Consider the following 144179-nt stretch of genomic DNA (forward strand, 5'->3'; position numbering starts at 1 on the left):
GTTTAATGGTGTGAATGTTGTATTTGGAACATTTCATATCTGTTAATACCAATCAATTGTTTCTTAAATATCACAGCCTGTTTGAGTTGTGCTTCTCATCCTTCTTCAGGGATGACAGCGGCAGCAGTTTTTAATCCCTTGAGTTACACATTTCCATTGGCAAAAGGCTAACCAATGATTTACAGCTGAACTAGTGGCTATCCTTCTGGCTTTGCATTGGGCCGATGAGACATGTCCTTTGGGTTTGGTGGTATGTTCGGACTCTTTGGCTGCTTTGCAAAGCGTTCGAACTGGGCAATCCACATGTAGGCCAGACTTAATTCTTGAAGTCAATAATATGCTATTTAAGCTCCAAATGCAGCGAGTTCTGGTTAGATTTCTGTGGGGTCCGGCACATGTTGGAGTGGCAGGAAATGAAATAGTGGACAAGGTGGCTAAACAATGCTTGAAACATCAGTCCTGTGATCGTACTGTTCCTCTTAGTAAAACTGAGGTTAAAGTCCTAATTAAGAGACAAGTACGGGCTTTATGGCAGTCTGAATGGGATCTAAAGTGGTCATTACCCGGCTTCGGATAAGGCACACTTTATTAAATGCATCACTACGTCTTATACTAAGCATGACACAGGGTTTTGTCGGCATTGCTCACAAGAAGAGACGCCTGAACATGTCCTTTTGTACTGTGAACAATACTGAGAGCAAAGGCAAAATTTAGTTGATTCACCCATGATTAAGGGTTTACTGTCAAGTGACTTAGGTATGGGCTGGGTACATAAACAAGTTCTTTTATTTTTGCATAATATCAAGTTGCTTCATTTGATCTAAATAATATGTTTTATTATTATTGTTTGTTATTATTATTATTAATTTAAACTCCTGCTGTGCATTATCCTGAAGTCTTGCTCCCTACTCCAGTTCAAAGGGTGGTGGTAATGCACCTGTATTAGGTTAGCCCACCGCACAGAACCTCAAGTAAGAATAATAATAATAATAATAATAATAACAAGAAGAAGAAGTGCTTCTCTAGGAAGACGGTGAGCTAGATGTAGCATGGCTTCCAGTCTAATGTACCTACCCTAAGCTATCTTGACATTAATGGACAATTATGTACTATTAAACCCGTCTTCTACCCCGCATGGAGTGTGTCCTGTGTGTGTGCCTCGAGGGAAGCCAGGATTAAGTGTATTTTCTCTGTTAGCTCCTCCACCACACGCGTTTCCACCCATTACAAGTGTTGTTGCTGACCATGTGCATCCCTTCATTATCACAAGTCACTCAACTTCTTATGGCTACTTCCAGCATGATCATGCAAACATCTTATTTTATCATACCTTATTTCATTTAAATTACATCTTAGTCATAATATACGTACATCCCCTAGCTACTCTGTAAAACGTTCAATTACGCCTTTTACAGCCCAACAATTTACAGATAAGCTTCCAGACTTATCAACTCTAATATATTCTCCTATAGACCCAGTAGAACTAGACAAACTAACCGAAGGTTTAGAAAATACCTTTCGCTCTACCTTAGATGTTGTAGCTCCCCTTAAACACAAAATAGAGAGACAGAAAAAGCTCGCACCGTGGTACAATGATCAAACTCGTACCTTAAAGCAGTTAGTACCAAATTTAGAGCGTAAATATCGATCAACTAAACTGGAAGTGTTTCACTCTGCGTGGAAAGACAGTCTTGTTAAATATAGAAAAGAACTTAATAAAGCCCGCTCAGCGTATCTGGCCTCACAGATCGAGATAAATAAAAATAATCCTAGAGTTCTCTTTAGTGTTATTTCCAAATTAACTAAAAACCAGGCAGGTACTGAACCTCAGATTCCAGCCATTTACACCAGCAACGATTTTATGGACTTCTTCAATAGTAAAATTGAAAACATTCGGGATAAAATTAAACAGATAAATATTACACCCTCTCTGTCATCTGGTCTGGCTGATCTAGAACAAAACCCTGTTACTGAAGTTAGGTTGGAAGTCTTTAACCCACTTCCACAGCTAGAACTAGAGAAAATTATCTCCTCTTCAAACAGCACAACCTGCACACTTGATGCTGTTCCCACAAAATTACTAAAACAGGTACTGCCAGATATAATTAAACCTCTGTTAATGATAGTAAACTCATCGCTCGCCCTGGGCCATGTACCCAAAGCCTTTAAAACAGCTGTAATTAAACCTCTGATCAAGAAACCAAATCTTGATCCTAGTGTACTGTCTAACTATAGACCTATTTCAAACTTACCCTTTATTTCTAAGATTTTAGAAAAAACTGTAGCCCAACAACTTTGCTCTTACCTGCAAAGAAACCAGATCTATGAAAAATTTCAATCTGGATTTAGGCCTTATCATAGCACTGAGACAGCTTTAGTTAGAATAACAAACGATCTACTTATAGCCGCCGACCAAGGCTGTGTTTCCTTACTCGTACTTCTCGATCTGAGCGCAGCCTTTGATACAATAGATCATACTATCCTTTTAGAAAGACTAGAGAACATGGTCGGTGTAACCGGAACTGCCTTAGCATGGTTTAAATCGTACTTAACCGATCGCTATCAGTTTGTGAGGATAAATGATATGTCTTCCAGTTATACCAAGGTAAGATATGGAATTCCACAAGGCTCTATATTAGGACCGTTATTATTTACATTATATATGCTCCCACTGGGCAAAGTTATTAGAAAACACAATGTGAATTTTCATTGTTATGCAGATGACACGCAGCTCTTCATATCAGCCAAACCTGACGACAGAGTGAGATTAAAGAAAATCGAGGATTGTGTAGAAGATGTAAAATCATGGATGTCGCACAACTTCCTCCTATTAAATAGTGATAAAACAGAAGTTCTCCTATTAGGCCCCAAAGCTGCTAGAAATAAATTATCAGACTTAATGCTAAATCTGGCTGACTTCTCAGCCACCCCTGGTTCAGCAGCTAAAAACCTTGGAGTTATCATAGATTCAGATCTAGCATTCGATAAACACATATCTAATGTTACTAGAACAGCTTTTCTACACCTCCGTAATATCGCCAAGCTAAGAAATGCCCTATCACTGCATGACGCAGAAAAATTAGTACATGCCTTTATTACCTCAAGGCTAGATTATTGTAATGCGCTACTGTCTGGATGTTCCGGCAGTAACTTAAATAAACTTCAGCTAGTTCAAAATGCTGCAGCCAGGGTCCTTACTAAAACGAGAAAATTTGACCATATTAGTCCAGTACTATCAGCACTGCACTGGCTTCCAGTCAAATTCCGCATAGACTATAAAATTCTCCTGTTAACGTATAAAGCCCTACACGGACTCGCTCCTGAGTATTTACAAGACCTCATCTCCTGTTATGAACCACCGCGATTACTCAGATCTCAGGGTGCTGGTTTATTAGTAGTGCCTAAAATTCAGAGGAGCTCTGCAGGAGGAAGAGCTTTCTCTTATAAAGCGCCTCAACTCTGGAATAATCTCCCCGAATATGTTCGGGACTCAGACACAGTCTCAATCTTTAAGTCTAGACTGAAAACTTACTTGTTTAGTTTAGCTTTTGGTAATTAATGTTTTTCCCTTTAGATAAGGCTGCAGATTCAGGGGTTCATGGACAGAGGAAATTGTGGTAAACTGAGATGCTGGTGCTGTTGTTCTCCCACTGCACACGGTCACTCAGGTTTGTGGACGGTGGAGTGGGTGGATGCTGGTGTTTCAGGGTGCCTCCATGTCTATGTTACCTTCTGGCTCTCTGCCTTTAGTTAGGCTGTTTTATTCAGTTCTGCCGGAGTCATTTGCCACACTCTGATAATGTTTTAATATTCTCAGTTTTGCATAAATCCAGTCAAAACTAATTCCATCTCTCTGCCTTCCTCCGAGTTACTGACTGCCCACCTGTCTGACCCGATACCGATGTTGGACCCTCAGGCTCTCGCGTCTCCTGTCCGGCCAGACTGATGGAAGTTTCTGAAGTCAGCTCTTCTCCACCACCACCACAGATCAGCTGCTCATCGTCCATCTTACTCTCCACTACAGATTACATCCAAGCCATTAGTGGCGCTATTACACTCCTGAGTACATAAAACCTATATAGATGTATAAAAGACTTTTTAAATTTTAATTTAAAAGCCGTTTGACCAGTGGTAGGATGGTCCCCCCTTAAATGTGAGTCTTGGTCCTCCCAAGGTTTCTTCCTCCTCCTGCAGCTCTGAGGGAGTTTTTCACTGGGGGTTCTGTATTCTGTATTTTCTATGTTTAATGTTTTGCCTGATTCTTTGTCCTGTAATCATGTTTCTGTAAAGCTGCTTTGTGCCAACACCTGTTGTAAAAAGCGCTATACAAATAAATTTGATTTGATTTGATTTGATCAATTTTCTGTCTTACATCCCACTATCAGAACATCCAGCACCAACATCTACCATTAATCTTTGCTTATATTTGTGTATGTTATAAAGCTGACCACATCATTTTATGTAACCTGTATGTTTTACCCAGACTGCAGTACTTCCACTGATCACTACAGCAAATAATCCTCAATAGAAACAATTTACATGTTGCTTCCATTCAGATGTTTAACAGTAATTGAATTATGAAGTGTGAACACACTCAAAAAAAACTTTGTGAACACCATCTAGTGATTATTTAAGCCGGAGGACATATATATTTAAGTGCCGTAGAATTTATTTAAAAAAAAAAAAACAAACAAAAAAAAAAACACAATAATGGAACAGAATTTTTTCCACTTTTATTACTATTATTTAATATTAGAAAATCTAAGACCACTTCAAAATAATCTGTTTCTCTGATTTTACTATTTATAGGTTTATGTTTGAGTAAAATGAACATTGTTGTTTTATTCTATAAACTACAGACAACATTTCTCCCAAATTCCAAATAGAAATATTGTAATTTAATTCTGCATTTATTTGCAGAAAATAAGAAATGGCTAAAATAACAAAAAAGATGCAGAAAAGATTTCAGACCTCAAATAATGCAAAGAAAATCTTCCACTTGAACACATTCCATAGGTTTTTAGTGATGGCCAGGTCTGGAGATTGGGCTGGTCATGACACTGTCTTGATCTGGTGGTCCTTCATCCACACATGGATTGATCTCGCTGTGTGAAATTGAGCTGTAAAGTTTTTAACCCTAGTTTTTGGATTAAGCAGCTTCTCATCGAGTTAACTCTCTGCAGATATGTGTTCTGGGGTCAGACACTAGAGGGCGCAGCGTCCTGCAGTATGTGGATATGACCAACCGAGTCCGTTTCTGAGGGCGTGGCGCCACCTGCTGGTTGGGCTGTATTCGCTGTGTGTGAACACGTGGTTTAAAGTGTGAACACGTGGTTTTATATATAAAAAGGATTTATACAAGGAAATGAAAACTGTCACAGATTAGCTGAAGATATATTATATTCTGAAGTTACTCCTACTTCTGAAGTTAAATTCTACTTTGATGAAATCCCCTTCTCTGACTTTCGGTGTAAAAATACATTTTTTAAGGAATAGATTATTGCATTACTATTCTCCTAATACAGTTAAGAGGAAATATATCCTCAATGTCTTCAATAAAGGAGAGATTAAAATAATTATAATTAAATATTTGTCATTTCCAATCCCACCTAAAGCAAAAATAATTTCAGTTTAAAATCATAAATAGAATATACCCCACTAACGAATTTCTAAGAAAAAAAATAAAAATAAAATGGATACTGGAAAATGTAGCTTTTTTCAGAGGGAGAATAAAAACCTGGAACATCTTTTTTATGACTGCAGGATAGCTCAGGAATTTTGGATTAACTTTCAGATCTGGATCCAATCCAAAATTATTCAACTACCTGCTTTCACCTCAAAGGAAATCTGTACAGTTTTGCTGTTTTTTGTTGGTATCAGTCTCTCAGGTTCAGGGGTTCAGGGGGTCAGTCTGTGCTGAAAACTGCTCTGAGTGTGGATTTATGTGGACTTAATCTAAATCCTAACCACAGCATTAAACACACGCGTTCCAGAAAACCCCTGCAGTTCTGCTAGTGAAGAGAAACACACAGTGAGCAGTGATGTGTCTCGGCATGCTGGGATACGTGGAATAGACTACAGAGCATCTGCTTGATTACTTAGAGAAAAGGCAGCAGGCGCAGGTGCACAGTCCAGACCCTAGTAAGCCCATTCCATTTGCTGTCCCCCCACTAATTTGTGTGTGTGTGTGTGTGTGTGTGTGTGTGTGTCTCTGTTCTATTCAGACTACACAGACTACACCAGGGCACTGTTTATCTGGGTGCAGATGGTGCTGGCCGTCTGCTGGACTAATAGTTTTAACCTGCCCACACACAGATTAAGGACCCAGCCTGCATCAGGAATGGCTCCAGGCCAATTACAGGCCTGCCACACACACTCACACACACACACACACACACACACACACACACACACACACACACACACACACACACACACACACACACACACACACACACACACACACATAAAAAACTGCATGTGGAATATTATCTAATTATAGGTCTATTAGCTAATTATTTTATTATCTTTTTTTTGTGTACACTTTCATTTCAACTTATATACTCAATATAAATAAATATGAGACCCACATACACAATTCAGTGTTTATAACTACTTCAAATGTTTAAAACTATAAAGAAAAATGTGCAATTATTAAATGAACAAAAAGTGTTAAACAAACCAGAATATGTTTTATATTTTAGATTCTTTTAAGTAGGCAGCTATTGCTTTCAGTTAACAGCTGTGCTGAACTTATCAAGAGTTAATTACTTGAATTTCTTGTCTCTTAATAAAGTGTTTGAGAGCATCAGTTAAAGTAAAGTAGTGAAGAGGTAGAGTTACAGGTATACAGTGAATAGTGAATATTTCAGTAATGTTTTGTTATAATCCATTATTAATCCATACTAAAGAAGGTGTACAAAGGATGGTATAATTGCCCTAGACGGGCCCCCACTCCCAGCTTTGGAGCTCTGGCCAGCCTGATTATGCCGACCCCATCAGCCTCATCCCTGGCTCCCCCTCAGATATACAAATTAAATAGACCTTAAAGGACCTGAACAGATCTGTCCCACAGCAGTGTAAGAGTGATGTGTAGAGTGAAGTGCATTTATATAAAAAAAGATTATTTACTGTATGCATACTGTATGTGTGCTTTGTTTCCTTATTGATGAACTGTATTAAATCAACATGAAGATGCTTGTATTATTCATATTGTTTCATATACAAATCATGTAAACAATTTTTTTACTCTGAATTCAAAGTATCACATTTTTCAGTGCGAGCATAATGTCTGCTTTTATTTACTTAAATAGAGGCTGTGTCCAAGGTTTCCTCCCTCCCCGCTGCGAGTGTGCTTGGATAAGGCTGATCAGATGATGGCGGGCCTGTGGCTAATTTCGGTTGGACCAGCTGCATATTCAGGGAGTAATTGAGGACTTACTTGTCTGTGTCGGTTTGAATAGAAACCTTTCTACTTCTGATTAGCTCTGGGCAAAGAACAGCCAGCCAAAGGCAAAGCCAAAAGATTAAGCCTTTAGGATTTGTGTTTGAACAAAAACAGGTGGGAAAATTGGCTTTAGGTAGTTTGGCCATTATGAAAGACTATTCCCACTTCTTATTAAAGAAAAATTGCCATTATTGTTCACATACTATGTTATTAATCGAATAATTGTGCCTTGATTCACAATTCTGTGACGATGGAGCAGACGGAGGCGGACGTAAACGCAGGTAAAGACAGACTTTAATAAATAAATAAATAACAAATAAACAAATAACAAAGAACATAAACCTAAACAAACAAGAGATGATAATAATAATAATATAAACAGACAGGAAGGATAACAAAACCAAACTAGAACTAAACAGAGCTAGGGATATATACAATGTAAACAAAGAAACAAACAGGAAACAAACGTAACTAGAGATAAGCAATAACGTGATGTGAAAATAAGAAAAGACGTGACGAGAGAGACAACGTGGGAAGGGGCAAAGACCAACAGCAAACATAAGACTAACAGGTACTATTTATACTAACATGAAACAATGAACACCTGGGGAAAGGGCGGAGCTACAAATTACAGACACGCGATGGAAAAATACAGGAGAAACACACTAGGAAACGCTGAAACAGGGGAACAGAGCGAGGTCGTGACAAATTCACTTGATAAAACCTTTTATCTTTAAAAATGGCAACTTTATAAGTGAAAGAAACCCTTCTTTATTTAACTTTTAATGAACTTTGTTGTAAAAACATTTTATAGCAAATTGCGGTAGGCATTTATGTTTTTTTTATTCAGTATGAAAATTGAGAAAAAAGAAAAACTCATCAACTGAGTGCCTACATTTACATTGATAATTATTAAACGACTAATATAAACCTATCCATACTGATTACAGACACACACATGTTTTGTATTGAACACATTAAGTAAACATCCACAGTGCAGGCTAGAAAAAGTAAGTGAACCTCTTTGTTGGTAAGTGTGAACTATATAGTGATGCAAACATCATTTTTTTAACTTTTGTATACTTTGCATGGCATAGCTTTTAGTTTTTATCACTGTACCAAAAACATTGTATTTATTTTGATTCAGACTTTGATTCAAACTATACAGTGGAAAGGCTTAATGATGTTGGGGTCTGCTGACTGGCGTTATTTATATTTGTACACGTTTGTTTCACCTTTGCGCTGAAAGTTCTGGGGTCTTTATATATTTCCATTACACAAAATTCTCATTTAGTTAGTTCAGTATGCTCTATTTCACAGTTTAGTGTACTTACTGATCCCCAGTTAGCAATTCAGCAAATGGAAAAAGAAAACTGCAACCAGTACAGCGGGTCAATACCATTTCACGGCACGGAACGGCCCGGCGTGTCCTCAGGAACCGTTTGGCCCGAAGTGGAAAACACACAACCCTGGTTTTTTTTTTTCAGTTTTTTTTTTACTGTGCATAGAGAGCAGTGTTTGAGGTTTTTTGTATGTCGTGTTTGTTCAATGTCATGAACTCTATTTATTCCTTAATCCCAAGATATATACAGTTTCTTTCCATTTTAGACTCATTTTACATACATTATCTGGGGAAAACAGACAGCTGCACTCTGATGCTGCTTTCTATTTGCCTCAGACATTGGTTATTGGAGCTGGGAATGCTTACAGCAACTGGTATTTTATGGTAAATCCAGCTAACGTATGTCAAAATGTTTTACTTACTTTACCACGTTTAGCATTGTTAGCATTTACAGTATTTCTACAGTATTATACAGTACAGTATTTTGTACCTAAACACAATGGAAATAAAATACACAGTTAGAATTTGGACTAGGGGTGAGGGTTATGGCTCTAAAACAATATCACGATATTTCATGTTTTTTTATTTTTTTTGATAATGATAGGTATAGATATAATGGGAAATGAGAACAGTGTGATTTTTATTTTGTTAAAAACAGTAAAAAGTAATACCCTGATGTAATAATTGGTACTTTTTTTTACTAGTATTTTAGGGTATAAAAATTTGATATTATTGTGTACAATACAATGTGGCACACCCCTAATTTGGACAGTACAGTGTGTTCTGATTTAATGAGACCCAAACAGATAGAAGAGACTATACAGCAAACTGTATAATACTACTGCTTTTTTTGGTAGGAATTCTGATACATGCCATGTTCCAATCCATGTTTTCTAATTGGAACTTGGATATACTGACGTTCAAGTGAAAATGAAATGCAGTCTTTATCTTGTCATCGGCTACCGGAGCCCTGAGAGAGCACAATTGGCCCTGCTGTCTCTGGGTGGGTAGATGGCACTCTGTCCCCTCATCATTCCAAAGGGTGATGTCGATCAACATAGGGCATCTGTGAGCTGATGTATCAGAACCGAGTCTCTGCACTTTCCTCCGAGCGTTAGCGCTGTAATGCTACTCGGTAATGCTACAGCATCAACAGCAGCTGGAAAATTAGTGGTGTCTGACTTCACATGTATCAGAGGAAGCATGTGCTAGTCTTCACCCTCCTGGTGTGTTGGAGCATCACTAGTGATAGAGGGAGTCCTAATGAGTAGGTTGGGTAATTGGCCGTGTAAATTGGGGAAAAATGTAAAAAAAAAAAGAAAGAAAAAAAACGAAATGCAGTCTTTATAGGATATCATCGCTGTCCAATGAAAAACAAGTATCTCCATTTTTGTCAATTTTTAGTTTACTGCATAATTTAAACAGACAAACTGTCCCTTACACAGTGCCAACATTTCTTGATGAACAGATCAATATAAATACTTCAAAATAATCTAAAATAAACTCCTTTTACATTGACTTCCATTGAAGTTTAGAAGGTTTTTTTTTCTTTCTGCTATAAAGTTGCTGTTTTGGAGATACATGTTTTTCATTGGACAGCGACGATAAAAACTAATGTTACTAATACTTAAAAAAAACACATAAATTGAACAGGTTGCCCAAACCCTTGCATACAAAAATACACTAGACTGTAGAGTTCTGCATTTAGATTGTTTATACACAGGCCAGAATAATCCCGCTTTTTCTCATAATCACACACACACACACACACACATGTTGGTGGGGGGTGGTGTGCCTGCTCTTGTGCACACACACACACACACACACACACACAGCAAGCAGATTGGGATGAAGGCACTGGGTGAATGAATCTGTATAATCTGAAACCAATGCAGAGATTACAGAAACTCTAATCCAGAAAGAAAATACAATGCCAAGCATGTGATTTCTGTCCACTTCCTACCATGTATCTGTGAGGAAGCTGAGAACATTAAGAAATCTCATGTATTATAGAATAGTAAAGGCTTTACATGAATCATTCTGTGATATTTATGATTAAAAGTGAGGCCACTGACCCACATTCATCAAATTCTAATGCTGATCTGGAGTCAGGTTATGTCTTTAAAATAACGCTGTGCTAGTATTGACCCACGCCCTTGACTGGGCAAAGAAGAAGAAAAGAGGGGGAGCGGACTCAGAGTATTTGGGATGGAGTTCGGGGCAGCTTCGCTGTAAAGTGTGAAGCCGAAGCCCCCCCTTAAACGAAGAGAAACATGAGGAAAAAGAATAAAATGAAAGAAGGAGGAAGATGGGGAGGAGGTGGGTGTGAGGTTATTCAAAGAGCAGGTAGAGAGGAAGTGACGGTTTAAATAGGGAAGGAAGTGGGAGGAGTGAGGGCGTGGATCAACTCCCAATATTAAGCTATAATACATGATAGCTCCACTGAATACATTCACATTCACTGGTTTAGCCTGATCGTTCTTAACCTGTGGTGTTTGAGAAATAATGCACACTAAAGGCGTCTCTGCTGGCTGGTTGCAGTATGAAGTGTAGCTCCGCCCATACCCTAATGTTTTAATGATTAAGTAAAAAAAAAAACAAGTTGTTGAAATGTTATTTGCTGTATTGTTAGAAGGCAGGGTTTCATTTAGAAACAGCTTTGACTATAATGGACCATCTGCATTACATGTAGTAGCTCAGTTGTAGTGGAGCTGTCAGACAACTAGTTAGTTAATCACACTGTTATTGATCATGTGGTGTTGTGCTGTTCGTCACTTTAACAGACAGGAGCATCCGAGCCTCCACTACTAGACTCTGCAACAGCTTCATCCACCAGGCAGTCAGACTTCTCAACGCACAGAGACAAAACTGAACCCCCACCCCACCCACCACACTCACACAAAACTGAACTTCACCCACACACACACCAGTCAGCACACAGAGACTGACATGACTTTATTCCTTCAGCAATATTTGCTGCACTCTAAAAAACTATAAACTCTCTACCTCAGTAACTGCTGTGATTATATATGTTATATATGTTACAGTATGTTACACATCTCTGCACCTTATCCTCACTATACACTTTATTATACCGTATCAGTACTGCACTGTCCTGTCTTTAAATTGTCTCGTCTTTTGTATTTATTGTATTTATTGTTATTTAGTGTTATAGTTTTATGTTGCACTGTCGTCACTCCTGCACTTTATGTTGTCTATTGCTTGTGGTTCTATGTTGCACCATGGTTCCAGAGGAAGGTAATTTCATTACACTGTGTACCTGTACTCAGATGTAATGACAATAAAAGCCTCTTGACTTCACTTGACTATAATAAATTTGGTTCATCATAGCAAACAGCAAACAGAGCTGAGGTTTGAAAGCAACCTCAACACCTACGTTTGGCTCAGTGTTAATACAGTATAATAAGTTAATTAAATAATGATCTGTGCTATTATAGAGAGAGAGAGAGAAAAGAAGGAATAAAGCATAGAAAGAGCAAATGAGAGATAATGAGAGCAATTAAAAGTAGAGTGAGAAAAGGGTGGCCTAAGAGAATGTATGAGGTAGAAGGATGAGGGAGACAGAGAGACTGAAAGTGAAAAAGAAGTAAAATGCAGATAAGAGATAGAGGGAGAGACTTTAGTGATGGGAAGGAAAGAGTGCGCATGTACGTGTGAGAGAGATAGAGAGAGACATAGAGAGAGAGAGAGAGAGAGATGGAAAGAAATAAAACCTAGTGTGTAAGGTGGAAAGAGTTAGAAGAGTGGAGTTACAGAGGAAAAAGGAGGGAGCAAGGGAGACAGAGTGAGGTAGACCAAGAGAAACCGAACGAAAGAAAAAAGAAAGAAAGAAAGAAAACGGTAGAGGCTGAACATTAGAGGGGAAGAGAAAAAATAAAGTAATGAGGGAGTCAATGAGATGAGTGAGGTGACAGAAGAAGAAAGAGTGAAAGAATGTTTTTTTCCTTTAGTTACAGGCTCTTCAAATCTTACTGATTCTCTTAGCTGTTCTCTATTGAATCACTTATTTTTAAGTGTAAGTTTCTGATGATTAATGATTTTTTTAACTATATTATTATCTTGATCATGATGTCTTCTGTTTATAATTTAGGCCCAACCTGAGACCTAAATCCCTAATCCCTGTTTCAGAGAACACGTTCAGCACAGCTGGGATGGAAATTTACATCTACATGAAGAGCTGCAGGAGTGAAGGAAGGTAATGACAGATGTAAAGCTTTAGGTTTTAGGCTTTAAAAGCAGCTCTGAGCTCTGGATTCAGCTCAGTGTTGGAAAGTGAATGAAACAATAGTAGACAGTAGGGATCAGCTCTGCCAGGAAAAAAAGCAATATTAATCATTCACATGGTCGCCTCTGGCATTGTGGTTAGGAGAGCCTGCCTACCATCTGCTTCTGTAAACACACACACACACACACACACACCCCCTCGTACTGACAGACTGGTCTCCACCTCCACCATTACAGAGCGAGGCCTTAAGGACTCACTATCTGAGCTGTGCTTTGTTTCACAATTTGAAAGCAGCTTTTTGTTCAGAAGTTTAACACAGACGTTTATAGTTAGAAACAGGAGGCTTATTATAGATAAGACGTTCTATAAATGCATACAAATAGAGTCCCAAAGTCGGAGTCTACAAAAAAAAAATCTGATTTTGTTTTTTCATTTAAATCTGGAAATGAACTAGTATAAGTAGTGCTCTAGTTAGGGCTGTGTGATATTTGAAAATGAAATGATTTTTTTTTTTTTGTTTTTTTATTGTGATATTAAATAAATCAAGAATTTTTACCAAATTTCTTCCAATGTTAGCGATTCGTCATGTCAAGCTATTAATTATAACCTCTGTCTATTGAAGATTAAAGTAAAATAGATTATATTGTATTATAATCTTGAGAGACTCCGTCAACAACAAATTGTACTTTTGTTAAGTTTCAACATTGAGAGATTCTGTGAATAGCTTTTAACTGTCTCACCCCCTAACCCTCCATTCTCCTTTACACTGAAAACATTGCAGAAGGGAGTTGGTCATCTGTCTCTGCAGATAGTCAACATTGATATGATCATTTGAAATCCCAACCAAGGTGACGGCCATCTGATAACCATCAACCCCCAATGATAACACCCTAACCTTTCTCCCCCTGGGGCCTCATGTACTAAAGGTGCGTACGCACAAAATATTCAATACGCCATATTTCACGCTCACGGTCAGATGTACTAAATTTGACGTGAACTTTCGTTTCGGCACTTTCGTTTCGGGCGTACGCCTGTTTTTTGTGCGTATATATTGTGTTTTTGTCATTTGGCGACAAAAGGCGATGCATTGAAATTACAAAGAATACGATATCCTTTATGCACACATTGTAGTAGAATTATTGGGTAAAATAAGTCAATTAATCAGACAATATCATTGGCTTAGAGAAATAATCGTTCAACGTGTTTCCACTTAGCCTAGATTATATAAACATGCATAAAAGTTTGCGCTGGAGTTGTTGGAGACGGCAACGTTGGCATTATTGGAAAATATTGCTAATGGCCAAATTCAGTGAGAGCGCATTTTCCATGACCATTCTGTTTTTTGGCCCATGATGATGACTGACTTATAAGCCGTTTTAGATTTCCAAGAGCAGAAGAGGATAAGAAAACAAGCTGAGTGCGTGACGTGTGGCTTCTTGGTAAGCAACTCATTTAAAGCATTTAAATGAAAGCATTTATTATCCATCTTAGAATAATACAATTTAAAACATGGGTAATCATACGCTACGCGTATATAATATTATTATTAATAATAATAATAATAATAATAATAATAACTATGTTAATAATAATTTACTAAGAGAAAGTATGTGGGATTCTGCCTACGCACGGTTTGATAAATCCAGATTTTTTTGTGAGTACGGAACTTTTCAGGTCTGAGCGTACGGAACATTTTAGTAGGAAGTCCACGCAAGTCTTAGTACATGAGGCTCTGCTGTGTTCAAAGCAGTTTCTACTGTATGTAAAGTCTTAGTCAGACAGTCTTACACAGACAAGCATCTCAGTCAGACAGACAGACAGTAACAGACAGCAAGTCAGATGGACTAGTCAGACATAAACAGAGGGAGCAACAACCAACTAAGCCTGTGTAAACTCAAGTCATCTCTTAAGCTGTCTCCTGATTCCTGAAGGCCGAATTTCTAACAAATTGGTGCCGTGACCCGGATGGCATATTTCTAACAACTTGTTGCTGTCTCCTGACTCCTGAATCTGACTCCTGATTCCAAAAAGCAGAATTTCTAACAATCTGCTCTTGGTAGATTCACCAGATCACTTGTCATAAAAGCTAGTCAGTTTAGCAGTTAATAAAATTCCATATCAGCATTATCAAAGCAGCCTTTTTTTATATAATGACGTCAAAAGTCATAGAATAGCAGTAGGTGAATTGAGTGAGTGTTTAAGGGATGGCTGTGGAATGCCCATAAGGTGATATTTTGTTAGTGAGGCTGAACACTGGCCAGCGTGCTCATGGAAAGGTGCAAATTATCTGAGTTGTGGGCACCAGATAAATGTGACATTCTATTTCCTGAGTTGTTTGAGCATCTAACATTCTTTAATCAGCATAGAAGGCATTACCACACACAGTGGACAGCACAGTGAATGGTAATTACTGCAGCTGGCAGCCTCTGGCTAGAATTGTCTGTGTTCCTTAGCTTCCATGGGACATGATAGTAATTCCTGTACCATGACTTCTGGCTTAATTTCAACTTAATTTTAACTTAATTTCAGCACCAGCTTTAAGAATTGTTCTTTATGAGTTTTTTTTTACAAAAAATAAATAAACATAAAAACACAGACACATTCTTAAAATGAGCTTTATTGATATCAGATTTAAACAAACTGATTCAATCTCCTATATACTGTAGTTCCCTGTTTAAGAAAAGATGCTAAAGTAATCGTTTTTGAAGTGTAAAAAAGTTGGAATTATAACAGCCCCCACAGTGGGATCAGCGCACAGACAATACAACAACATCATGTACTAAAACAACCAATAATCAATAATAACAACCAAATAATAAATATACACTGAACACGCTAACATGTAATCGAGTGATGCGCACGTTCAAAACGGTTACTTTAAAGTAAAACAACTATGACTGAAATAAAAACAAAAATCAAACTTAATTTAGGACTCTACACAAAGCAATGCAACTTCAGCTGGATGTAGAAATCACAGTTTGGTCAGCGTAGTGTTGAGAAGTCTTTGGTTGTGCTGAGTTTAGTTTATCACCTTTTATATATATATATATAAATCTCTGATAACTTGGTGGGGAATTTTATTGTAACTGTAACTGTAATTCATACTGGTTTTATTCAGAGTACTGATCTGAAAGCAGAAGACATCACAGGCTGTGGAAAAGCCTCAGTCCACAGTGATTATAAATGTGTGGAGAGAGACAGGCCTTTCTGAACCTGTTCTCATTCTGCTATACGATCCCTCTGGTTTCTCTACACTTGTGTAAGAAAAGCAAACCAACTGAATCAACAAGTAAAGTGTACAGTGGGGCTTGAAAGTCTTTAGATTTTTTTATATTATCCTCAAGAAGTAATTGGCCAATGTGAACTTTTATGAACATTTATTAATTAAGGGTTTTTTTTAAGTCAGATTTATGCAGAAATTGCAGAATATGCAGAACATTCTAAAGGATTTACACCTTTTCAAGCACCACTGTTCAAAGCAGTAGCCAATAGGAAGGTTCAGAAGTTGCCCCTTAGCTTCTACAGTAAGCAGTTACAATAAGCTTAAGCATACAGTGCTTAGATTAAAAATCACTGGCAGTTTATCTTAACAATCAGGGCTGGACTGGGACCAAAAATCGGCCCTGGCATTTTTGTGTAGACCGGCCCCTCATAATTAGCGGTGCACAACCGACTTACAATTCATTCATGTGGGGTTACAAAGAAGCATAATGTATCATCAACATATTAAATATAAGAAGTTTAGTGTAGTGCTGGGTGGTATACGGTTCATACGGTATACCATTGTGAAATTTTGAACCGTAGAAACACATGCTGGGTGTTCAAATACCGTCACTCTAACTCGCTGTTCCCGGCTGGGTGAAAGTAGGGAATTGTGGCTGATTTTAAATCAATGTAATGGTTCTAATGTCTTAAATTATTTATTAAAATATTTAGTTTTGTAAAGGAAACCATGTTAAAGGTCTGCTGTTCTTTAGCTGTTTTTCTTTTGTGGGGCAAAGTAAACCCAATACTAATCAGAGCCTTAATTTAAAGCCTAAGTGTTTGATATTATATATACTCCAAACAGTAGAGTAAGTCACAGCCTATATAAAAGCACAGTCATTCAAAAATATATAAATAAATAATAATAAAAATACAGCGATATACTGTAAAACCGCCAGAATCTTAAAAAATACTGTGATATACATTTTTGGTCATACTGCCCAGCACTAGTCTGCTCTGTGTAGTTCAATTGATGTTTTATCCTTTTTATTGAAATAATTTCTAATATGTATTTTCTGAATTTCTCTGATATAACAGCTCAATTCTGATTCTTCAGGTTAAAGGTGCTTCCTCTTTAAACAGCTATAACATGTATTTGTATCAGGCTACAAACAGGGCTGCTTTATGAATTATGTCTTAAAAGCATTTGACACTGTTTTACTCTTATTCAGGGTGGGCAGATATTTTGCTAATATTACTTTAATACTTTTTTACACTTACTTTAGTCATGCTTAAATTGCTTTTATTTATCATTTTTCAGTTTTAAAATCTGTTATTTCACTTGTTTTAGTGCTTTTTAAAACATGTTGAACCACAGCATAGAGGCTACAAATTCAAACTACTATGCAGCCTTTCAGCACAGCTTTAACCTAAATATCTAAAACTCTATGATGCAGCATAAAATGGACACTTGATGCTCATCCAGCACTTCTCAGTCTTGACCGTTTGCTTTTTTATCAGAATAAGGGGGCACGACTACCAGATTTTGGGAAATATGCAAATACCGATTCATATTGTTACTAATCAATCGCCATTGCTCATCATTCTCATGTAATAGAGTTAACGTTACCTCCATTACTTCAAAGTCCCTGGGTTATCCTAATGTTACTAACATTACCTCCAGAGCATGAGCATGTCTGTGATCTTCGTCCTATATCCTGATTGGTTCAGTCCACTGTCTATATTGAGGATGGGCCAATGGGCCGTCCCCTCTATATTGTGGGCCGGTCCTTTGAAAAAAATGGAAAAAAAAAAAAATCAAAACAGATCTATACAGCATCGTCCCCTGAGGACTGTCGGCCCACGGGGAAAATGCCCGGTACGCCAGATTACCAGTCCAGCCCTGTTAACAATAGACTATATAAGCAGACGACACACCCTCGCTCACCAGCACTAGTCAGAGATCCACGAAAACTGAGGGGAAAGTGAACCTGTTACATCGTCTACTTTTACTGACCCACATGTATAACAATCACTACACACATTCAAAAAAAATGAACAACAACACAGAAAATGATCCTCATCAAAGGTCACTACTACAAAACACAGTCAGGGTTTGAACCACTGCAGTTTGCACAGGGTTACGTGCCCCAGACCAGACAAGAAATCAAATCCAAAGTCAATAAATACATGTATAAATAAATCATGTGCAAACGAACAAAAAAAGAGAAAGATGTCGCTGTAGAGCGCTCTGGTTTGGGGACGTCACTCGTCAATCAATCAAGCTGTATATTTGTCGTTCACCTGTTTGTTCTCCATGGGTCCAGCCATTGGGGAAACTGTGAGCGGGTCCAGAGGGGGGTCTGTTGGAGCCTCGGCCAGCAGCCCGAGTAAGTACTGGACACACTGAACACAGTGCTGAACAGAGCGCCTGATTCGGTTACAGTGCGAACTCTCCACGCCACGTTGACGATCACATGCACACTCCCGCAATCACGCGTACAGAGACAAGAGAGACAGCAACTGATGCTATAAACCTCACACCCTCCAGGGCCTAGGTGTGTGTACATGTTTTGGGTTGGGTGGGTTTTCCAGCGAAAAGCTATTGGCAGATGCAGAAGTTCAGATTCATATGCCACACGTCCCTTTCCAGCAGATCCTCCATAGCAGCTCGTCAGTCCCAGCCGTTGTCCTTGATCATGTGGGCCAGCTCAATAATGAACTTGCCCTCCTTGTACTTCTGACTGCTCTCGAAGGCATGCTCCTAATGAGAGAGATAGATAGATAGAGAGAGAGAGAGAGAGAGAGAGAGAGATCCTAAGTCATGATAAGATCTGGAAAAATGATGTCATGACCCAACTTTGCTGATACAAAAATACTGGACAGCTGTTAGACCCCTCTACCCTGTACATGTCAATCAAAACCATTTGTGTGCTATTTAGTCAGTGCCACAGCAAAGCCCTGTGAAAATGCCAGCCTGTCCTTCACACTGTCTGGACATTTCATGGAAAATGACCAAGTTAAACATAAACCATGCAAAATGACCTGAAATAAAATAATAAAATGTTTGGACATTTTTCATTTTACTATAAACAGTTTTACAACATACTGACCAAGTGCACTTGCATTTGGGTTTGGCACTGATACTCTAAACAGTACAAGAGTACTAGAGAGTAAAGTACTAAACAAGTAATTTATGTGTTTTTATGGTTTCATAAAAAAAATGCATGCCATAATGCATAATACAAACAATGCATTTTAGTCCAGTTTTTCAGTCCCCGTCAGTTTTCCGTCGAACGCCGACAAAAAGAGGAAAATCAAAGGAAAATCGGGGATCACTAGGCGATCGCAGTCACGTAGTGTGAACTACTGAAATACGCTTGCCGAACAGTCGCAGATGCCTGGCAAATATTTGGAATGCTAGATATCTGACCCAGTCGCGACTGGAAGTGAGGAGCAGCAGCTACATACTGCCAAACAAATCACGGAGAAAGAGAGAACCATGGGTACAAAATGCATACCCTGCATTACCAGAGCTGTTTATGGAGAGTCTGACCACTTTCTCTCCTCCCCTGTTATATCAGTAAACGACTGTTAGCGTGAGCTCGTGAGTGAGTTTAAATTAAATATACAATACAATAATGAACTACTTGTTCTGAGTATTTCTTTAATTTTAGAAAGTAAAATAATGCATTTTTCTTAAACAGCAAACAAAGAGTGTCTGTATATTTCAGTTCATCTACAGAAAACAGAAACAGAAAACAAGGTTTTACACTGTAAAGCACTAGCATTACTGCTACTGTGAGCTGATTGGTTGGCGAGCTGATCCCAGAGATACAGGTAGAGCATGTTTATAAAGTTTATAACTGGAGTTTAAAACTATAAAAAGGATGTCTGTGTTGATATAGTGATATAGTTGTGATATAAGTACATATTTCAGTATAAAACTGATCAGATATTTAAAAACTAAGATTTTGCTCAGTTGCTTCACATGAACTCGTTCATGTCGGACTCACTTTAAGTGCGTATTCTCCTCTATAGAGATTCTCTGACATGCCATCTCTAGTTCTCGTGTGTTTAGTTCTGGTGTGTTCTCGTGAAGAAATGTATTTCTGGAGAGCAGCCAGGTGAGTCTGCGATTTCTCACAGCGAAAAAATCGTGTAATTTGTGACCCTGTATCGCCGATTAGTCATGTAGTGTGAAAGCCTCAACAACTGAAGGACTCGCGGTCACAGCACAACCTGTCGTGTAGTGAGAACAGCATAGCGACTGACCGCTCAAAAAGTTGTAAAGTGTGAACCTGCCATTAAAGGGCATGTCAGAAATGACAGAAAGAGGCTTTTTAAAAAGAACTACTAGCTATGTTTAAGGATAATTAACACTGCAAAATTTGCAGGGCTTGCCAACAAGTCTTACAGTACCAACCACACAACAAAGCACTATCTGGTTCAAAATCTGAGACCGTGCAACCCTAACCAGAATCCAACTTGGCACCAGTTAAGTATTAGCTCAACTTCCTGCTGCATAATAGACCCTTCTCATTAGGGTTACCAACCGTCCCTTGAAATCTGTAATCGTCCCGTATTTGGGCAGTAAAATACGCGTTACGTATTGAATTGATCCGGGGCGCGATTTGTCCCATATTTTTAAGGTAAGTGATTAAGGCGGGTGATTTGTTTCAGAAACACCGCTGCGGCGCTGCCCCTCCTCCGCTGGAGAACAGCCACTCCTTCTAAACAGAGGCAGAAACAGTGCACTATTTACCACTGATTAACACACAATATAGTGCACTATTCCTGTGATAGGGAGTGATTTAGAACGCAGACCAGTGCTCACGTACAGCGTTAAACAGCAGAAATGAGAGGCTGAGGAGGAGAATACAGGGAGTGGCAGCTGTGTCGAGGTTCCCTGTGCGATATGCGTCTCCAGAAGCTGATCTGGTATTAAAAAGCTCATTTGAAAGCATATATTATCTGTAAACTGCACAATTTAATTTCTTACATTAAAAATATTTATGTTATGAACAACATATTTCTGAACGAAACATACCGTACTGTGCAAAATATTTAGGCACCTGTGGGAATTTCAGTAAAGAAAAAGCTTCTTGCAGTAAGTGATTATTAGCTCAGTAAAAACAGCGATTTTACAAATAGCAGAGCTTTTACAGCCCTGTTCTCCTTAAAACATCTCCTAATCTCTCCTCCTCATCTGAGTTTAATAGAGTTATTTCTCATCATATCAACACCTGGTTTGGTAAATGTGGTAAATCAGGTGAGCTGCTGACGGAACTGAACATAATATACACATGCTGGCTGAGGAGCATCCAGGAGAAATCTGGAATCTCTACACTTTATTCTTCAGCTCGGCTCACAGGATACAACATACTTAGTTAAAAACTTAGCATAGTGTTTCATGGTTTGGAGTTATATTATATAATTTACAGACTAATATATATATATATATATATATATATATATATATATATCATAGTGCCCCCCCTCCCCCCGTCCCTTATTTCATTTTCGAAAAGTTGGCAACCCTACTTCTCATCTCACAAGAACTAGAAATATGTACTTGCTAAATAAAATATTTTATTCAATTAGATTAAGGACTATTTAACTCTAACAGATACTCTGATATTTTCCACACTTCAGACTGAAATGTGACGATGTGTGCAGAACAACACAAACAGCTCAAAGAGCAATGTGATCTTCCAAACTATACAGCATGCATATGTAGCTGGCAGTGGTAACTGCTAAATACATATAAAAACTCAGACAGTTGTGTTTGAGATGACTGTCTATTACAGAAAAGTGTACTATATAAAGTGTGAGACATGCTGCATACAGCTGGGTTGTAGTGATGAAGGAATTCAGCCATTTAGGCATTCTTCCACCGTTCCCATTTCCACTCAGCTTATAATAAATGCTCTGCAGAGAATTATCTGAAGTAAACCATTCTGAATTAATTCCTTTGTCTTTCCTAATTAGACTTAATCATTTTCTCAGCTCACTGTCAGCTGGGAAAATATGGAAACTGGCATGAGACTGTTTTGAAATTATTCAATTATAAAACAAAAACTAAATAAAACTTTTTTTGTTGGGGGCCAGAAGGAGAAATATATTTGAAGTAACGGGCCACAGACTCTGTAATAAAACAAATAATGAAATATACCACTTTAAATAATACATTTTCCTGATTACTTTCATTTAAACTTTTTAAAACATTTTACTTGACTTACTATCTTTATCTTTGACAGTGTTGTGTAAACTAAGATTTTTCAAATTGATGTTTCAGTTCATGATGTCTCTTAATATTAAACTCCTTAATTACGGCAACTTTTAGACTCTTTGGCCCGTTTTTCTGTGCTAGAAATGTGCACTCTCTCCGCTTTTAGACTCTTTGGCCCGTTTTTCTGTGCTAGAAATGCACACTCTCTCCGCTTTTAGACTCTTTGGCCGGTTTTTCTGTGCTAGAAATGCGCACTCTCTCCGCTTTTAGACTCTTTGGCCCGTTTCTGACACCTAGCGTTCAAACTTTGAATCTCCCATTATAAAAACCTGCTTAACAGCGGGCCAACTTTCATTCTATTTCTAAAATACCTCGCGGGCCGCTCCAAAAAAGGATACGGGCCGCAAATGGCCCGCGGGCCGTAGTTTGGACACCTCTGCTCTAAGATTAGATACTGTCAAATACAACAGTTCATTTGGGCACTTAGATACAAAAGATACATAATACTCAACAGCTAGATACAGTACACACACACACCAACCTACATCCAAATGTCAGACACATCAATCTAAGACCTTTGAGTTCATCATGAGCCTTTAACTGCAGAATGAATGGTAAGTGCTGTTAAAATAGATAGATATTTAGTTTATGTTTAAAGGCAGAGGGTGACTCAGCTGTTTGGACATGTGTGGGGAGTGTGTTCCACCATTATAGTTCCAGGACACAGAAGAGTATAGACGCTTGTCTTCCCAATTTCTTGAGGGATGGTGGGTCCAACTGAATTATGCTTGATATTTACAGGGTTCATTTTGTTGACTGTCTGTTACTTGTCTTTTTTACTATAATTTTTTTTTATCATTTTATTTATTTTTTTTATTATTATTATTCTTATAGTTATTATATTATTATTTTTATTATTTTAATAGTTTTGTATTTTTGCTTTTTATCTTATTTTGATTTTCTTTTATTGTTATTACTATTTTTATTATTATTGCTTTTATTTTTGTTAGTTCATTTATTTACAAGTTAGTTTTAGCAAATTTTAACCCATTTTTGTTGTATTAGTCATCCTTTCTTTTGATTTTAATTTTTGTCAACTAAACCATACTTAATTATAATCATTAATTTTATTATTAAATTTTATTATTATTATTATTATTATTATTTTTTTAATCTATTTTTATATTTTATTTACTGATATTTTACAATAATTAAATTTACCTTTTATTTTCTCTGTTATGTCAATCCCTGTTTCTTTAAATGCTCGTCTACACTGAAAATGAGGGCTGCCCTCAATGTACATCCGAGTTAAAATAAAGGTTGATTGATTGGTTGATTATTTATGCAGTGGCTGGTCAATTCTTGCCTTTGCAGGTCATTGGCAGTGTTTTAAATCTGATCTCACCTATGAAACTGAACATATTTGGCGGAAACCAAACAAAATTAAACATTTTACTAAACATGCTTTGTCCGCATGCTTTAATTAGATTTGCCGTTTTTTCACCATGGAATAAATTACATAGCCTAACTGTATTTTTGAACACCTGTCATTTTTAAAATACCAGCAGACATATCAACTAAGCACAATATATATAACCATTCACATTACTCTCTACACGTTTACATGTCAAGGACATTTCTCAGAGACACATGCTTACTTTACTTTGCAAAATTTTATAATTGCACTACTGAACCTTTTGCACTTTTTTCATATTCCACTGCTGTAGATAACATGTACTTACTTGTAAATAATATCCATACCCCATTACTGCTTTCATGTATATATTTCCATCATGGATGTAAAGTTAACACTAATTAATATTTATATTTTGTTTTTTATTCTTTCTTTATTGTATATTTTCTATTTTTATCTTTATGCGGCATACTTGGCGAGGGGCAAAGAAAGAATTTCATTGTACGAGGAAACTTGTTTCTTACTGTGCACATGACAATAAACTCTTTGAACTTGAACTTGAACTTGAACTTGATATATTTACCTCAGCACTGCTATTCTAATGATGAATTTATTTCAGGAGTGATATTCTAGCCACACATTAATCTAGCTTGCAAATTCACCAGTGCAACTTCATTCATATATTTACCTCAGCAGTGCTACTGAAATTTAGACTGAAAGTGGAAGCCAGACTTTTGATTAACAAACAAATGCTAAGGCTACGTTTGCTCAGCTAATGTTACTATCCTTGCCATGTATAGCTTTTTAGCATTTATCTTTTAGCTGGAAAGCAGCACATTTGTGAAGAGGTAGTGAATGGAATAAACTGAAAAAGTTTGATGCTAAACATTTTGTATAATGTGAGCATACAAGGATAAGGAGGGAGGTGAATCTACCGCTGCTGCTTGAAAAATCCTAACGTTAGAGGAAACACTGCAATAAGGTCTAATTTACTCAGACTATTCCCTTGTTTAGCGAAACACCGAAAGTGCATTTTTTGCTATTTTCTGCTAAACATTTTTGATAAAAAAAATAGTTGGTCCATCCCTAGCAGGCAGACACAGAAAGCTAGTGCTTTGCAATAACTCTTGTTCTTGGACCTGGCCATTGTTACTGCTGAAGCACAGTTATTTTGTATTTGTAAAAACCCTGAGGTGCTATTGATTTTTGAGGTTCTTAACCCACTGCTTTCACCTTAAAAGAGGTACAGTGCTTGAAGTGGGTTTTTTTATAAGTAAGGCTGTTCAGTTCATAGACATTTTTACCATGCTGCTGAACAGTAACAGTTATTTACAGTATCACAAGACCAAGTTTGTATCTGATTGAATGGGGAGAAACCAAAATACTCTAGACTGAAGGTCAAATTCCTTTTTTAAAAACATATGATGTTAAGTAACTGATAAAATCTAATAATAACCTCATGAATAGTTTGTAGTTTTTGGCTTAAACCTTGCACAAAAACATGATTTTTCTGCTTGTTCTGGCTACTGTGCAGATCTCTACATCAAGTGGGGGCTTTCTCAGAGACACACTAGAATGTAAATGACGGGACGAAAGTTTTTTTATACATTGTTGTGCCAAATGGTTTAAATTATTCAGATTTTATCAGTTATTAAAATATATTTTTAAATAGAAATTTAACATTCAGTTTTGAGTATTTTGGTCTATCCACATTCAGAGGAGCCTGGTCTTGTTTGACTGGAAATAATTGCCTGGCAGTGTCACAAAGATGGACGTGACACAGTGACAAGTGAACAGACGTGCTTTTAAGGACTTTCTCCACTAGTGCCATATTATTTTCTAACTTTTTTTCCTTGCAGCATAACCAGCGGTTAATTGGCTCTTTTTGTAGAATGGTGGGACTGTAAACAGATGCCATGCTGAGAGTAACGAGACCTAACATTCGTATTTAAACTAGTGACCTAGTCTCCTCATTAATAAAATGCTGCTGTTACCACTTCAAGCACTGGCTGTTGCAGAGGTATATTCGCTGTTTTGCTTTTTGAATCTATCTACAGACCACTGAACATCCATTTGTTGACTAATAGATACTAACAATAGATAATAGATTCCATTCCATTACATTCCATTACATTCCATTACATTACATTTGGCAGATGCTTTTGTCCAAAGCGACTTACAATAGTCAAGTACAAAAGTAATAGAATTTAAAGGTAAAACATTTTTAGATAGGGCTTAAAGGAGGTCAAAGGGAAACAATGGGATAGAGGAGTGAAGGAGGGGAAGAAGGAAATGGGGTTAGAAGTAGTTAGTGTGTTAGAGGTGTTAGGAGAGTAAGTGCTCTTTGGAGAGCTCTGTCTTCAGGAGTTTATTAAAGATAGTGAGAGATTCTCCTGATCTGGTAGTAGTAGGTAGTTAGTTAGAGGTGTTAGGAGAGTAAGAGCTCTTTGAAGAGCTCTGTCTTCAGGTGTTTATTAAAGATAGTGAGAGATTCTCCTGATCTGGTAGTAGAAGGTAGTTAGTTAGAGGTGTTAGGAGAGTAAGAGCTCTTTGGAGAGCTCTGTCTTCAGGAGTTTATTAAAGATAGTGAGAGATTCTCCTGATCTGGTAGTAGAAGGTAGTTAGTTAGAGGTGTTAGGAGAGTAAGTGCTCTTTGAAGAGCTCTGTCTTCAGGAGTTTATTAAAGATAGCGAGAGATTCTCCTGATCTGGTAGTGGAAGGTAGTTTGTTCCACCATTGGGGAACTCTGTATGAGAACAGTCTGGATTGCTTTGTGTGAATGTTTGTTTGGGAAAGCGAGGCGACGTTCATTGGAGGAGCGCAGCGGCCGGGAGGTAGCGTAAGTCTTCAGGAGTGAGTGCAGGTAGGAAGGAGATGTTCTGTCATCATCTTGTAGGCGTTTAGTAGATACTTTATTACAGCCCACTTGAATCTTATTGTGTAGTTTTTTAAACCCTGTGTGCAGAGTAAACCCCGAAGGGACCCATGTTTAACCCCTACTCATCCCATAACTGACCTCACTCACATCCATATGTGAGGGTGGAACCTATAGACAAAACTTTTAGGTTCTCGGAACACTAAGAATAAACAGTGCTATGGTATCAGTTTATTCTCATAAACTGAAAAACTATAAGACGCACTTAAAATACTTCATTTTTTCCAAAAATCGACGTCATATAATCCGGTGCACCTTATGTAAGAATTTTACCAGTCAAGGTTGTAAGGAGCAGTAAAGTCACTCTGCTGAGCATTATAAAGCATTATAAAGGAGTTTTCAGTGAAAACAGGAGTCTGGAGTAGTATTGGCATTAGCCACTTACTCTAGCCACCGCAACTCCAGCCCTTTCGCTGTTCAGAGGTGAGTATATCGGACTGTAGTCTGCGTGTTTACAGTGTTAAAACAAGCTACGTGGGACGAACTGGTAGCTGATAGCTTCCTGGGTTATTGGAACACTCAGGGTTCCTCAGTGTAGTGCTGTCGGGCAGCATTTACTAGCACTAAGCTAGCACTATGCTAACCGCGCCTAGTGCTGCTGCTAACTGCGCTAAAATATTGGATATTGGAGATTAATATCCATCGCTCGTTTGACTTTAAAAGAAAAAGAAATTATTTATTTATTTATTTATTTATTTTTTTAAGAATTACAGTTTTGTTTACTCAGACATCCCCAGTGGCGAAACCTGCTGAATTAGTAGGGAACATGGCGATACCCTTGTTCCTTAATATCATCACTTAAAATGCACCTTATAATCCAATTCGCCTTATGTATGAAAATAGACCACCAGAAAAGAGAGGTTCATAGATAGTGTGCCTTATAATACAGTGTGCCTTAGGGTCTTAAATTTTCACAATCAATCACTACACAACATAACCTAACACACTTTATGAGAATGTCAGAGATGATCTATATAAAGCCTCAGGAATTGGTTCTTGGTGTTAAATTGCTGCCATGACTGAACTCTGGCTCTCTCTGAATGTCATGGTGTTATTGCTTGGTTGCTGACTGCAGCCGGTCAGCACCTTTCCATGTATGATAAGCATATGAACCTCTCCATCTATCTGACCTCAGCTCACAGCAGTTAAGCTTGCAGACGGTCTGCCAAACAGGGCAGGACAGCAGCAGATCAGCCTTGTGACACCCACCCACAGTCCAACATAAGGGCAGCTCACTTGATGCTATTTGACGTGCTTGTACCTCAACAACTGGCCAACCAACCGGGCTGAGAGTTTTTTTTTATTTTTTATAATTTTATTTCTAATTTTTCCCATTTTCTCCCCAATGTACACGGAAAATTACCCAACAAACTAATCAGGACTCCCCCTATCACTAGTGATGCTCCAACACTAGTGATGAAGACTAACACATGCTTCCTCTGATACATGTGAAGTCAGCCACCGTCTCTTTTCAAACTGCTGCTGATGATGCAGCATTGTTAAGTAGCATCACAGCGCTAACGCTCGGAGGAAAGCGCAGCGACTCGGTTCTGATACGTCAGCTCACAGACGCCCTGTGCTGCAGACATCACCCTAGGAGTGATGTGGGGAGAGAGCGCCATCTACTGTACCCACCCGGAGGGAGCAGGGCCAATAGTGCTCCCTCTGAGCGCCGGCAGCTTGATGGTAAAGCTGCATGAGCGGGGGTTCAATCCTGCAAACTCCCGCTCATAGTGGCAGCGCTTTAGACCGCTGGACCACTCGGCGCCACCAGTAATGCGTTATTTCCCAGTTAAAAATTCACTGCTACATCTGGAAGTATTGTGAAGTGATGCAGATAGATGTGATGAGTGTGTTCTCTGTGTGACAGGTCTTTCAGTGTGGCTCTTCTTAGATAAGCGAGAAAACAAGCAGCCGTGGGCTTTCGAAGCGCTAGAGCCGGGACCCACTGCTGATATGTGTGTTATGTGGGGACGCTAAATGTGCGTATGTGGAGCTGGTGTGATATCAGGCACTCACATATTTCCAGCCCAGCGTGGTTTTGCAATTTTCACAGTAGATGTCGGCCACAGCGTGTAGACCTGTCAGCAGCACTCTCTCCTCCGCCGGCCCACAGCCAACATTCACCCTGCGAGAGAGAAAAAGAGAAAGAGAGGCATGGTAGGGAGTGAATGAACAGATAGGCTCGACACAAACAATAAATCAATAAATGTCAAGAGGCCGATTAGATTACATGGCTTTTTACTTTTGTTTTACATAGCGCAAATTACATGTAATTACATTTGAATGCTAGTCAGAAAAAATGAGACTTACACAGAGTTGAATAGATATGCTCTGCCTTGGCTCCCTTGAAAAGACTGCAAATATATAAAAAAAAGAAAAAAATACTGATTATTATTATTATTGACTAGAACAGCTTTTTGTTTAGTCTGCAGACTCAGTGCAATAAAGTCAACAACAAAGGTGGAAGCAAGTTAGCTCAAACACATCATAAAATAAGCATTATTATAACCAGCAAAATGCAGCTTTGTCAGTGCCTTGTCGTGAATATGCATGCACAGCTATGAATGCCCCTGAATGAAAAACAAACGTTCCCTTTGTGGCTCCATTGAAAGCTTGGGCAGATGGGTTTTCCCAGGGAGGATGTGGTCTAAAGGCAAGCTGGTGATTATGGTGGCCACTAAAGCTGCCTGGCCATATGGGCCCGGATCAACAGATCCCCGGGGTGGCTCTTTATTGGCTGGGCTCAGCTGAAAGTTGTCCCGGACAGCGGGGAGCTATTCTTTAAAACGCCTATTATATCATACAGCACCTGCAAACGGACACAGTGCCTCAGGGTCAATAGGCACATATTCTGAGTTGTGTAGCATAAAGTCCAGTGAGTGCAACAGCCACCACTCACACGCATATATACACATACATATGTGAGTGTGTGTGTGTGTGTGTTTATATATATATGTATGTGGGTGGGGCTTAGGGGCTTAGAGAATAGCCGCCGCTCTTTCTCATGGCATTGATAACTTGCTCACAGTTGAGCGAGAGTGTAACGTTAACCGGAGTTTAAGGGTTGACTTTACCGAGCACTCAGTTCTATATCTTTACAACTAAGGCTGTATCTCTGAAAACATTTTGTCCTTTGAGATTTAGAGCTGTAAAATTGACTGTGGGAGGAAGGCAGGTCACATTCTCTGCTGCAGTGCTGTTAGCCAATCAGAGGCGATATGTTTGAATATATGAATATTCATGAGCAAGAGCCGAAATCCTGTCTTTCTTCAGAGACCACTAATTCAGTGATCTAAAGCAGAGCTATACAGAAACAATGGAGCACTTTTTTTTTTTTTTTTACAAAATACGAAAGGCATTCACATAGCATTCATTCATACTAGAGACCGCAGCTAGACATTTAAAAATGAATAAAAAATTGAGATGAGAGAGATGAGCAATGAAACCTTTAAAGTTGCTGTAATGTTCTGGGCATTGTCTCGCAAAATAAAATGTACTTTACCTTTTGGATTCAACCACTTTTAAAACTCTTATGAACATACCATTTATGATTCTTGTACACACCGCAGTGTTTCCTAAGCTGAGTGATGACCTTAATGTGTTGACAATAATCATGATATCATCTGAAAATAATGTAATTTATCATTATAATATGAGTTTATGTTAAGTGTTTTTTTTAAAGCAATGTGTGTATGTAGTTTAAACACTGACCTTCATTAGTTTGACCTGATTCGTTCAATCATTGAACATCCTGCTTTGTGAAAGTGCTGACAGATGCTCATCTGAGACATCTGATTTTGATAAGAATTTATGAATGAATAAAAATGATAATTTGCATATTTCAGTCTTTAGCAGTTCTGTGATAATCAGTGATGGGAATAACGGCGTTGAAATAAACGTCCGTTACCATTTCCAACACCCCGTTACTGCACGTTACTTTAGCCGCTTAATGAACTTTTTTTTTGTTTGTTTTTTTACAAAAGTAAAGCAATAGTTTCTTTTACTGGTAACTAGTTACTTTTATAGTGGAGTAACTCAGTTACTAACTCAGTTACTTTTTTGGAGAAGTAACTAGTAACTATAACGAATTACTTTTTCAAAGTAACGTGCCCAACACTGCTGATAATGTAGTTTTAAAACAATACTTTACACCCTGAGATAAATCTTATATTAAAATATGAACCAAACTTATATTAAATGCTAAACAACAGAACAAAACCCTTTCTAGAGAAATCTGGAGTACTGAAATTGGAGCTGTTTGGTTCTGGTGTTTGGGTATTGATACACATCGTTGGCTGATTACCGTCGCTATTTCAGCCCAGAAAGATCTGAACGCCTCTCCACCTCCTCTGATCCCTGCATGTGTGTCACAAACGTCAGAGAGAACCAGTGTGCCACACTGACCCACATTCTGCTCGCCACCCACACGCTCAGATGAGCAGACACAAGCCGACGTGGCAACAGTCACACACACACACACACACACACACACACACACACACGACAGACAGACATATGCAGATGATTCTGAAGGATCAGCTCAACCTACATACAGTGGAATGTCTGGGATCACAGGATATTACAAGTGATTTTCAAAACACAATTTTTTTGGACATTCTAGTATTAAACTCTATAAATGGAACAACCAGGTCACACAAACAAGGCTTATGCAACATGCCCAAGCGTTTAATAGCCCACGTATGACGAGATACGAATTTACAGTGGTGTAAAAAAGTGTTTGCCCCCTTCATGATTGTGATTGTATTTTTTTTTGCATGTACGTCACTCTTAACCCTTGTGTGGTGTTCGGGTCTGTGGGACCCGTTTTCATTTTTCATCAAATGATACAAAAAAATATTTTTTCTAACTCAAACTCATTGGCATTGGCTCATTTTTTGTGAAAAACATATATCAAAACACATTTTCGATAAACACACACTGTACCCACCTCCCCACACACACACACATACATATTACACACAGTATGTTTGGCCAAGGGCTAATAAACATTGCTTCATTTGTAAATTTGAAACTAAACAAATTTTCTACTCATATCTTGAGTTTAATTCATTTTCTTTTACATTTTATTAAAAAACTAATAAAAAAAGAGTAGCACTTTTTAAAAGAAATGTCACATAAGAAAGGTAAAGGGCAAATATTAACCATGTAAGCTGTTTATATTGCTTGTAATTTAGGTGAAGCGAGCATGTGTAAAGAATTTTAATGTAAAATTGCTTAATTTTGCTGAATTAAATACAAGTAACAAAGTAAACGAGTAACAAAAATATGAACACCACACAAGGGTTAAATGTTTCCAATAATCAACCTAATTTAATATTAATCCAAAACTAAACATTTAGGTTTTCATTGTTAAGAGAGAAACAAAACAACCTACATGGCCCTGTGTGAAAAAGTGTTTGCCCTCCAGTTAAAACAGAACTTAATTGTGTTTTTTTTTACACCTGAGTTCAATTTCTCTATAGCCACACCCAGACCTGATAACTACCACACCTGTTCTCAATCAAGAAATCACTTAAATAGGACCTGCCTGACAAAGCAAAGTAGACCAAAAGATAATCAAAAGCTAGACACCATGCTAATATCCAAGTAAATTTTCCTCAAATGACGAAAATGTGTTGAACCGACAAACAGAACACAATTACACTAAGAGCGCAATGATGACTCATCTAAGAGCCTACAACAACATCCAAAGAACTGCAGGCCTCACTTGCATCAGTTAAGGTCAGTATTCATGATTCCACCATAAGAAAGAGTGACAGAGAGCCAAGAGGAAAAACCACTGCTGATCAAAAAAACATTAATGCTCATCTCAATTTTGCCAGAAAATATCTTAATAATCTTTAAGACTGTGGACAGTCAGGACAGAAGTTGAACTTTTTGGAAGGTGTGAGTCCCTTAACATCTGGCATTTCACGAAAAAACAACATCCAGTAAAATACAGTAAAACATGGTGGAGGTAGTGTGTTCTCATACAGAGTTCCCCAATGGTGGAACAAACTACCTTCTACTACCAGATCAGGAGAGTCTCTCACTATCTTTAATAAACTCCTGAAGACAGAGCTCTTCAAAGAGCTCTTACTCTCCTAACACCTCTAACTAACTACCTTCTACTACCAGATCAGGAGAATCTCTCACTATCTTTAATAAACTCCTGAAGACTGAGCTCTTCAAAGAGCACCTACTCTCCTAACACCTCTAACTAACTACCTACTTCTAACCTCATTTCCTTCTTCCCCTCCTTCACTTTTCTATCCCCTTACTTCCCTTCGACCTCCTTTAGGCCCTATATAAAGATGTTTTTACCTTTAACTTCTATTATTTTTGTACTTGACTATTGTAAGTCGCTTTGGACAAAAGCATCTGCCAAATGTAATGTAATGTAATGTGTTAGGCTAAGGTAGTTTTGCTGCTTCAGGGCCTGGAAGACTTGCTGAGATAAATAAAACATGCATTTCACTGTCCACCAAAAAGTCCTGAAGGAAAATGTTTGGCCATCTGTTCGTGACCTCAAGCTGAAACGAACTTGGGTTCTGCAGCAGGACAATGATCCAGAACACACCAGCAAGTCCACCTCTGAATGGCTGAAGAAAAACAAAGTGAAGACTTTGGAGTGGCCTAATCAAAGTCCTGACCTGAATCATATTGAGATGCTGTGGCAGGACCTTAAAAAGACGGTTCGTTTGGAAAACCCTCCAGTGTGGCGAATTTACAACAATTCTGAAAATGACAGTGGGCCAAGTTTCCTCCACAGTGCTGTAAAAGACTCTTGATTCTGTGAAGATGCTTGATTGCAGTTGATGCTGCTAAGGGTGGCTCAGCCATTTAGGGGGCAAATACTTTTTCACACATGTAAGAAGTATCTGGAGTGTATCCTGATAAGATTTTACCACATTTATTTTACAATTGGTAGTCAGATGCAGTTTTGAATTGTCAGAATGAAATACAGTTGCTGTGTAGAACAAATTATGCAAATTTACTTGTTGATATTGAGTAATTATTACTGGTGTTTCCGGTGTTTCTGCAGGGGTTTTGGTTGTTGATGTGTCTTGTCTTGGGTACATCTTCACTGCTACAACACGTGGCTCAGTGAATGTGATATCTTACTCTATGTGTAAATGAATGTTATCCAGGGAAGAATTATCAGGACCTTCTAGGAGGAGATTTAGAATTATTTATTAGAATAATAAGAATAAAATCATTATATAATCAAATTAAAACTCTACATGATTTTTGAGTTGATAAACAAAAAAGGATTGTATTTTTGAAATTGCAAATGGAAAATATTTTTTGTGTACATAGTACATAGAGCTCTTTGCATCATATTATATACTAACATAATAAAAAACTGACAGAAGAGATAGACAGTTATATTTTGATGTCCAGTGGGTGGGACTAACTTCAAACAAAAAGCAATAATTAGCTTTATAGCAGAGGTGGGATTAAATTACTTTTTGTCATTTTTGACAAGATGTTAAACCTTGTTTTTAAGAGTTCTCATTGCTTTCATTTTAAAAAAGTAAAAAAAGCACATGTAATGTCGCCTATTGCCGACCCCTGCTATAAAGAGTGATAATTGTAATTTCTATGCAAATTACCCCTTGTATTTACTTTTACATAAAAAAAACCTGTATCTAGATGGAGGCAGGTAACTGGACAATGCTGCGGACCTTGGAGATGAGCTCGTCGTGGTTGGCGAGGTGGGCGCGGCAGTGGATACAGCTGTATGTCCTGTGGCAGTTGGGCAGGTAGGCCTGGAAGGTTTTGGAGCGCGTCATGGTGGCTGTGGCGGGAGAGACGGCACGGGAGCGCAGGAGGAAGGGCCGCTCGGCCCAGGACGGCTCGCAGTGGAAACAGTGGAGAACGCAGGTGAGGGCCGTGGTGGAGGTCTGAGGAGGAGTTAACACACCTGCACAGAACAGAAATACATATTATTTCTAATTTTTCCCATTTTCTCCCCAATTTACACGGCCAATTACCCAACCCACTCATCAGGACTCCCTCTATCACTAGTGATGCCCCAACACACCAGGAGGGTGGAGACTAACACATGCTTCCTCTGATACATGTGAAGTCAGTCACCGCTGATGCAGCATTACCAAGCAGCATCACAGTGCTAACGTTCGGAGGAGAGTGCAGCGACTCAGTTCTGATACATCAGCTCACAGATGCCCTGTGCTGCAGACATCACCCTAGAGAGAGAGCACCATCTACCCACCCGGAGGGAGCAGGACCAATTGTGCTCCCTCTGAGCGCCGGCAGCTTGATGGTAAAGCTGCATGAGCGGGGGTTCAAACCTTCGACCTCCTGCTAGATAGTGTCAGCGCTTTAGACCCTCTGGACCACTCGGCGCCTAGAAATACATTGTTTAAGACTTTTAATAATCCATCTACGCAGTGAACACATACATACACACAAATGAGCGAACACACACCGTGATAAAATTAGAACTAAGGATGCACAGTATCATAACAGCAGTGTGATAACTGCTTGATACAAAAGGAAAATGTGTCATTTTGTCATTTTTCATGACACATCTACCAGATACACATTATGTCTGCCTAAATCAATTATTTCACCCAAATCTTTGATACATTGATTACTATAAATATATATATTTTTGTTGGATCTTTGACTTCTTGTGACTTCGCTTTATATTGCAAAATACACATACAGGGTTCATACACTTTTTAATCAATAAATTTACATGATTTTTCATGAATTTTCCATGCCTTCATGGCCAAAATTTCATGATCATACAATTTTAAACATCAGTGCAGACATGGACAATAAAAACAAAAATCTGAATTAGTTATAGTAGGCCTAAAATGAATGTGACACACAATCTTTAATAATAAAATGTGTGTTAGATCCTGAGAGCTCCATTTTGTGTGGGTTAAATTACGAAATTAACTCTGAACTGAACTGATGTATATGTTGATTTTCTCCATTGATAAACCAAATTTTTGACCAAATTTTCCAAATATTTTGGGTATTTTTATTTTTCAAAAACTTATCCAGGCCTGAAAATTGCTATTTTCATATTCCATGACTTTTCCAAGTTTTTCATGACCGTACAAACCCTGTATATAGTAAAATATTACATATGTCAGTTTTATCCAATATTGCACAGCCCTAATCATCATAATGTGTGCATGTGCAACGGTCACACTGCAGGGCATAGTCAAATGCAATGTCAATTTAAATCAAACTGATCATGCTACATTCTCATTTTCAGTTACTTATCTAACAATTTATGTTTATTTTACTCTAATATTAAGAGCTTAATACACACATACACACATGCACCCTGATCCTGATCCTTAATATTTCATCTAATACTTTTTAGATGTCCTGTACTCCTGAGCATGTGCGCTGGAGTTGTAGTTCTCTGTGTGGGACAGTGAGCTAGCTGTAGCATGGCCTCTGGTCTGATCTTAAGTTATCCGGACAGTAATGGTGAGATGAGATGGTGACACTTCTCTCTACCCCGCATGAAGTGTGTTCTGTGTGTGTGCCTCCAGAGAAGCCAGGAAACTGTGTATTTTCCCTGCAAGCTCCTCCACCACACGCTTTTAACCCATTAGATGGGTGATTCTCACGAAATCAGACTAATGAGGTGGCATTAAGGAGTGTGATGAACAGGTAAATGCTATCAATTTGGGAAACACTGGTTTATAAACATCTCATCAAAGGCTATATTGGAAGTGATTAAAAGTAGACATTGTGATATTTTAAATTATGTATTTTTTATAATTTAGTGTGAAATTCTCAGTACCGCAACGCGTCCATTGCTGAATCTCGGCTCTTCAATTACACAATTTTAATATTTAAAATAAATAAATAATAAAAAACTTAAATGTATCTCATAAAGTAAATTGTTACAGTCAATAAAAATGTATTACTTGGAATTCATTGGTAAAAGAAAAGAAAATATTTAGAAAAATAACTTTGGTCAGAACCAATGTTCTCAGCCTCCGCAACAATTTTCAAGCACCATTTAAGACCACAAGGAACAGAAAAAAAACAGCCATTTTGAGAGGGGGGACACCTTTTAGTATGACACCCAAGATGGCTACCAGGTAAGCACCTAATTTTATACCTCTCCAGATAAATGTTAAAAACTTGGTTGTCAGCGAGCATACACAACTTTTTGTTTCTCATTACCGAAACAGCTAGTTTTTAATGTTTAAAAAAATGAAAATGTTATTGTGTTTTGGGAATTTTTAAGGTTTTTAAAGTCTAAATACAAAAAGCTAGCAAAAGTTTAGCCAGGCATCATGGTGGCCCCACAGAGATCAAAGAAGGTTAAGGTCCCTCATACTCCGCAACAGCCTTCTCATACACCGCAACAATTTAAGGCCTGTTGCGGTAGAGAGATTCACTGTTGCGGTAAAGAGAAATTAATGTTTTAAGTGACATGAACTTATATATATATATATATATATATATATATATTGTTTCATAAAAAAGCCTTTATTTACTTATAATAAACAATATATAAAACAATACATGATGCAATTTCAGATAAAAAACAGATTTATGTAGCAGGGCAGTGACACCCATATAACTTCCGCATAAGATATAAAAATAATATATAAAAATAATAATAATAATATATATATATATATATATATATATATATATATATATATATATATATATATATATATATATATATATATATAATTTTCATATATATAATATATACATTTCATGAAACAACTTTTATTGTTATAAACTGTTAATAAAGGTTGTTTCATGAAATTTATTTTTATAAACTTTTATTGTTATAAACTGTTTATATGTATATATATATATATATATATATATATATATATATACACACATTTTATGAAACAACCTTTATTAACAGTTTATAACAATAAAAGTTGTTTCATGAAATGTATATATTATATATATGAAATTTATATATATACACACATATATACATTTCATTAAACAACTTTCTTTAATTTTATCTTTAATTTTAATTTAGTTGCACATTGATGTTTACATTTTTCATGAGATTAATGCTTAATACAAAGATGTTTAATGAGATGTTGAATTGCTTGTTTCATACTTAAATATTTAATTTCAATTTAGTTGTACATTGATGTTTATATCTGTCATGAAATTAATACTTAATAAAAAAGTTGTTTTATGAGATGTTGAATTACTTATTTTGTATTTAAACATTCCATTTCAATTTAGTTATACAGTGATGTTTAAAGTTTTAAGGAATTTATGTCTAATGAGGTATGTTGAAATTTGTTTTATTAAAATACACAGTTCAAAATAGGATATTTTCACAGCTTGAGTCTTACTGAGAATAATTTTCAACAGCAAATACCACATTTTGTTCAATATTACTACTCCATACAAAACTCAAGAAGTACATCATTAGAATTTGTTATTTATTCACAGCATTCACACTCTGTGTTTGTTGTGTAAAGTGTTATTGTTAATTAAGTAGGAATCCTTGTAATGACTCTCTTTACCGAAACATTGACTCTCTTTACCGAAACACCATTCTCTTTACCGCAACACATATTTATTTACTAATTATTTTACTGTTATAAAACAAATTCTAGTTTATAATGGTATTTGGATAAATTGTATTTCTTCATAGGTCATCTGTACTAAATAAGAAATTATACATGTAATTTTTCAGTTAAATATCCTGAAAAGACAGGACATGAATCATGAAATCTGTTGCGGTAATGAGACAAATCATAAAATAAAAAAAAATGGGAAACTTATAAATATAATATTTTCTGGGTTATATACACATATGAGCACAACTGTTAATAATATCTATTTAAAAAGTAACAAATGTGTAACTTTTAAACCATATCTGTTCTGTGTTATCATGTTGCGGTACTGAGAATGTGTGTGCTCTGACTGACTAAAATGGTGCAAAATATACAGAAAAAAATTATAAAATTTAAAAAAAAAAGTATTTCTAAAAAGTTCAGACCCTAGTCTTGCATAACAAAAAGAAATTTTATATTTAAATGCCTTTTGAAATTTTTCAAGTGTGAACCCTTTTAAATCTGTTTTTCGTGAGAATCACCCTAATACTGATTCAATCTGATCTGTGTTTCCACATGTGTCGCACAGTATACTGTAGTTAAGCTTGTTAAGATTGTAAGTATAAACACTGTGTATAGAATAGGGGTGGGCGATATGTCTCTAAAATAATATCACAATATTTCAGGGTATTTATGTGATAACGATATACTTGGCGATATAGGAAAACTAAAATAATTAATTCATTTCAGGAATATAGTATAATAGTATAACAGAATAATCATAATGAGGCAAAATAAATAATATAGCATAAAATAATATAATGCAGCAAATAATATTGCAGAATATTTAGTGCATGCATATAAACTGCAAACTAAAACAATTATACAATAAATACACCTAAAGCTTCACAGTAAATAATAGACTACTTTTAAGACAGAACAGCCCAATTATCACCATATGGATTTTTAATATCATGATATTTCTGTATCATGATATATTGTATACGATATAATATTGCCCACCCCTAGTAGAGACCCATATTCAGGACTAACATAGCCCTCCTCCCTCTACGTACATGCAGTCCCTTTCTTTACCAGATGTTCTATGTTCTACAGTATGTCCTTATGCATATTTGTATGTTCTTGCCAGAGGTTTTACTTAATTCATGTCTAGTTATTTGATATTATTTATTTGCTCAGTTACCCAGTTGTTTCTATGTTCAGATGTGTTTAGTTTATTTGAATAATGCCTTTAAACTGCCACTAACAGGCAGAAAAAGAGCAGAAAGCAGCCATGCAACAGCTGCACACTGACCTTTCACAAGCCAGAGTCTCAAATGCATCCAAGACACTAAAACCGCAGATATTACATCACGCTTTCATGTTCCACTGTAAAACACTTCCATACTTCAGACTACACTGTCTGCTCTGTTGACACTGCAGGCCTGTAATAATGTCTGTTGACAGAGCTGAGAGGAGGGAGGACACATGGTGCCATGTTAGAACACAGCAGTGTTTTACACAGGAAATACAGGATACAACTTAAAATAGCTGATATATATACCAAAAATATATAATATACCCAGAGCCACATTACTAACTGTGAACTTTAGTGGTGTCACGATTTCGATATTTTATCGAAATCGATCGAAATTATGGCGTGGTCTCGAGCCACGAAGTCAAAAAGAGGATCGAGGTATATTTAAAGGTAAAAAGGCAAAAGAAGCACAATACTATATTTAGTAAAGCCTAAATCACAGTTTCAGGGTAAAGTTATGGTAGCAAGAGCTTTTTTATACTCTGTTATATATATATATATATATATATATATATATATATATATATATATATATATATATATATATATATATATATAAACAATAATAAAATAAATAAAGAAAATCGTAAAAAGTAAAAGTAAAAAAAATAAATAGAAAATCGAGAATCGAATTGAATCGTGACCCTAAAATCGGAAATAAAATCGAATCGAGGATTTAGAGAATTGTGACACCCCTAGTGAACATGCATAATTAGTGCTAAACATGTATCAAGTAGGGAGTAGGGATGAGCCAAATTCTTGGTAACCAAAAGTGCTTTCTATTGCCATTTTCAGTCGAATAATTTCTGTTGATGAATATATTGTTCATTCATAATCCAGAGTGATATCTTCTGGTTTAAAAGACCAGGAATAGTGAGGGCAACTTATGAAAAACTACAACCTCTTTGTCAGGGATTTTTTTGTTATAGTTTTAAATAGAGATATAGCCAAGAAAAATGTATAATGTATTTACATGCCAATGTCAGACGTGCTGTCTCTGGACAGATAACTATATTTTTATAAGTGTTTTTTTATATGTGGGGCAAGGGTGTTGTCCAGTGTAGTGGAGAACAATTCTGCTTTTAGATTTGGCTAGCGCCATAGATGCATTTATAAGCTTTGAAGATTCCCAGTGTTGATATTAAATATTTGTGCAATGTTGGCTTTAGTGACAGACCTAGGGCCCTATAATCTGTTTTATATTTTGCCAAATAAATTGTTTGCCCGATTTTGTATTTTTAGGTATTTAATACTGCTGTCAGGCAATTAAAAAAAATCTAATTAATTACATACTCTGATTAAGTAATCTAAATGAATCACATTTATCATCAAAGTATTTTAAACTGTAAAATCCAGTACATTGTTTTTCTGAGTAGCAACACTAGACCAATTTACTATTAATTCACATTTATTCACCTAGAAAGTACAAAACAATTAAAGAAAATTATAGAATATTACTTTAGTAAATATAATCACTGATTTTTGTAAACATATTTTCATTTTTATTATCTGCCCTGGGGCATTTATTCTGAAACCCAAAATGGTGAATTCTAACTGTTTTCCGAGCTGAACTAATGGCTCATGTTTGATAACAGATAGATGGCTCTGTGTTGGTTAGATTAGTAGGTTCTGTGGTTTGATATGTGGATTATGGCTATAATTCACTCAAGTCTTTAGTTATTGACCACTGAATCGTGATATTGTCCATGTTGGGCCTGTATGGGTAGCGCAACTGGGAACCCCACAGTGTTGTCTGTGGGTTTCAGACTGGCGCCACATACAGATGCTCACCAGGGTTCAACATAACCAAGACATGTTCAACATGGACCCCATCTGGAGTTGTATTTTGCATATGAAGGCTAGATGGTACTGTTATAAAATCCCAGTAACAACCCACTCGGAGCCCATGATCACTTTTATGAGCCCCACATGTGCATGTTGGCTGAGAACATATGATTAAAATGCATTTGAATCGACCACACACACAAACACTTTCTCTAACTAACAAAAGTCTCAATGTAAGGTCTTGTATTTATGCTGAAGCAGAGAGAATGGGTGGCACTGAGACGGGAGGTACAGAATGCAGCATGGTGTGAGAGAAGCAGAGGCAGTGGGAGATACTGAAATATATGGCAGACAAGAGGGCAGTGATAAAGGTAATATGGTACAACAGACACGGGGGCAGTGAGACAGAAGTCCAGCTGTGTCAGACATGGAGGCAGATGCGTGGGGAGTGGGACAGGCTGGTATGAAACACTGTGTTGAATAAAAGAAGCTGGAGCTCAGCCAGTAATAACGGCCACGGCACTTGACAATAATCCAGAGAAGACACACAAAAACGTTCACTGCATTTTCAGCGCTGTTAATATCACAATATGTGTATTAATATCCATTTTTCATACATACAGAAGTAGTGAGACAGTATGCTTACTGACAAACAAAAAAAATGAATGATACAGAGATATTGTAGCGGCAATACGTGGGTATTTGGCTCCTCCAATCAGAATCCAGCACCCAGTTGTATATGTACGCGTGTTCTTACGTTCTGAGTCAGTTACAGTTTAGGAGACTTGCCGCACGGCCCTAGCATTGAACACTAAATGTAGTTCGGGTGCTGGAGCTAGGCAGTCCAACTGTTGTAACGTTCCTGATCCTGACTAAACAGTTAAACTGCATCATACCTTGTCGTGTGCCTTATTCCCCACACCTCCACCATCGCACGCAGCGGCAGGCCCACATATCCACGACGGACGAGCGGCAAGCGCAGCGGCCAGGTGAGCCGACCCTCCCCGATAGCAGGTGGCTAATGCTAGCGGCAGAGCGAGTGCGATAACAAGAGAAAAACACGACAATATTATGTATAGGGGTGGGCTGAAGGATATTAGTGTAACCCTTCCCCTTAAAACAGAAATACAAGAGTGAGTTGTAGGGTGCGCCGATTCTTCTGACGTTTTTGGGGTATTATGTACCTTGAAGTCCATGAAAGGTTCAGTTATAATTTTAATAATCCATCTTTTAACAGGTATTTATAGTATGGTGATGATGCCCCATCTCACACAGCAAAATGACACGACACTGTGCTTGGTCAGAGCAAATCTACAGAACTACCATCACCTCTTCAAGCTAAAAGGCCAGAATGCTGTATTTAGATATTGGAGAATCACGTGAACTCACCAAGTGATCTCGGATTACAAAATATCTCTGTCTAGATTCTCACAAACAAAACATTCCAGTGTCCCAACGTGAGTCAGCACCATCAGCACAGCCCTGCTGACGTCATTAATTCAGCCAGAGTACAACACAGGCTGAACTAAACATAGCCACTGCTAAAGCTGGGACAAGACATTACATCACCTCAGCACAGTTACTATGGACTGGCCTTGGTTCAGGGCAGAACCACAGAGGCTTCATGAGGAAGTAAGTGTTAATATGTTCCAGACGGCTGTGTGTGTGTGTGTGGGGGTTCACTGATTTGGGCACTATTTCAGCTGCCTGAAATAGGGCTCTTGAGCATAATTAACCATCATTTTGTCTATTTGCTTTTTAAGAGCTGGACTAATTGATACAGCTGCACACTCTTATAAGATTAAGAGAATATTCAAATTGCATTTTCTTGTTTTTAGATGCAGGATGCGCTTGCTTTTGTTTGGCTCCAACAATGGTGCCGCTGTAGGTGGAAACTGAATGGTAAAACGCTTTGAGGAGACAGACTGGGGGTGTACTAGGAGGGCAGAAGTTATTTTATAGCAGACAGGACAATCAGATATATAGCTGTAGAAAATATAATCAGCAGAGACATAGCTCATAGTCTCTCAGCACTCCCCCTCACTTCCAGTATATTTACTTTTCCAAATTAAGATTAGTGCAAGCATACCAAAAATACCAATACCAAACATCAACTGGCCTTATCCTTCTGTTTCTGAAGAAGAAACTGAAAGTAGTAGTGGCCTATATGAAAGCCCTAAGGGCCTATAATGCACAAACCTCCCAAACTAAGCTGAAATGAAATAGGAGTAACGAGGCTATTTTTAAAATGTAAAAAGAATAGTCCAGATAATTGTGTGAAAATGTAAAGAAAAATTAATACTCCAGTACAGTATAGAAACCAATATTTCTACTAAATTAATGCAACAAAGTATTTGTACTTAATTACTTGACACCTCAGCCCCCTATTCACTACTACTATATTTTATTTTATCTGTATCAAAATATTGCAATAAATATTGTATAAAAAGTCTGATATAGTACTGAGATAAAATGTATTTGTCATAGTGCCCACTAGGGGTGGGCGATATGGCTCTAAAATAATATCACGATATTTCAGGGTATTTTTGTGATAACGATATACTTGGCGATATAGGAAAACTAAAATAATTCATTCATTTCAGGAATATAGTATAATAGTATAACAGAATAATCATAATGAGGTAAAATAAATAATATAGCATAAAATAATATAATGCAGCAAATAATATTGCAGAATATTTAGTGCATGCATATAAACTGCAAACTAAAACAATTATACAATAAATACACCTAAAGCTTCACAGTGAATAATAGACTACTTTTAAGACAGAACAGCCCTATTATCACGATATGGATTTTTAATATCATGATATTTCTGTGTCACGATATATTGTATACAATATAATATTGCCCACCCCTAGTGCCCACCCCTATACAGATACTAAAAGACTAAAAAAGAAAGACTTTTCTGCAGAGTAAGCTCATAAATGAGCTTAATGTTCAATATTCATTATTCAATATTCACTCAGGATTCAGCTTCACTCAATATTTTTAAGTGTAATTAAACCACAGACCTATACCAGGCTATACACATACAAGAATAAAAAATAAAAAAACACATTTACATAAATTCATTCATAATGAAATGACTCAGTAAGCTGCATGTAAACTGCATCAGCATACAATCCACTTTTTGCAACTGGCTTAATTTTGTTTGGCCACGAGGGGATAAGGAAGCTGTAATGCTGCTCATGCGGTAACAGGCCACCCAAACAGGACAGCCACGAGCATCTGCTGCACCTTGTCTATCCCTTTATCCTATTCATGTTGTGCAGACCGCAGAATGTTCCTCTAATACCATCTCTTTTCTGCTGGCCTTTCAGAAACGCCGGCCTCCCGCAACCAGCCACAGGCATCAGATCAAAGGCTAGAAAAAGCTATTTACAGAGCAGAGGGATGCTTTTGACGTAGGGTTACAAAGAAGTACAAGCAGTATTATGTTCATACAGCACAAAACACAATCTGTGTAAAATTCATTTTCTGCCCTCTCCTTAATAGAACTGAATTACTCAGTGTACTGTATATAAACAACCTGAATAATTATGACCTCTGTGCAGCATTTCATTCATATATGTCAACACAGGCTCTAAATCAGCACATCATATGCAAAGTCTGACTTTGGGCGCCGAGTGGTCCAGCGGTCTAAAGCACTGCCACTATGAGCAGGAGGTCGCAGGTTCGAATCCCGCTCATGCAGCTTTGCCATCAAGCTGCCGGCGCTCAGAGGGAGCACAATTGGCCCTGCTCCCTCCGGGTGGGTACAGTAGATGGCGCTCTCTCCCCACATCACTCCTAGGGTGATGTCTGCAGCACAGGGCGTCTGTGAGCTGATTTATCAGAACCGAGTGTTAGCGCTGTGATGCTGCTCGGTAATGCTGCATCATCAGCAGCAGCTCGAAAAGAAGCGGTGCCTGACTTCACATGTATCAGAGGAAGCATGTGTTAGTCTTCACCCTCCTGGTGTGTTTAGGGAATCACTAGTGATAGGGGGAGTCCTAATAAGTGGGTTGGAAATAAAATTAATTAGAATAATTATTTCATAAAATTATAAAATAAAATAAAAAAGTCCATGACTTTTACACTGTATCTATAATATCTACTGTATCTAAAGTGCACAGCTCTGGTGTTTCTTAATGTAATTCTCCAACAAAGTGGCGTTTTGACTGATATTCTTTTACGTTACATCTCCTACATCTTTTAGTCATAGCCATGTCCTGCACAGACGTGAAGATGGATGTACACAACAGATGAAGGAATGGAAAGAGTTGGTCAGAAACAATGGGATAAGTCCATGCCACAGCAGTGTTACGGGCTGCCAGGCTTTCCTGCACCGTTTATAGGCCAGGGTTTGAGCCACCGGGCCAGCAGTGCAGATGGCCTGACCAGCTCAGAACCTCTGTATTCTCATCTGTCCCAGTTAACTGGGCTACAGCAGTTCAGTCAGGCCATTAAGGCCAGTAGTCTACACAAATGTGTGTATGCTGTTTGACATTCAACGATGGTATCGTGTCCAGAATTTTTTCACTAGAGCGTGGAGAGAAAGAAATGTCAAGATTTTCTAAAAAAATCTCTTAATAGAAAGCACATGGCAGCTCTGTACTGAAGAAGGCTACCAGCAATTTTACAAAATGCCTGCATAACTTCATCGTTCAGATGTAAACATTCAGTGATTTGATGTGAAATGTACCATATAGGGGTACAGAGAACTGTTCACAGTGGTCGTGACTGAAAACAGGTCTCTAAAAGGTTTATTGTAATAAAAGAGCCACAGATTTTGTTTTTATCATTATCTTGCAATAAAGCATATTTTTTACATTTACAATACATACACAGTGGAAGGGTACATAAACTATGCTATATATTGCCACAATTGTTATGCAAAAAAAAAAAAATCCACAAAATACTATTTAAAGATATTAAACATGTATATCCTTGTTGCTTTCTGTTGGGTCACACCCTTGCTGTACTACCAGAGTTTGCATCCCCCATTAATGAGGTTATGCACACTGATAGCACATCTATCTCTGAGTTAATGAGCACTGCCATGCATAGACAGCAAACACGGATCAGAATGAATACACTGTACCAGTAACAGCATTATATTTTCCACTGAAGTAGATTCCTCCAAAATAAAGCAATTCTTTTCTTCTCTGGATACCTATCTTAATCTCAAAGACTATTCATTCAGGCATTCATGATTAATAATAATGTTCAGACTGAGGAGAGTTTTGTGACAATACATTTTTTGCCATTGTGATAAATGTTGTTATGATAATAAACATATTATTTTCCTGAACATCAACAATATTATAAAGACTGCCTGTGCTTAAAGACCATTAAACAACTGCATGTTTCATTACAAACATAACAAGCATAATTACTACTATTTAACTGAATATAGTTACTGTATACCTTTAATACCATTAACTGTATGGGCGGCACGGTGGCGCGGTGGGTAGCACTTCCGCCTCACAGCAAGACGGCCTGGGTTCAATTCCCGGCTGGGGCGACCCGGGTCTTTCTGTGTGGAGTTTGCACGTTCTCCCCGTGTCTGCGTGGGTTTCCTCCGGGTTCTCCGGTTTCCTCCCACAGTCCAAAGACGGCACGTTCAGGCTAATTGGAACTTGATTGAAATTGTGAGTGTGTGAGTGAATGTGTCTGTGTGTCTGTCTGTGTCTGTCTGCCTTGCGATGGCTTAGATCGTAGAACCTTGTGATTAGACAGTACCTTTCCTGCCGCGAAATAGCCGACGAGCTGATGTGGCGTTAAACTCGACTACCCAACCCAACCCATTAACTGTATTCAAAAACTATATTCAGTTAAATAGGTCTAATTATGCTTGTTAATAATTGTTTGTTTTTAACAACATTCTAATGTACTGTGTCTGTTTGTTATAATACTGTTATATAAGATTTTGCCATATGGCCCACCACTGAGTCAGACCATGACCTGTTTTTCATAAATTGTCACTGTAAAATAGGAAACCAATTTAAACAGTATGAGATTTGTATGTGTATCAACAGATTTTTTTAATTATCTGCATGTTTACAGCTGACTGATACTTTATACTGATATACGATGATTGCACGTAGGCATTGGCTGATAATTACCATATTAGTGCATCTATTTCAACCAGAGTAAAACGTTTTTTAAGTAATCATCTAGGGAAAAGTCAAAATAAGAAAACAAAATCAACTGTTAAAATAGCATCATCTGTATTTAATACATACATGCACACACACTGCATTTTCTCCATGCACTTTAATGGCCTACTCTGTTTTATTAGCATGCAAATGAGTTCTCCAATCTATCTACTATGTTACGAGCCACGGGCTACATCTGCAAATAACAGGAGCCTGTCTTTCATTACGTAGAGGATATTTATTTTCACTGTGAATGATTTATGAGGGTTCGAGGAAAACTAACAAAGGATGTTCACATAAGAACATCCTTTGTTCCTCTTTTTTTGTGGTGTAAAATTCTAAATAATTAACTATTTAATGTTATCTGCTCATTCAAACACATCTCTGCTGAAAAAAAATAAAATAAGCAAAGCCAGTTTAAGATGGACAGGCTTGTTAAACTGGTAATGCTAAAATTTGACTGGTCTATGTTAGATTTTTGTTAGTTTGACAGTTTAGCTGGTACGACCAGCATAACCAAGGTTCACCGTCTGGTTGACCAGCAATATCAGAATTTCAACATACACTATACTGGGAATTGTTCCAGCTTTTTAACTACTTTGACCTTAGAGACCAGCTTAAACCAGCTACCAGCAATACCTGGTCCTGGGCTGGATTTCTTTAGCAGGATAGAAGATGACAGTAGGGATGGGCGATATGGCTCTAAAATAACATCACGATATTTCAGGGTATTTTTGCGATAACGATATACTTGGCGATATAGGAGAACTAAAATAATTAATTCATTTCAGGAATATAGTATAATAGTATAACAGTATAATCATAATGTGGCAAAATAAATAATATAGCATAAAATAATATAATGCAGCAAATAATATTGCAGAATATTTAGTGCATGCATATAAACTGCAAACTAAAACAATTATACAATAAATACACCTAAAGCTTCACAGTAAATAATAGACTACTTTTAAGACAGAACAGCCCTATTATTACGATATGGATTTTTAATATCATGATATTTCTGTATATCGATATATTGTATACGATATAATATTGCCCACCCCTAGATGACAGTACTTGAAATTATTTAGCTAACATTATAATGGTCGTTGGTTGTGAATTCTGACATTTTCTTTTTAATTTTATTCTGATGAGCGAATTCAGTTTATAAGCTTATAGAGTGTGCACACATCTAACTTGTCTAATCTATTTTTTGTACATAACTTTGATTCTGAAATTCCATATAAAAAAAATCCATATTAAAGTATTATTGCACTGCTAAATAAGTGTTAGATAAATAAATTTGGGGTTGAATGTTAATTAATCTAAATCTAAATATGCCTCTCGCCACGTCTGACTAGTGGTGTTGTCCGTCATTTGTCTGCCTCTCATCTGTTATTCTGCCAATGTTTGTATAAAACTGACTAATAACCAATTTGGAAATCAGTAAGGACACACCCATTTTACCAGAAACCTGTCAGTTTTTTTGTTTTAACAAAGAAAGACAGAGAGAGCTGCTAGACTTTCTTTTCTTTTCCTTTGGAAAGCAACAGTAAAGTCAGAGGGGTTTTGAGTTGAACATATTATAATAATGGGATTCGTCACACAATTATTTGTCTCTCTCACAAAATACAGCCAAGTACTAGCATTACATTTTTGAATCATGATTTTAATCGTGATTAATCACAGCCAATTATTGTGATTAAAAATACAAAAATACAATATTATATAAATACCTTTTTTTAATTATACATATACATACATTGTCAACATAGAAATGTTATATTTTATATCTTAAAGAACAAAACGTGTAAATAATCCTGATTAATTTCAGAATGTTGTTTTAACTAATGTGATTTGTTTTGTTATACAAGATGGATATATATATATATATTATCTAACTAAAATAAGAGATAACTTACTTCTCTTTGGCCTTCATTGTTCACAAGCTAGAACACTTCCCTAAAGAACCTCATTATTTACGTAAAACATAAACCTCTTGGTGGTTCCTCTTACCGTGAAACAGTATCTAAAGCAAACACACAAATATTACAATAATAAACAGGCGCACATGTTCCTCCTGCAGGCTGTAATTGGGCAGTGCGCGTCCACGTCAAGGGTTTTTTTTCTGCAGACCGCAGATTCTTTATTGGAAACATAGAAGCTGAAGCGGATGGTGATGTTTCAAATCCCGGCCTGGACATCTAACTATTACTATCTATATATCTATATATCTCAGAAATGCCAGCTAACCTACTTTTGTTAAGTTTAACGTTAGTTTGCACGAGCTATGAGCAACCTAAACACACACACACACACACACTTCATCCATACACCACAGGCTGAAATAATTGGATTTTTTTTTTCCTTCGAATTCTCAAGTCCACCTTAAAACCCTGCAAAACTCCAATAAAAAGTCAGGGGTGCCTGACTGTAACTGCGGTATGATTTAACTTGGTGGAACGGAAAATTAGAATAAAAAGCCAGTCCGGTGCCAAACTTTAGGACGTCATGACAGTGTATAAAAAGCTCCCGGGCGGGTATATTAGAGACTGTGGTCACGCAGCGCTCACCTCTGAATGAAAAAGACCCTTTTTAGTCCTGTATTCTCCTCCCGCATGCGACCCCGAACTCACGCACAGCACGACTCTTCCATTTTTCAGCTGATGAACTTTCCACCGAAGCGTCGTTTCTCCCGCACATCCACTAACCGCACACTGTAAATACATACAGCACGGTGGCGCATCAGCCTCAAAACCCCGCCTCCGCGCCGAGTGACAGTCGTGACGGCCAATCAAAACAACGTGACGGCCTAGCAACAATGCGCTGATTGGTCAGACAAAAGCGTAAGACGACCAATGGAGGCGCTTATTGACAATGCGGGAGAGAACCATAGAAACACTGAGAGAGTTTCTGTTTATCTTATTTGTAGGAGTTAAATATAATCAAATATAAACTAATTCAGACAGTGTTTAATTTGCATTATTCATTTCAAATTCGTTTTATTTATATATATAAAAAAAATCTTGGCAACATTTCAGACCAAAAAAACCCCCAAAAAACAAAAAACGAATAGCAGCCTAAATAAACAGCACCACCCAGTGCCCTCACCTGTACTGCCCTGTTTCAGAGCTGGGCTACTTCTCATAGTTAGTTACTCTTCTCATAAAATATAAACTCATACCCCCATCATGTAGATCATGTGACCACCACTTATATAACTTAAAGTGGAAAACTGTTTCAGGGGTCCAGCGGGGTATAAACGTGCCCATAAGCAGCATCACAGCTTTACATCGAGTAAGTACACTACTAAGATGATAAGTCAGGTTTTTATCCTCTGAGAAAAAAAAAATATATATATATATATGTATATATATATAAATGTATGATTTATATTGTAAAAATATTGCATCAATATTTTTATAATGATTATTTCAACTTTTATTCTTAACTCCACTGTTTAACTCCAACACCTGAGCTACACACAGCTTTGAATTTGTTTTACATAACCAAATTAAAATATTCTTTAGAATAATCGAACTGAGGATGAAAAACAGTTACAGAGTTGAGCAGTAGGCATTTACGTGGACAGGTAAAATACATCCAGGAAAAGGCCTTCAGGCTGTCTTTTACACCAGGTGATTTAATTCAAAAAGTTAATTAAATAGGTGTTTGTGTGTGAGTCATTGTGGAGGAGAACTGGCTGTGTTAGCACGCAGTATGCCCTTCAGGACCCTGAAGCTTGCCAGCGGTTGATTCTCCTTGGGGGGATAGCATGGTCCACGGTCTGTCACGTAGGCATACGGGAAGCGTAGCACCCACAGTCCATCAGGGGGCAGCACAACCTCTGCCTGCTCTGGATGGAAAATGGGACAGGGTGGAGGGCCTGGCTGAATCTAAAAGGGAATAAAAAAAATAAAAAAAACATACGCACGACTGTAAATACATGCTTATAAATTAAAATATAAAATATAAATTTAACTTATAATATACATTTAAAAATGTGAGTATTTACATACAACAGATACAGGAAATATCTTGCTCTTAAGGAGACACTAGGGGGAATGACCTCTATTTTTCTCTATACCTACAAAGCATACCTATTCTAATCTAATGTAGGTATACCTGAAAATTATCCAATAAGAAGCAATAAGACCAACAAGTGTGGTAATTCTATATTACCTGTGGGCTAAGCGTAATCTCAAGTGGGGCATCAGGAACCACAACAAAGAGACGAGCCAGCTGAGCATAGTGAGGCTTGATCCCTCTGCCTTGAGCGGGAGATGGAATGTACAAAGGCATGTCAGAGTTCAGGGCCCGAGTAGCCGGCTCTTTTGCCCCTCCCTGTCCGAGAACCTTTACAACCTTATCTGGTCCAGAGCTGAGGAACCGACGACCTCGGCTGTCCTCATACTCAAAACCAACATAGGCGCGTGCAACATCGTCACGTCTCCGACCACGTCCAATCCCCCCAGCGCTGCCTCTCTTCCCAGCAGGTGCTTTGTTGGGAGCTGGCCATGATGAAGGTCCACCATCCAGGGCTTCTAAAGAACTCGGGTCGTCTTCAGAGCGACTTCGGATTACTACGTCCCATGGTAAGAGGAAGGCAGAGCCAGGGAGGAAGCCAGGCTGCTCTAAGCCTGTGAGGTTGTTGTAAGCTTTAGCTGGACCAAGTTTAACTAATGACCAGCTGGAGAACTTCGGCAGCAGTCCCTTCGGGCAGCCGGAGTGAAGCATGCCAGGCAGATACTCCACAGTGGAGGCCTGACGGTCCACACTTGGCCTTTTCTCATGCCCTTCTGCTCCATCGCCATATGGGCCAAGGCTGTCTGTGGACTGGCCTAGACTGAGAGCTAGGCTCAGACCAGTACTGTCTCCTGGCGTATGGGTAACAGTCTCTTTCTCTTTAAGACGATCTACCTCCCCAGAGGGAGCCACTTCTGCAGATCTGGTCACCTCGTCGCACGCAGGGGCCGGGTCTGGTGTGCTGGCTTGGAACACAGGAAAGTTTATCCTCTCCAGTTTACTGCAGCACTTCTCCTCGACAATCTGAGAAGTAGAATGCAATTGTCAGAGAGCTCAGTCAAGTCAAATCTCGTAAAAGTGACTTTGAGTCAAACCTGTCAGTCTTCGCAAATAATAAACCAACCAATAAAGGACATGAAGAAAGAAAGAGTCAAATTAATAAAAGTTTCCAGAAGAGGTTTGCAATTTTTGAATTTAGCATATTTGCAAAAATAAGCATGTTTTTAAATGTGCCATAACTTTTGGAAATGCCACATTAATTTTTTTTTTCATAATAAAACAGATAAATAAACAATAATTATGCTTTAAAACGGCTTTCAGCAGCTGATCTGAACTTAAGTATACATGAAATTTTACCATTATTAATTCTGCAGGCTATATCATTACTATATAGGTTATACAGACTAGCAAGAATTTAATACATATACCTTGCTGTGTGACAGCAGTAAGTGTAGCATTAAATACACTATATATAAATACCTAAAGGCTTACTTTGTAAATAAGGAGCAAGTTGAGTTACTTGTTCATTTTAGATAAAGTTTACATTATACTTTAGTTATGGAGATTATGGGCAATTGGCAATTAATGCACATGATTTTTTTTTCTGGTTATGGTTTACCAGGTATCTAAAATATTTTAGATATCTGGTTCATATCACCACTATTACTCCTTTCACTTGCCAAGTTTCTCTGCATGTTATTATTTTAGAAATTTCTAACAACCAGTGGAATACCCCTTAAACTGTTACAGTAAAAAACAAACAAATATAATATTGTTTACAGACTTGGTAGAAGTCGTAGTTGGCAGCCTGGATGTCAAACGGGTCTTCTCGAGGGGCCTGCTTTCTCCCACAGTTACAGGAACTCGTAGAGCGCCCTCTGCTGTTGTGGTAGAGAATAGGAGGGTTGTGGTCCATCTCTGGCTTCTCACCTGCTTATACAGAACAGAATTAAGGATACCATACATATAAACTTAAATTAAATACATATAAAAAATGGATACACCATTTGGATTTCCCCTAGTTTTTATAAATGGAATAAGAATTTACAAAAACACCACCTTTTTTACTATATAATGTAGAATAAGTGATTGCATTAATATTAACCACCAGATAATTAACTAATTTATCATTTATCAATGATACATAACCTGAACTGAACATGTTCAGTTAAATCCACCATTGAGAAATAGAAGGAATTCGACAGATATAAATCTGCCTAGTGAATCTGCCTCATTTTTAAATGACCATATAAATAGACTAGTGATGCAGGCCACAAAGACACCTTTTACTACTATTTCCTTTCACACCTATAGTTGGTTTGCTCTGGTTGGAATCGGTCAACACATTTGTAAACTTGGTGGTTGTAACGGAGGGTTTCCTCATTAGCATGGCTTGTCTTCATACATGGCAAAATGCAAGTGCACTAACATGCATCACAACAAATAATGTTCTCTCTGCTTATTGCTTAGATGTGTCCAGGGTGAAGCAAGAAAGTAAATACTGGAAGAAGGTCCTTTATTCCAAATTAGTGTATATTTCTGGGTAGTATATCATGAAGCAAAGGCAGAGATTACATTTGTTCATAGTTGTAGTAATTTTGACAATTATTACTATTAATATACCAAGTTAACCAGTTAGCCAGCTCACCACAAACAAACTGTTCAATTGTTTATTTAGAAATGGAATGGACCACTCTTTGGGTTCCCATCTAGTCTAATTTTACTAAACTAAAGTGCAAGTGTTACAGACCTGTGACTACTTTCACCTAATGTAAAGGTTATTTACCATTTCTTTATAATCACATATATATTTTTTAGAAATATACTGGCCCGTCTATTTTCAGTTTGCCTATATGGCAGGAAAATACTGTTTCTTTCATGAATAAATGCTTTAAAGTTACCAGTTCCTGAAAGAATATACATGTACTTTTTTCATGATCAGTGCTGTTTAAACAAATTAGAAATATATTTTATGTACTTATGGACAAAATTGGAATCTACCCTCCCATCCACCCCACGCTCTATTTGAACTCTTACTCTCTAGCAACAGGTCCCATCAGTACAATACTGAACCTCCAGGTTTAGAAACCATTGTCCTACTCTGAATGAGTGACTGCATTTTAGCTCACTCCAGTATTTTCATATGCACATAGTCTTTTTTTATTCTTAATCTGGTTTAAATTGTAATTTATTTTAGTATGTTATCTATCAAGTGGCACAGTTTTTTTTCTTTGTACTTTAGTTTATTCTGTCTTTTATGTTTTATTCTTTTGTCTGATTTATGGCTGTCTGTTTTGGCTGTTGGATGTGGCAAAAAATGTCTTGCCACTGACCTGTAGCTCCCCAACTTAAAGCAAGCCTTTAAAGACATCTCTTTCTAAGCTTCCTGCAGAAGGACTTTACCTGATTTGGGCAGCAGGTGAAATTTATGCACACAGTGCTGATCTGTGAGGCTGCGCTCCTCACACAGCTGATGTCCATTACTCCAGAACTTGTAGCAGTCCTCATGGAGCTGTAAGGCATACCGCTGGAAGGCTACACCTCTGGCGTGCTGACTGTAAACCCGTAAAGCCTGAGCCAGCTGGTTCTTGTGCACTGTGGTAGTGTAGTTGTGAGGAAGGTTAGACTGGTATGCGCTGTGGGCCAGAGGCAAGGCTTTCTGGCACCTGTTTTCAGAAAATTTGGCGTCTGCGTCCAGGAAGCCTTCGAGCACTTTCAGCTGACCCTGCACTTTAAGGGAGAGCTCAGCCGTCTCATCATCACTGGTTTCAATCATCACCTGGTAGAGTTTGTAGGCAATGTGGGCCCATTTGGTGTAGGTGGGCAGCTCAAAATGAGACGGCTGTGGGTTGCGACCCACGCTGTCATCAAAGCCTTTCTTGCTCAAGACAAGCTCTACGTGCTGCCACAGGAACTCCTTCAGGGTACAGTCCACTAGCTGACCCCCTGAGGAGGAGAAGAAGCCGTTGTTTTCCACGTTGAAGGAGGGCTGCCGGTTGGAGTGGCGCATCTGCTGGTACCTCCTTGGCCCAGGGACAGGAGTGCCAGCATCATTCTCTCGCAGGGCACAGTTTGAACGCAGTTGGCCTAGCAGGGAGCTGATGGGGTCCTCGTCTGGGCCTGGAACCACATAGACGAATGCCTGGTTGGCTGGCACTGTGAAGAGACAGTTGCTGCTCTGGTTAGTGAGGACTCTGCTTTTGCGGAAAATCCGATAGATCTGATCCTCCAGAGCATGCTGGAGACGCCTCCTGGGAGAGTGCTTCTTGGGCTTGTCTCCCCCAGGACCATCATTGCCGTTCCCACCAGACGAGCTGCTGACCCTGAGTGCCCCATTCATCTGGAACACAAACAGCAGGCGAGGGGGGCACGGCCTGCAGTTCATCTTCCACTCCTTGGACACAGGGCAGTCCTTTATGGCCCCGCGGAGCAGGGGCAAGGCCTTCTGGCGCAGGGCGTCCAGGGCACGGAACAGCCTGTCATAGGTGACATCGAAGGAGCAGGTAGGATGGACCAGCAGCAGCACATGGCACAGGGAGAAGAGGAACAGCAGCTGGAGGCAGTGCTCTTTCTCAGCCCCCTTCCAGAAGTCGTGGGCTTCAGCGTGGCCCAGACCCGAGGTAAGACCCTCGCAGGCCTTCAGGAGCTGCCTGTTGTCGAACACGGAGGTGAGCACCAGGTACAGGACCCGGCTCTCCTGGCTGTAGTAGGCTTTGATCGAGCTGCCGCCCTCCACCACCCCGCTCTTCTCCCCCGCGCCGCCGCCGCCGCCGCTGCTGCCGCTGAACAGGGGAAAGACGTGTTTGTCCGCGAGCACGTTAATAAGCGCCTCTTTAGCGGAGCCGGACTGCAGAGCGCTCTTCCCGAACACACCGAGCACGCAGACCCCCTCCTCCTTGTACAGCGCGTCCTCCACCCCCTCGCACCGCAGCAGCGCGCCGATACCCACCGGCGCCGCCATCACCGCTCCCAGCACTCACAACAATACAGCGGGAGGGCGGCACTTCCGGGAGCGTCACCCCGCACTTCCTGTTACACTGAACGCGTCAGATATTTCATTATAAAGTAGGATTTTATTTCTGTATTTTAGCCAAAGACCTATATATATATATATATATATATATATATATATATATATATATATATATATACTGTATATTTTTGATTATTCTTTATTTGACCACAAGGAGAGATTTTTTATAAATGTTATTATAATTTTACGTAAATATTATATTATATTATATTAATAAAGTTTCAACAAATGAAAAATAAGAAATGTCATGAATCCATTGGCATTTTAAAGCCTTTCAATTCTATTTGAATCCCACTAAATTGTATTATTTGTTTGTTTGCTGTTTATTTTATTTGAGTATATTTTCATGTTGTTGAAAAATCGTAAAATCGGCCTATTGTTGTTTCTGTTTAACTGTGTTGGATTCAGACATGAATTATGTTCCAGTTATGGGAAAATATATGAAGGCTGTTTTTTTTTCTTAAATGCACACGACATTTCTAATATTACTATCCTAATATTATATCCATATTAAAATAAGTTAACTTTTTTTATTAAGAAACATGATAAAAAGTGCTCTAAATCACAAAGAATGAGTAAAAATGAGCTTGTATTACTTAGCCCTATTTGTTCTGTATTGCTGACAAACCCTAATGTCTGAGTTGGTGATTTTTTTCCAGTGCAGTTGGCAGGGCTACGCTACAGTTTCATTGTCTGGTTTATGATCTATTCGGATGGACGACAGGTCTCGATTAGTGTTCTGTGCAACAAAACATTTGAAGAAAAAAAAAATCAAAACTACATGATGTCCATTGTAATTGACGCAGAGTCTGAATGGACCAAGTACAAAATAATTAATAAAAAATATATAATAGGCTAGGAGGTGAAACTCTGGTGTGATGTGGGTAACAGTCTGTAGATCCACAATTATTGACTAATAGCTGCTGAAAAATCCTGAATACCGGTTTACTCCCAAAACAGCTGTGATTAATTAATAACCGATTAATAGCCCTGATTTAGTGACAAGGAAACATGGAAGAGATGCTCTTAAACGCTTCATTTAGTGGTTTCATTTATAATTTAGTAATTCAATACAGATTTAATAAAACAGTAACTAAATATTTACATCTGTATTTAGCCATTTGTACTCCTGATCTTTTGCAACATACAATCTGATATAAAAACCCACTGTAGTCTTTTTTTGAAGGAGCACAACAATCTACAAAAAATAACTGCATGTATACTTCACTTGTTTAGTTTGTGCACTGAAATGTTTTCTCTTTACAAGAAGTTAACTTATGTATCACTCTAAAAACCTACAAATGTGTATAACTGCAAAAGTATGATATACACATATGATATAGTTGAGTTGTGAAAAACAGTAGTAACAATCTAATAGGCTTTAACTGACGTTCTTCATAAAAAAAAAACATAAAACAAACCTTTTTTTTTTAATTAAGCATTTATAGTTAACAAAAAGTTGACATTGACAATAACAACAAAAAAACAATGCAAGAACAACGGCAAAGAACAATACAATGTACACACATACACAGCAGCATGCAAACATGAGTAGCTTAGCAAATGTTAAAGATTAGCTGATTTACAAAAGTAAAGGATAACACATTTTTTAAAATATTTTAAGTAAGACCTTTTCCATCTTTTACAGTTTTAGAACTGTAACAAATTTTACAGGTACACATATTGAGGTCTTACCTAAGCATGGCTCAGTATGGCTATTGAAGGCCTTTAGATATCTTTAGTTACATAAACACACATTATTTAAACAAAACCTATAAAACCTTTGACAATATGAAACATGTTACAACAACTTAATAAAATTATATTCTGATCCAAACATAAGAAGTGGTTTTAAGATATCACTTATTGCAACAGTAACAGTAAACATTTAAAAAAGCAAACATAAATAAGAGCAGGTTAATTACACCAAACTTTGGCTATATGTGATGTACACGTCAAGCTTTTCCTTGATTTCCCTTTTTTAAAGAATAAACTTGATGGGAGGAATCATTGAGTGTAATTAACCTGAATACATTTTATTATGCAACATGAAGTAACGATCTAATAAAACGTGTTTTTGTGCTTACAGTACATTACAGTGACAATGTAGTTATTAGAAAATGCTACTAGTAAATGTATTTGTACTTAGAATACACTTTCATTGTTTAAAGCAATACATGAAAGTTTACATTATTCGTGGTATGAAAAAGTTTGGGCTGATCATTTTTATGATTTTCCTTTATAAATAATTGGTTGTTCAGCTCAGCAATTTTAGTTAAATATATCATATAGCAGATGAACTCAGTGATATTAAAGAATTAAATAATTATTACTCACTTTCAGTAAATCCTATAAACTTAATTTCACTTCTCAAGTATCACTGTGTTCATCAGCTATATGATATATTTGAATAAAATGCTTGTTTGAACAACCAATGATTTATAAAGGAAAATCCTGAAAATGATCAGGGGTGCCCAAACTTTTTCCTACCACTGTGTATCATATGAATATGAATAGGAAATATTATATCACAATATTTAAAGATATTCTTACTATACACAATATTTATCGCAGTATTTTTTTACGAGCAGATAAAATGCATCAGTAGCGGCACATTCCTAAAGAATGCTAATAAAATAGAATGCCATACTTACATACATTCTTAACAGAACTAATTACACACACTATAATGAGTTGTGCATAATAACGTGTTATTTAAGCACAGACGATTTCAATAATATGCTCAGTAAAGAATATTGTGTAATATGATAAAATTTGTCACAATGCAATAAAATTTAAGCTGCATTTCACAGTTTAGGCTGCATTTCTCGGCTGCTGTGTCACTGAGGGCTGTTTTAAAGTAACAGATTCTTTAAATTCAGCTGAGAAATGCATGGCTATCAGTAAACCACAATTCACTGCTGCATGTACACTGCAGGAGAAAAAGGAAAAAAAGTCAATTTAAAATGTTTTTTTTTATTAATTTCAAAATCATTTCTACGAAGAAATTTAAAAGCAGTTTCACGCTTGATAGTCATCACGTCATATTTGTGGGTCAACCTACACATTGGAATGCAGCTTTTCTCTAATCGCCCATATTTACCTTACACTAGTCTTATAATTGTAGAAAACTGAATGTTAAACCAATAAATCAATGTAAACCAACCAATCAATAACGTGCAATACTGAGATACGTTAGCAGCAGGAGTAAAACACTAAATGGCTAATCTCTTGATATCAGTCTCAGCTGACAGGCTTCAGTGGTTAGGGTGTGGTAGACAAAGCAATCTGTACAAATGAGAACAGAAACAGTTAATAAATGTATTACAAGATTACGTCTAAATAAGAACGTACACGTGTGATATTCTGAACATGATTTAATTAGCTTTAAACAGTGCAGCATACCTGGTGCTTATTAGTTTTCAATTGCGCTTCTGAAAAGTTCCTCTAAATTCTCTTTATTGCACAGTGGGCTTCTGCCTGGAGTCCTTTCAAACAAAACAAAATACACCATTTTACAGACCTTAATCTGAAAGAATGCCTTTATAATTATTTAAGTGCATGCAATTTAAAATTAAATTACTGGTTGATGTGGACTTTTTTAAGATGTGCCCGAAGCTTTACAGGACTTTTGTTTGGTGACCTAAAAATGAAGAAAAAAATATGTTTTAGGTATAGCTTTTTTCGGACCTGTTTTCCCTAAATTGCAAAAGTATTTGGCCCCCTTGAACTTTTCAACTTTTCAACCTTTTGCCACATTTCAGGCTTCAAACATGAAGATATGAAATTGTAATTTTTTGTGAAGAATCAACAACAAGTGGGACACAATCGTAAAGTGGAACGAAACTTATTGAATATTTTAAACTTTTCTTAGAAATAAAAAAACAGAAAAGTGGGGCGTGCAATATTATTCGCTCCCTTTAAAGCAACACAGCACATCACCCTGAACACACCATCCTCACTGTGAAACATGGTGGTGGCAGCATCGTGGTTTGGGTGTGCTTTTCTTCAGCATGGACAGAAAACATGGGTAAAATTGATGGGAAGATGGATGACGCCAAATTCAGGAACATTCTGGAAGAAGAAAACTTGTTGAAGTCTGCAAAAGAGCTGAGACTGAGACGGAGATTTATCTTCCGAAAAGACAATGATCCTAAACATGAAGCAAAATCTATAATAGAATGGTTAATAATAAACATATCCAGGTGTTAGAATGGCCAACATTTCAGTTTTTTATTTAAAAAAAGTTTAAAATATACAATTAATTCCATTCCACTTTACTATTGTGTCCCACTTGTTGTTGATTCTTCACAGAAAATTAAAATTTCATATCATTATGTTTGAATCCTGAAATGAGGCAAAAGGTTAAAAAGTTCAAGGGGCCCGAATACTTTTGCAAGGCACTGTAGAATGTAAGGTAATCTTATGTAAATGTAATATTTTGCAGTATAACTATGTAAAAAAAATATATAAATATATAATATCATAAATGTGATTAACTAACAAGGTAAAAAAATCATTTTCGTTAAACACTTTTTTGCTGTTTAAACAGAAAATACAGAATATATCACACGACTCACCTAGCAAGGCTGGGTCTCAGTGGTGACGGGACTCTGTACTGAGTGCGTTTTAAACGGACCTTCTGTAGATCAGCTAGTGTGATCAGAGGCACCTGTTTCTTTTCAGGAGAGACCTGTAAAAGAATGCTGTCACTCTCATGCTCTGCTTTAAACACACAGGTATCATACAGACTGATAACACAAACAAAAAAGGACATTTTATTGTAGTTTATCTACCAGAACTTTACGATTCACAGTGACTTTTCTCAGCTGCACAGCCTGTAGGTCCTTGAGAGTCACCGCAACTCGACGATCTATTTTCTCCTAAAGGAATAGAGTAAAGGATTATTTCTTCAATTAGAGAAAATATATGCAGGATGAAAAAAAAACATGAAATGAACAGTGAAGGTGGGTCAGGTCCTAAATCCTAGAAATACACAGTTAGCTAGGTTATGTTTGTGATGTTTTAGCTTCTCATGGGAGGAAATGACCAGAAATCCCTAATAAAAAGAATAAAAATCAATTAATAGAATTTGAGATAAGATTAAAAAAAAAGATAGCGCTTTATTAATCACTCTTTAAAGAAAGTTGCAGTATTACAACAGAATGGAGGATAGGAAAATGTTTTATTTTGAAAGCTGCATTATTAAAAAAAATTGGGAGGGCATTAATTCAAGACCACTTTGTTTATACAAGCAATTTTTGATATAGAGTTCTTTATAGATTAAAAACTGCCCTTAACAAACTGTCATGCTGAATATCCCAAAGGACTGCATATGAAGGAGGTACATTTTTGAATGAAAAGACAAAATTCTGAATAATTCAGTCTCAAAGTCCCTTTTAAATTATGTGAATCCGGTTTGATCTAGATATTTTCACAATACCAGAGATTTTTAAAAAGATTTTTAAGATTAAAAACGTTTATGTTTAGAAATACATCTAATAAACAACTGCAGTCATTGGAAATGAGCTTCACATTTTTCTAAACTGCAAAGGGAGAGTACTGGTAGATTCAACAATGACTTGATTGATAGAAATTTGTGATAAATTGCTATGTGCCTGTTTTGGGCATTACATCATGTCACATTGATGCATTTTAGTGGAAATTATAGTGTAATCAATTTACCAACCTATCTAACAATCAGTCTATATGTCTGTCTGATGGTGGCCAGTTTCAATTCACTTTAAACAAGATGAAATCAGATAAAGAACAGCATCAAATATGTGAATTGTGATGTGAACATCTGTAAACCTTTTTAGCAATTCAAATAATCAAAAAATTAATAGAAAATAAAGAAAATGTAATATTTTCATTTTAGCCAACACATAACCTCAGGTAGGTAAAACACAATTGAATCTACTTAAATATGCAAAAGTGTAATGTAGACTTTAATACTGCATGGTGTACAGGTTATTACCTGCACTGCAGTGAGAATCGTTCTCTTTTTGGGAATTAAAGACAGTTTTTGGGGAGTCTTCTTAGCTGGGGGTAGTGGTGGAGGTGGAGGAGGCAGAGATGGAGGTGGTGGTGGAGGAGGAGGAGGAAGAGCAGTAAGTGGATCGACAGAGCTCTGCTGATGCTGTTGCAGGACAGGGCTGTCTCTCGATAGAACGCAGTGGCAGCAAGAACCTCTTGGACCGTTTACCACCTTAAAAGAGCACAAATAAAGCTCATTTGTTGAATAGTATAGAATACATTACACCACAGCAAAATAAAACTCAAATACAAATCAGAAATTAATTTTACTAATCACCCCATTGGATTGCAGCAGCTGCAGTTCCCTTTGGAGGGAGTCCACTTTCTGGTGAAGAATCTCCACTCTCTGAGAATAAGCTCTCCAGAAAAGAAAAACGTTCCAAAATCCGCTCCAGATCTTTAGAAAAAGAGAGAGAGAGAAATAGGTGTGAGAAATTTGAGTTATAATATGAACATTTTATTAATAATGAACATTTGAAACAATACTAATGTAAGCTTTCTATTTGACAAAATACACTAAATAGTTAAAAGATTTTAATAGTTTTATAATTATATAATGTAATGTAATGTTGCAGTTAAAATCCTAGTACTACAACAGTAAAAGGAAAAATAATATGTTTGGTTTATTTGTGTAAATATCTGTTCTGCTTTGTGATTGGTGGAAGAAGTCACATGTTAGTTGACAGGAAGTCCATCAGAGTTTTTGGCAGCGCTAAATGCAGGTGCCAGGAATAGTAGTAAATAAACATCACTTCAAGTTGGTAATCTGTTTTATCCTGCTTTCTTTTTGATAGAAGAGCGATCCAACCACCTTACATCGAACCCAAGACTACACTAATACACTAATATTACTAATATAACTAATTATATAACTAATATAACATAATAAAATTAATTATACTAATATTAACTTGCCACAGTAGCAATACTATCCGTACATATCATATCAGAGCAAATTTCTTAATGTATAAATCAAATTGTAGCTACTTTTTAAATGAATGTCATGTTTGTCAACAACATTTTTTTTAAGTATTGTGTCAAAGTTTGACATTTTGTCATATGATATTTACTTACTTGACTAATTCTGTGCTGGCACTGATGCACAATTCCTCCAAGCACATAAAGAAAGACTCCACTTTCTTGACCACTGGGCACCACAGCAGTCTCAACTTTGGTTTTGTCATTTAGATTCAATTTACTGTATCCACAGGGACAAATACACAAAATAGAATTATAACATACAACACAGAAACACACACACAAAAAAAAAACAATTAGAAAATTTGATATTAAATTACATTGGTTTATATATGGTCAATTTTCCATTTACCACAAACACTGCTTTTTGGCCAAAACATTTGGTGAGTGAAGTTTACTTCTTTACTTCTTTGCAGAGCATGATGCTAATACAACAGATGTTAAGCAAACTTTTTTTCTCACATAGATTATCATAACATTGCATGGGATTAACATGGGATTTTCTTCAAAAATATTTTTGATCATATTGAGTTACAATTCAGTACAAACCAGAGAATGGAGGCAGCCATGGTCACAAGCTAATCAAAACTGGACAGTTAACGACTGAAAAATCATAGTCAGTAAAGGCTCACAGATGGTACGCTCAGAATTTGGCACCAACCCCATGAATCCACCCAGCCAATCACACATGTGGGACTTGCATATCGTCGCTGTCCTATGAAAAACACTTATCTCCATTTTTGTCGATTTTTAGTTTACTACATAATTTGAACAGACAAACTGTCCCTTACACTGTGCCACAATTTATTGAAAAACGGACCAAAAGAAACTTTTAAAAATTACCTGATTTTTTTTTTTTTTAAATTGACTTTTAATTGAAAGAATACACTGTGTATAGCTGGACAGAGCATTGTTAAATTTTTATATCCCCACAGAATTCATTTTTAAAAATATTATTCAGCTCTATTCAAAAAGGTGTGGTTATTGTAAAAGGGTTGGTTATGGGCTGGACCAATAAAAGACCGTCAGCTCCGCTCCGCAGCCTGTGACCTCGAGGCAGCCCTCAGGGGCGGGGTTATTTAAATGAGTAGGCGGTCTCTCCACAGTTTTTGTCCCTCCTCTGGTCTCTACTGCACAGACTCTGGTTTCAGGATCGCCAACATGGAGGAAGAATCTGGCTTCATTTTCATTGAATGAATGGAAATGGAGACACAGCGTCCATCTTTTTTACAGTCTCTGATTGAAAGGCTTTTTCATTCTCCTGTAAAGTTGCTGTTTTGGAGATAAGTGTTTTTCTTTGAACATGGACGATATGTGGAACATGGGCTATGTGAATTCCATGTGAGTATGGGTTCTGAGTGAGTTTGTACATGTATTATTACTGGGATCCAGTTAGTTGTAAATAGATCCATCTAGATCCCATGTAAAATGTTCAACCATTTTTAACCCCTTTTGTTTCCATCACTAAGCCTGACGGGACATTGAAGCTGTGGACAAAACTCTCTGGTTATCTGTGAATGGTCCCAACCAATCAATCCTTTCATCACTTGATTTGCACAGCCTATTTAGGTACTGGTGCTGACCATGTGCATCCTCTAGTTTATCTTCTAATGGCTACTACCAGCCAAATAATGTCACAAGGCAGAATTTGTTCTAAACTGGTTTTATGAATGTGAAAGAGACTTCAGTGTTTATTAGTGGCCTTCCGAGTCACAGGACCTTTATCCAAAATAATGTCTTTGGGTTTTGTCAGAATTGGAGATTGGAAGCATAAAAAAGTGCTCCAAAAATTAGCTGAAACGGCATGATACAATCATGTCAACACTGACCAGAATCTCCTAAGAAAAGTTTCCAACATCTTGTGGAAGCCATTCCTCAAAGCTGCTCTTAAGGAGGCCCCTGTAGTGTAACTAGTATAGTGTTCCCTTATATGCTTGATGTCAAAAAGAAGACAAACATACTACTTATAACTACTTTTAAAGCTCTGAATACTTTAAACCTATCGTCCAATATAGCTATTTCTTTCTCTTGTTTGAGAACACAGCAGGATTGTTTTTTTTATTGTTCACAACCTAAACAGTCCATACTTTGAATGTGTGTATGTGATAGATAGAATGGATGGAAGGATGGATAGATGGATATATATAGATGTGATTTTAGACTCTGCTTACCTCTGTGTATCTACTGGACTGCCCGATGTTGGAGTTGTGGGTTTCTTGGTCTTTATAGCCCAGCGTCGACTGGAAGAGGACTTTTTTCTTGTCCTCTGGAAGACTCTGCTTAGTCTCTATAAAACATAAAACTTAAAGTAAGAATCAATGATGGAAAGTAGGGCTGGGAAATGTAGCGTACATATTTATACAGTATATTCTAAACCATTTTATACAAGATAAACAAATTGCACCTCAGTGCAATTTAATTCCAAAAAAAGTGCTTTGGTTTCTGGATGGATGACCATATATATATATATATATATATATATATATATATATATATATATATATATATATATATATATTTTTTTTTTTCCAATTTTTCTTTTGTATGTTAATTGTTTACTGTAATGATGCTGCTGGAATTTTAATTTCCCTGAGGGAACCTCCCAAAGGGATCAATAAAGGTCTATGTATCTATCTATCTATCTATCTATCTATCTATAAACATTGTAATTAAAGGAAAAAAACTGAACTTTCTTTAATATCTCAAACTGAATTCACTACACTTTACTGAGCCAGTAAACTATTTACATAAATATACCGTTAGATATTTAATATATAAATATACCAAATGTCAGTGTATACATAATTATAGATTAACATCATACATTGTTAATGTTTTCATCATATCATATTGTATATTGCCATTTTTGTAAAACATATTAAGTTTTTAGCCATATGGCCCAGCCAAAATTGCAAGTTAGGATAGCATATGCTTAATGTAATTTTGAAAAATCATATAATCACCTTCCTAAAATAATCACCTATTTGGCCATATTAACTTTAATAATAATGTCATGATTAACTTCCTCATGATGCTGCCTGACCACCTGTGGTAAAATCTCCTATACCCTCAGTTTTAATAGCTATCCAAGGTGGCTAGTACACATGAATTATAGAGTTTCCATGCAAAGGTAACATATGACAAGTAAAATACAAAATAGTTTTATAAATCTGTAGATCTGCTATATTGCTAAAAATATAGCTTAACTGAATGTTGTCTTAGTAAAGTTAACATGATATTCAATACTGAGCGGATTGAGAGATTATACTAGTAAAACTGCATTACAGAAATAAAGTAATCTGAGTTTTTACTAATAAAACTGTTATAACTAAAAGGGTTTTGACTGAGCTGATACTGTAGTTAGTACTGTAGCGGTGGGTAACCCAGGTCCAGAAAGTAAAAATCCACCCCAGGGTTTTGTACCACTGCCTGGGCGGCTCTGCTGCAGCTCAGCTCAGTCTGGGATGGATTTTTACTTTCTGGACCTGGACTACCCACCTCTACAGTACTGAGCGCTGAGCTCAACAGGCAGGTTTTAACATTACAAGAGTTTCACAGAGTTTCACAATAAGACGCTCATTTTTTCTAAAACTGTTTTAAATAAGTCATGAAAATCAGGGTTTTAGGAAGCATAAATCCACACATTATTTATAAATAAAGGCAATTACTAAATCAACACCCGAAACTTACCCCGAATCCAGCCATTCCTGCAGCTGCTGCTGTTCACTAATTTCAAAAATACTTCCGAAATCAGCCTCGGCCAATCAGCCGGCCGCTTTCGAACAGCTGGGAGAGCTCTGCGCGCTGATTGGCTGACGGAGCCCGGAAGTCTGGAAGTGGGCGGCCCCAATGGTTACTGCGGCAACGACGTACATACACTAAGCGCGAGCTATCTGACTTATCACTCCAGAACTACAGAACAGAAAGAAAAAAAGGAACCAGAGGTTCCAGCTACAATTAGACATTCGCTATGTAACTAATTACTATTTAAATAAACACTACAGCTCAGAGTTTATATTAAACACAGTAATGGCTGGGACGGTTCTCTGTGAGCCCAGTGAGCTTTACAACATCCTGAACCAGAACCAGCGATACTCAAGACTCACCGAACCCAACTTCCTCTGTCTGATCGGTGAGAACACACACCATATACACAGAACTCGTATTTATATTATATTTCTCTTAGCTATTTAGGAGTAGCGGGACCTAACAAGTATAAACACTGAACTTTGTCTGTGTAACAACAATGTCCTCATATGGGGACAGTAATTTATTTAAATATTTAAAAACATCATTTCCATTTGGTATTAGAAGTGAATAAACTAGTTTCATACATGAATTTGTATGATAATTTTACCTGGCTCATGTTTCTGTCTGGACTGGCTGTAGAAACTTTTGACTGGGATTCCTGCCATCTTGTTGTCAATAAATAAACTAAAAAAAAGGATCATACAGAGAAGCAGAAAGGTCCCCATATGAGGACACAGGGTCTGAAGATGTGCTTCTGATTAGGTGATCACCTTAACCAATTCTTACTTAACGAGGAAAAGTATTTAAAAAACACTGCTGTGGTTATGACAATCCTCTTGCAATAGGACAAGCTGGATGGCAAAACAAGTACTAGGATTGGAATAGCTCAAAAGTAATTGATATAACTATTAACCATGCCAAAGAAGTTGAAAAGAAAAGTGTTGAGTGAGGATAAGAAGGACTCAATTCTGGTTTTACTGGCAGAGGGATACAGTGAGCGTCATGTTGCTTCCATTCTTAAAAATCCTAAGACGGCAGTTCTTTACAACAAGGTCAAGTACATTTTTGTACCAGGAGTGGCATAAGTTCACCCAAAAGCAGCGTGAAAGACTGGTGAAGAGCATGCCGAGACGCATGAAAGCTGTGCTTAAAAATCTGGGTTATTCGACCGAATATTAATTTCTGAACTCTTCCTGAGTTAAAACATTAGCATTGTCTGAAAGCAGAATTTTGAACATTTTGAACATTTCTCATTTTCTGCAAATAAATGCTACATTTTTGTTCAGTCAACAGTTGGATTGTGTGATTTTTATAATACTATATTGTTATTTGTTATAATTCATCCAGATACTCGAGCTGAAGGACCATATTTCTGCAGTCACATCATCACAGCCAAACATGCTAAGTGGGTATGTTGTACAGTGGGATAATTCATTACAAACAGTAGTGTCTAATCTTTAACACAAAGGGGCAGTGTGGCTGCAGGTTTTCATTCCAACCAAGCTGAAGCACATGCCCCCTATATGAATATCCAGTAAGAGCAGCGTGTGAAGGTTCAATTAGCAGGGTAAGAGCACAGTTCTGCTCTAAATATTACAATGCACACAACATTATGGGGGACATACCAGAGTTCAAAAGAGGACAAATTGTTGGTGCACGTCTTGCTGGAGCATCTGTGACCAAGACAGCAAGTCTTTGTGATGCATCAAGAGCCACGGTATCCAGGGTAATGTCAGCATACCACCAAGAAGGACCAACCACATCCAACAGGATTAACTGTGGACACTGTAAGAGGAAGCTGTCTGAAAGGGATGTTCGGGTTGTCCAACCCCTGTAATTGGAACATACACAAAAACTGTCCTGTACACTGTGTCAAAATGTCCCTTACACTTTGTTAAACCCTTTTATTGGACAATGATGATGTAAAAAACAGAATGTTTACAATCATGCTGTTTAGAATGGGGTAGATAATGCATTAAGAGTTATGAGGTACAGTAGTTGAACCATAATTAACAGTTGATTAAACAAGTGGAATTACCGCATGTTGGAGTCTGTAGGTAGCCTATAGCCCAACGGGACCCCATAAAGATTTGTCCATGGGTTTTATGTTTGCCTTACTTATAAACATCATTGATAGACCCCACCTGGGTCAACGATGGGACCAGGGGGGCTTTATTATGGGCCTCATTTGGGATTTGCACTTCACATGGAGCCTAGATGAGACCCAACTGGGTCTCATCTGGGTCCCAAAAACTATGCATATACAAACTCACTCAGAGCCTAGACCAACCTGGAACCCACCCAGCCCATGTTCCCCCCACTTAAGCCCCACACGAGCTTGTTGAATGGGAGGTGTGCTGCTGATTGTTTATAAAGAAATCCAGCAGCCACTCAGCCCTTGGTGGATATGTTTGGACATGTTTTGATTAAAGGTCTGTTAACTGCATATCTTTATTAACTTGTTTGAGTGACGTGCTGAATTCTGATTAGGGTTCAGATGGAAAATGGATCATCCCTGCTGATGTGGAAGTTGAGAGCATGAGATATATCATTGTGTATGACAGCAATACAAGTTCCCTCCAAGATTCAGGTCTGTATCCCTCTTTATTCATCTTTTTTGTTCAGCACAGGCATGCACAAATAGCCTGTGAGAAAGTTATTACATGTTTACTAATCAATATTTGAATATTTGTCATGCCCGTTCACAGGACCAGCCACAGACTGTGCTGAGAGCCTGGCAAAAGCAAGCCGTCATCCAGTTCAAATTCTTAAAGGAGGCTATGAGAGGTTTTGTGCCATCTACCCTTTCTTCAGAACCCAGAAAATTCTTTACACAATTAGGGTAAATGTTTTTATTTGGCTTTAATTGAAACGTGTGTTGCACATCTTTGACCCTTCATTTATTAGATTTTCAGGACATCAATACATCAATTACATACATAAAATACAATTTCATAAGATGGTTTTGATTCCCAGTGATGTCACAGTAACCCAGAAAACACAATTACGGTGTGCATGGTGGTTGGCTTATAGACAGCTAAATGAAGCCAGACGTGTTGTTTACAGTCTTTACCACACACTGTGCTGTCCACAGTGGATGGTAATGCCTTCTATGATGTATTCCCAGTACAAACAACACTGTGGATTGAGCAATGTTAAATTCCAGAGCAAGTTCTGAATTAGAATGTCTCATTCACCTGGAACCACTATCAGGCCTCACTTCAACTCCCATAATTCACATCACATGCTGGCCAGCGTTTACTCTCAGTCACAAGAAAACATCTATAGCAACTTATACAGGTGTGTGCATTTCCAAGTTGTCACCTGAGGTAAAGCTTCACAATAGTTAATAGTTTACAAATTACTATATACCAGAGACTGTAAAAAAGATGGACGTCATGTCGCCGTTCCCATTCATTTAATGAAAATGAAGCTAAAATCTTCCTCCATGTTGGCGATCCTGAAACCCGTGTCTGCGCAGTAGAGACCAGAGGAGGGAGAAAGACTGTGGAGGGACCGCCTACTCATTTAAATAACCCCGCCCCTGAGGGCTGCCTCTAGGTCACAGACTGCAAAGCGGAGTGAAGCTGACAGTCTGTTATTGGTCCCGCCCATAACCAGCCCTTTTACAATAACCACACCTTTTTAAATAGAGCTGAATAACGTTTTAAAAAAACGAATTCTGTGGGGATATACAATAATATAAGCAGAGGTTACACTAGCTGCTGCATTTAAATAATGGAGGTAGAATTACAGCATATTAGAAAAAAACATGATTGAAAGTTGTTCTGTTTTGCCATTGAAACCTATGGGGATGGGTGGGGTTACACAGCTTTCTGCAACCGAACAGCAGGGGGCGCCCGACCTGTGGTGGCTTCACTTTTGAGAGACGATGCTCTGTCCAGCTATACACAGACTATGCTATATACTATCACTGTAATATTTGGTTGATGAAGTTACTCCATAAATGTATGTAAGTCGCTCTGGATAAGGGCGTCTGCTAAATACCGTAAATGTAAATGTAAATGTAAATGTATGTAGACTTAAAGGCAGTTCTGACTGAAAGTAGAATCCATTTTAGTTAATCCATTTGTTTGCTTGTTTGTTTGCTTTCATAAACATATCTGTGTCAGGAACTGGAAAGCCTGGAGCCTTATCCAGTGGAAATTCTGCCTGGTCAGCTGTATATGGGTGAATTCAGGCAGGCAGCAAATCCTCAGATACTCAAAGACCTGAAACTGACTGCACTGATCAATGTTTCTGATGATTTAATGTGAGTTTAGCTGATCTTATTTTTTCCTTGTTTGGATGCATGTCAACCAAAATTTATATCAGGTCAAATTAAATGTTTAAATGTTTAATGTTTTTTTAAAAACTAGGCTTGAAAATGGAAAGCTCACAGTCCTGCATATCCGAGTGTCGGATTCAGTGGATGCTAATTTGTCCAGTTCTTTCGAGAGTGTCTGCAATTTCCTGAGTAAGTGTAATGGCACACTATTAGATAGATCTATAGATGGATGGATGGATGCTTTATTTATCCCGAAGGAAATTTAGGCATCCAGCAGCAACAACACAATACAGTAAGAAACATATTCAATCATAAATTAAAACACAGAAGAATAGAAAATATATAAGGCTATAAAAAAATTACTATACAAGGTAAAGATCTATCTGTAAACGGAGCAGTGCAAGTGTTTACATGTTTTTGCATATGTTTACATGTGTTTACATGATTTTAACACTGTTATGCACTGTACAATATATGCCCTGGTTTCTGTTTAATATTTCAGCATCTCAACTTGAGGCCAGATCTGTTGCTTTCATATTCTCAACTCATGGCATTAGTCGCTGCAGTGTTCTGGCCATGGCCTTCCTCATGCATCATCTACAATACACACTTAAGGTAACTGTAATTGATTACTGTAGTGTTTCTTTACTCTTTTTTATTTATTATCGTTCATGACAGACACAACATGTGCATTTACGTAACAATGAATTTGTAAGAGCTCATAAGAAATTATTATTTAATGAATAATAGACACAGCATTTTTCTTTGGTACAAGTTGTTGAGTTGCTCAGTTTGTTTGGTGTTTAAACTTGAGCTGTTGGCACATAATTAGACGTGTCAGTATGTTTTTATGAGGACAGTGCTTATTAAACTCAACATTGGGAAAACTTTTTAATATAAAAAGAAATTTTAATTTTTTAGTTTAGTAAATATCAATTCAAATGGTCTTTTATGTATTTATTTGAGATTTTGGTTTGTCAACATGCATGAGTCAGAAAATTCTTGCAGATGTTTCAGAAGGACCTTAAGCTATAAATGATTTATTTTACCACTATACAATACAAAGGTATTCTGTTAGATCTGGTGACTGGGAACAACACTGACGAACACTGAACTCATTGTCATGTATCGTCTTGTTCCATGTTGCACCACAGTCCTGGAGGAACGCAATCTTGCTCCACTGTGTACTTGCCTCTTGACTTGACTTGGCGTCTGTTAATAATCCATGTTTTCTAGTGTCTCCTTCTCTTTACTTACTCAGTGTGTTCCTGCCCTGTTTGATGGTTTGTACAGTTTTTTTTACACCTGTCCTGCCCAGACAAGTGATTTATTGAACTGTGGCATTTAAGAAATGATTGATTGGCACCAACACACCCAATGTGTGCCACAAAGCAGTTTCCCACATCATTATTACTCCTCCTCCACCAACCTGAACTGTTGACACAAGACAGGTTGGGTCCATGGATTAACTCTGTTGGCACCAGATTCTGCTGTTCAGTTGGGAAGTCTGTGCCCACTGCAGCCTTAGCTTTCTGTTCTTGGCTGACAGAAGTGGAATGTGTGGAATTTTGATTCAAGGTGTTGTATGTTCTAAATTACAACACCTTGCTCTGTTTACCACAAGTGTACAGAGGATAACCGAGCTACTGTAGCCATTCTGTCAGCTTGATCTCATCAACAAGGAGTTCACTGGATGTTTTGCTTTTATTGCCCTATTCAGGCAAAAAAAGAACTAGAGACCATTGTGCTGAAAATTCTAGATATACTCAAACCAGCCCATATAGCATCAAGAATCATGCCACACTCAAACTCACTAAGATCACATTTTTTCGATTCTAATGGTTAATGTGAACATTAGCTGAAGCTGTTGGCCGGTATCTGCATGGTTTTATGCACATTTTCAAGAGTAATAATGCAAACTTTCTGTAAATCCTATAAACTTCTTTTCACTTCTCAAATATCACAGGGTTTGTCTGCTATATGATATATATAACTGAAATTGAATTTATTCTGAACAACCAATGATTTATAAAGGAAAATCATGAAAATTGTCACGTACACGTGTTAGCAATGGGTGCTACATTCAACAATTAGAATGGGTGTCTAGATACTTTGTACATATAAATAAAGTGTACATACTGTACATCCTTAATGTTTATATTATATTTTAAAGAACATTATGTGAACCATGTGGTTTAAAATTGACCTTCACTTCACTTCAGCAGGATTGGTATAAATCTGCAACATAACTGGAAACGAATGCTAAACCTCTTATGCAGACAGCAGGTTAGGCTGCAGACATGCTGATTTGTGATTGTGGATCATGTTTAGGAAGCTTGGGATCACGTCCAAAAATGTAAAGCCAACATGAGGCCTAATCGTGGATTTGTGCAGCAACTGTCCAGCTGGGAGCTGTGTGTACTGGGGAAGAAAATCACAGATATTTCAGAGCCCAACTACTGAAGATTGTGTCTGATTCTAATCTTATGTAAATAAAAGACAATGCCAGGTTTGGTTTGAATACTCTTTATTTATTGTGAAATAAAGAGAAACATATTATTTGGTCTCTATGTTGTGGACACATTGTAAGTGTTGCTGAACACTGTAAATTGCTACGATTTTAGGCTGTGTTTTAGGTTTTTAGTAATCAGATACAGCAGGGGTCTCAAACTCATTTTTGCCGAGGGCCACATTGGCATATTGGCTGTCCTCTGAGGGCCAGATGTAACTTATAAATATAAGAAAATGTAACCAGATGTAATACAAAATGAATGTAATTACTCCTTAATGTTAAATAACTCTCAATATACTATTTATTCAATCAAATATTACAGTTGCATGGAAAAATGGTTGCTTGTTGCTCTATTAACATAAATCCTTTTAATTTATAAGTTATATTAACTTTGATCAAAACGTTTGATACTGAAATAAGGCTTAATAAATATAAAATCAAAAATTGTGAGCTGTGACAGATTTAGCATTTCCTCAGATTTAGCAGTTCCTCATCCAACCACTAGTCGGAGCTGCAGCTGCAGCACCACAAGCCCGCAGTCTTTGCTTAGTCAGAGCTGCAGCCCAGCCACGGGCTACAGAGCTCAGCTGAGCCAGTCTGGAGCGTTTTTAAAAATTTTTAAGTTCTTCTGTGTATGAAATAAAATAACCCCACTAACCGGATAATACAGCTCTCTACAGTTCATCTTTCAGCCCAAGCAGCTAACAGCAGCAGTTTAGAGCAGCGTCACGGAGGCACTGCTGGGATTACATTATAAACAGGTCAGTTAGCGCGCTGCTAACCTCAGGATGTTTATAACTACGGAGTTTAGTGAACACACCACGGCTGCAAGGTTAGACTGTTGAAGGCTACTGAAGACTACTAAAGCAGGCAACGCAGCGTAAGCAAAACAAAAACAAAAACCACACACACACACCAAAATACAAGTTAAGATAAAATATGAAAACGAACATAATAAAGCATAAATAATTAAATTGAATTGCGGGCCAGATGTATGTTTATTTTGTTAACCCGTGAGGGGCCGTATGAAACCGCGTCGCGGGCCGCTACTTTGAGACCCCTGAGATACAGCTACTAATTTTTTACAAATTTCAATAAATCAAACAATCATTTGTACTGAATCATAATGATATACGTTTACTTTCAAATATTAAGTTTTGACTTTTTTTGGATTGCTGCTTACTCTTCTGGGATTCTTTCGGTCCAAAATAAAATGATAAACATGAAAATTGCCTCTGGCAACATAACTAAATGGTAATTACTGAAATAGTGGCGTAAAGAGTGAATATAGATTTATTACCTAAAATAAATACTAAGCAACCACTTAAAATATGAGCAAAATAAAAATTGGAGGCTAATGCATATGCTAATAGACACAAATTAGACAAAATTACAGCACATTCACTTCATAAAACAGTGCTTTCAAATCAGTATCCTATAACCAACATTTTCCATGTTTTTTTTTATTTTCAAGCTGTTGAAGATGGAATATGAAGTTACACTATTGTTTATTTTCTCCATTAAAACTTTTAGTTAAATCCAGTAACTCAGCACATTACAATATTCTAGTTTAAAAACATTTAAAACTACTCTGAGATATTATAATACAGTAATACATGGATCTAGTCTGCCAGGTGTAAACCACACTACACAGTTTCTACTGTTCTCTTCCCAAAAATACAGTTCTAGCAAGTACCAGCATTTTTTTCATGATTTAGTCATAGAATATTGTGATTAACATAATTTATTTTTAATGTATCGGCACCAATAATACAAATCTAGGCATCTCTAACACTGATTACTTTATACACATTTAAATACCCATAATCAAAAAGTTGAGGTAAGTTAGTCTTAATGAAGAAAAGAAGAAGCGTGTGATGATGATTAAACACAAAATTCTATGTGATGAATTATCTTACGTTTAAATCGATTGACACCACTAATATAAAGTGATTAATCTGGGAAAATATGATTTCAGTGTAGTCTGAAGTCTTATAGACTTGATAAATAGTCAAAAATAGGGCAAACAATTCCAAAGGCAAATAAGCACATTATTTTGATAATGATTTGTATGCTAGTAGGTATACTGTTTGATAGTGCTTACTATTACTTATTATTACTTTAATTATAAATAAAAAACACGAGAAATAATTCAATTGTGTAGGTCGGCGCATGCGCAGTATCTTTGGGAAGCATGTATCAATGGGTAGGAGAAGTCGACAGAAGTCAAGTCAAGTAGTTTTATTGTCAGTACTGCATATGTACTGGACATACAGAGAATTGAAATTACGTTACTCTCCTTCCCAATTTTACAGCAGGTACAGATAATAGATATAATAAAAGAGAGAAAGAATGGGAGACACTATGTGTACAAAACAGCAGGAACACAAATAGACATACATGAGACAGAAACAAGGAGCAGTAGTGTGGGGGAGAAATAGATATATAAATATAAGTAAAAATAAATAAGATATATAATCTAAAAGAGTGGGAGACACTATATGTACAAAACAACAAGAACACAATAAACATACGTGGATGGTGATTGAGATGGGATGACAGTATAAATAGAACCCGTATAAAACAGTAGTGCAAATATGGTATAATAATAGCTTAAGGCTGGTAAAGTGAATGGGTGCGTAAAGTACTTAAAGTTCACAGTTTTTGGGGAATGAAAGTGTGTATTGACAGTGCAAGTATAGCAGTAGTGCAGGTATTGGGTGTGTAGTGCAAGTCCGTTTGAAAAGGGACCAGTACTTTGTGTATTGTAGTGCAGAGCTTCAGTACTGTATTGGTGGGGGAAGTATATGTATTTAATATTGATGATTTAAAAAATGGCATTGAAATAAACCACATACATTAAAGTATTAGTGTCAGTCCTATTATTATAACTTATGACCTGGTGTGTAATTAACTGGAAAATCGGTGGTGTCGCCCATCTCCAGTGTGAACACTGTGTCTCTGCTCACTTTAGGAGGTAAACAAACAAAGCGTGTGCAATGGAAACTCCATAAAGGAGACACGCGGTGAGAGGAGGAGAGGAGGAAGGCGGTAACGTGACGTCGGGTCTCTCTACATGACTTTATGCTGAGACCAGAGCGGTGACTGAGAGACAGACAGACAGAGAAACAGTCAGACAGACAGCGCATGACTCTCATTAAAGCAGAGAGCTGAATAAGAAGAAGTTAACTAACTACATTGGAGCGGAAGGAGGAGAAGGAGGACAGCAGACCGTTAACTTAGCTATCAGACATCTCCGCTTATCTAACTCTCTTTTAGACAGATATAATCATAAACATAGCTGGAAGTCTTCAGTCCAGAACACTCGAGCTATGTTATTTAGTCCAGACTCTTTAAACGAGTGCTTACAGGAATGGAAAGATCTGGAAAAGGACTACCAACAGGTCCAGGTGAGTGACTTGAGTCTGAATGTGAACAGTGCCTGATACAGACAGCGCCAGCCGGTGTTCCGTCAGCGCTAGGTATATATGAGAGTGTGAGCTGGCTAAGCTAGCTGATGTGATAAGGGCTCTCTGTTGAGTTTTTGAACAGCTCAGTTATGGAACTGTACAAATGTAACGTTAAATCTTATAACTAACATTACTAACTGGCTAACTAATAGCCCAATATCACAACCGAACCAGAAAACCTCCTGTAGTTAAGCGAGCCAGTGCAGCTACAGCTACCTAACAGCTAGCTAAGCTACACAATAGCCCTGTCAGTTAGTTTAGCATAAGGGCTCTGTTGAGTTTTTGAACAGCTCAGTTATGGAACTGTACAAATGTAACGTTAAATCTTATAACTAACACACAAAATGGCTAACTAACCACCCAATATCACAACCGAACCAGAAAACATCCTGTAGTTAAGCTAACAGCTAGCTAAAGTACACAATAGCCCTGTCAGTTAGCTTAAGTTAGCGTATCTCAGTTGAAAGTAAGTTAACGTTACTGACTCTGTTGTTTAGTTAGTTAGCTGAGTAGCTAACTTTACACACTATTAACGTTACAGCTTTGAGCACAGTTTTATGAGGTGATATTATATATTTATATCCAAACAACACCACACATATAACTTAATCTTTATACAGACAGGTGCCCCAGCTATCTAATTAGCTAGCGACCTAGCCAACTTAACTAGCCGGCTAGCTAGGGTTAGCTAGGCTAGCTAGGGCTAAAGCTGCCACCTTAAACTCTTGTTTCACGGATTGACTCGTCGGTTTTTGTAACGTTTTTGTGTAAAAATGTGTCTCGCTTCTCCTCAGGAGACCCACCGCATGTACAAACAGAAGCTGGAAGAGGTTTCAAAACTGCAATCTAGCTGTTCAGCCTCCATTACTCGGCAGAAGAAGAGGCTAAAGGAGCTCTCTGACTCTCTTGAAGAGTGAGTGTCGACACTTTGCCACTCCCTTCCCACACAGCAAGTCAATACATGACTGGAGTTCAATGCTATTCAAGTTCATGTGCACCTTTACACACATTTTCCAAGCTCTGTGTCTATTTTTCAAAACTCTACACACAAAACCCACAATCGCTCACACAAAATGCAAAATGCCTCAAATCTACAGCAAAATGACACACGACATTCAAAATGTCATCAACACATCTCAAAAGCAAGCACTGATCTCACATTGCCAACACCTTTGTCATAATATGACATTTTAGATTCATCGTGTGCACACTGTTGATCAAAACCTAAAGCTCTTCTTTCATTCATGGGATTCTGTGTTTATTTCCATACAAAAATGCAGAGAAATGTGAAATACTTACAACACACATAAACAGTTTTCAAACCCAAAATATTGATTTTTTCCAAATCAATGTTCGGATTATGGCTGCCACAGTGAATCAACTCAAGTTTGGCTGGACCCGCAGTCCAGCCTCTCTCATGGTCAACCCATGTAGCCCTAATCTCATCTGAGACAGCTCTCCTTGCTTCCTTTCTTTGCCCTTGTCCTCTTCCCTGTCCAACTCGTCCTCTTCCTCCCCTTCCAACCCGAACTCCTCGTGAACGTCCTCTGCCTCTACATACCTGTCAAGTCTCCCGTTTTGGCCGGGAAACTACCGTATTTTACTCCTCTTTCCCGCCGTCCTCCCGTATTAATATTTTCCCGTAAATTTCCCGTATTATATTAAAATTAAAAAAACTTTATTATTGAGGAGACAGGGCACTGACCGATCTGTGTCTCTTAACCAATCGTGGTGCCGGTTCAAGGAGAAAGTCTCGCCTTTCAGGAGAAACAGCCAATCAGCTTGCTGGTTTCGCGGAGCGCAGAGGTATATCAGATTCTGATAATCTAAATTTAGTGTGTAAGTGGTTCACATGTGGTTATTTTAGATTTCTTGTAAACCTGTCTTAAAATGTAAGGAATACTAAATCTTGGTTGGGCTGGTGGGACGACTTTAAGCGGACGGAGGAAAATATCCCTTATTTTTAAATATAAAACTTGACAGGTATGGCCTCTACCAACGCTCCCGGCTCTCTCTTCGTTCTCATTCATGGTTCAAAACAGACATCTTAACATTTGACCTGTTTATAGGCCTATACTTAGCCAATGATTCATTGGTGTTCAATAAAGTAATGAGTGCTTACACATGTGAGGGGTGGGAGTGAAGCCCTGGTGATTTAGTGTGGCATTTTGATAGGTTGTGTTTGAAAGATGAAATCAAGTAACTTCCTGTTTGATCTTTGTGTGTTAGGTAGAAACTTGTGTGTAGAGTTTTGCAAAATGTGTGTTTGGAAATTGAAAACTGAGTCAGACACTGACAATTAGTGTATGGTTTTGCAGATTTGGTGTAGGGTTATGGTGTTTGAAGGGCATGTTTAGAAAATTGTGTGACAAGCAAAGATTTAATGTGTAAACAGTTGAAAAAAACTGTAAACCCACACTTATACTCAAAAATCACATTTATACTGTTGTTTCTTTTTTAGATGCAGACAGAAAGGGAACCCAGAGGACATTAGGGAGGTAGAATTGATCCAGGAATCCATTAACGAAAGGCCAAATGTGTTTTTTGAGATGGAAGCTTTTCTTCCAAAGAAGAACGGGTAAGGCTGTTGGGAGATAATACATTTTATTTTATGTGTCTAACGTTACCTGCCAGCCACACTTTCAGTACACATCATGAGCTGTAATCTGGGGCTAGCTTTCTATCTGTAATGTTGACGCACTGATGCATCAGCCATGTCAGAATGTTACATTACTTTATTAATCATTTTAGCTGACCCTCATATTGCCCTTAGTGTTTACTTGCATGCATGTTTTTTATACAGCTCTGGAGAAAAAATAATAGAGCACTTAAAAATGATGAGTTTCTTTGATTTTACCAAATTGAAAACCTCTGGAATATAATCAAGAGGAAGATGGATGATCACAAACCATCAAACCACCAAACTGAACTGATTGAATTTTTGCACCAGGAGTAAAGCAGCATAAAGTTATCCAAAAGCAGTGTGTAAGACTGGTGGAGGAGAACATGATGCCAAGATGCATGAAAAAACTGTGGTTATTAATCAGGGTTATTCCACCAAATATTGATTTCTGGACTCTAAAACTTTATGAATATGAACTTGTTTTTTTTGCATTATTTGAGGTCTGAAAGCTCTGTGTCTTTTTTGTAATTTCAGCCATTTCTTTTTTTTGCGAATAAATGCTCTAAATGACAATAATTTTATCTGGAATTTGGGAGAAATGTTCGTAGTTTATAGAATAAAACAACAATTTTTATTTTACTCAAACATAAACCTATAAATAGCAAAATCAAAGAAATTGATTCAAAAACTGAAGTGATCTCTTTCAAGAGCTGTATAAGAAATATGCATAAGACAGATGGATAGAAGAAACAAAACTACACTAAAATATGCTGCAAAACTTTAACAGGCATTACAAATGGTCAAATGCCCCAACCTATTATTAGTTAAGTTCATAGCTCTTTAAACGTGTGTAATAATATTTGCATTAATATGCTATTATAATCTCATTGTTAGTGCCATAACATGGCTTTAAAATGACAGTATAGTATTGTTTAGTGCGTTTCTTTCAATATGTACATATTATTATATATTATATAAATTATACAATAACTGGGACAGGTCCACATTAACCATTACTTTTTGAATGGACATTGTACTTGTACAGGGGATTTCACACTGTGTTCACATTCAGTATTTTCCCATTACTATTTATTCTAGGTTATACCTCAGTCTCGTTCTTGGAAATGTGAATGTTACACTCCTTAACACACAGTCAAAGTAAGTATCTTGTGAATACATTTTGAATTATGTATTTTGTTCCTATTCATAAGAAGAAGTAAGTAAATCACGAACCTAATTTAAATCACGCTCCGTTTCTTTGCTTGCTTTAGGTTTGCCTATAAAGATGAATATGAGAAGTTTAAGCTCTACCTGACTGTGATCCTTCTACTTTTCTCCTTCACGTGCCGATTTATAGTCAGCTATAGGTATGGCTTTTTTTAAATAATTTTTTTGTGTGTGGGAATTTTCTATATGCATGTTTTATTCTGTACTGTTTTAGTGAAAATGCTTTGATGTAAATTTGTACTGTAATTTACTTTTTTTGTACAGAGTGGTAGATGCATTGTTCAATTTCCTGTTGGTGTGGTATTACTGCACCTTGACGATACGAGAGAGCATTCTCATTAATAACGGCTCAAAGTGAGTAATAAAAAAAACATTTTTAACCTTAAATGAGTTTGCATATATGTAAAATATAGTTTTTAACTGAAAGGTTTATTTTAATATTGCTTAAAGATGCAAGTTAATAGTTAATATTATATTATATAACAGTTTAAGTTGTATTTCCCGAATGTAGCATTACCTTTGGCATAATAAAAGTGGTGTGAACATTTAGCTTTGACTTCTGTAAATGCCATTTTGACCTCTACACACTCTGTGTGTAGTTACTGTTGTCATGCCATTTCGTGTTCTTTCAGGATCAAGGGGTGGTGGGTATTTCAACATTATGTCTCAACTTTCCTCTCTGGTGTAATGCTGACTTGGTAAGAGTGCCTTTGTTTCAACTCTTATGTGTAACAGCTACACAAATTCAGAAATAAAATCTAGTGCTTTCCAAGTGCATTTTTAATCATTTAAATCTTTGATATCCTGCTATAATCATCTAATAACATAATAATCATTTGTTTTGCTGACTAACTTTGTATTTATTCCTTATCTATGGCCTTTAGTTTATGAGAATTACAGTTCATTTCTATCCATTGTGTATCCACTGTCTTCCAGGCCCGAAGGAGAGCTCTATCAGATGTTTAGGAATCAGTTCCTGTCCTACTCCATGTATATAAGTAATAACCCAATATATTTATCTCAAGATCATATTTAATTTGTTTGCTGCATGTGTATGGAAATCTCCTTTTTTCTACCACAGATTTTGTACAGTTTCTTCAATACTACTATCAGAGTGGCTGCCTTTACCGGCTTCGTGCCCTGGGAGAGAGACACAACATGGACCTCACAGTTGGTAAGCTACAGTTCTGTTCATTTTCAGTTTTACAGTTAGTTTACATTATGTTGTACAGTTCTTATACTAAATTCTAAGTTTCATCAAAAAGCAGTACAGTTCAATTTTATTGAAATAATATGTACATGCTTTTCCTCAGAGGGCTTTCAGTCCTGGATGTGGAGAGGCCTGGCATTTCTGTTGCCTTTCCTTTTCTTTGGTCATGTAAGTATCACAGTGCTTTTAATGAGTGTATAGTTCTGTATTGACTCATTGGATTTATATATTGAACTTTGCTAATCAGTGTTGAACTGAGTCACTGTTCCCAGTCACTATGTTATAGAATATGCAAGGCTTTTGAATAATGATGTTTTATTATTCTTACATTTTCTCCTGCAGTTTTGGCAACTTTACAATGGAATTACACTTTTCCAAATGGCCCAGCTGCCTGAATGGAAAGAGTGGCAGGTGAGACAGACCTAATTTTCAATGAATGACTTCTAAATAGTAAGTTTGGTAATTGTGAAATTTCCCAAAGAATTATGGCATTATCTGTAAACAAAGGCAGTTATCATTTTTATATAAATTATAGGTTTTGCATCTTATTTTAATGAAGCCTATTCATGGTTCCCTTGGTTTTATCAAAGGTATCAAAAGTATTCACATTCATTACTCTGTAGGTAGAATTATAGATACTAGGGTTTAATATACTTCTGTAGAAGTTGAACTCAAGCGTGTTACTTGAGTAAAAGTGTAAAAGTACTGATTTTAAATTTACTTAAAGTATAAATTTAATAGTAATGTAAGGAAAAATGTAATTAAGGACAAAAGTTTAGGCTGCGCCACAGGATCCTATAGTGCACTATCCCCCCTCACCAAAACACCTTTTTCTAAGAGCACATGATCAGAGCCAGTTCTACTAGACATAATTGTCAATTAATTACTTTTTAAACAGTAAGTTTACTTATTCTGTTTCTGTTTTTTAAATGTTCCTCTTTGCAGGTGCTTATGTGTGCATCCACATTCCTTGTGCTGTTCATGGGGAATTTCTTCACAACCCTCGGTGCAGTTTACCAAAAATACACAAATCAGGACAAAGCAAAAGATTTATGAATGTCAAACATAAATCTACAGACATCAGGATCACTCCATGTATTCAATGAAATCTGTCCACAATGTATTTTATATAAATGTTTTAAATTATCTTAGTTGCATTGTCTGTTATTGTATGTTGTTTGTGTTTCGGGTTGCAGAATGTGGTCCAGTGTGCTTTCACCTGTTCATATTTATTGTTTTATTATTAAATGTGTGCAGATGTCAGATTTAATGATGAATGTTAATGCACTTCAAATCAAAAGGGACAAAATACATTCATTCACACATTTTTTTTCTTAGTGTTCATTCCACTTGAAACTTGTTTTCCTTCCCAGAGTCCAAAAAATGCATGGTTATGACCACATAGCCACGATTTATTGCTTTACAACATTTTACAGTAGCTACTGATAGGTAGGCAATAAAGACAGCAATAAATAGATTTAGTGAGATTTCACCAGGCACTATTTTAATTATGCCGACTTACAAGTTATGAACTAATGCCAAAATCAGATTTTCCACTGTACATTGTTTGAAGCAATACAGGAACAAATATAGTAAAATATATAGAATGTAGACAGATTAGGTGTTGCTTAAATGTTACAGTAAATAATACTTAAAAAAGTTTGAAATTTGATGTCTAATGCTTATTGATAGTATTACCTACCAGTATCACATGCTTCTCCACAACTGAATGACTGGTGTTTGAGAAATTTCCCAAAGAATTGTGGCATTATCAAAGGCACAAAACAAAGGCAGTCAGTATGAATGCGAGTATGTTGCAGATCTGTCTATTTTGGAGTTTTGGATTATCTGACATTTTTATATGAATTTTAGTTATGCATATCTCATTATGGTGATATATGCAGCTATGCCTGCATTTTTTTTATATGAAGGTTTCCATGGTTTTATCAAAGGTATCAAAAGTATTCACATTCATTACTCAGGTAGAGGTATAGATACTATGGGTTAAAATACTTCTGTAGAAGTTGAACTCAAGCATGAGAACTCAACTTGAGTAAAAGTGTAAAAGTACGGATTTTAAATTTACTTAAAGTTTAAAAGTAATAGTAATGTAAGGAAAAAAATGTAATTCAGAATAAAATATTAGGCTGCGCCACAGGAGCCTATAGTGCATTAATCCCCCCCCCCCTCCCCAAAACACATTTTTCTAAAACACTAAAATGACAACAATGTTATATTATAATGTTCATTTAAAAAATGGTAATTTTATAAAATATGAATTTGGGATGCATTAGGCTTTCAGTCGCATATGTGCCCATTGAAAATGAATCAATTTTAGTAGAATCCGAATATATTAAAAAGGATCTCTTAAGTTGTGATCTATCCAACCACAATTCGATTCACTCTATCCGGAGAAACATATTTATCTGATATATATATATATATATTTTTTAAGAACGATAAGAAACCGGAATAAAAAACAAGCTACAATTAAAGAGGAGTATCGAGGCTATTTTTTTTTAAATGTAAGGTGTGGAAATAAAGATAACTGTGTGAAAATGTAAGCAGTAAAAATATTATTCCAGTACAGTATAGATAACATGTTCTACTTAAATAAAGTAGGAAAGTATTTGTATTTCATTACTTTACACCTCTGGGTTTTATTCTGGGCTCTGTAAGCCATTTTCATGCTCATCTGGGGGGGATTATTATGGGATAGATGGCAACCCTGCCTGTCTGCCCTTCGTGACGTAAGGTTGAAAACACTGTGCGCGTGCTCGTCCTCAGCACTGCAGGTATGTAGCACAATAATGCGCCTGTTTTACCCCACAAACAGCAGTCAGTTAATCAGAGGCTGAACTGCGGGTGTTTATAGGAGCTTTTTACTGATTTACTCCGCCAGTCTGACCTGCTGAACGCGCGAGTTTATATTTATAGTGGACACATTTATAAATAACATGGACCTCTAGCGGTTCAGCTGAATTGTGGAAGCTATTGGTAGTTATTATTATTATTATATTCTAATATTACACTTATAACACTGTAATAGATTTATTCCTGCGCACTAGAGCTCAGTCAACATGTTCAACCAGGTGAACAAATGAAGAATTTTAAACTAGCTATTATTATATATTATTATAAACTAGGGGTGGGAATCGATTACTATCTCACGATTCGATTCGATTCCGATTTTGGGGGCCACGATTCGATTCAAAATCGATTTTTGATTCAAAACGATTTGAATTATAAATATTTCTGCTTCTGGCTTATGAATCGTATTGAAAAAAAACCCTCCATAATATACACTGGTCCTGGAGCAAGTAATGTGTTACAAAAACAATAAAATGTGCAGGAATGTGGGTCCTCAGTGACAGAGGAATCACTGGGATATCACAATGACGTTAATGAACAATAAATACATAAATAAATAACACTGCTTTATTACCAGGCTACTAGCGGTGGTGTGTAGGTGACGCTGCTGGGCTGATGTGATGATAGCAGTGGAGCGCTAAAGTTCAGGAGCAGCTGCTGATTAACTAGTTAATTTAAGGTGGTTGTATTTCTTCAGAAAGGGGGCAGGAGGTGGAGAAATTAATTCATATTGTCCATTCCTTAATTCCTCTGTGATGAGGAGCTGAAATTAGCTCTGATTAGCTTATTTTATTTTTCCGTTCCGCCTTAAATGCTGCAGCCCGCTGCCACCTGTAGCGTTATTTAAGGTGGAACTGGAAAGTTAGCTAGTTAGCTAGCTAACAGTTACTGAAACTAACTACTAGCGATCTTTTTTATGCTTGTTATGAAGCATTCTGCCATAAAACATTGAAACTACACGTTAATCTAAGGTAATATAGTGCTTGTTCTGCCATCTTACCGGTGATTCTCAAACACCTACGCTCTGTGTGTGTCTGGAAGATCTCCAAAGGGACAAGCGCTATCCCCAGGGTTGCCAGGTCCAACAAAAATACCCAGCCCAAAATCAGTCTAAAACCCGCCCCTCAGAATCGATTTTGGGACATTTTAAATCGATTCTGAATCGTAGTAAATGAGAATCAAGATTCTTATGTGAATCGATTTTTTGGCACACCTCTATTATAAACACTAAAGTACTTAACCAGATATTAAAATCCAATAATATGAATTTATATCATTAATATAGCTACTCTCATATTATAGACCATATTCTTTAAGTTTCTGCAAACTATTATATTACTTAAATATTATATATTGTATATATTCCATGGACAAATACCAAAAAACAACAAAGAAGTATTGCAATTTCTTATGAAGCTGCAGCGTTTTGCTAATGGCTAATGTATGCAATAATTATGCCATACATTTTTTCTGTACTTTATTTGGTTGAAAAAACTAAAATATCAAGGCTGGGGTATACACAGTCCATTCATAAATTAATTAATATACAGTGCTGTAAAAAAATAAGAGATCACTTCAGTTTCTGAATCAGTTTCTCTGATTTTGCTATTTATAGGTTTATGTTTGATTACAATGAACATTGTTGTTTTATTCTATAAACTACAGACAATTCTCCTAAATTCCAAATAAAAAATTCATAATTTAGAGCATTTATTTGCAGAAAATGAGAAATGATGCAGAGCTTTCAGACCTCAAATAATGCACAGAAAACAAGTTCATATTCATAAAGTTTTAAGAGTTCAGAAATCAATATTTGGTGGAATAATCCTGGTTGGTTTTTAATCACAGTTTTTTTCATGCATCTTGGCATGTCCAACCATTTAATCATTCAAATGCTTCAATTCATATTCTTCCTCTCATGTATTATGTTAAGTATAGTGAGGAAGATAATGATTTTATAACTAGTTCTGATACGATTGCTAGAACAAAACGTTAAATACAGGTTTTGATAATGTTATAATTTATCACGTTAATTACAACTAGATTTTAAAACATTAACATTCATATTCCCACAGTAAGAAAAAAAAAAACATGAATGAGCTGCTAACTGAATTTATCTGATTTAATGTGAAAATGTATTTGGCATAAATATTCAGAAATAGGTTAATTGTAGCATAAAATAACATATTTACTGTAACATAATACAATTTTTGTTGTATTATATACAGTACTATTTATTTTTTTCCAGACTTAAATACATATTTGTTATAATCCTAAAGATATTTTTTATTAAAAGACTCATGTTTATACACTTTTTTAATTTTTTATTTTTAGTTCTAATAAAAACTTGCTGTCTTAAAGTTTTGGCACAAATGGTCAATCTTTCTGCTACTGAGAATAACTGACCAAGGGCAGCGGTGGCTCAGCGGTTGGTGTGCAGGTTATTGATGTTAGGGTTATGGGTTCACTACACAGTTTTGAGAAGCTGCCTCTGTTGGGTCCAGTCTCTGGCCAATGCACTGCAGTACTGGCTGCTCACCTCTCCAGGCATGTGTGCTCAGTCTCCATTCAGGAGCATGGCAGACGGCATGTTTTTAATGCCAATACTGCTCCAGCAGCGCTAGCCGGGGAATCATAAGTAATTAAGAGAAAAAAGTTCTGTCCACAGATTTTAAATGATGTTTAGGTCAGGGGACTGTAAGGACCACAGCAATACCTGTAGCTGTTCCTCCTGGAGTAGCTCATTGGCTGCTCATTTATAGATGTGTTTTCAGGATCAATTTTGTGTTTTAGAGTATTTCTTTTTTAATATTCAGCTTTTTACAGATATTTAATTAAATGCATTCTTCCTCTACCAGAAAAATGTTTTCTGCCTGACTGGAGCACAAACCCGAGGCATAATTGATCCATTACTGTGCTTAACAGATTAAGAGGTATTCTCTTCTTAAAATTCTGCACCCAATTCATAGAACTGCAGGCTTGTTGTTTCTCTGAAATCATCTGATTCACTCTGAATTTTGTGGTGTGGTTTGTCTACGGTCACTGTAACATTTATGAGTTCAGTGTCTTGACCTTTGATTTTAAATATGTAACTAGAGAATTGGGTGTAAAATTTTGTTTCTGTCTTGTCTCCTCTCTTGTCTCCCTTGTTTCTGCCCTAGTCAGTAGTGTTCCCGCCCCCTCATTACCTTCCTCAGGTGTTTCCAGCCCTTAGTGTGTATATATAGCCCCTTTGTTTCAGTGTTCCTTTGTCTGGTCTTGTGCGTGTTACACGTCTGTAATGGTCTTAGTTCATTTCTTGTTCAGTCAGCTGTAGTCCTGTCAGTCTATTCGTTTTAAATTGTTTTGTGTTTATTTTTGGTTTGTAGTTTGGTTTAAGTTTATTTAATTCAAATGAAATGGCATTTATGTGTGCCATCTCATCCCTGCTGCAACTAGGACAATAGTGAAATGTCATGGCTAGACAGTACTCAGACACGTGCAGATGCAAGTTAAAGCTTTATTAAATAAGCATACCATAAACAGGGAGACAGTCCAGAGTTCATACACGGGGAATCCAGCAGCGGAGATAATCCAATAGGCAGAAACGATAAACAGTCCAGGTCAAACCGGGTAAACCCAATATCAGAGAAACAGGCAGAAATCGGCGTCGAAAAAACAAAAGGCAAGGTCATACACTAAATAACAGAGACTAGAGATCAGAAACGCTTTGTAATGAGGATAAACCAACAATACTCGGCACAGGTGTGTGCGTGTGGTGATCTTTTATAGTGCAGGTAATCAGTATTCAGGATATCCTGGAGGAAGCAGGTGATGTGTCACGTGATCGTGTGTGTGCGTGATGTCAGCGTGTGGTGCGTTCTGGGTAGTGTAGTTGTTAGGCTGAGAACCACCGTTAGAGCTGAGTGTGGGAGGAACAGGAGCGCTTTCAGCACCAGACGTGACATGAAGAAGAAATGGTTTCTCATTTTTTATTCAAATTTTTAGTTTTTCATTTCTGCCCTTTACAGTCAGAATATTATGAAGATGATAAATATAATTTTTATTCAATTATCTATTTTTTTGTATATTATAAAAAAAAACTTTTTCAGATTGGATTTTACAACGAATATATGTAACAAATGCAAAAATGGAAATCTTGATTGTGATGGGCTGAAATAAAAAAATAGAAATGGTTCTCCATCCGTCCACTACAGTCCCACAGTGATGCTCAACACTTTACTAATGCCTTTTCTTTTTTCTTATTAATTTGTAACTGTATATATATATATATATATATATATATATATATATATATATATATATGCATGCAGTGTCACTACTCTCAGGATCCAGTAGAGGTCGCAGGCTTCAAGGTTATAGGAGTAATTCTACGTGCTGTGTCTCTCTCTTCCAAGAATAGACTGCTCATATACCCTGAATACTGTTACTGTACTCTTCCAGGAACACACTGCCTTTTATATTGATTAATTTTTAATTTAATTTTTTTTATCATAGTTGCTTATTCCAAGTATTGGTTTTACTATGGTTTCTCTTAATGTTATGTTCTCTGTATGACCCCTGTAACCTTTTATACTCAGAGGAAGATGGCTTTATTTTGATGGCTTAAATTCAAACTAAATCAGGTTTATTTTCACTTCACATTTCACTCCAGTGAAAAACTTGCATAAAAGCTCTTAGTAGTAAAAAACACAACATTAAACATACAAAATAAAATAAGAAGAGATATACTATAGCTGAACAGATGTTTACATCAGTGTTCTTTACACAAATTGGCTTATAGGCCTGGATCTGGATTTAAAGCAACAGGTATTAAGATTAGTTTTCTTTTAAATTGAAAGAAGTAGTGTGGTTTTAGTAGTGAGAGGGAAAAATACTGCCATAATAAATGGCATTAGTGTGATTCTATTACCGTTCCTGCAATGCCACGTACAGTATCATAAACTGTACTGATGCAAGGCAGAGCCACAGCCTTTATCTGTTTATTCACACATAATTAAACCAAAGAAATGCAGAATTAAAACTAAAAAGAGAGCTGACACGCTAAAATAGAAAGCAACAGAATCCTTACTAAAATAACCAAATGTATCCACAACATGCGCACTATGACTTTATACATAAAACTGCTTTTATATCTGCAAAAAAAAGGAAATATCCCAAAAAGTGTTTAGTATGGTAACAAGCAATACAAATTTTAATTCAATAAAAAATAGTGTTTTGAGTTGAGAAAACTGAGGAAAATTGCATTAAGATGCTTTAAGATGAACCATTTTTACAGTGTAGATCGAAGCTGAATTGAACTGAACTGAACCCATGACTACTTATTTATTCATTCATTTATTCATTCAGCTCATATCCCTTCTATTCTCTTCAGAGGTAAAGAAAAATGGAGGACACTAATGTACAGAGTGTCCCTTCAGATCAGGAGGAGGAGCTTGAGTCACTCTTCAGCTCTGTGGACATCTTCTTCTTCTCCCTCATCAGCGGGCTGCTTATCTACTGGTTCCTCTCTCGCAGGAGGCCGCCACCAGTTCCAGAGATAAGGACGTCCCCCATAGCAGGGTAAGGGCCTTCCATTTAAACCCTAATCATTTATAAAACCAATTTAATAGCTCTTTTTTTAAGCTTTGGCAAACAAATGCAGAGTTTTGTCAGGACTAACAGTAAATTTCATGCAAAAGGAGGTTATTGACTTGCATGGGCAGGTAGATTGAGACAGAGAAAGTGAGAGTTTGAAATAATAGTAAGTTAAAATAAATAATTTACATTACATTACATTACATTACATTTGGCAGATGCTTTTGTCCAAAGCGACTTACAATAGTCAAGTACAAAGTAATAGAAGTTAAAGCTAAAACATTTTTAGGCAGGGCTTAAAGGAGGTCGAAGGGAAATAAAGGGATAGAGAAGTGAAGGAGGGGAAGAAGGAAATGAGGTTAGAAGTAGTTAGTGTGTTAGAGGTGTTAGGAGAGTAAGTGCTCTTTGAAGAGCTCTGTCTTCAGGAGTTTATTAAAGATAGTGAGAGATTCTCCTGATCGGGTAGTAGAAGGTAGTTAGTTCCTCCAATTTAATTTAACAGCTTGTGTAACTCAACAAATAATTTTAGGAGCATTCATGAGGAAACTGCAATTCTTTAGGCCTTGTCCATGAAGACATTTGACCCAGTTTAAACAAAGCATCCTTTTTTATGTCATGGCCTGCACTGAAACCACATTGTGGTTGAGCTGGTTGTCAACAGACCAACGTCATGGAATTAAGATTGTGTGTTTGCTCTCCGTTCATTGTCTCAGTCTTACAGCCTGTTTTAACCCTTTAAATGAATGGATGTTGTGTTTACCTTCCATACATTTAGAGTGACTTCTGTCCAACACAAATTCATATACAAACTGATAGTGTGGCATATATTTTTTATTATCTATAACAAAACGATTTGTTTGAGATATGTATTTTTTAACACCTCACACTTACACCTACACGCTCCCATGCCATGACTTTTGGAATATCAGTATAAGATGATATTCTTATCAGGGACAGAAAAAGTCTTAAAGTCTTATTTTTCATGTTTAGCTGTTATAGTAGGATAGAGTTCAGTTTGTTAAGGCTCTAATTGTTCTATTATTTTGTACATGACTGTTCCTGTATTTTTTATTATTTATTTTGTTATGTTGCACATTGCTGTTTTAATAGTGCACACTGCTGCTACCAAAAAAAGCCACTAGATGGCATTACATATATATCTTAATTAAATTATTTAAATTTGATCATTAGTGCCTAATGTGGTGTATTACAGATCACTTGTATCACTTTGCATCACTTATATCAAGCCCACCTTTTGAAATAAGATATTGTAAATTTGATGAATCAAACCAATGACTGACCATAGACTAATCTAAAACTGGCATAGACCTCTCTGCTGTAAAAAAAAAAAAGAAAATCGAGAATCGAATCGAATCGTGACCCTAAAATCAGAAATAAAATCGAATCGAGGATTTAGAGAATCGTGATCACAAATGCAGTTTTATTTGTTTTTAATGTTTTTAATGTTGTATTTGGATAGATGTGCAGTGATTCTGTCGAGAAGAGAAGCAGGAAGGCTTTCTCTGATAGGGCGGTGAATCCTGTTTTCTCACGAGTTTGTGGCGTCTCTGTTTCTGGCTTTTTTCCAGCGTGGCCACTTCCAGGAAGTGGCCTATGACTAAAGAAATAAGAAATGCAGATCTCAGGAAGAGGTGTTTGCAGAGCAGGAAATCATAACTCCCTCCAATTCACTCAGCTTCCTCCAGTCTGGCTCCCAGTAACTCTCCAGTGTGTTTAGACATTTAGCTCTGGCTACAGGTTGCCTTGCCAAAGTCTTACACTGATCCACAGGTTCAGTCTTCAGTTTCTGTTCAGAGATGTATGTGACCTTAAATTATTAACCTTTTAATGCAGATAAAAACAGCTCCTGTCTTTTAATATTCACCACTTTTTTAATAAAATAAAATCGAAAAGACTTGATGCCTTTTATTTTGATATCTAATGGACATTGAACTTGAATATACAGTGGTATACCACTGTTACAACGGATAATCCATGGATATTAAATAGAGGTTTTAAATAGGGGTTTATGAGTCTTAATTAGTTAACATGTTTTGTAAAGCACAGTTTTTTTTATATTTAATAAATTAAGTTATTAAATAGTAAAGCAATCTGTAGTTACATGATGACATGTATATTAGCAACTCAGAGATAAACAGCATTTACAGACATAAACAAAAAAACAAGCGAATTAAAACATAAAATATATTAATATATAATATATTATCTATTTTATTATGTATATATTTTATATAAATTTGTTTTGGTAGGCATTAATCTACAAAAAAATAAGAAAATCTATGCAAATAGGAATAAACATATTATTGTGATGTCTAATGTTTTATATGTAAAACAACAGCAATATTATTACTGATATAAATGTATATACAGTTGTGGTCAAAAGTTTACATACACTTGTAAAAAAACATAATGTTATGGCTGTCTTGAGTTTTCAATAAGTTCTACAACTCTTATTTTTCTGTGATAGAGTGATCGGAACACATACATGTTTGTCACAAAAAACAGTCATAAAATTTGGTTCTTTCATAAATTTATTATGGGTCTGCTGAAAATGTCACCAAATCTGCTGGGTCAAAAATATACATACAGCAACATTAGTATTTGGTTACATGTCCCTTGGCCATTTTCACGGCAACTAGGCGCTTTTGGTAGCCATCCACAAGCTCCTGGCAAGCTTCAGGTCGAATGTTTGACCACTCTTCTTGACAGAATTGGTGCAGTTCAGCTAAATGTGATGGTTTTCTTGCATGAACCCGTTTCTTTAGCACTGTCCACATGTTCTCAATGGGGTTTAAGTCAGGACTTTGGGAAGGCCATTCTAAAACCTTAATTCTAGCCTGGTTTAGCCATTCCTTTACCACTTTTGATGTGTGTTTTGGGTCATTGTCTTGTTGGAACACCCAACTGCGCCCAAGACCCAACCTTCGGGCTGATGGTTTTAAGTTTTCCTGCAGAATTTGGAGGTAATCCTCCTTCTTCATTATCCCATTTACTTTCTGCAAAGAACCAGTTCCACTGGCAGCAAAATATCCCCAGAGCATAATACTACCACCACCATGCTTGACAGTAGGCATGGTGTTCCTGGGATTAAAGGCCTCACCTTTTCTCCTCCAAACATATTGCTGGGTGTTGTGGCCAAACAGCTCAATTTTTGTTTCGTCTGACCAGAGAACTTTCCTCCAGAAGGTTTTATCTTTGTCCATGTGATCAGCAGCAAACTTCAGCCGAGTCTTAAGGTGCCTTTTCTGGAGCAAGGGCTTCTTTCTTGCACGGCAGCCTCTCAGTCCATGGCGATGTAAAACACGCTTGACTGTGGAGACTGACACCTGTGTTCCATCAGCTTCCAAATCCTTGCAGACCTGCTTCTTGGTGATTCTTGGTTGACTCTTGACCATCCTGACCAATCTCCTCTCGGCAGCATGTGATAGCTTGCGTTTTCTTCCTGATCGTGGCAGTGACACAACTGTTCCATGCACTTTATACTTGCGTATAATTGTCTGCACAGTTGCTCTTGGGACCTGTAGCTGCTTTGAAATGGCTCCAAGTGACTTCCCTGACTTGTTCAAGTCAATAATTCGCTTTTTCAGATCCACGCTGAGTTCCTTTGACTTTCCCATTGTAGCTTTTGTAGCTGAGTCTAATCACTGGGTCAAATGAGCCCTATTTAAATGGGCTCATGAGAAGTCAACAGCTGTAGTCAATCAGAATCACTTACAAGAAGTGAAGAGGCCATGACATGAAGCTAATTTGATTGACACAACTCGCTACATCACCAAAATGCTGTATGTATATTTTTGACCCAGCAGATTTGGTGACATTTTCAGCAGACCCATAATAAATTTATGAAAGAACCAAATTTTATGACTGTTTTTTGTGACAAACATGTATGTGTTCCGATCACTCTATCACAGAAAAATAAGAGTTGTAGAACTTATTGAAAACTCAAGACAGCCATAACATTATGTTTTTTTACAAGTGTATGTAAACTTTTGACCACAACTGTATGTAGTGCAGTCATTTTATTTCATTGCCTAATTTAATTTTTTTATGCCTTGACAGAAATTCTCAATCTTTTCTTTTCTATATGTAAATGCAACACCTAGATTTTTTCCACTAGCTCTGTGTTTTAGTCTCGTATGGTACTAGAGATATCATAATTACTCAGTTAATCTCAATAAAAGTAATTATCAGTTTAAATGTCAGATTTTTAGTTAGGAATTTATGTGATACTTCTGATACACACTACATCTACTAAAATAATAATATTAGTGCCCGATTTACATGCTGCGTAATCATGTCAATTTTGGGTTCTCAATGATTGTCTACTGCTCTCTTTGCTCTTGTCAGATGCTGGAGCCAATTATTATCTCTGAAAGGCCAATGAATTAAAGAGCGAGGGTGTGTGTGAGAGAGAGAGAGAGAGAGAGAGAGAGAGAGGGTGTGTGTGAGAGAGAGAGAGAGAGAGGGTGTGTAAGAGAGAGAGAGAGAAAGAGAGAGAGAGAGAGAGAAAGAGAGAGAGAGGGTGTGTGTGAGAGAGAGAGAGAGAGAGAGAGGGTGTGTGTGTGTAAGAGAGAGAGAGAGAAAGAGAGAGAGAGAGAGAGAGAGAGAGGGTGTGTGTGTAAGAGAGAGAGAGAGAAAGAGAGAGAGAGAGGGTAAAGGGAAATATGAAAAAAACAGAAAAGGGGAGAGGAGAAGGGGCAAACAGTAAGAGAGAGGGAGGACATGGGAGGAAAAAGAAAAGAAGGAAGGGGAGTGAGGAGAGATAGGAGAAAGGAAAGGAAGGGGTGTAGACAGGGAGAGAGAGAGAGAAAGAGAGAGAGAGCAGGAGTGCTGGTCTCAGTTCATGTCTGGCTGTGTGTAGTCTGTGGTTGTGAGAGGACTTTTTTTTTTACTTTTTTAAACACTGATCATTTTCAGTGTCTGGTCTGATCAGATCTGAGTCTGCTCTGATTGATCTGATCTGATCTGTAGATGCTGATGTTTTGTTTTTCGTCTCTCCGGTCATGGGGTGTGTGTTCTCTTTGCCTGAGGACAGACTGGCAGCAGCGGAGAGGTTAGTTCAGGACGTGGTTTTCACACGGCTGTGAGGTTTATATGTGTGTTCAGTGACTCAACTGTTCAATACCTGCTGTGTGTTTTTTACATATTAACTGTCTGCCTGTTTACAGTTCTTTAATGATTAATGCTGTCTGTGGATAAAAGCCATTGTGCTTTAGATTTGTTGCAAAATGCAGGATCTGAACAGACAGTGGGTGTTTCCTGAGAATCACACGTCAGTCAGAAAAGGCCTGAAATGTAATACTGTTGAGTAACGTCCTCCTACCTGCTGAGTTAGTGCCCGGACCTTCCAGCCCAGTCTGAGGAATGTGTGTGTGTGTTTGTGTGTGTGTGTGTGTGTGTGTGTGTGTGTGTGTGTGGAATGCTGTGTGGAAGTCTCAAAGGATTCTTTGACTTCCATCTATTCAAACAGGAGGATTAGATACAGACTGAAAAAAGATCTGAGCTGTAAGAGTTGATCTTGTTTGTATGTAGTTAGAGATGGCGTGATGCCATGTTTTATTCTCTGTTAGTTTTACTGACGTCTTTAGTTTGGTACTATAATTTCTTTTATTTTGAATGAAATAAACTTTAAATAAGCTGTTTTACAAATATTGCAATTTACTTAAGCTGCTCTCTGATTTTTTTTTCTGCAAAACCCACGCTTTCAAAATTCAGATGTTGAGTTCAGAGTTGTTTGATGTAAAATGATGTAAAATTATAATTTACCTTATTAAAATAATGGGATCTACTACAAAGACATTTACTATCCACTGACATGCCAATGCTCTATGAATGGGACATTCCATTTCTGAATTTTCTGAATTGGGTATTTTACATTCCTCGATCCACAGTGTCACGTGTGTACTAGAAATATTTTATAGAATACATTACCGCCCACAGTGAACAGCACAGTGGGTGATAATGATTGTGATGGCGGCATCTGGCTATTAATAATTAATTCATTAAATCAGGGGTGTCCAAACCTTTTTTGTTGGGGGCCAGAAGGAGAAATATATTTGAAGTCACGGTCCACAGACTCTGTAATAAAACAAATAATGAAATATACCACTTTAAATAATACATTTTCCTGATTATTTCATTTACACACCATTTTACTTGACTTACTATCTTTATCTTTGACAGTGTTGTGTAAACTAAGATTTTTCAAATTGATGTTTCATTTCATGATGTCTCTTAATATTAAACTCCTTAATTACGGCAACTTTTAGACTCTTTAGCCTGTTTTTCTGCGCTAGAAATGCGCACTCTCTCCGCTTTTAGACTCTTTGGCCCGTTTCTGACACCTAGCGTTCAAACTTTGAATCTCACATTATAAAAACCTGCTTAACAGCGGGCCAACTTTCATCATATTTCTAAAATACCTCGCGGGACGCTCCAAAAAAGGAAACGGGCCGCTAATGGCCCGCGGGCCGTAGTTTGGACACCCCTGAATTAAATGATTAATTGACTAATCTGTCAATTAAAGAACTGTCCATGTGAACCGACACTGGCAAAATTGACATTCACACTCAGTGCAAGCTTTACTTTAAAATTAGATTTTCTTATAAAGGAGCTAATCCTCTATATACAATTTCTATTTATTTAAAATCATAATTAAGCTTATAATCGAGCATCAACACACAATACAATATTACATAAGATCTTTAGTTGCACTTGTTGTAACAACAAAAAAATAAAGAAAAAAAAATAAAATGCTTCAAACTAGAGATCTCCTCACAAGGGAGTGAACAACAGGAAATTATTCCATATGGAAACAGGAGATTATAAACAGTGCAGTCCTCTTACCATCTGAAGACGATAAGTGAGGAATTCTGAATTTAACACCTGAATTGTTCTCTCTCATTATCTCTTTCAGGGCAGCACCAATGCAGGAGAACAGCTTTATTGAGAAAATGAAGAAAACTGTGAGTTTGATTACCTCAGATTGAAATAAGTTGAACCATTGGACTTACTTTAAAATAGCATTACAATAAGACATTTACTGCATTATAAGTTAAGAATACCAGTTTGTGCAAAGTGGTGCTTTAGCTCTCTGTCTTTACTCACATAAACACTGTTACAAAAATATGAATCTAAACTAGGGGTGGGCGATATGTCTCTAAAATAATATCACGATATTTCAGGGTATTTTTGTGATAACGATATACTTGGCGATATAGGAAAACTAAAATAATTAATTAATTTCAGGAATATAGTCTAATAGTATAACAGAATTGAAAATAAATAATATAGCATAAAATAATATAATGCAGCAAATAATACTGCAGAATATTTAGTGCATGCATATAAACTGCAAACTAAAACAATTATACAATAAATACACCTAAAGCTTCACAGTAAATAATAGACTACTTTTAAGACAGAACAGCCCTATTATCACCATATGGATTTTTAATATCGTGATATTTCTGTCACGATATATTGTATACGATATAATATCGCACACCCCTAATCTAAACTACAATTAATATTATAACTCTACTAAAAAAACGTTTGTTTTATATTTTCAGACATTGATTATCTCAGTCAAGTCTTTAATTATTTATATAAAAGTAACATGTAGTAAAGTACTGTGCTGATAAAACCCTCACTGGAACTGAAATACTAAGCTGTATATTCTGTGATGTTCTGCTGGTATTGTTATTGTGAGCTTTATGAATCTAGTACAGTAGCTTTTCAGCAAATAACAAACATAAATGTGGCTTTAGAACCACATCTGAAAAATAGCGAAAATGTCAAAAAAGAATGTGATTTATTATTATTGAGTAATAATAATAGATAAGTATGGTTTTCTTGTCACCAGTTACACGATGCTGAACATATAAGGTAAATTTTAACATAAATGAATATAGATAAATAGAGGTGTTGTTTCTTTTTTGTCTCAGTCTAAAATGATGTTCTTTTTCTAGAACAGAAATGTTATAGTGTTCTACGGCTCTCAGACGGGCACGGCTGAGGAGTTCGCTACCCGCCTGGTGAAGGATGCTCAGCGCTATGGTATAAAAGGCATGGTGGCTGACCCTGAGGAGTACGACATGGTAGTGAGAAATTTTACACCATATTATGAAATTGATATAAAGTGCATTGATATACTGTGTACAAAAAAAGGTGAGCGTCTATCAAAACCACCCTTTTCAAAACTCGAGTGCAAAACACGCAGGTAATTCACACAGCGCAGAGAGAAAAAAGCACCCGAGAGAAGAAGCATGAAGCTCGAGAGCAACGATTCACTTTTTTTTGCTCACTAGTTTCACATTTGTGCTCACGAGTAGTTCATTTACACACGCAAAATGTTAAAACACGCTGGTTCATTTTTTTCACCTGGTATTTTTGCGCCCTCGACTTTTGACACTGATGTGACGCCATAGTAGGCGGTCCATCACAAACAGTGTTGGGAGTAACGGCATTAAAACTAACGGCGTTACTAACGCCGTTACTTTTTTCAGTAACGAGTAATCTAACTAATTACTCTGACTTTAACTATAACGCCGTTACCATTTCCGACACCCCGTTACTGCACGTTACTTTAGCCTCTATGAACTTTTTTTTTGTTGTAACTTTGGTTTGCCCTGGTTAACCCCTCTTCTTTCCGGTGAACTTGAACTTCTGGCCGCTGTGCCTGTAGGTTTACGTGGTTTGGCGTGGTGAAGTGAGGCACAATTGTGACGATTTGCTGCTCTAATTAATTCAGTGATTGCCCTGGACAGGCCAAGTTCCGAATTAAGGAGTTAAGCTCTTTTTAGCTGCTCCGGTTTTTGTGGTGCTGCTGCTTTCTCTTTTAGAGCTTAGATTCTCTGCCCGAACCCGACCTGACCCAAAGACCGACCCAAAATCGGGCTCCTATTTTTATTTTATATAAAGCTCTGGTGTGATAATTAGAATGTTGCTAAATAACCAATTATTACTGTTCACTAAAGCGAACGAAATAGCGAAAACTGAAAGTGAAAAAACATTTGTGTTAACTGAAACTAATAAAAACGGTAATTAAAAGGAAAAAACAAAACTATCTCGAACTGTATTATGTGTTTATAAAACTAACTAAAACGAACTAAAATTACTGAATTTTCGTGTTTAATTTATTTATAAGAGCTGTTGTACAGCGGAGTTGTACAGCGGGCGGTGTAGCCGCAAAATACGACAGAAAACACTGAAAAACTGCAGAACTATGTATGGGATTACAATATGAGCGCAAGGCAGATGAAAGAGAAACAGGAGATTCAGTATGTGAGAACATTTACCTGTGAGTAGCTCATTCCAGAACAAGCAAATATCTCTCTCTCTCTCTCTTTCTCTCTCTCTCTCTTTCTCTCTCTCTCTTTCTCTCTCTCTCTTTCTCTCTCTTTCTCTCTCTCTCTCTTTCTCTCTCTCTCTCTCTCTCTCTCACGTTTATTAGATTGATCTCTCTGATGAGATGTGTGAAAACTAATAAAAACTAGCAAGCCCACCCTAAAAACAAATTAAAACTTACTGAATCAAACTATAATAAAATGAAAACTGTAATGCGTTTGACTTGCAGCACTGTGTGTAGCTGTTCTTAAAAATCATTTTAATTAAATAATAGTTTTATGCTATGTTTCAGTGTTAATTAACATAATTCTGATTATATTTCACTCATTCAATCAGCCCGAAAACAGACAGTTTATGGTTTGGGTTGGCTCGGGCTGATAATGACAGTTTATGGTTTGGGCTCGGTCAGAACGTGCACGGGCTCCGGCTGGGTCGGGTCGGATTTTTTGGGCCGATCTAAGCTCTATTCTCTTTTGGTGAAGCTGTTATATTAATACCATTTTAACGGTTATTAGATTGTTGGTTTTGTCCATTATTTTGTTTTGTTTATGTATACATATTTCCTTTGAGTGTGGCTTGGTTTGTTTAACTCCATCCCCAGACGCGTTTTTCCGTTTTTTTCAGTATTATATGTTTTAGTAATTTTCTTTGGTTCTGTGAAGAATTTAGTTTTTATTTTTTGTAATTCGTTAGATTATATTTTTGTCAACATTTTGGGTTTATTATCGTTGGGTATTTTTCTAATAATAGTAAATACATAATTCATTTCCTTTTTTTTTGACGGGCGAATAATAAAAGTAACGCGATAGTTACTTTTACTGGTAACTAGTTACTTTTATAGTGGAGTAACTCCGTTAGTAACTCAGTTACTTTTTTGGAGAAGTAACGAGTAACTATAACTAATTACTTTTTCAAAGTAACGTGCCCAACACTGATCACAAACCCTGGAGATATCAGCCAATAGCATTCGCTGACGGAGGCGACCCTAACCCCGCCCCCAAATTGTCGAAACCACCCCTTTCAAAACTCGAGCGCAAAAGCCCCGCTCCAGCAAAAACAAAAGCTGCAGGTAATTTGCATGGCGCGCGAAAGGGAACTGTAAATTCCAGCGGACAATAAACACCTGAGAGGAAAAAGTGAAGCTCCAGAGCGATATTCTGTTCAGCACGAACACAATTCCCTTTTTTTTGCTCATGAGCTTCACATTTGCGCTCGCAAGAAGTTAATTTACACACGCAAAACGTTAAAACATGCTGGTTAATTTTTTTCACCTGGTATTTTTACACCTCTGACTTTTGACATTGATGTGACGCCATAGTATTTGCCTTAAAATGTACTTAAGTACCAAAAGAAAAAGTAGTATGATTTGTTAGGGCCTAATGTACTATTATCATTTTTGTAACAAGACTTCACACTTCCAACATATTTTGTTGGATCTTCTTTAACTTTGATTGCAGCACAAATTCACTGTAGCATTGTTTCAATTAGCTTCTGCAATGTCACAAGATTTATTTCAATCCAGTGTTTCATTAATTTATGAATTTTTCACCAAGATCTTGCAGCAGCATTGATGATGGTAGAGTCTGACCAACCGCTGCACAAAGCAGCTCTTCTCCATCCAGCACTTTATCCCAAAGAATCTCAATGAGGTTAAGATCTGGACTCTGTGGTGAACTCTCTCTCAATCCATGTGTGAAAATGATAAATGATGATCTCATGCTCCCTGAACCCTGAACTCTTTCCCTATTGCAGCCCCATGAATCCTGATATTGACATCTTGAAATATGCTCGTAAAATCCATTGATGGAATAACCTGGTCTATATTCAGTATATATATTCAGGTAGTCAGCTGACCTCATTCTTTCAGCACATACTGTTGCTGAACCTAAACCTGCAGCACCACCAACTGCAGCATCAACCAACCAACCAACCCCACATCATTTACTCACTTAAATCCAGGTGGCGAGTTTTTTTTTTGGCCAGGCTGTGTATATTAAAATGATCATGAACACAAAACACTGAATAAAATAATCCACAGGTCCTCCATCCATCCATCCATTTTCCTCCGCTTATCCAGGGTCGGGTCGCGGGGGCAGCAGCCTAAGCAGGGAAACCCAGACTTCCCTCTCCCCAGCCACTTGGGCCAGCTCGTCCGGGGGAATTCCAAGGCGTTCCCAGGCCAACCGAGAGACATAGCCCCTCCAGCGTGTCCTGGGTCTTCCCCTGGGCCTCCTCCCGGTGGGACGTGCCCGAAACACCTCACCAGGGAGGTGTCCAGGAGGCATCCTAATCAGATGCCCAAGCCACCTCAACTGGCTCCTCTCGATGTGGAGAAGCAGCGGCTCTACTCTGAGTCCCTCCCGGATGACTGAGCTCCTCACCCTATCTCTAAGGGAGAGCCCAGACACCCTGCGGAGGAAACTCATTTCGGCCGCTTGTATCCGCAGGTCCTGTCAAAATAAACATTTATAGTACAGTACAAATTGCATTTACTGTAATTGTCCACCACTGTTCACTGAATGAGACTGGGCAAAAATGCCCGACATGGCAGAGTTCCCAGACGAAAACCACTGCTGAGCAAAAATAACATTATGGCTCATCTTAATTTTGCCATAAAACATCTTGATGATCCCCAAGACTTTTGGAATAATACCACATTTTAGAAAAAATATATATACCTACAGTAAAACATGGTGGTGGTAGTGTGATGTCTGTTTTGGACCTGGAAGACTGTGATAAATGGAACTATGAATTCTGCTGTCTACCAAAAAGTCCTGAAGGAGAATCTCCGACCATCTGTTCGTGACCTCAAACTGAAACAAACTTGGGTTCTGCAGCAGGACAATGACCCAAAACACACCAGCAAGTCCACCTCTTAATGGCTGAAGAAAAACAAAGTGAAGACTAGTCAAAGTCCTGACCTGAATCATATTAAGATGCTGTGGCATGACCTTAAAAAGGTGGTTCATGATTGAAAATCCTCCAGTGTGGCTGAATTACAAAAATTCTTTAAAGAAGAGTGGAGCTAAAATTCCTCCACAGCTCTGTAAAAGACTCATTGCAAGTTACCCTTAGCCGTTGTTGCAGCTTTAGGTAGGTTTAGGGGGCAAACACTTTTTCACACAGGGCCATGTAGGTTTGGATTTTTTTTTCTCCCTGAATGATGAAAAAAAATCTTGATTTAAAAAAGTGCATTTTGTGTTTACTTGTGTTGTCATTGACTAATAATTTTTTTATAAATTTGTGTGATGATCTGAAACATTCAAGAGTGAAAAAACATGCAAAAAAGATATGCAAATTCCTTTTCACACCACTGTATGCATTTACATTAGTTTACAATGAGTTTACACCACTAAATTTCACTTCTGTGTTTTAAGAGCTGGGTCTTTTCTGATTAATGCTTTTTATTTACCTGTTGTTTATGACAGTCTGAGCTGCCTCGTCTCACAGAGGTTGTGAACTCCCTGGCTGTGTTTTGCATGGCCACTTATGGGGAAGGAGAACCGACTGATAACGCCCAGGGCTTTTACGACTGGATGCAAGTGACAGACGTCAGTCTGGAAGGAGTTCATTTCTCAGTGAGTACAGACATTTTACACCCACACCCAGCTGTGTGAATACGTACGTGGAAAATATGACTGCTGTAGATCAGGGTACATACTTAATCTTACAGTCTACAATCATCTACAGTCACAATCTTTAGCAGCCATCTCTGCTGTAATCCAGGCTTTTCTGTTAGAACCACAGTCTGTCTTTAGAAAAGCTGAAGAAACTGGATGGCTGAATGTTCCAGTCCTTAAATACCAAAAAAATTAATATATGATTAGGAAATATTTCAGCAAATGAAGCTTAAATGTCTTATCGTGTAAAGTAATGTTATATTTGATTAAATATTTTCAATAATTTACTAATTATGTTGACTTTTAATAAAATATTATTTTTTTATTTGTTAAGAACATCAATAAAGATAAGCTTAACTGATTCGTAACATATCATGCCGAAACTTTTAAACATTAACAGATATTTTACTGAACAAGAAAAGGAAGCCATTGAAAAAAAGAATGAACCTTGAAAAGTGTCTACCAGGAAATTTTAGTATTTTACTAAGAAATACCTGCATAACATGTATTTAAATATTTGTGTTTTTTATCATCAAAAATTGATCTTTAATTCTAATGAAACCAATACATTCCCTGCAGCCTTTAGTTGTATGCTAAGTTATCTAGCTTAGATCTAGTTCAACATTTTTATATACAAAGAAAAACAAAACTCTAAGAAAAAAGATAATATATAAGTATTCCAAAAACAAAAATGTTCCTAAATATTTTTTTTCTTAATTTTACATTAAATCTAATGTTTAAATGAATAACCTTTTTTGCGAATTTCTTAAGTTGATTTTCGATTTTTTTTTCTTATTCAAGCTGTAGTGAATCTGGCCAGTGAAGCAGGCAATTATAATGTCATATGATCAGAATGTACACAATGTAAAAGTTAAGAACAGTTATAGCCCTCCACCCAGCAGGCTCTGCTGTTGAATAACACAGCATTAGCAGCAGAAAAACATCGTCTCAGAGAATGCATGTGCCAGCCTTCACCCTCCTCTCTCTGCTCTGGTAGCAAAGTTTAGGTAGCATGTGGAGAGAGAGAGCTAGTGGGTTTAAATAGGGAATTAGGGAGGAAATTAGAGCTAAATAAGGGCCCTGTTTTCAACATATTTCAGAATTATACAGTACTGTGCGCAAAAGATTTAGGCACCTAAGCAAATTACACAAATTACACTTTATGTTATTAGCAATAAGAGTGTTTTTGCCTGAAAAAGCACCACATATGATTTAAACAGATGCAAATAAACATAAATACAGTAAAAATATAAAGAATTTCTCATTTTTAGATAAGAAGGTTGCTGTAGAAGCTGTAGAACAAAGTTTAGTTCCAGGTTTTTGAATTGAAAGCCGAAGCATTTCTGAGTGGAGAAGAATATGGATAAAATAAAGTGTTAAATGGTACCAAAGTTCTTCTTTACGTACGTGCGTTTGTTACACGTACAGCCTCTGAAAGAGGATCTGGCTCAGTTTTACTGAATGCGAGTGGCTGGTGGAGCAATGGAGACTTCAGAAGAGGAAATTTAGACCTTAGTAGTTCATTCACTCATAAAAAAACAAAGTGTGTAGTTGAAGTGAAGTTTCTGACTAAGGACACTCTCTCTTTGAATGAACATAACCTGGAATCGGATTCATCCGCTTTAAAAGGAGACCGCATCACACCCGCCCAGTTTAAAATGATTCTTCCGCATGCTCTGTGCAATTACCCATTCTCACCAGAGAGGGCCCTAAATTCCCCAAACCCCAAAACTTACAGACATCAGCTTTAAATGCCTGCACAACTTCTGCAATAGAATATCCCAGCCACCTGGCACCCACTATCAGGCCTCACTTTAACTTGATAGTTCATGTTATCTTTCTGTGAGCACTCTGTCCAGTGTTTAACCTCAATTACAAGAAAACATCTCACATCTCATAATGTCCCCTGAGGTTACACTTTGTGATTAATTTACATGCAGCTATCCCATAACTTTTGAGATGTCAGTGTATATAGGAAATTCAACTACATTCATTTACTTAAAAACTGCATTCAGATTCACAGTACTGGATGGGCCTGTTAAAGATTGAAAACTGTTTATATAATATTTGACATTTATTTTTTCCATATAATTTCAATAATTGGAATCCTCCTTATTTTCTGTTTTATGAAGGTGTTTGGGTTGGGGAATAAAACCTATGACCACTACAATGCCATGGGGAAATACACAGACAGACGGCTGGCAGAGCTGGGTGCTACACAAATTTTTGACCTGGGCCTTGGAGATGACGATGGCAAGTGCGTACATGAGCGTGATATGCAAAGCCATTAATATTAATATTTAATAATAATAATATTTTAAACCATGTTTACTGAAATACTGCTGAAATGTTGTGCAGCTTGGAGGAAGACTTCATCTCATGGAAGGCACAGTTCTGGCCAGCTGTATGTGCGTTTTTTGGAGTGCAGCCGACACAAGAGGAATGCAGGTATCCTTGTCTTCTCATTTTTACAATTTGTTTTCACTCAGTCACATGACCTGACCAACTCTCAAAGCTGGCATTTTAAATCATTTGTATCTGTATGGAAGAGGAGCGAAATCCTGGTTATAATGATCCGCCATCCTCCACCCAAATTCACCACTAGAGCCAGACAGATCTCCAGCACGAGGACCCCTGCTGTGAAGAGTTTTCATTTCAGGGTTTAGAAAACATAAAATAGGAAAAAGTTGGGAATAAACTACAGCTATGTGTAATATGTACACATTTATTATTTAGTTAAAGCAGCACTAGGTAGGATTTCCTAGATTTTTTATCTTTTTAAAGAAGTAAAATTACAGCTTGAAACTCACTGCAGCGCTGCATTGAGGTGTAATAGGAGGAATAGCGGTGCTCTCGTGTCTGTGCCGGAGCTCCTCTGAGCTCAAACCAGACTCTGTAAGTTTTCCGAGGTGGCCACGACCAACGCTCGTGAGAACTGCGACCTGCTTTCCGACCTTTAGTTCTAACAGTTCTACAAGGACTACTGGTTCATTCTTTACAAACTAACATACAGACACTCTGGCAGAAGCTGGAAAGAGACCGAATATGTCTGTGAAAGACAGTAAACGAGAAAGAGAAACTAATCCACCTAAAACATTTATTACACTCTACAACTGTAGGGGGGGCCCACAAGCACAAAATCTCAATCCTACCTAGTGGAGCTTTAAGTACAGTTTGTTCATTTTCATTCATATCAGATGTCCAAGTAGGAAACATGGCAGAATTCGTTTAAACAAAGTGTTACAACTAATACCCCGTGTTCGCTGCACAAATTTAGAGTGGTCAAATTGTTGTACTCTTCACACTATTCAAACTATAGCTTGCTATAGCAGCATGATATGGAATTAGAGCAGTAGAAGATAAAGTGTCTCAGTGTGGGTAAAGTGACAGTGTTTGTAAACAGTAATTTGTCCTTGTGTGTCAGTGCAGTGTGTTGTTAAGTGGAGTTTAAGAGTCTTACAGCTTCCGGAATGAAGCTGTTTCTCAGTCTGGTTGTTTTGCACGTAATGCTCCGCAGTCTCCGGCCTGAGGGGAGTGGGACAAAAAGTGCGTGTGCTGGATGGGTGGGATCCTTCCTGATGCAGGTGGCCCTTTTCCTACATCTGGAGGTGTAAATGTCTGTGGTGCTGGGGAAGCTAACTCCAACAATCCAATTTCATAATTAGTAATTTATTTTAAAACTGCCAAACATCAATCTTTAAACAATGTTTAAATGGTGACGGTGCCAAAGGAAAGAAACAAACAAAACATAAACTTAATCTAAACTATTTATACTAAACAAAAGAACAAAGAAAATAAAAACTACTACTTAAGCTAACAACATAAGTACAAAAGAGGCACCCGCCTGCTAACTGCAAACTGCACCCGCCTGCCTGCCTGCTAACCTAGTGTATCTATACACAAAGACGGCTACATGATGGAAATGTATAAGGCGCCTTATCCTTACCTGTTGGACTCCTTAAAGTGGTATAAGTTTGTACGGCTCAAACAGAGATTTGCTAGACAAGTGATCAAAGAAAGGACTGAAAGACATTCCCCAAGGAACGACTACAAGAGCAAACACTCAGAATAAAGCACATGGCAATGGAGGTGGTGGTGGTAGTAGCAGGGGAACCAGAAGCACACACCCACTTCCTGTGTGAGCTCTAGCCGCCATCTCCAAAATGCAATCTTTATAAAAAAAATATATATATAGTTGGAACTTTAAGTGGAAGTCAATGTAAAACATTTTATATCTGAAGTAAAAATTGTTCATGTGAAAATGCAAGGTTTTTGTGAGACGGCGACACTGATGAGTAGCTGTAGGTGTAGAAATAGGTGCTGTTTACTTCTTCATTAGCCGGCTGAGCGTGCTCCATGGCTGTGCACTTTATTCAGTGTCTCATTTCCATACTAAAAGGACCAAAGACATTACGTACACGATTGCATGACAATGTTGCTATTTACACATGCTGTGAACAGATGGTGGGTATTTTAGACATCATAGGTGCTTCAAAAGCAGATGAGAAAGAGACACCAATGTCTTTTATGTTTGCAGCGTCCGGCAGTTTGAACTGGTGGTCCACAATGACATTGATTTGAATGAGGTGTACACAGGCGAGGTGGGCTGTCTCAAAAGCTTTCAGGTCCAGAAACCGTGAGTTCCTTTCAGCTCAGTATCCTTATCAGATCAGAATGTTTAAAAAAAAAAATACATTTTTATATCATATATACTGTACACTACATAATATTACATTAAATAATTTTTAAACGGTTCAGGATTTTTTTTTAATGTTTGCTATATTTGTTCTGTTGTTATAATATTTTATTTGAAATGTATTTGTATGTCATTAATGCTAATTCTTTCACATTTAGGCCTTTTGATGCAAAGAATCCATACTTGGCAGAGGTAACCGTGAACCGTAAACTAAACCAGGGTGGGAGTCGCCATTTAATGCATTTACAACTGGACATCTCTGGCTCTAAAATCAGGTATTACTTACATAGTATTCATGCCTACCTTTACACCCATCAAGCATAATATTATGACTTTATTAGCTTCCTTTCACTCTGTTGTTCAGTGATCAGTAGACCACAAAACTGCTACAGGTTTCAGCAGGTATTATTTTGGTGGTGGGTTAGTCTTAACACTGTAGTGACACTGACATGTTGGTGGATTAAAGTACAGCTCACTTAAAATGATGAGTTTCTTTGATTTTATCAAATTAAAAACCTCTGGAATATAATCAAGAGGAAGATGGATGATCACAAACCATCAAACCACCAAACTGAACTGCTTGAATTTTTACACCAGGAGTAAAGCAGCATAAAGTTATCCAAAAGCAGTGTGTAAGACTGGTGGAGGAGAACATGATGCCAAGATGCATGAAAAAAAAACTGTGATTAAAAACCAACCAGGGTTATTCCACCAAATATTAATTTCTGAACTCTTAAAAATGTATAAATATGAACTTAATTTCTTTGCATTATTTGAGGTCTGAAAGCTCTGCATATTTTTTTATTTTATTTCTCATTTTCTGCAAATAATATATAATAAATGCTCTAAATGAAAATAAAACAGCACAACACACACTAACACAACACCACCATGTCAATGACCTACCACCCAAATTAGTGCTGCTCTGTGGTGAAAAAAGAAGATAAAGTATGGAAAAGGACTACAGTGTGTGATTATAGAACTAGTGCAACTAGAACTGTGCACTGCAAGTCAAGTGTTTAATATGGACAAGTGAGCTGCCGGCGCAAAATTGGCCCTGCTCCCTCCGGGTGGGTAGATGGCGCTCTCTACCCAAATCACTCCTACGTTGATGTCCACAGCACAGGGCATCTGTGAGCTGATGTATTGGAACCAAGCTGCTGCGCTGCATCAGCAGCAGCTCGAAAAGAAGCAGTGGCTGACTTCACATGTATCAGAGGAAGCATGTGTTAGTCTTCACCCTCCTGGTGTGTTGGGGCATCACTAGTGATAGGGGGAGGAGTCCTAATGAGTGTGTTGGGTAATTGGCTGTGTAAATTGGGGAGAAAATGGGAAAAATTAGAAATAAAATTATATATATATATATTTTTTATTTGATTTGTTACTTTGATGTATTGTGATTATCATGCCATAGCTTTATATAAAATAAAAATAGCATTAAAAAACAGACGCCTATGTCTCAGACCATTTTTTGAGCCCGGTCAGGTTCCTGCACAGAATCTAACCTCTACGTCTGTATTAAATTTACAATGTAAAAGAGATAATAAAACTCAGAAAAGAAAACACACTAAATAGGAAGATTTGTGTCCAAACTTTTGACTAGTATCGTACTCACTGGAGCTATAAAAATGGGTAAAAAAAAAAAAAAAAAAAAACTCATGTTCTTTCCTCTTAAACCAAAGGTATGATGCTGGAGACCACGTTGCTGTGTACCCCGTGAACGATGTGTCACTGGTGAACAGACTGGGAGAGAGACTTGGTATCGACCTCGACACAGTCATCACTCTGAAGAATCTAGATGGTAAATAGCAGCTTTATAAATGATTGTTTTATTGATTGTGAACTATAGATGTCTGACGCTGTCTGACGAGATGGTAGAAAGTGAGCATGCTCTGATATGATCAAATGTAATGCTTCATTTTTTTATCAATCTGGAGGATTGGATGTTACTGGAACTGTTTTGTTTTTATCTAATAGAGGAGGCCAGTAAGAAGCACCCGTTCCCCTGCCCCACCACCTACCGCACAGCTCTGACCCACTACCTGGACATCACCAATCCACCGCATACAAATGTGCTGTTTGAGCTGTCTCAGTACGCCTCTGACCCAGAGGAGAGGGAGAGGATGTGCAGGATGTCCTCCTCCTCTTCTGAGGGCAAGGTAACAGACCTGTCTCCCATCACTTATTCACTGTATCCAGAATCTGTTACACAGAATAGTGAAAGTTCACACTATCAGCTAGGGGTGGGCGATATGTCTCTAAAATAATATCACGATATTTCAGGGTATTTTTGCGATAACGATATACTTGGTGATATAGGAAAACTGAAATAATTAATTCATTTCAGGAATATAGTATAATAGTATAACAGAATAATCATAATGTGGCAAAATAAATAATATAGCATAAAATAATATAATGCAGCAAATAATACTGCAGAATATTTAGTTCATGCATATAAACTGCAAACTAAAACAATTATACAATAAATACACCTAAAGCTTCACAGTAAATAATAGACTACTTTTAAGACAGAACGGCCCTATTATCACAATATGGATTTTTAATATCATGATATTTCTGTATCACAATATATTGTATACGATATAATATTGCCCACCCCTACTATCAGCTATCAGAAGCACCTTCCATTCTTCTGTTCACACTACAGGATCAGATTTAAAACTTGCAGCAGATCTCACGATTAACAACATGGTTGCTTGATAGATAAGCTAAAAAAACTGATTTACCAAATAAAAGAATAACTGTAGAAAAGCATGAACAGTGCGACATCTCTCAGAAGTGAAGCCGCCCAGGTCTAGCGCCTCTGCTGGCTGGTTGCAGTATGACGTGTAGCTCCTCTTACCACCATATTAACAGCACTTGTCTGTTTATTACAAGGAGTAGCTGAGTTGCACTTAAGCTGTTAATTATACATTTATTCTGTTCGGTTAGTCTCATTTTACCAAAAAAAGGACTGATATAATTAGTTGTTAGTCAGGGAACTCGCAGAGTCCATATATTGTCTTCTTTTAAAAAAAAAAAAAACATCAATGGTATATTGCAGCAACTTGGTAGTTAAAGTGATAGTAAAAGCATCAGGTTGTCTCAGAGAGAGACAAAGAGAACACAAGTACTATAATTTGATAAAAATATAAAATTTCGTAATAAATCAATAAAAATATAACACTTGCTGAACAAAGAAAGTAGGCATTGGGAAAATCTGCATTGCTTATGATTCTTTAGACCCCATGCAATTCCATGCATAATATGACAACCAGTTTTTTATCCATTTTGGTGTGTTGCTGTGCTGCTAAAGATGGTTGCTGTCTTAAAATTCACATTTACAAATTTAAAATGCTGTCAAGCATGACTTTACATTTCTCATGCTGATAAAAAAATAACTGTTGAGGTTGATTGTTAAAATGTCATTTGACTGAGATCTTCATCATTCTGGCATTTAACATGCTACATTTTGCTCTAATATGAAAACAAACACAGAATACAATTCTGGACATTGCACGTTAATCATTGGATTATGAATATATTAATATATTGTTGTGCTTTGTTAATCTAATGTTTTGTGGATGTACCCAAAAAGGACTACTGGTTGTATTTAGCACACTAGATAATCCTGATAAAATAGCCAGTGAATGTACTCAGAGGTACACAGTGTATGCATACATTATAAACCTTCTAAAATTAAAATGAATTCTAAAACTCGAAATTGTTCTTGAATTTCTCATCATTTTTATGGCCCAGTCCCAGAAACTGTGCAGTTGAACACAGATTGTCTGTCTCCTCTTGCTGTTTGTGTGCTTTTGATTGTTAGGCTCTGTACCACAGTTGGGTGGTGGAGTCTGAGAGGAACATCCTGGCTGTTTTAGAGGACCTGCCGTCTCTGAACCCTCCTGTAGATTACCTGTGTGAGCTTCTACCTCGTCTGCAGGCACGCTACTACTCCATAGCATCATCTGCTAAGGTGAGGCCTTCAGATTCTGTTTACACATCTGTCTTCTTATCTGATATTTCTGCTCAGGGTTGATGCGGGTCTTCCCAAGGCCTACTCAAATTATTCCACACTCACACCACGCTATGCACTAGCTCTTTCACCATTCAGAGGTATAATCAACCTGTAGCCTGCTGCTTACCACAGCTAGCACTGCTGTAGCAGCATTAGCATTAGCTGCTAAGCACTAGCTCTTTTGCTGTTAAGTGGTAAGTATATCGGCCTGTAACCTACTGCTAACCCCAGCTAGCAGTAGTTGGATTATTGACCTGTAGCCTGCTGCTAATCCCAGATAGCACAGCTTGAGCAGCATTAGCCGCTTACCGCAGCGCTAGTTATTTTTACCCTGTAGCCGAGCGCAAACGGCCTTTGTAGAAAAGATACTGACAGTAGGCAGCATATGTTATTGATATCTGACTTGATGGCTTATGCTCCTCTTCTCAGGTCCACCCCACCTCTATACACATCTGTGCTGTGGTGCTAGACTACACTACCAAGACAGGGCGAGTCTTCAAGGGAGTAGCCACCAACTGGCTCAAAAACAAAGTGAAGACTGAGGGTGGTCCCTGGCCCACTGTGCCCATCTACGTCAGAAAGTCGCAGTTCCGCCTCCCGTTCAAAGCCAGCAATCCTGTAATTATGATTGGGCCAGGCACCGGAATCGCTCCCTTCATGGGCTTCCTCCAGGAGAGAGCATGGCAGAAACAACAAGGTAATGAGTCAAAGCTTCAACACCACAATTTAAAGTAGAACCTTTGTTTTTGTTTTGCTGATTATTACATCACTAACCACCGAAAATTCACTTTTGTTGGTTACAGGAAATGAAACTGGTGAGACAGTCCTTTACTTCGGCTGCCGGCATAAGAATGAGGACTTCATTTACCAGGAAGAACTCGAGGAGTTTAAGAAGGCCGGGGTGCTGACACAGTTACATGTGGCCTTTTCCAGGGATCAGGAGCACAAGGTTTGACCACATAGTTTATTATTTATTTCTATCACTAGTAATGCCTTCAGCACTAGGAGGGTAAAGGTTAGCACATGCCTCCTCTGATACATGTGAAGCCAGCGACAATGTCGTTATCGACTCTTTAACCAACATCACATTAGGAGTGATGTGGGGAGAACGCAACATCTACCCACCCAGACACAGCAAGGCCGACTGTGCTCTTTTGGACTCCGGCTGCTGATGGCAATCAGTGCAATCCAGGATTCAGAACAGTGATCCTCAGTTCAGAGTGACAGTCAGTGTCTTTGTCTGCTGGACCTCTTGACCACATTTTTACCTGTTCCCTTATAGCAGGGGTTCTCAGACTGTGACGTTTTCTTTCTCCAACACACCCAGTTCATCTCAGAAAGGACCAGTTTATAAGATAGATCTGATCATGTCTGCAGTGTTGTGCCAGTTCACAGCTTTTCTGAACTAGTTCAAGTTCAGTTCATACATGCTCAAAGTTCAAATTTGTTTTACATTACATTACATTACATTACATTTGACAGACGCTTTTGTCCAAAGCGACTTACAATATTGAAGTGCAAATAATAGAAGAGGTTAAGTACAAAAATAATAGAAGTTAAAAATAAAGCGTCTATAGATAGGGCCTTAAGGAGGTCAGAGGGAAATAATGGGATAGAGGAGTAGAGAAGAGGAAGAAGGAGATGAGGTTAGAATTAGTTAGTTAGTTAGAGGTGTTAGGAGAGTAAGTGCTCTTTGAAGAGCTCTGTCTTCAGGAGTTTATTAAAGATAGTGAGAGATTCTCCTTATCTGGTAGTAGAAGGTAGTTAGTTAGAGGTGTTAGGAGAGTAAGTGCTCTTTGAAGAGCTCTGTCTTCAGGAGTTTATTAAAGATAGTGAGAGATTCTCCTTATCTGGTAGTAGAAGGTAGTTAGTTAGAGGTGTTAGGAGAGTAAGAGCTCTTTGAAGAGCTCTGTCTTCAGGAGTTTATTAAAGATAGTGAGAGATTCTCCTGATCTGGTAGTAGAAGGTAGTTAGTTAGAGGTGTTAGGAGAGTAAGTGCTCTTTGAAGAGCTCTGTCTTCAGGAGTTTATTAAAGATAGTGAGAGATTCTCCTGATCTGGTAGTAGAAGGTAGTTAGTTAGAGGTGTTAGGAGAGTAAGAGCTCTTTGAAGAGCTCTGTCTTCAGGAGTTTATTAAAGATAGTGAGAGATTCTCCTGATCTGGTAGTAGAAGGTAGTTAGTTAGAGGTGTTAGGAGAGTAAGAGCTCTTTGAAGAGCTCTGTCTTCAGGAGTTTATTAAAGATAGTGAAAGATTCTCCTGATCTGGTAGTAGAAGGTAGTTAGTTAGAGGTGTTAGGAGAGTAAGTGCTCTTTGAAGAGCTCTGTCTTCAGGAGTTTATTAAAGATAGTGAGAGATTCTCCTGATCTGGTAGTAGAAGGTAGTTAGTTAGAGGTGTTAGGAGAGTAAGTGCTCTTTGAAGAGGTCTGTCTTCAGGAGTTTATTAAAGATAGTGAGAGATTCTCCTGATCTGGTAGTGGAAGGTAGTTTGTTCCACCATTGGGGAACTCTGTATGAGAACAGTCTGGATTGCTTTGTGTGAATGTTTGTTTGGTAAAGCGAGGCGACGTTCATTGGAGGAGCGCAGCGGCCGGGAGGTGGCGTAAGTCTTCAGGAGTGAGTGCAGGTAAGAAGGAGCTGTACTGTCATCACCTTGTAGGCGATTGTAAGCCCTTTGAATTTGATGAGAGCAGCAACCGGTAGCCAGTGGAGCTCAATGAGCAGCGGAGTGACATTGGTTGAAGACCAAACGTGCTGATGCATTCTGAATCATCTGTAGTGGTTTTACTACACAGGCCGGGAGGCCAGTTAGCAGGGCATTGCAGTAGTCGAGGCGTGAGATGACGACCGCTTGTACCAGGAGTTGGGTGGCCTGTTGCGTCAGAAACGGTCGGATTTTTCAGATGTTGTAAAGCGCAAAGCGGCAGGACCGAGCAACTGAGGCCACATGGTGCGTGAAGGAGAGTTGGTCATCAACCAGAACACCCAGGTTCCTAGCAACCTTTGTCGGTGAGAGAGAGAGAGAGTCGATGGTTATGGCAAAGTTGTGTTGAATAGAAGGTTTTGCTCTTTCTAATGTTTTAGAAAGAAAAGGCAGTAGTGAGACCGGTCTGTAGTTGTCAACCTGGGCGGGGTTGAGAGAAGGCTTTTTAAGCAGTGGTGTCACGTGTGCTTGTTTAAAAGCAGTCGGGAACACACCAGAAGTTAAAGAGGCATTGATCGTGTGAGTGATAGCCGGAATGATTGCAGGTGCAATGGTTTGCAGAAGGTCTGAAGGGATCAGGTCAAGTGGACACGTAGTAGGACGGCTACGCGTTAGGAGAGCCAGTGTCTCGTTCTCAGTGAGAGGAGCGAACGAGGAGAAAGCGACGCCTTCGGTAGAGGGATACCGGGCAGCAGAGCATGATGTAGTACTGCTACATGTCGCATCAGTAAACTGTCTGCTGATAGCTGCCACTTTCCCAGTAAGGAATGAGGCAAGAGCTTCAGCCGTAAGGCAGGTAGCCTGAGGAGGACACTGAGGAGGACACTAATTCTGAACTAGTTCAAACTTCAGTTCATTTTATTTTTTTGGTGAGGTATTCAAATAAATACTTTTTTCACACTAAAAGCTAGAAATCACTATACGTTCTTTGAAACTAATTCACGTTCAACTTCTTTATTTAAAAATTGCGTTCAGTTCAACGTTCGCGAAAAAAATGAACGTTTTTTTTTAACTCGTTCTTTTGAATTCGTTCACGCACAACACTGCATGTCTGTCATGTTGATTTTGTAACCAGTCTGTTTTAGATACCCAAGGCAGAGCCAGAAACACTTATTCATTTGCTAGGCCCACTTCTTTTTCCCAAACAAGTGTCTCAGACTGCCTTCATTGAGATACAGTGTGCAGCTTAAAGAACCAGAAGTGAATTTTCCTCTGGATACCCAGTTTCTCCAGCAACTGCAGCTTATATATTTTATTGTGAAACAGTTCCATTAAATTACAGCACTGAAGCTCAGCTGTGTTTTCAGCTGAGATGATACAAAGCTGCTTCAGGTCAGGTTTACCTCGACATGCTACGAGAGTCAGCACTCTGATGAAGATCATCAGGAAGAAAATGTCATAGAAGTGGACAGCATAGTGGGTGATAATAATCATGGCCGGCAACATCTGACAGGAATAGACTCACAGAAATCAATTCCACTTTCAATGCAGGAGGTCCCACATACATATTCCATAGGCAAGTGCAGTGCTCTATAGCATCCGGGGGACATGATACTAGTTTTTGTCCCATGACTTTTAACATGTCTGTGTATATTCTGTAAAAGGAACATTGCCTAAGTAAAAAGGCTAAAATAAAGACTTTTCTGGTACTGGAAAAATAAAATATTACATTGGATTTAATTGGAAGTTCTAGTGTACATTATTTATACAAACCTGTTCAGTGTTCAGTTGTGAACAGTATAGGGAGTTAAAGATTCAGATTTTGAATAACACTATAAAATGGCTCCTACACTAAAAAACTGTACTATAAAATAATAAATAGTAAAACAATTTATTTCTATAATAAGCAGCATTTCTGAATACAGCTCTGACAACTATGAATTTGTATTTTTAAGCTATGTGAATACATCTTTCAATAGTTATTTTATCTCTTGAGCAGAATTAAGTATTTGCACTTAGTAAAACTTAGAGAAACTAAATATGTGTTATTCCATAGGTCTATGTCCAACATCTCCTCAAACAGAACAAGGAACATTTATGGAAGCTGATCCACAGCAACAATGCACACATCTACGTCTGCGGGTAACACTTACATTACATTACATTTACAGCTGAACTTCTACATGTTTTAATTAGAATTCTTGTGCTTTTCACCATTATTAAATTATTGCTTTTTCACAGTGATGCTCGTAACATGGCCAGGGACGTCCATGAGGCTTTTCACGAGATCGCTGAGGAGGCTGGAGGCCTGACACACACTCAGGCTGTGGACTATTTCCAGCGGCTGATGACTAAAGGCCGCTACTCGCAGGACGTGTGGAGCTGAACCAGACTGTGATCATTACTTTACCTCTGATTTTATACCATTACTTCAGTTATATTTACTGCTTGCGTGCACTGTTACCAGCTCACCATGAGCTGAAGCGAGACTGTGACATTGTGAGATGTACACACAGTAATTTCAGAACATTATGACCATATAGGAACAGTTATGGTAGGAACTGTAGTTCTTCTGTTTTCCTGCCTACCTTGTTATTCTCCTTTCACCCCATTTCTATAAAAAAGAGAGTTCTGACTGTGTATAACCACTGATAAGTAAGTTACAGGGGTTAATGCACTAGACCATGATATTGCAATTGAATTAGCGCCAGTGGAACACAAACACTCCACTGCACAACAATCAGTATTACAACATTTTGTATTTCTTTTATCAAGTGTGAAATAATCCTTAATATTCATGATTATATTTATTTATTTAATAAAGATATATTAGTTTTTTGAATGAAACAAAACAATTACCTTTTTGTTTTATGAATGAATGAAGTTCAACTCATATAGCGCCTTTCTAGAAACCCAAGGACGCTTTACAATTAACACGTTTTTACACACAAGCACATTACCTCCACACACCGGTAAGAAGCGGCAGCCAATAGCACACAGCGTACTCTCAACCGGAAACAACCATCCACCTGGAGGACTGCATCAGGCACTACAGCATTTACCCAGGACAGAGTACCAATCCATATCTGGGCACACAGTCATACACACACATTTACACACACACACACAAACTTACATACATACCACACACCGGATCAATTTAGAGTATTCAATTTTTCTGGGCAATTTAGTGTGTCCAATTTACCTGATCTCCATGTTTTTGGACTGTGGGAGGAAACCGGAGTCCCCGGAGGAAACCCACGCAGACACGGGGAGAACATGCAAACTCCACACAGATCGGGACTTGAACCCAAGACCCCAGTGCTGGGAGGCGAACATGCTAACCACTAAGCCACCACTGCCGCCATCAGTTTTACTGACAATGTTTTATCTGTTGACAAAAAGTGACGTTATCAAAGGGGTGTGATTATTTTATAAAGTCATTAAAAAAAAAAAAAAAAAAGAGACCACTGACTGAGACTTACACAGTCAAGTTTATTTATAATGAAAATCATGTTCAAGTGGGTTAAAGCCAGGTGGCTGACTCGGCCATTAACAAACATTACATTTCTTTGGCTTGAGACACTTTTTGCTCTTTCTGCTTTTTTGGGCAATTATACATATATACAGTGTAGTGTTGCTCAGCATTAAGCTCTATACACTTCAGAATCCATCCTGCTGCTTGTATTAGTTGACACATCTAATAGTAAACACCAGTGACCCAGTTTCACTTGCAGCCATGTAAGCCCATGCTGCAACAGTGCTGTCAGCATGTTTGATAGATGACTTGGTGTGCTTCAGTTCAGATTATGAACCCTTCCTTTGCTTTCCCATACACTAGTTAATCTTGTTTTTATCTATCCAAAGACAAATTGTGTGACATGGCTTGAATTTGACTTTGACAATGATGTGCCAACCTCCTCTAGAATGTTCTTGACCAGACTAAATGCACTTTGTGTAAGCGAAATTCGGTGAATTCTGCGATTATTAACCTTAAAAAGGGGCTTTAGAGGTATTCTTGGTTTTCTGACGTGGCTGATGTTTGCCAGTGCAGTACTGTCTTTGAAGATTAAACTAAATACTCCTGTACTTTCTACAATCTTACTTATAGGTTTGTTTTGCCTTTATGTTTTTTTTTCTAGGCCTTGCTTACATTATCATCACTTTGGGCCGGATTTTGAAAGTTCCTATGAACAAATACTAAGTGCACATTTAGAATTAACTCCAGTTCTGATTACCATTAACACACTCAGTATCTGTTTCTGTATTAGCCATAGCTCTATAGTTTTTAATTTATATTCATAAATTAGTACCTGTTATATTAGCCATAGTTCACATTAATTCTCTGTACTGTTTTGTTCTGTTATTTGTTTGTTGTTTGTTATTTGTTTGTACTGAGCGGGTCGACCCGAGTAGGATGGGTTCCTCGGACTGAGTCTTGGTTCCTTCCAAGGTTTCTTCCTCTTAAACGGAGTTTTTTCTTGCCACTGTGTCACCATAAAATCGGCATCTCTGTGGTGCTGCTCATAAGAGGCGTGGACCTGTTTTTCCTGTAAAGCGGCTTTGTGACAACCTTTGTTGTAAAAAGCACTATAGAAATAAAATTGAATTGAATAAAATTTAATTGAATATATTGTTCCAATTTGTCACTGTATAATGTGAAAACAGGCCACACCTATCCATAAAACTGTTCATAAATACATTTTCGCATAATTTTGAGCCCAAAAAGACAGAACGTATGGATTTGACTGTATATCTGCACACAGAACTCAGAAATCCTCTTTTGTAATATACCCCCACTTTAAAAAGGAATATAAACTAATTTGTAAAAAAAAAAAAAAAACACTTTATAAATGCAGAAGCACCTGTAGTAACTGTACTTTAACCTTTTCAGTCACATATCACTTCCAACCAGCAATAAAGTGTTTTTAAAAATTCAACTAGAAATACAAAACAGGCTTTAGATTAAAAAAGCAAGACAGTACTTGCATAAAAAACAGAGAATTAACTTATGCCAAATTTTTTGTTAATAACTGAGAAATCTGTAACCTGAAACCTGAGTTGGAGAAGGTCCTGCTCAGGACTGAGGAGAAGAACCAGGGCTTCAGGTTTCTGTTCAGATTTAATGTCCATAGCTGGTAGGTCCAGAAGGCAGCACAGAAGCAGCAGCAGCAGGCTGTGAGAGGGTCTGTAAGTGAGGAGATTGAGAGCCTGACTGTACCGTTACCTGTGGCAGGTTAACAAAAGACTGTGCATCCATGTTTACAGGAGGGCTGAAATGAGAATGGGCATGGGAAGCCACTGGAGTCCAAGAACTGCTGGTCTGATGCTGATGACTGTGTCCATGAGAATGCCCACAGGCATGCCCACCATGGCTGTGTCCGTGGCTAGATCCAACACTGTGCCCGATACCATACCCAGAGTACGGTGAAGGCACCGTGTAGTTCTGCTGAGCGCAGGCTGCGTAGGGCCAGCCGTCTAGACTGCTGGGTAGACTTCCTGGAGCTTGAGGAGGGGACATCGGTGCTGGAGCATAGGCCTGAACAGGGTATGAGCCTGGCGGAGGGTTACATCTGAAACAGTGGACAGTGCACTTTATTATTTATATGCTGCAATAAATCAATACAAATGAACATTTACATGCAAATAATATTGGGAATGCACCAATTCTGATTTTCAAGAAGATTCACAGACATTTTAAAGCAGGAATCTGTAAATAGAAATACTAGTGCATCTCAAGAAATGTAATCACTGAATCACGGAAAGCCCTCCGTCTGGCAGGAGATCCCTCCCTCCCACTACACGGCTTCTTCAGCCGGCTGCCATCAGGAAGGAAGACTACGGAGTCTTGGGGCGAGGACCAGCAGACTAAGGGACAGCTCCATCCATCAGGCTGTGAGGATGCTGAACTCTTCCTGCTCTACCCCCCCATCCCAATCCTGCCCCGAGCGCACACTTGTACTGTCATCCCATCTTAATCACCCCCCCATCACTATTGCACTATTGTCTTAAGTATGTCTATTTGTGTATTGTACATATAGTGTCTCTCATTCTTTTATATTATATATCTTATTTTCACCCCTATCATTATTGCACTATTGTCTTTGTCTCACGTATGTCTACTGTGTCCTTATTGTATTGTACATATAGTGTCTCCCATTCTTTTATATTATATATCTTTTATCTGTACCTGCTGTAAAATTGGGAAGGAGAGTAACGTAATTTCAATTCTCTGTATGTCCTGTACATATGCTGTACTGACAATAAAACTACTTGACTTGACTTCACACTGAAAAAAATCTGAAACTCATATATACATGTATTATACAAAGAGTGATCAATTTTAAGCATTTTTCTTTTTACTGCTGATGATTATGATGAAAACCCAAAAATATGTGTCTTAGAAAATTTAAATATTATATTATAAGACCAATTGGTACTTTTGGCAGTGTGGGCAGTGTGCCAAGTCCTGCTGGAAAATGAAATCCGGATTCCTATAAAAGTTGTCAGCAGAGGGAAGCAGGAAGTGCTGTAAAATCTCCTGGTAGACACTGCACTGACTTTGAAATTTGACAGATATGCTACCAAGACAAACATTTAGTGAAAGAGTATGGATGGAACTAAATTTGGAATGGTTACTTCAAATGTGTGCCCACCATTTAGCTTTACAGAAACATACACTTTTTTTTTTTTTGACTAAAAAAAAAAAAAAAAAAACGCAATATATTCTAAAATACATTACTTTGTCTTTGCCAAACACAAGTTTTGAGGGAAATATGATGTTTCAAGGCATTTGATTAAAATGATGAGATGATCAGTATGGGTAAAAACTGTAAAATTGTCAGAGTGTTGGATTACAATAGGCAAACCTAGTTTTACTGGGCTGCCACAGGCTGCATTAATGTATCAATGGCATTTTAACAACGGACAGACTGGGCCCAAAATATATACTTTTTTTTTTAAATAAGGTGCTGTGACATAAAAATATATTATCTATGTTTCATTTGCCAAAAAATGAGCCAATGCCAATGAGTTTGATTTAGAAAAAATATATTTTTAGTATCATTTGATGAAAAATGAAAACGGGTCCCACAGACCCGAACACCACACAAGGGTTAAACAAATATCCCATATAACCCAGCTGTCTTTTCAACGTTGATCAGCGTAGATGTTATGGTTGAATCAACGTTGAATCAACTGTTGATTTTGAAAAGTGAATCCACGTTATATGTTCAACCTTTAATAAACTATAGCTCACTAAAATTAGAAAATCCTCTGGGGCCAGTTGTTCAGAGGTAATCTGATCGGATTTTGGTTATCGGATTGGATCAAATCTGAAAAACGGGTTGTTCAAAAGGAAAAGAAGCATTCTGAAATCGGATCAGATCACGTAATCCAATCCTAGTTTGTAAATGGATCAAACCTTCAGTTTCTGTTGTTCAAAACTTTTCAGTAGGATTTGGATAACTTTGATCCAAAAAAACAGGATTACCCTGATCCCAACAAGGGGTAGGATTTCAAAGTGGATTTCAGGAAGTAAATGTGGTAAAACTTTAAAATCAAAGTTTTAAAGTAAAAAAAAATACATTTGTACAATTTAGTGTATATACTTTTATTTCTATTTTGCACTTGACCTGTTTAACCGTTACAGTGATAAAGTAGACATTGGCTACCAATTAAGCCTTTTACTATAGTAACGTAAAAATAAAAACAATCTTGACCCCATTAAATAAACCCCCCAAAAGATTTCAATAACAAACAAAAATAATATATTCATTTTTTCATCTACGTCACTGTCATTCATCACTGTATATTAATGTCAAAGAAACATTTATCAGATATGAAGCTGTCAAAAATAATTTCGAACAATTGAAAAGAACACCAGAGTTTGTTCTGGTTCTTCAACAGGCTCAGGTGCATCATGAACATCACAGAGAGGGACATTGCGTCTGGTAGCAACATTGGGCAGGACAATACATGCAAGTGTTATGTTGCATGCTCCCTGTGGTTCGACTCGCAAATAGTTAAATCATGCAAAGCGTCTCTGCAGAACTCCATTTAAACGCTCAATTGCTCGTATTGTTTTGCAATAAGCAGTATCTTGTTACTGCAAGAAAAGGAGTCATCAACCCCTGTTGGTTCTTCTATCTGTTTTTTACATAGCTGGTAATCCGGATTAGGTAATCCTGAAAACTGTGTTTCTGGATCAGGTTGATCCAATCCAATATTGCTTTGAAAAACTGGCTTAAAAGTAAGACAGATCACCTGATCCTGGATAGCAAAAAATGTGATTACCAAATCTGGATAATTTTGATCCGGATTACATTTTTTGAACAACTGGCCCCTGGTTATCACTGAAGTAAATCTACAGAGTATAAAAAAAGTTACCATTTACCACCACCAATCTGATTACTGAACATCTGATCTCAAAAACACTAAAACAGTGAAACTATTAGAACATGAACATGATGCTAAATTAAAAAGCAGTTACTGAAAATAGAAGTAAAACACTGTTTCATTCCTCCATCCAACCGCTTTTAGAAATGATATGGTGATGAAATGTAAAATGCTGATTCAAAAGGCAGGAGGTTGAGGACATTATGTTGATTCAACGTAAAATTTTCAATGTTAGCACAACCATTGGACATTAAATGTTGATTTAACGTTATTTCAACCTTAGCACAACCATTGGACATTAAATGTTGATTCAACGTTAAAATTTCAATGTTAGCATAACCATTAAAAATTAAATGTTAACTCATAGTTAAAATTTAAATGTTAGCACAACCATTGAACATTAACTGTTAATTCAACGTTGTTTCAAAGTAGAAACAACAGCATACATTACTTTAGTCATATTTCAACCACATTTAAATGTTGAAGGTCGGTTGTGTGCCAGCTGGGAAGTTTTTAAGATGCTTCATGAACATTGTCTATGAGTCAATGGTAACATAGTACATGGACGGAGTAGAGCATATAAATGTAGAAATGAAACCATTCTTGACCATACCATGTGTTAATAATAGGTTTATATCTTTATTTATAGTACAACATTAGGAGAAAAATCACTTACACTGCATGTAGGGTCTTTTTTCGCTCCTCGGCAGATGCAGGAACAAACTGCACACATGGGATCTTCTTCAGCAACCTGAATGGCATTTTCTTCTCAAGCACGCATGCTTTAGACTCGGACATTTCCAACAGTGAAAACCATCCCATACCATCTATACAAGAGCTTAGAGTTAAGGATACGTCATATGGGTGCAACAAAGAATGTGCTGTGTAATGCTCTCATTAATATAGAACACACTCGTACATACATGTGTGATATGGCAAAATATTTTTGCATAATACTATGGACATAATAATGATGCACGTTTTATTGATTCTATATAATATGCACTACTAGAGACATTTAAAATTATTTCAAATGTGTAAAAAGAAAAAATGTAAAAGAATACAACAAATAAGCCTTTATTCTGTATAGATTATTTGAATAATAATCCAGTGTTGAATTTAACATTAGTATTTTTTACACTCCAATATCTCATCTTTACTAACTAACTGTTAGGGCTAGGATAGTAACATTGTCTGGACCAACTTAGCTATAGTATCTGTTTGTTTGCTAAAAGACTAGACGTCTTGCTTTGACTTAAAGAGCACTGCAATTTCTGTCTAAATATAGCACTGTTTGTGGAAATTTATAATTAGAATATCACTACTGAGGTACATTTATTTTACTGTACATGTATTGTGCTTTGTTTCAAATGTTAATCTGCTACAATTTCAACAAAATAGATTAAGAGGGTTTGAACCCCCGCTCATGCAGCTTTACCATCAAGCTGCCGGCGCTCAGAGGGAGCACAATTGGCCCTGCTCCCTCCGGGTGGGTACAGTAGATGGCGCTCTCTCCCCACATCACTCCTAGGGTGATGTCTGCAGCACAGGGCGTCTGTGAGCTGGTGTATCAGAACCGAGTCGCTGCGCTTTCCTCCGAGCGTTAGCACTGTGATGCTACTCGGTAATGCTGCATCAGCAGCAGCTCGAAAAGAAGCGGTGTCTGACTTCACATGTATCAGAGGAAGCATGTGTTAGTCTTCACCCTCCTGGTGTGTTGGGGCATCACTAGTGATAGGAGGAGTCCTAATGAGTGGGTTGGGTAATTGGCCGTGTAAATTTAACTCTAAGGTTAACTCTTCAATTTTAAAGAAAGAAATATCAGGACAAACAACAATAACCAGTCAAAAGGATACACATCTCTCCTACTACTACCGCCATAACATTGCAGAGGAGCACAGTGTTTGGGATGAAGAGCGTGATCAAAAGCAGTAGGAGCCAGGGAACAGTTGCAGTAGGCACATTTACACCCATCAGCAGCGCCTTCCGCATGCGAGAACTGATGGTCACCATGCCCAGTACAGCAAGAGAAACTGGGATTAGGCCAGAAACAGAGCTCCTGGATGTTGGAGAAAACAGCAGCAGCTCCAGGGGGACGTGCAGTAAGCCAACACAGGTGGAGAGAAGGAGGAGCTGGTGTAGAAAACGCACCGTTCCAACTCCTTTCTCTAAACCGCTGCAGAAGAACACCAGCACACCAACACAAATGACGAGGTGCCCCAAACCCTTATGGTAGAAGCTGTATGTGATGAGTTTGTGGACTGGAGGAAGGAAATGAAAAGAGACAGAGAAAATACACTTTACTACACAGTGTGTTAATCTGTTAGTTTTACCCAGCTGTTTTACAAACTAGATGAGTCTATTCTGGCATTTCGAATTTGTGACATCCCATTGGTCATCTCTACTAAACCAGCCACATACACACACAGTGGTCTTGGTTCAAATAATATTTTTGTTGATCATAAAGCAAAATGCAGATCATAACAACTTAAAGGCCTGGACTAGTGGTCATTAAAAACCAGAGAAATCAGGTGTGAAATGAACCTGGGGTGTATTGAAACATGAAACTTTTGTCCAATAGCCTACCTCCATTCACACCCGGCATTCTGAAATTCAGCACTTTAAGCTAATGCTCCTAACAGGCTTACAATGCTAGTGATAGGGGCATAGCGTTGCCCAGGCAAAGAAATCACTATTTTTATACCATTAATAAGTTCAATGTAGATCTACACTTCATTCGTGGACTTCTGAGGAACAAATTGTAAAATAAATTCTGTGGAAAAGCCTAAATTTCACTTGTAGCAGAAAATATCACTATATTGTTCATGCATTTCCACAGAATTAATGCTGCAATCTGTTCCCCTATTCTAACTATTTGTTCATGTTCATCAGTCAAGTTAACGTGCTGCCTGTGGCACAATCTGCGTAAGTGCCCTACACAGCGGGGCACGTTTATACATCTGCCTCTGTGTGTCTCTGCGACTCTGCGTTGCTCTGCAGTGCACAGGAGGCTTGGTGGCCAATCACAGCTGCTGCTGTAGGCGTTGTGTGTCTCATAGTCACATTTCTGGGGAGGTGTGTGTCGGGTTACAGCGTAGGTTTGATGCAGAAAAATATATTGGCTTTCATGGTGACTTAAAGTGGCAGTCCGTATTATTTTGTTTCTAAATTGGAAGCAGAAGCATTTCTAAGTGGACGAAATATTGAGTTTAATGGTTTCAGTGTGCTGAAACGACAATCACTGTTAAGGCTAATACATTTATTCTAAAAAACTGGGGGTCGGGTCTTTTTGTGGGAGTTCTTCTGGCCACGTCACACGTCTTTACGTACTTACGTTACACATACAGCCTCTGAAAGAGGATCTGGCTCAGTTTTACTGAACACAAGCGGCTGGTGAAGCAATGGAGACTTCAGGAGAGGTGGGCGGTAGGGGTGGGCGATATGGCTCTAAAATAATATCACAATATTTCAGGGTATTTTTGCGATAACGATATACTTGGCGATACAGGAAAACTAAAATAATTCATTCATTTCAGGAATATAGTATAATAGTATAACAGTATAATCATAATGTGGCAAAATAAATAATATAGCATAAAATAATATAATGCAGCAAATAATATTGCAGAATATTTAGTGCATGCATATAAACTGCAAACTAAAACAATTATACAATAAATACACCTAAAGCTTCACAGTGAATAATAGACTACTTTTAAGACAGAACAGCCCTATTATCACGATATGCATTTTTAATATCATGATATTTCTGTATCACGATGTATTGTATACGATATAATATTGCCCACCCCCTAATGGCAACTTTTTCTGCTATTGGGCAGGTTTCTTACAGGGCAGTACAGACAGTGTGTTCAGGTAGAGGAGCAGGTTTACAGTGTGTTCAGGTAGAGGAGCAGGTTTACAGTGTGTTCAGGTAGAGGGCAGGTTTACAGTGTGTTCAGGTAGAGGAGCAGGTTTACAGTGTGTTCAGGTAGAGGAGCAGGTTTACAGTGTGTTCAGGTAGAGGAGCAGGTTTACAGTGTGTTCAGGTAGAGGAGCAGGTTTACAGTGTGTTCAGGTAGAGGAGCAGGTTTACAGTGTGTTCAGGTAGAGGAGCAGGTTTACAGTGTGTTCAGGTAGAGGGCAGGTTTACAGTGTGTTCAGGTAGAGGAGCAGGTTTACAGTGTGTTCAGGTAGAGGAGCAGGTTTACAGTGTGTTCAGGTAGAGGAGCAGGTTTACAGTGTGTTCAGGTAGAGGAGCAGGTTTACAGTGTGTTCAGGTAGAGGAGCAGGTTTACAGTGTGTTCAGGTAGAGGAGCAGGTTTACAGTGTGTTCAGGTAGAGGGGCAGGTTTACAGTCTGTCTGTGTATCAGACTCTTACCGTGGAGGCTGAGCAGCAGGTTGGAGTCCAGGCTGAGGAGCTGGGGGGAGAGCTGCAGGTAACCGGAAGCGATACTCAGGGCGGAGGACACCGCGACCACCAGCGCGATCCCGCCGCTAAACTCCAGCTCAGACACGGCCTGTGAAACCCCCCGCAGCCCTGTACTCACCGCGTCCCAGCGCATTTTACCGGCTGTGTGAAAATGTTCACAGCATTACTGTAGTGTATCAAACCCAGAACCCGGTGATAAAGCTGCACTGCGCATAAAGATAAACACCGCAGTTCAACACTTCCGCTCTGAGAAAATGAGAAAAAAGGAGGGTTCAGGGCACTAACTCTGCGCACTGTTTGCGCAGCCTGGGTTCATCTCAAAAGTTTGGACACATCTATTCTCTCTCAGGGTGTTTTCTTTATTTGTATGATTGTAAATTTAATATTAAAGCTATTTAAATTAAATTAAATTGAAGCTATACAGGAACACATGTGGACTTATTTAGTAAACAAAAAGTTTTAAACAAATCAAAATATGTTTTATACTTTAGATTTTTCTAAGTACCACATTTATCTTTGAGGACAAATCTACACATTCTTTTTAATCTTATTTTAATCTATTTTAATCTCTTCATAAGGGAGAGTAACCTGGAACCTGGAGTTGCTGCTTTTCTTTCACGCTGTAAAGCTCCAGCTCATCCCAATTAAATCACCAATCTCGTAGAAAATAAAAAAAAATAAGGTATAAAACATAAAAAAAAAAAAAAACACACTAATTACTAGGTGTGTCCAAGCTTTTGACCAAGTGTATATGTATGCCATATTTGACAATACAAGATTACACTGCATATTTAGGATCAATAACCAAGTATCTTTAATCTTATAATAATTTCAAATTACTTTTTTAATTGTTTTTTTAAAGGTCTCATTCCATTAGTTTATATTAAATTTAAAATGTCTAGTTGTGGTCTCTTGAATGAATGAATGAATGCCATGTGAGCTGTTTTATGTGAAAAAGTGCTCCGGTGATCCGGTAAAACACTGCTTTAGTCCCATGGGAGAGTAGACAGGGAAAAACTATAGGATTTCGGCTCTTGATCATGAATATTGACATTTCTGACACTAATAACAGTCTTTGCAATGTCATATGTTTCTTTACCACATTTTAACCATTTGTTCCTTAGCTCTGAATGACTGGGAAAAGCATATAACAATGATAACGCTGATGAATTTAAAACATATACCCCCCCCCCCCCCCCCCCCCCCCCCCCGTACGTTGCACACCCCCAGACACCACAAACAGTATGTAGGTGCACCCCTGGGCGGGGCCATGAATACTAATTGACGGATTTATGTAGACACTGTGCTTTTCCTGATCGACACGTTTTACTGAACATTTTCTTTTACTAACTGCTGCAGACAATGGAAGCTGAGGAAGAGTTTCATGTGCAGCATTCATATACAACTCAGAGAGACCTATAGTATTTCACAAAGAACAAGAAAAAGTGAATTTAAGCAGAAGGACAACTTTAAGTTCTGGATTATGTAAATCACTGAGATGTGGCTCAACGTAATGTAACCGAGTGAGGCTATTGAGATAATGGGCCGTGTTGCACATCGAGACGACAGGACTAGAGACTCGGGTAAGAAAGGGGGGAGGACGCTAATATCAAAGATGTGTAATGCAGATATCCAAGATCTCCAGACTTAAATCCTTAGAAAACAGTCTACTTTGTCTGCCAACACATCCTAATCACTGCTGTTTACACACCACCAAACGTGCCTTGGGCTGTTTGCCAACTGCCATTAGCAAACAACATTCATATGGGCTGTTTATATCAATAGGTGATTTTAATCATCAAATTTAAAAGCTGTGCTCCCCAAATTCTATCAACATCAAGTCCCACTAAAAGAAAAACACACTGAACCATACAACATAGAGCAACCTGACGCGTGGGTTCAAGGCATCACCTCTCCCGTATCTGGGTTGGTCTGACCACATGTCCATGTTTTTAACTTGAGCAGACAGCACAACAAAACAAATCCCGGTCTTTCCCAACAGCAAGCCTTGGATGACAGGTGATGTACAACTCTGGTTAAGGGCTTGTGTAGCCACGTCACATGTCACGTTCTGAAAGTTATTAGACACTATTTCAAAATGTAACCCTATTTTACCATTATACATATAGGCCAACCTAAAAGGAGCTTACTCTAAAGTAGCTTCAATAAAGCAGCGATGGGATTTTAGTCAGCTGCTGGGTATCATGGCAGTGAGGACGCTCTTGATTTAAATTGACTGTTCAAGTTAATTTGTTGTCACTGTGGCCGTGTCACACAGACGGGTAAATAAAAGCTGTTTTTAGAACAATATAAAGCTGACAAGAAGCATGTTTTCTCCTCCTGATTCTACACTGTTGCTACACTATATTATTTACTATAGATTGTGCAGAACCTTTGAAAAATCTGTTCTAATTCCCCCTTTAATTAACTTATGAATAAGTAAGTAACTACATAAATTACAGTGGACCTAGGACAGTTTACCTTAGGTTTTTGGAAGAATTAGTTCCATGAATCATCTATTTTCTAATACCTGGTTTCGCATTTCCTTGCATCAGTGACAATTTCAGCATTTCATCTAATGATTGGGAATTGGAAACTGCGATTGAGATTTGGTGGTACTGCAAGCAATTTAAAATGCTCCAACCCAGTCACCCATCTGTTAAATCAGTATTAGACAGGTTTTAATTTACAAAATTGTTGTTAACATGGAGTATGAGAGCATTAATGCAGTGCTCTGCTTGGATATGCTAGCATACATTTAGATCAAGAATGGTTTAAAATGGACAGAGGACTGGTAAATTATTTCCCTAACATGAAAGCAGGACTGAAGCATTAGGTAATGTATATGACAAAATGTATTCTGGGTTGCAAAACTGTCTTCTTTCATCAGGAAGAGTAGGATTGATTTTAAGTAATATATAATACTGCAGCGGTTCATCAGTGCACAACTGCCCTCAATCGTTTTGGGTGACTCTCACCGTCGTTCAACATGATGCTAGTCGGCACCATTCTTTCAGGTAATATCCTCCTTTAAGCTAAGCTGTCCAATCATGTTGTGTTAGACACAGTTTAAAAATACACTGGCACCAACACAATGACAGTTTAACATGCTTGAAGCAGAATGCCAACTGCCCAAGTACATTATGTGCATTATGTCATTTTTTCAAAAGGTCTACTGTTTTAGCCTTACAGTCTTTTCAGACTAGCATCTAAATATAGACAAGAGCGTTAAGTTATTGCTACGTGAGGCTATGCTAAAGCAGAGAAAACATGAAAGGGGCCATTCCTTTCTTTCTACCTCCAGACAAAGGCTTCACAGCTCACCACCTACGACTGAATTTGTGCCTGTTATGTCACACATTTCTCATCACATTTCTGAAATTCTCTTAAATGTGATGTGCTTTTCTATCCTCTGTGTTGTTAGTGTTCCCTCCAGAGTTTAGGAAAGAGCTCAATATCTGTTTGGAGAAGTACATGGTGGCCAGGACAGTAAACTTTGAAAACAAGTCATAGACTTTACCTTAATCTGTTTTATTTGGAAATATTCTCCATTGCTCTATTAGAATTCTGACTAATCCAGGGGTTAAACAAAGTTAATCAGAATGGTTTGCTATGAAATGGTTAATTGTTGTGAATCTTACTGACATTTTACTCTTTTACAGTAGGCTGTGGTATGAATCAAACTTGTAATGTATACAGTATAAATATATCTATTTAATGAACTATCCAAAACTACCAGTGTCAGCAAATTCCCACTACACTCTGTAATAAAATAATGTCTGAGGGCCCTGCTGAAAAAAAAAACAGCCTGGCTATCTTAAGCTGGTTAGGCAGATTGACCAGTTTAGCTCTTCACCAATAAGGTATTTTTGGTGGATTAGCTAATCCACCAATTAGCAAATTGAGCTATTCAACCAGTATGGCCAAGCTTGTCTTTGCTGGCTAACCAGCATAACCAGCAAAATCAATCTGTTCTTACTGAACAGCCAGCATGACCAGGATCAAATTCAACATACACTATGCTGGTCAAGCATTGGTTACCCAGTTAGCTTACCAATATAGGATATGTTTTCATCTTGATGACCCAGCTAACAGAGAACATTAAGCCTGTAACATTACAGAAATAATGTTACAGGAATATTCAGTCCTAAAACGTGTGACATAATAATGAATACAGAATACAGAACACCCAGTGAGCGCTGAGGCAAGGAAAAAACTCCCTCAGAGCTGCAGGAGGAGGAAGAAAATGAGAATGTTAACAGAAATGTTCAGAAGACAATTCTACTAACCAAAAATGGCTAGTTTACATCCTTCCACAGTGACCATCAGACAGCATAGGCCATTCAGAAACAGCTACCAAGAAAAGCTATTATTTTAGCACAAGGATTAAAGCAGCACATTTGTAAAGATTTTGTACTAGTTTTCTGTGAAGCTGTTTTAAAGTTTCCCCTACAGTCAGCACAAGGGAACTTTCCACAAGGCAGTTATCAGTGTGTCAAGCCTGGGGTAAGAATGATATAGTTGCTCTGTGACAGATCAGTGGAGCATCACAATGATTGTGAAGCTGTTGTATTAGGTTTAAAAGTGTTTAATAGACCAGTCTGAATGAATATTTTTACAACTCAGTGATTATACCAGGCAAAAAGTTATGTTTGTATGGACAATGTATGGAATTTCCCTTTTGGACTATTAAATAAACAGACAAGCGTAATGGAATCAAACAGAGGATAACATTAATGCTTCACATTAAAAAAAAAAAACAACAACAATAAAAAACAATGAGGCAAAAACAAATGTATATATGCAAATCAATAAATAAAATATAATTCAAAAAGTCATCCTATTACCTACCATTTTTCCACAATCTAATTTTTTTTAAGGCGTATGGAATAAGTCAACATTTCACACTGAGAAATATAGAAACATAAGAACAGATCTGTGCCGAAAAGTACAAAACTTGTCGCTGGGGCTATAACTTTTATTGAGGTACAGTAGATTACCTTTCAGTGAACATTAACATCAACTGAATGTGTTATGAGCTTGATGAAATATGTCAAATTAATATGTTTATATATAAATATAAACAAAAATATATAAATATATATTGTTTATTAGTACAGTGATAGAGAATACTGAATGTATCTTTAGTTGCAGGTTAAATGGTACAAATCTGTACTTTCTGCTGTTAGGAAATACTTTGTACCTCAGAGGGAACACATCTGACCCTGTAAAGACCAATATTGTACCTTTGAGGGTACAATTAATTTAAAGTGTACCTTTGAGTACAAGAAAGTGCTTATATCGTACCTCTGTTTTTTAGTGTGTTCTATAAAGACACTGTCAACTTTGCTCAAAGGTCCGGTTTGGACCCGGATCTCTGTAAAGCTGCTTTAATAGTGCCATGTTGTGAAACGCTCTATTAATACTATATAGGCTATATTAGTATGTTTAAATCAATAGAACTGAACTGAATTACAATAAATTATACCATTGTTAGAATATTAATCTCCGGCCATAAGAATCCTGGAACAGCACCTCAGAGTTTGCTATAATATTTATTATTCTGTTATGTTGTGTACTGTCAGGTATTAAAGCATAAAAGCGGGTTTAGGCTTAACCCAGTGCAAACAGTAGTATCTATAGTAACAGGACAAACAGGAAAATAGGTAAAACAAAGCGTGAGAAAAAAGAAAAACCTGCAGCCCAGGACTGAGCAGGACAGAGCAGGGCTGGGTCAGGTACGCAGCGAGTGACAGGTATGATGCAGTAATAATGGGTGGAACCACCTGCAGTCTTGATGCTGATAGTGAAGATAAGGGTGTATTATAATTATAGTGTGTAGAGTAGAGACGGAACAGGTTTTCAGAGGAACCTCAGGTCCTGAGCTGGGTAGGTTAGGCTGGTTAGGCTGTAAAATAAAGATCATAAAGAACATAAAAATAATAAAAAAGACCAAACCTAAAGGAGTTAATTATCTGATCAGACGAGGGCATTTCTGTTTCAGACACATTTATTCATTTTCCCGGAGGATTTATTTATTTAAACAGGCTGGATCCTTCTTATATTAACCCGGAGAGGAGTGTACAGGCTGCGGGGAGGAGAGGCGGAGCGGCTGCGGGTGGAGAAGGCTCCGCTAACGGGGGTCATGCTCTGAGCTGTGGGGGTCGCGCTGCTGCTGACCTCCGTCCGCCCACCAGGTACCTGTTACCCACAGAACTATCTATCTATCTATCTATCTATCTATCTATCTATCTATCTATCTATCTATCTATCTATCTATCTATCTATCTATCTATCTATCTATCTCGGTCTTGGTGAGAGATAAAATAAACAAATATGCATGAAAAATAGAAAATAGAAAAACCTAAAAAATAGGAATTACTTCCTCACAGTTGGTCTGCTCTATTTTTTATTTTTAAATTTTTATAATTAACATAAATATTGTTATTTACTGTGTAAAACCAAGAAAAATAAACAATAGTAATACTAATATGTTAATTTATATAGCACTTTTCATACATAAAAATAATAAGGGTATAAAAAAACAACAAAGAAAACCAAAAAAAGATATGTAAACAAATTAAGAAATAAATAATCATTTATTTAAAAAAAAAGTAATCTACCATCTCCTATTGAAGGAGTATTTCATTTAGCTAATACAAGTGAAAGTTCAGAGCCAACACTTGGTAATAGCTTTCTCACATGCAGCCAGAATTAGATAGACTCTTACATAGAATAAAATGACAGAGTGTCTTATAAATGAACCGCCCCATGTAATTTCAAAAGAAGTTCATTTTGGGCAACACCATACTATATGAACATATTCTACTGACACACACTTTCTCTCCTCTATGTTTAGTATTTTCTCAGCATGGATTATTTTAGACACTTCATTTGTAGAGGTAAATTAAAGAGCCGTTTTCCAAAAAACATCCTCAAATGTGCTGTTAGTTTTCTAAGTTATTTTAGCAATATAAGTAGAAGACAAAGTTCCAAAACTGTTTTAAACAGGGGTATAATAATCCAAATTCGGTGGTATACTTAAGTGTTTTTTAATGTAGTTCTTATTTCAGAATTTCAGAATATTTGTCTAACATACATCATGAGATGTTCATATGCATCCTTTTATACAGGATACATGTGGAAGAAAGGGCTAAAATTAGAAAGATAGCAGCTTTTTAAATACCCAAAATCAGTGTTTTTTCCCAAACTTGAACTCCCCTGCACTGCACTGGAGTCAGTGGAGTTCCTGCTTTATTTATTAACACACCCATTACACTCTGATAGGGCTTGTTCATTTAATGATTATATTAATTAGATGGAGAATTTCACACAGAAAACTGTGAATTTTCACTATGAAAAGATAGTGATAAAGATGACTTAAATATATAGTGTTCTTACTTGGATAGCATTAGCATTTCTTTAGCATGTTTATTATTATGCTAAGATTTATTGTAATAGCTTTGGCTTTTACATTTTAAATTCTGGCTATTTAAAAACGGGTTTCATTTTCAGGCACAGTCTGTACAAACAAGAAAGTTATTGTTTGTGAGTTGGAAACAAATGTGACTTTTCCAGTAATGGCAGGGATGAACAACAGCTGTACCTAACACGTGAAATACAAAGCAAGAATGATCAAAATCTTGTTACCTCCCTGATGACTGTGTGTGAGTGCATGCGTCTGTGCATGTGTCTGTGCAGTCTTTTACATTCATAAGTGAATAAATAGTTCCACAAGCTATGTGCACAATATCTAAGATTAACATCAGTAGTGATAAGACGAATCACTGTGTGTATAGAGGTAATATTTCCTCTCAGGAGCACTCACTCAATTTTAGGTGTGTTGGGTATATAGGTATGTGGTTATAATGCTGCTGTGTTTGCTTTCTCATTATTTGAAATTTACTTAAGATAGTCTTGCATAACTTCTAATAAGTCACTTTTCTTTTTAGTACAAATGTGCTGTTTGCTTTTTGTGACAGACAGACCTGAACTTAGCACACACATTCAACAAGCTTCCATGAAGTAAACAATTACAACAGGGTGAGATTTAAAAAAGAATATATTTGGTTAGAATAGCATATTTCAGTGCTTAAATTTAACTTAAAATTATTAAACAGAACCTGCAGATTTAAAAGCAGTGATTTTTTTCATTAATTTCTGTAATTAAGTAACACAATGGTTATCATGTTTAGCATTGATTTTAATATGATTATTGTAGTTTTCAATTTCTTATTACCAGCATCCATTAAAGGCTACATATCCCCCCCCCCCCCCAAAAAAAAAATATATAATATATATATTGATATATGCAGCTACACTATTTTTTATGTTCTCAATCAAAGCTCTTATTTAAACTCAGTAACAAAAAACTCAACAACAGAGTAATTTGTTAAAATATTATATTCTAAAAGCATTCAAACTACTATTATAGTATATTATATATTATAATATTACAAGATATTATAATGCAGTAAAAAGTCTAGTCTAAATTTAGTCTGCCAGGACTAAACCACACTAAACTATTATTACAATACTGTCTCCATCCCAAACATACAGGGAAATACCAGCATTTAAATATGAATCATGATCTTAATTATGATTAATCACAGAACTGTTGTTGTGTGGCATTAGTTCGTTTATTTAAAAAAAAGTTGCATATTTAAATGGAAATCATGGCTATTATTATTATTTAGTACTTGTTTATTTTTTGATAAAAATAAATATTTTTGTTTTTCAAAAATTAAAAAAAAATGTGGATGTGTTCTTAAATGTTTTTTACGGCATTGTCAGAGTATCAGATCGACACTCGGGAGCAATCAAATGACTCGCACTTGGAGCAAACAAAATGTGATCGGGACATTCCTACTCATGTGTGCACCAGGAATGTGTCATAGAAAGCATTACCACCCACAATGCAGTGTTCCTTAGCTTTCATGGTGCATGCTATGTTGTACACAACACACACAGTATTTGCTGCAGTGAGAATTCTGCACATCAGTAGCCTTTATTATTGAAACACTGATTTAATAGGAACATTAACTAGTTACTTTGGCATTTGCATCTATAGGAAATACATAATAGATAGGAAATTGTGGTCAAAACAGAGGATTAGCTGTTCCTCTGGTAACTGTTTAATGTAACTCGACTGTGTCAACCAGAACAATTGACCCGCAAGTGCACAGAGAGGGGTATTATTATAATGGGAAATGGTGACTTCTTATCAATTCAAACATATTGTGACTGAACACCTTTATTACATAATGAAACAGTCACAGTTAATCTGTTTTAGTGCTGAAATGAATGAAGAAAAATAACATATATATGTGAGGAGGTTTAAAATATGGGAATTCTGCATTCTTCACAGTCAACGGTTCTCAATCCAGCTGTACACTTACAACTTATGTAGGGCTGGGCAACAACTTCTTATTCCTCATATATGAGCGATTTCCAATATAATAACTGAAAAACCATGCAAACAAAATGTTTTTGTTAAGAATAGCAAACAGCTTCCTTCACTGTACAAGCAGCTTTACACTGAACAAGGAGCAAACTCCTTTTATTAGGACAGAAAAGTGCAAAATATAAAAATCACTGTCAAATTTAAACAGTTATTTTTAGGTTTATGACAGAAGCACATCACACATTGTGTATTGAAATGCCCCTTGGCAGGCTCTTTATGTAAAGACGTACAGTCTTAATTATCTCATTTTGGAAAACACATTAAAACAGTAATTTGATTAAGCAAATTAATTCAGTTAATTCAATTGCTCTCCACCACCATCAAAACTGTAAGGTGTTGGGTTCATCCAGCACACCAGTTCTTCAATGTTCTTCCATGCAATTTTTAAGTGAAGGTCAAACACTTCCAGAAATCTTTGAACAGGATATAAAACAGAAATGCTGTTGTGCTGACTCATGTTCTTTCTGGAGCGAAGTAAATGTACAACATGCATATTTGATAGAAAATAACAATTTGGTGCACAAAGCATTTTTTGAGGTTTTATGAAATTAAATTATCATTAATCAAGTTATACATATAAATGACACAAAATCGTGCATGTAAATATTCTTGAAATACGAGGCTGAAACTAGAGTTTGGTAAAATGTATATAACCCTGCAGTGTTTAGAATAGGATCTAAGTAACTGTATAAAACACCTGCAAGAACATAGCGAGGTTATCTCTGTTTCAGGATGATGGCGAGTTCAGGGCTCTGTGGATGGAGCTGCAGGACGAAGAAACTTCTGAACGCTGTCCTGCTTTTTGTTCTTCTGATTCCGGCAGGTAAGACCCGGCCTCACCCACTTTAGCAACTTTACACAATGCACAGTTCACTTCATAGCATTTAGAGTGTGCACTTTTATGATTTACATATGAAGTTTATTTGGTTGATAAATGTAGTCATTTAGCTTAAAGGAAGGTTCAGTAAATTGACGTAACATAGACTTTAAGTTATTGGGACAGTAATGACAGTATTTTAAAAAAGACCAAACACTAAAAAAATAGAACAACAAACTTGGAACAATAACACAGCATGGGCAAATGCTAATGCTAGAAAGGACAAATAATATATTTGATGAAGAGAGAGACCACTTTGTTCCGTTTGTATGTTCCTTTGTTGCAAGGCTGTGGTTGGAACAGCAGTGTGTGTGTGTGTGTGTGTGTGTGTACTTTGCGTTTGTCCCCAAATGGCAGTCTGGCCTGTTAGTCACTGAGTTTCTGCTTTGCAATCAGTTTAAAAGACAAAAGCACACAGGACATTAGGGGTGTGACGAGATCTCATGATCTCACGAGATTATGAGCTTGATGATATTTCTCGTCAAGAGAAATAAACCTGTCTGTCTCGTGGGAGAAAAAAAAAAAAAAACAGTTTAGTGTGGACTTTTTAAGAGGGATCTGGCAACCCAGTAGTGATAGCAGTGAGTGTGGTGGCTGAGCAGTGAGAGCAGCTCTCAGCAGAAGAGGAAAATTCAGGTATTTGTACAGAAGATGCTTCTGCTACTTTTAAGTTGTATGTCTGGCTGCATTTTGGCTCCAGTGGAAACAATAAACGGTAACAGAGTGACCAACAAGACACAAACCATATATAAATACTGTAAGTAAATCCTACACCTGACTGTTTCATAGACAGCTGTACTAATCCCTTAGCTCTGTACTGTATTTAAAAACATGTTCTGTCTCTGTTTCACTTCAAGCATAGTCTTAATATGACTGGTTATGGTTCTGCAGAGTTAAATTACAAGAGATTTAGGAGAAAAAAACACAAACCATAGTCTTAATATGACTGGTTGTGGTTTGTACTGATTGTTTGCTCTATATAACACCTAGAAAAGTTGTATTTTTTATTCTTATTCTTATTTCTATTTCTTATAAAATCAATGTGTGAGAGGAACCAGTCTGTTAAGTTTGTGTTATATGATTTTGTCAAATAAAACTCTAGTTTTCAAGTTTTCAAGCCATTTTTGACGTTTTCTTTAAAATTTTATTTTTAAATCTCGTCTCGTCCTCGTGAACCCAGTATCGTGTCTTGTCTTGTCTGGTGATATTAGTGTCTCGTCACACCCCTACAGGACACCAAATATAACTCCGTCTACCGGCTCGACTGGTTTCATCTCTGATACAAAACAACAGCTGGTTTCTGCTTAAGAGACTATAAAAAGAACATTGAGTGTGTGAATATGAGAGAGAAACAGATTTCAGTATCCAAAAAAGACGGGTAAAAAAAGATGCTAAAAACATTAAAGATGATAAAAGAGATTTTTCCAGCTTCTCTCTCTGTGAGCACACGTCAGTGTGACACTGTGACGAAAGTAAGAGCAGCGATTTAAGACGTTTTAAGTGCGTTTGAGTTGAGGTGGTAAGAGGATACTGTTCTCTGGCTGAGGAAGGTATTCAGCACGTTCATACTTCAAGTGCTCCTGACGTTAATAAGAAACAGATCACAATATTTCCTTCTTTGACTTTGTTTATCATATTCAATTAAACTAATTTTGGTAAACAAATAATTATTTGAGATTTAAATATCAAAACGCCAACTAAAGAAAGCATTCTCTAACTATCTTAAACCTTAAACTCCATCAATTTCACTTAATTCACTCAATTTCACTTTTTGAAAGAGATATAAAATGTATGTTTATTTGATGTATGTTTTCATTTACTGCTTAACATGACACTGCCTGGTAGGGGTGGGCAATATTATATCATATACAATATATCATGACACAGAAATATCATGATATTAAAAATCCATATCGTGATAATAGGGCTGTTCTGTCTTAAAAGTAGTCTATTATTTACTGTGAAGCTTTAGGTGTATTTATTGTATAATTGTTTTAGTTTGCAGTTTATATGCATGCACTAAATATTCTGCAATATTATTTGCTGCATTATATTATTTTATGCTATATTATTTATTTTGCCTCATTATGATTATTCTGTTATACTATTATACTATATTCCTGAAATGAATTAATTATTTTAGTTTTCCTATATCGCCAAGTATATCGTTATCGCAAAAATACCCTGAAATATCGTGATATTATTTTAGAGACATATCGCCCACCCTTACTGCCTGGTACTAAGCACTACTGTTCTGCTCTCAGAGCTTTAAAATGTAGATCATATATTTACTAGTTTTTAAATGTGAAGGGTCCTGATGAACAAGTCTGTGACAGTCTGTGAACAGTGCCACGATACTGATGCTTAGTGTGGCTAATGCTATGATAGTGATGCTAATAACAGAGTAGTGATGTTAACAGTGCAGCACTGATGCTAATGTTGCAGCAGAGATGCTTGGTGAGGCCTTGTATCAGTGGTGCTGGGTAGGACCATTTATGGTGAAATGGCTTAATTCCATTAGAGGAAGAAGCGAGTCCCAGCTTCTGTTTATTGTAGAGTCTTAAGATTGCATTTATACGCTGCTTCTCCTTACTATAATATTCCTTACAAAAACACAAACACTCATAAAACACACACACATACAATAATGGAAACTCACTGAAGCTAAGTTAAAAAAAGGCAACACAATAGCAAAAAACACATATTTATATATATATATATATATATATTGATAATGAAGCAGGAAAAGGTTATATATAATGAAAGCAAAACATTTACAAGTTTGCCCTTTCTCAGTTCATTCTCATTCATTAATCAATTCATTAACTCAATTCATTAATGGCAGTAAATCAGAATGGTGAATGACAAATCTTTCTCGTTTAGCTATTTACAGCCACTGATACCTTTACTTTACTTGTGTACTTTTTGTACATACATCTATACATTAATAGACATCTTATTGCTGTTTTAGAATTAAAATTCTAATTCTCTACATTGTCAATTTTACAGTAGAAGGAACACAACATCTAAACTTTTAATGTAAACTTCAGTGTCAATTTAGACACATATCTGTTGGTCCATCATTAAGTTATGCCACATTTGTTAATATCAATTTTTTTAATGATAAAATATGGTAAAAATATAAATACATGGAAAAAGAGAGATACTTGTATACATTTATCTAGTTTATAATTTACTTACATCACAATTTGTGTTTTCTACCACACTCTCTTCTGCCTCATCACCTTCTGACATAATAGGGAGTTCACAAACACCACCTCCATCACCACCACCATCATCTTCATCACCACCATCATCACCACCATCTTCATCACCGTCACCATCATCGTCATCACCACCACCAACAACAACACCATTAACATCACCAGAAACTTCATCAACAGTGACAACTGTTACTACAGAAACTACAAGAACCACGTTAACGAGCACTCCACCTCAAAAAACCGCACACTCCTCCCTGCCATCAACTGTGACATCCACCACAACTGTTGGATCCATAACTACGCCTATTTCCAGTGCACCACAGAACTCCACAGTTTCATCCATCAATGTCTCATCATCTTTACCCTATCCAGAGTCATCACTTCCATCCACAACTGACACCACCATTTCAACTCCATACACAACTCTACACCCGCTCACAGCATCTGGTAAGGAATATAAAACGGGTTCCTATCTGATTTATGTTGTGCTACATTAGAAGTTTGCTGAAAGTCGTCTGTGGCTGTTAAACCTGTCACAATATACTGAACTACCTTGCTTGGTCTGGACCTTCTGACTCTTCAGTTTGGTCCAAACCAATATACCAAGTTTAAAAGGTGCTGAGGTCTGGACCAAGGGACCAAAAAAGTTGTTCTTGGTCTGGATTAACTTAAACCATAGGCTGGATTGTTTGCAGTGTGAAAACACTTTTTAGAGGGTTTAGACTTCCAGACCAATTACAGAAAGTTAAGGCAGGCTATTGGCATCCATTGAACAATAGAAGAAGAAAAAGAACCTGTGTTTTTAACCCTCCTGTTATATTTGAAGATCTAGGAAAAATAGTTTAAAGTAATTTTTCAGGATAAAACGTCTTCTGCTTGCCTAAATCAGTGTAATTAATCAACATATAATATGAAAATGGTTCATCTCAAATATTTGCAACAACCACCTCCTACGAAAACTAAAACTAAAACTAAATTGCGATGTTATGTTTTAATGTTATGGAAAACTATTGTTTTTATCCTAATTGAACCATTACCTGTTAGAGGTAAGGAACATCATTGCACTAAATATTGATAAAATAATTAGCAATGGAGTTAGTAAAAAAAATATTCACACTGATTGTTTGGATTTTTGGGGTTTTAGACATCTTTTAAATAATTAAACATGCACCGGCTCAAAATGACCCTGAGCACTATTGCTGTTCCTGACAAATGAACATAATAGGAGAGTTAAACTCCTACTATAACTATTTAGTAGTTATCGATGAGAGATTTGAGAGAATCCTGTCCCACTGTGTTCCAGATTCACATACTACAAATGGAACAAGTACATCCACATCAGCAGCAGCAGCAAACACAAGCACAGACATTTCTATCACTTCGCCGGCCACAGCTAGCACTTATCCTACAGCAGGTGAGTAGCATTCAGATTATTTGTGATGGGAGTGCTGTATTATCCCGATAAAGAACCCACTGACTCATATTGGACTGAAAGTCCTGGTATAATTCTCTCAGTGCCTGTGACAAACCTGATTTAAAACAATCACTATTGTCTTCTATTAGTCAGTCTGGAATTTAAAAGTTGCTGTTTCCTTGTGTGTTAAAGGTACAGAGACCACAGATCAGACAGACACATACACAACGTCTACTGCTGCCCAGAATACAACAGGTACAATTACTTTGTTGACTTTGTTGTATAGTCCTGAAGGAGTGTATCCTGATCACCACTAGAGAATTAGTTTCTGGTTTCTGGTTGGTGTACCACATGCTGTTCCTATTCCGCCATTTTGACATGTGCTAATAGCAAGACATGCCCACAATGAATCATTTATTCATGTCGTTTTAGTGGCTACGCCCATCCCTTGCAACTTCACACAGGACTGTGGTGATCAGTGTGAGTACTCTTATTAATGAAATTGTACATAAAGAAATCTTTATACGTTATCTGAATATGAATGATAAGTTAAGTAATAAATAAGTTAAGAAGATAACGTCTTTGTCTCTTTGTCTACAGCTGTGTACTTTTGGATGATGATCAGTGTTGAAGTAACAGGAAATTTGACTGATGAGTCACACATTAATGAATGGGTAAATATAGAAATGCAGTGATTTTTCTCTGTATGTGTGAAGGAAAAGGAATTAGTTTTTAATTTAATTATCTCTAAAATATTTATTTTTTATTAATTGTA

General features: G+C 37.3%; 8 protein-coding genes and 1 long non-coding RNA gene across 18 annotated transcripts in view; 5 read left to right on the forward strand and 4 right to left on the reverse strand.

Moving 5' to 3' along the window:
* Window positions 1–15634: 15634 nt before the first annotated feature.
* ypel2a (yippee-like 2a) lies at window positions 15635–51149 on the reverse strand. 3 transcript variants are annotated; one of them, XM_007229766.4, is made up of 5 exons: window positions 50219–50343; window positions 34512–34750; window positions 29134–29177; window positions 28840–28948; window positions 15635–19003 (listed from the first exon to the last, which is right to left on the reverse strand). In XM_007229766.4, exons 2-5 carry the CDS (start codon window positions 34617–34619, stop codon window positions 18914–18916), a joined length of 351 nt encoding a protein of 116 aa, XP_007229828.1. In that variant the 5' UTR covers window positions 34620–34750; window positions 50219–50343; the 3' UTR covers window positions 15635–18913. The 3 variants fall into 3 exon arrangements, with proteins under 3 accessions (XP_007229828.1, XP_049324574.1, XP_049324578.1); XM_049468617.1 differs by lacking the exon at window positions 34512–34750 and having other exon boundaries at window positions 50219–51149; XM_049468621.1 differs by lacking the exons at window positions 34512–34750; window positions 50219–50343 and adding an exon at window positions 29633–29699.
* A 119-nt stretch (window positions 51150–51268) lies between these two features.
* Window positions 51269–56667, reverse strand: smg8 (SMG8 nonsense mediated mRNA decay factor). The gene is made up of 4 exons (XM_007229767.4): window positions 55074–56667; window positions 53455–53600; window positions 51828–52694; window positions 51269–51541 (listed from the first exon to the last, which is right to left on the reverse strand). The coding sequence occupies exons 1-4, from the start codon at window positions 56629–56631 to the stop codon at window positions 51329–51331; spliced, it is 2784 nt and encodes a 927-aa protein (XP_007229829.3). The 5' UTR covers window positions 56632–56667; the 3' UTR covers window positions 51269–51328.
* A 1453-nt stretch (window positions 56668–58120) lies between these two features.
* prr11 (proline rich 11) lies at window positions 58121–67478 on the reverse strand. 2 transcript variants are annotated; one of them, XM_022681497.2, is made up of 10 exons: window positions 67408–67477; window positions 65889–66004; window positions 63814–63937; window positions 63017–63136; window positions 62681–62911; window positions 61500–61586; window positions 61284–61396; window positions 60287–60346; window positions 60109–60191; window positions 58122–59991 (listed from the first exon to the last, which is right to left on the reverse strand). In XM_022681497.2, exons 1-9 carry the CDS (start codon window positions 67420–67422, stop codon window positions 60119–60121), a joined length of 939 nt encoding a protein of 312 aa, XP_022537218.1. In that variant the 5' UTR covers window positions 67423–67477; the 3' UTR covers window positions 58122–59991; window positions 60109–60118. The 2 variants fall into 2 exon arrangements, with proteins under 2 accessions (XP_022537219.1, XP_022537218.1); XM_022681498.2 differs by lacking the exon at window positions 60287–60346 and having other exon boundaries at window positions 58121–59991; window positions 67408–67478.
* An 87-nt stretch (window positions 67479–67565) lies between these two features.
* styxl1 (serine/threonine/tyrosine interacting-like 1) lies at window positions 67566–74291 on the forward strand. 2 transcript variants are annotated; one of them, XM_022681499.2, is made up of 8 exons: window positions 67566–67849; window positions 68815–68876; window positions 69958–70057; window positions 70176–70309; window positions 71601–71740; window positions 71847–71944; window positions 72258–72370; window positions 74087–74291. In XM_022681499.2, exons 1-8 carry the CDS (start codon window positions 67747–67749, stop codon window positions 74216–74218), a joined length of 882 nt encoding a protein of 293 aa, XP_022537220.2. In that variant the 5' UTR covers window positions 67566–67746; the 3' UTR covers window positions 74219–74291. The 2 variants fall into 2 exon arrangements, with proteins under 2 accessions (XP_022537220.2, XP_015460913.3); XM_015605427.3 differs by having other exon boundaries at window positions 72910–74198.
* A 3002-nt stretch (window positions 74292–77293) lies between these two features.
* tmem120aa (transmembrane protein 120Aa) lies at window positions 77294–84125 on the forward strand. Its single transcript, XM_022681496.2, has 12 exons — window positions 77294–77677; window positions 78532–78650; window positions 80199–80315; window positions 81459–81518; window positions 81632–81727; window positions 81852–81941; window positions 82220–82285; window positions 82524–82585; window positions 82669–82761; window positions 82901–82965; window positions 83140–83208; window positions 83743–84125. The coding sequence occupies exons 1-12, from the start codon at window positions 77600–77602 to the stop codon at window positions 83851–83853; spliced, it is 1026 nt and encodes a 341-aa protein (XP_022537217.1). The 5' UTR covers window positions 77294–77599; the 3' UTR covers window positions 83854–84125.
* A 6895-nt stretch (window positions 84126–91020) lies between these two features.
* On the forward strand, window positions 91021–119048 carry pora (P450 (cytochrome) oxidoreductase a). Of its 4 annotated transcripts, none has more exons than XM_049468608.1 (15): window positions 91021–91230; window positions 98183–98231; window positions 99237–99365; window positions 104043–104192; window positions 106367–106491; window positions 106593–106682; window positions 108772–108870; window positions 109089–109205; window positions 110613–110731; window positions 110908–111089; window positions 112763–112912; window positions 113384–113651; window positions 113758–113903; window positions 117653–117738; window positions 117838–119048. In XM_049468608.1, exons 1-15 carry the CDS (start codon window positions 91055–91057, stop codon window positions 117980–117982), a joined length of 2031 nt encoding a protein of 676 aa, XP_049324565.1. In that variant the 5' UTR covers window positions 91021–91054; the 3' UTR covers window positions 117983–119048. The 4 variants fall into 4 exon arrangements, with proteins under 4 accessions (XP_049324565.1, XP_049324566.1, XP_049324567.1 ...); XM_049468609.1 differs by lacking the exon at window positions 91021–91230 and adding an exon at window positions 95964–96319; XM_049468610.1 differs by lacking the exons at window positions 91021–91230; window positions 98183–98231 and adding an exon at window positions 96230–96319.
* A 23-nt stretch (window positions 119049–119071) lies between these two features.
* rhbdd2 (rhomboid domain containing 2) lies at window positions 119072–128698 on the reverse strand. Its single transcript, XM_022681505.2, has 4 exons — window positions 128376–128698; window positions 125850–126254; window positions 124670–124820; window positions 119072–121169 (listed from the first exon to the last, which is right to left on the reverse strand). Exons 1-4 carry the CDS (start codon window positions 128557–128559, stop codon window positions 120719–120721), a joined length of 1191 nt encoding a protein of 396 aa, XP_022537226.2. The 5' UTR covers window positions 128560–128698; the 3' UTR covers window positions 119072–120718.
* LOC125784826 (uncharacterized) lies at window positions 127428–128433 on the forward strand. Of its 2 annotated transcripts, none has more exons than XR_007427424.1 (2): window positions 127428–127910; window positions 128141–128433. It is a non-coding gene; the product is annotated as an uncharacterized LOC125784826 (long non-coding RNA). The 2 variants fall into 2 exon arrangements; XR_007427425.1 differs by lacking the exon at window positions 127428–127910 and adding an exon at window positions 127947–128083.
* Window positions 128699–134262: 5564 nt separating the features above from the next.
* Window positions 134263–144179, forward strand: part of LOC103043521 (adhesion G-protein coupled receptor G2) — a 37866-nt gene continuing 27949 nt past the window's right edge. The window contains exons 1-7 of one of the 2 annotated variants that reach the window (XM_022681506.2): window positions 134264–134623; window positions 138621–138712; window positions 142027–142437; window positions 143294–143404; window positions 143597–143659; window positions 143837–143884; window positions 144005–144078. In XM_022681506.2, the coding sequence (XP_022537227.2) occupies window positions 138622–138712; window positions 142027–142437; window positions 143294–143404; window positions 143597–143659; window positions 143837–143884; window positions 144005–144078 (798 nt within the window). In that variant the 5' untranslated portion in view covers window positions 134264–134623; window position 138621. Of the gene's footprint in view, window positions 134624–138620; window positions 138713–142026; window positions 142438–143293; window positions 143405–143596; window positions 143660–143836; window positions 143885–144004; window positions 144079–144179 lie in introns of both variants that reach the window. The other variant, XM_049468601.1, reaches the window with a different exon arrangement.

Source organism: Astyanax mexicanus, chromosome 20 (assembly GCF_023375975.1).
Source record: "Astyanax mexicanus isolate ESR-SI-001 chromosome 20, AstMex3_surface, whole genome shotgun sequence".
Taxonomy (NCBI): domain Eukaryota; kingdom Metazoa; phylum Chordata; class Actinopteri; order Characiformes; family Acestrorhamphidae; genus Astyanax; species Astyanax mexicanus.

Excerpts from the sequence above, each read along its gene's own strand:
- ypel2a (XM_049468617.1), bottom strand. The coding sequence starts at position 50,374 with ATGTATTTACAGTGTGCGGTTAGTGGATGTGCGGGAGAAACGACGCTT. Across the intron at positions 28,949-29,133 it reads GCATATCTATTCAACTCTGT|GGTGAATGTTGGCTGTGGGC; the intron begins GTAAGTCTCATT and ends TCTCTCTCGCAG. Across the intron at positions 19,004-28,839 it reads CCACGCTGGGCTGGAAATAT|GAGCATGCCTTCGAGAGCAG; the intron begins GTGAGTGCCTGA and ends CTCTCTCATTAG.
- smg8 (XM_007229767.4), bottom strand. The coding sequence starts at position 56,631 with ATGGCGGCGCCGGTGGGTATCGGCGCGCTGCTGCGGTGCGAGGGGGTG. Across the intron at positions 52,695-53,454 it reads CCAACTACGACTTCTACCAA|ATTGTCGAGGAGAAGTGCTG; the intron begins GTCTGTAAACAA and ends TCTACTTCTCAG. Across the intron at positions 51,542-51,827 it reads AGATTACGCTTAGCCCACAG|ATTCAGCCAGGCCCTCCACC; the intron begins GTAATATAGAAT and ends ATTCCCTTTTAG.
- prr11 (XM_022681497.2), bottom strand. Across the intron at positions 61,587-62,680 it reads CGATTCTCACTGCAGTGCAG|GAGAAAATAGATCGTCGAGT; the intron begins GTAATAACCTGT and ends CTATTCCTTTAG. Across the intron at positions 60,192-60,286 it reads AAAAAAGTCCACATCAACCA|GACTCCAGGCAGAAGCCCAC; the intron begins GTAATTTAATTT and ends TTTGTTTGAAAG.
- styxl1 (XM_022681499.2), top strand. The coding sequence starts at position 67,747 with ATGGCTGGGACGGTTCTCTGTGAGCCCAGTGAGCTTTACAACATCCTG. Across the intron at positions 68,877-69,957 it reads CAGCCAAACATGCTAAGTGG|GGTTCAGATGGAAAATGGAT; the intron begins GTATGTTGTACA and ends AATTCTGATTAG. Across the intron at positions 70,058-70,175 it reads AAGTTCCCTCCAAGATTCAG|GACCAGCCACAGACTGTGCT; the intron begins GTCTGTATCCCT and ends GCCCGTTCACAG.
- tmem120aa (XM_022681496.2), top strand. The coding sequence starts at position 77,600 with ATGTTATTTAGTCCAGACTCTTTAAACGAGTGCTTACAGGAATGGAAA. Across the intron at positions 82,286-82,523 it reads TCTGGTGTAATGCTGACTTG|GCCCGAAGGAGAGCTCTATC; the intron begins GTAAGAGTGCCT and ends ACTGTCTTCCAG. Across the intron at positions 82,586-82,668 it reads GTCCTACTCCATGTATATAA|ATTTTGTACAGTTTCTTCAA; the intron begins GTAATAACCCAA and ends TTTCTACCACAG.
- pora (XM_049468608.1), top strand. The coding sequence starts at position 91,055 with ATGGAGGACACTAATGTACAGAGTGTCCCTTCAGATCAGGAGGAGGAG. Across the intron at positions 99,366-104,042 it reads ACCCTGAGGAGTACGACATG|TCTGAGCTGCCTCGTCTCAC; the intron begins GTAGTGAGAAAT and ends TGTTTATGACAG. Across the intron at positions 112,913-113,383 it reads CCATAGCATCATCTGCTAAG|GTCCACCCCACCTCTATACA; the intron begins GTGAGGCCTTCA and ends TCCTCTTCTCAG.
- rhbdd2 (XM_022681505.2), bottom strand. The coding sequence starts at position 128,559 with ATGCGCTGGGACGCGGTGAGTACAGGGCTGCGGGGGGTTTCACAGGCC. Across the intron at positions 126,255-128,375 it reads CCTGCTGCTCAGCCTCCACG|TCCACAAACTCATCACATAC; the intron begins GTAAGAGTCTGA and ends TCCTTCCTCCAG. Across the intron at positions 124,821-125,849 it reads GGTAGTAGTAGGAGAGATGT|ATGGTATGGGATGGTTTTCA; the intron begins GTATCCTTTTGA and ends GCTCTTGTATAG.